The 144,179-nt window shown below is 40.7% G+C and overlaps 2 protein-coding genes, 1 long non-coding RNA gene and 2 pseudogenes across 6 annotated transcripts; 3 read left to right on the forward strand and 2 right to left on the reverse strand.

Annotated features, from left to right (window-relative positions):
• The first annotated feature begins 23,475 nt into the window (after positions 1–23,475).
• LOC136772078 (meprin A subunit beta-like) lies at positions 23,476–36,783 on the forward strand (annotated as a pseudogene).
• Positions 36,784–41,578: 4,795 nt separating this feature from the next.
• Positions 41,579–60,462, reverse strand: LOC136771731 (uncharacterized). The gene is made up of 2 exons (XR_010822365.1): positions 60,265–60,462; positions 41,579–42,796 (listed from the first exon to the last, which is right to left on the reverse strand). It is a non-coding gene; the product is annotated as an uncharacterized LOC136771731 (long non-coding RNA).
• LOC136771730 (meprin A subunit beta) lies at positions 58,750–69,175 on the forward strand. 2 transcript variants are annotated; one of them, XM_066724217.1, is made up of 10 exons: positions 58,750–58,932; positions 60,918–60,974; positions 63,032–63,210; positions 63,589–63,801; positions 64,087–64,236; positions 64,642–64,857; positions 65,214–65,669; positions 67,702–67,887; positions 68,353–68,440; positions 68,766–69,175. In XM_066724217.1, exons 3-10 carry the CDS (start codon positions 63,189–63,191, stop codon positions 68,830–68,832), a joined length of 1,398 nt encoding a protein of 465 aa, XP_066580314.1. In that variant the 5' UTR covers positions 58,750–58,932; positions 60,918–60,974; positions 63,032–63,188; the 3' UTR covers positions 68,833–69,175. The 2 variants fall into 2 exon arrangements, with proteins under 2 accessions (XP_066580314.1, XP_066580313.1); XM_066724216.1 differs by lacking the exon at positions 58,750–58,932 and having other exon boundaries at positions 60,524–60,974.
• A 2,839-nt stretch (positions 69,176–72,014) lies between these two features.
• LOC136772079 (meprin A subunit beta-like) lies at positions 72,015–105,214 on the forward strand (annotated as a pseudogene).
• A 6,262-nt stretch (positions 105,215–111,476) lies between these two features.
• Positions 111,477–118,699, reverse strand: LOC136771756 (uncharacterized). 3 transcript variants are annotated; one of them, XM_066724255.1, is made up of 13 exons: positions 118,485–118,699; positions 117,288–117,320; positions 117,066–117,086; positions 116,841–116,867; positions 116,027–116,047; positions 115,810–115,836; positions 114,689–114,787; positions 114,542–114,601; positions 114,150–114,212; positions 113,388–113,450; positions 112,974–113,036; positions 112,381–112,443; positions 111,477–111,865 (listed from the first exon to the last, which is right to left on the reverse strand). In XM_066724255.1, the coding sequence occupies exons 1-13, from the start codon at positions 118,570–118,572 to the stop codon at positions 111,690–111,692; spliced, it is 804 nt and encodes a 267-aa protein (XP_066580352.1). In that variant the 5' UTR covers positions 118,573–118,699; the 3' UTR covers positions 111,477–111,689. The 3 variants fall into 3 exon arrangements, with proteins under 3 accessions (XP_066580352.1, XP_066580353.1, XP_066580354.1); XM_066724257.1 differs by having other exon boundaries at positions 111,696–111,812; XM_066724256.1 differs by lacking the exon at positions 117,288–117,320.
• Positions 118,700–144,179: the final 25,480 nt, after the last annotated feature.

Genomic DNA, 144,179 nt, shown 5'->3' on the forward strand with positions numbered 1-144,179 from the left:
GAAAGACCGGTACGGACAGTAAAGGAGGGAGTAAAGAAAATAAAGACTGGCTCAATGTAAACCAAGTTGGCTAAATTTTTGTTCCATTACCGAATCACACCTCAAACTACAACAGGTACATTGCCAGCAGAGTTACTGATGGGACGAAGACCACAATCTGGTTTGGATTTGCTGAGACCAGCAGTGGAAGGACGAGTAAGAGCTGCACAAGCTAGACAGAAGTGGCAACATGATTGCTTATCCAGCTTGGGACCGTAGTTGTATTGTTAATAATATAAATATAAATTGAAAATCCGTGAAAGTCCATCTTTTACCATTTCCTTTGACTACACCACTCCCCTTTATTCTTTATGGTGAGGAGGGAGAACCTCACGTCACCCTGTTACATTCCCCACGCAGGTTAGACCCTGACCAGTCTCCCAGAAAGCCACCATATGAAACCAATTAAAAATCAATCATATTTATTCACACAAATGAGGACAAAATGGACAAGACTGGAAGTTATCGAATAAACTTTTCTAAGACTAAAGCGAATAAAACTAGCTAGAAAAATTCTAAAGTCCATACTAAAACTAAATCCCTATTCTAATCTAATTTTCAAACAAACAAACAAACAAAATAAACCCTAAGCTAACTAAAACTGAGCTCCATCTGCAGGCGCTCCCGGCTGCTTTCTCAGCTGCAGGCGCTTCCGGTTGCAGGGAGGCCCTGACACTGATGCCAGCACCACATCTATTGTCTCACTTTCTTTCTCCACATTTTGACAATGTCATCTCTACCCTGATCTCTCTGCCCCACTTTTTAACTCCAGGGCTCTCTCTGGGAAGAGGGGCAAAGTCCAGATAATAGGAGCCACTGGCCAGTAGTGGGGCAGGTGCAAAATATAGGCAATTCAGCTTGTGCAGAAAATGTAATTAAACAATCAAACCATTCGTGAAGAAAAACGATATAACAAGCAGTACCAAGGTGATTTGAATGCAAACCAATAAGAGAAATCACCTATGTCACGACTGGTGGGGGTTCAGTGTGAACACGTGACCAACTACGCCACCTCACTTGATGAGCAAGAGAGGAACTCACAAACCCCCTATTTATATTCCCCCCTGGGCAGGCTCAAATCGGACCCCAAGACACAACATCAGGAGGTAAGCAATAACAATGATTTTTATTTACAGGCTGGTTCTCAGTTGCACAGGGCACAAAGACTCAGCTCAAGTAAATAGCAAACAGGGAAGATAACTGAACAATAAATACACTAATAAAACTAAAACCACCTTTAATAATCGGGGCACAATAAAAGCTAAAATACCCTACCCAAAAGAAACAAAGCAAAATAATTGTGAATACCTCAATATAAACACGGTCGTTGAAATATGTAATCATGTTTAAGGTGTTTGACGCTATAAATGGGCCCCCTGTAGGTGAAATAACTAAATACATGTTTTGTTTGTATAGAGGTGGAAAGACACAAACAGCCTTGTAGACTCACATTACACCAGATCCCTGTGCTATAATCAAGTACACAATACTAACTCCATTTAAAAACAAAGCCGGTAAGATGTGCCAAATGTTTACAGACACTCCAAAATATTGCAATAAAAAGGTCAAGTTTAAGAATGGGACATTTTTACATATAGAATACATGGGAATATAAACACATATATATATATATATATATATATATATATATATATATATATATATATATATGTTTTCATTTGATCTATTTAAGGCTATAATCCACCTCATACATACCCCCAATAGGGCAATTCTAAATGTTACAAAAAAGCACCCCTACTACCTAGGTCCTCGGTCTGTGCTACCAACCAGAGGAGCTCTTAGAGGCGCCTGCTCTGCCTCTGCAGGGGTTTTGATAAGCGGGTCCACCCTGGGCTGGGGCCCCTAGCCTGTGACTGATGCTTATTACCGATCGCTGAGTTCACAGCTCTCTCATATCAAACCCCTGATCTGATATGAATGTGCAGTTCTTTTCAGGATGCTCAACCAGAAAGAGAACTGTAAAGAAAACAAATAAATAAACAGTAATTCAAACTTATGTAATGAGTCAGAGTTTTCACAATCATGTTTCGTGACTTTTTAACACACAGACACAGTTAGATCCCTTCCACCCGGGCTGTGGTCACCCGCTATTCAGTTTTCTTATTTGAATGACACAAATGTGTTGTTGTTTCTAAGCATTTATTAGGTCTCTGTTTTAGGGCCTCAACTTAGTTTTCTTTATTGTCACAAATGAGTAAAATGTTTTATTTTATTTTATTTAAAGTTACACATTTGTTTCTTTTATCTTACTTTGAAAACCTTTTTCAGCCGACTAATGTCATAAAGACGGAAAGTCTTTGTAAACAGTTATTTCTGATGTGTTTGAGGTATTTGGTCTAGTTATTTGAAATTACATACTAATCTAAAGCAGATTCCCCCTGAGTATTTGTCATAGGCTCCCTGTTTGTATTCAGCATTGTGATTGATAATAATGCATTTGATTAAGGTTGAATAAATCCAAAACAATAAAATAAAATAAAATCTTGATCTTTGTTAAAATGAACCTTTGTCTTTAGCCTGTATTTTACTGATAAGTCAAATCCCGCTTAAAATTGCTTGTACATCGGGCCCAAAAGCCAAATATGTCCACGAGTATAAAAACTGTGTTCATATGATTTAAAATACAAGTGCTGAATAAAACAACAAATCAATAAGATTTTATTAAACATGCTGTTAGAAGGCGATACACATGGCACCATACTTCTTGACAGACCAGAAAAACTGTAGTGGTTGAGGCTGTACTTTTCATTTCAGGGGTAATGCAGACAGATGACGGGGTCCTATGCTGTGGGATGTGTGACGGTGGTTCAACCCCCTTAAAGCTTGAGAAATCCTGTCCCCCAATTTGTGTAACACTCCAGACGATCACTAGTGTTGTATTTTGAATAATGTTCAACCAGGCTTAATAGCCCTGCCCGTTCATTAACTGTATTGTCCTGAATTCAAGGTAACCATTAAGATGCTACTTATTCTTACAATTACTAATCTGTTAAATCTCAATCATTTAATTTTAAACCCCTCTTAGATGCAATCTTTACACTTTCAAGTTAGTGTATTTTTAATGTCACTATTTGGAAAGTTTAATTTGTCTTTAGTGCGCTCACAGACAGGCGGTGGTGGTTGGTCAGTTTAGTTATTATTGAAGTTATTTGTAATACAAATCAATACAAATGTAAAGTGAAATTAATCTTTTAAAGCACAAACATTTCATTTTATTTTCCTTTAGTTTACTGATCCTGTCTGGAAATGATAATACCTTAGTAAGGAAAAATAAAAACATCAAGACCTTGCAGTTCTCATGCGTTTCTGTACAGCCTTAACAGTGTCAATGCTGAGAATTCATACAACTGTCTAACTAACTAGACAGACACCCTGCATTGGCGCCGCTGTAATGTGACATTGTGCTATCCGGTCGGCTCTGGAGGATCTGTGTCAGGGGGTTCAGATCAGAGAGGGGCTGTGAATGTACGGGCCGCATTCCTCGCAGCTTTTCAGGCGGCCATTCTCAGAGGCCGGAGCTTTTTTTTATTTTCTTAGCTGGACTCTCCTCCCCCACCGCTTTCTCCCCAGTGCGGTCAGATCAGCCCTTTTTAGCAAAACGTTGGTTGACTCAGAGTGTACAGGAGTCAAGGAGGTCATTAAAACAATACTTCTTTAATTTGTATACAGAGACACATCGAATAGGTTGATGTGCATAACTTTTGTCTTTTTAACTACTTTACTTATTTTGAACGTTATTTGGGGTACGAGTTGTACAGTAAAGCGAAATCAGATTTAGCAGAGAGAGACACAAGCCGGTAAGAACATGTTTTTGTACAAAATAAGAATCAGAGAGGTATCTATTTTATTAAATGCTTCTTTATTGTTAATAACATACACAAGGTGGGAAGGAAGGAAATGATGCTGCATCAGCTCAATGTATAGAATATTAATCTGAATTGTGCTGGTGCTGTTTCTGCTCACGTTTCAAAGATAATCAGTGAACTATTGGCCGGGTGACTGAGAATCTGCGATGCCGTTTTAAACCCTAGATCCATAAGCTATATGCTGTTAGGTCCTAGCTGTTGATTTGACAGATCTGTTCAGGGTGATGCTGTGTCTGTCTGTCAGTCTGTCACCATGTGTAAACATAAAAAACAGCTTTATGTTATCACCAGACTACATACAGTTAAAAGGAATGCCACATGGCTAAACTTGGCTCTTGAAACAGAGCAGGACATTAAGGCTTCTGGATATGCCTGAGCTCAGACCCCTACCCCAACCCATACAGCGCCGCTTAAACTCCTCTTGAGGAGACCTATGTGTAATAAAAAATAATAAAATCGATATATGCAATAAGCCCACAAAGTATTTTGAATATAAAGTATTGACTATTTCTGTTTGCTATGTGTGCTTTGTTACAACTGGAATTGACTTTGATATAGAGAATACATTTTATATTGCACTGATGTTGTAAGTTGCCCTGGATAATGGCGTCTGCCGAAAAATAATAATAATAATAATAATAATAATAATAATAATAATAATAATAATAATAATAATAAAAACAATAAAGCATTTCCCAAATTTCAATGTTTGTAGCGAAATAGTAAATTCTATCACATCAGTGTGTCATGTATTTCAGTACCGTGCCGCTCCTGCAAACCCCCACCGCGGTGCTGAGAGCAGGACGTGCTGCTTGTGAAGCCCCTCCACTGCAGTGTGATCATGTCAGGGCCTCAGTGGAATGACTGTGTGAACTGTTTCGGTGAAGCAAATTCACACACACACACACACACACACACACACAAACATGTAAAACATTATATTTGTATTTATTCAAGCTTTACATTTACCTTTTCTTTAAATAACACGTTTGATATATTCTACAATACAGGAAAATATAGGTCTTGGGTAGGAGTGGTATTTGCTGATATTATGTTCATTACTGAAAGTTCCAATTACATTTTCTGTACTACATTTCTTTTACTTTTGTGCATATTCAGGATTTTCTAAAGTTTAGACCATTTAGCCTGACTTATCATTCTTTAGCTCTGTACGTAAAAGTTGCAATCTAGTACAAATCTGTGCAAAGTGGAGGAAGGGCTGAATCTTATTAGGATCTGAAAAAGAAAAGAAACCTGGGGCCGTGATCTCCAGCTTGCACTCGGTATATATGTAAACACACACACACACACACGCACACACACACAGACACCCCTCTGTAAGAATGATACTACTTAAATGTACTGAAGGCTGTTCAAACTTGATATTGTCAAGCTATTCTAATGTGTAAATTATATAAATATATATACATACACACACACACACACACACACACACACACACACATAGGATGTGCTGAGATCGTATTGAGTGTATTTACTTAATCTTAATGCATGAATGGATTATATTACCTATTTATTTAAAATAATTTGATGTTTGGTTACTAATATTATTACAAATACTGATTTTTCCCAGTTTCTACATATATAGTCTATGCTTCTTATATAACATATATATTCTATAACTCTTCTATATTTAAGGATTTCTTAACTTAGTAACGTTACATTTCATTTACATTGCATGCTGTTGTGAACACACACACACACACACACACACACACACACACACACACCTTTAAAACTTCATAATTGTATTTATTCAATCTTTACATTGTATCTGTTCTTTAAATAATACGTTTGATATATATTCTGAAATTCAAGAAAATATTGGTCTTGGGTTGGTGTAGTATTTACTGAGATTATGCTGATTACTGAAAGTTTTAATTTACATTTTCTGTATTGCATTTCTTTTAATTTTGCTCATATTCAGGATTTTCTAAAGTTCAGTCCATCTTGTGTCCAAGCTGTCCACAGCCCCCAGTGCTTCTACAGATCGACATTCCATTATCCGGGGCTAGGGGGGCCCATCGCCTCAAATGTAAACAGAGCAATTCTTGTAAACAATTCTTAAATTGAAAACAGACCCCACCTGTCATCAGTGCCCTGTTAACTCCGCCCCTAAATATTTAAATTCTTCAAACTAAACTCTAACATGATAGGCTATTTCTTCAGTGCCCTGTCAACTCCGCCCCCAAATATACTAATTCTTCACCGATCCGAGGTTACTAAAGACGTAGACATCTCCTCGCCACCCCCACTAGCTCAAAAAGCTCCAGACTGACATAACCCTTGTCCATTTGAAAGAGGTAACAGCTTTGGCCCTGTTGAAGAGACAGCCTCGTGGATCTCACTTAAGTAGAAGTATCTATGTTACTAAAGAATCTTTTGGAGCTTCACTAGCGTAGGGAAAAATATCTATGTTTTCTAAAGAATCTGAAGGGTATACATAGCGCTCTTTTGGAGCTTCACACGTATAGAGAAAAATTGCTATTTTACTAAAGAATCAGTCTGGCTTAAAGACAAATCTTTTGGAGGGTTTGAAAAACAGTTGAAGACCCCCACCACCCTGCACATTCCTTCGGAACCCATCAATATGGTAATTATTCTGTGACGCGGTACAAGCACCCCACACCCCCTAGGAAGGCCCCCCACGCCCTAGGAAGGGCCCCCCCCGAGTTCAACTCAAGTTCAAGGTCAAAAGGTCAAATCTCCCCTTAACCCCCCTAGGAAGTGCCCTATATTACTACTTACATGTTTTCCAGTATGCTGGCAATTCAATCCCCAGCCTCTCTGGCACCTTTCACACAGACCTGAAATAAACAGCTGATTTGACTATACATCCCAAGAATGACTTAAATAAGGCCAGTGGCGCCAATCATTAGTATTGTAATTTCCTTATTAGCTGCCAACCTTAACCAGAGCTACTTATAGTTCAGACACATAAATAGACACTTTTCACAAATGATTTTACAGAAGAGGAAAGAGTGCTTTGCAAGCATTGCTAATTTAATTTAATTAAAGGAAAATCAAATACAAAGTACAGTGCTACAATCTTTTCAGGTGATTCAAATGCGAGTTGAGAAGTGCATATAGTCACAGCACAGCTACATGCAAAGGGGTCAAAGTGGGTATAAACCAGGGAAAATATAGTAGATAGATAGACAGATAGATAGATAGATAGATAGATAGATAGATAGATAGATAGATAGATGGATAGATAGACATGCTGAAAAAACTAGTAAATGTCAATCCTGATTCTCCAGAAGCATCCTAATTTGTGAAACAAGCCCTACAGAAACATCCTTATTTGACTGAGTGTGCTACAGAGGTGAGTGTTTTTCCCTTGGCCAACAGGGCCACTCACAGGGCAGGCAGTGTGATTTAAATTAAAGATCAGTATAGCACAATTTGAATGTTGTTTCCTCATCTTCAGCAGCTATAGAACCTTTACCAATAGGTCTGTTACCGTGCAGACTTGAGTGAGATTGAACTAATATGCTAAAGTTTGCAGCAAAAATGCAGTTTCTTTCCATATACATATGAAGCAGGTGAGATCATGTTTTGGATTGTGATTCATTATTCAATTGTTGCTGGATCACTCTTGACAATTTAGACAGTATTATACTGCACACACAGCAGTTCATTTAGTGCATGAAGACCACTGTGACACTTGGCCCTGTTTCCCCATACACAGGCGAGGGAAGTGAGACTGGTTTGTTTTGAATACATATTGGCCACTGTTTTTGTTTCGACTGTTTTTTGTTGTTCTTTCCATTGTTTTGGATCTGTTTAAATTGGTTTCACTTTCTTTCATTTTGTCATTATAGTTTTAATGTCGTCCCCTCGGTGGTAGTGTGTGATTTTAAACTTTTCTTTAAAAAATAAATTGGATGATAATAATATACCATTGGTGTGTTACACAAAACTACTTTGGCGTAGTCTATTCATTAATGCTATATGCTGGGTGCCACACGTATGCACGGAGGATTTAGAAAAATTATAATTTTGATTTAACTGATAGAAATAGCAGAGAATGGCACAGGTAATATAGTTCACACATACATAAACCACCAAGCAAGCCTGATGAGATCCTTGTGTCAGTGTTTTTGAGACAATGCTGCTGATCAGAGGTTTGGTGCTAATGTCCTGTGTCATAATTTCTTATTTTCTTGTTTTAACACAGAGGCTGTCTACAGAGCTGCTGTCAAACCCAGGCACATCTGGATAGATGTGACGAAAGTAATGGATGCCCTTTCATGTACTGAACACGCCAGCTTACGACATAATTTAGAAACTCTGATATCTTTGTGTTTGCATATTTCAACATATGTCTATCTTCATGGCATCTGCTTACCTCCAGAGACTGTAGGGTGTGTACCCCCCTGCGATTCTCGCTAACAGTTTGAATGCTGACAAACAGGCACTGACAGATAAGATAAGACCCAGTTGTGTAGAGTGTCTGAGTCACTCTACAGCTCCGCACTGTCACAATGCTGACCTCAAAAAAGACTTCAGGCGGGGCCAAGACTGTGAATATTGTCTCCTGGAACACCAACGGGTTTGAGGACAAGCAAGGAAAAGCCCTGAAACACCTGAGGGAACTGAAAGCAGATGTGGTCCTACTGCAGGAGACCCACATCGGACCAAAGGCAGGGGAACCTCCGGGGTCCACTAAAATTAAGGACCTGGGTCAAGGCTATGACTGGGCCATATTCACTGTGTACAGGAGGAACAGCAGAGGAGTGGCAGTGCTGATCAAACGAGGCTTGGCCTGTGAGGGGCTAAAATTTGTGGCTGACAAGAAGGGGAGGTACATCATGCTAACCTGCTCATTGCACGGTGAAGACTACACCTTCGTCAATATCTACAACCCGAGTGATGAGAAGATCCATTTCCCGGACATCCAGCCAGTGCCGGGGACACTGGTGATCGCTGGAGACTTCAATACTGTCTTGAACTGTGAGCTGGACAAGACGTCCAAGGTAGCAAACCGGGGCCACAAGGAAAGGCTAAAGAACCTTAGGGACTTCCTGCAGTCTCTGCACCTGGTGGACACCTGGAGATGCCTCCACCCCGAGGAGAAGATCTACACCTATTTTGACAAGTCCAAGAAAAGCAAATCCAGGCTGGACTACTTCTTTGTCTCCAGTAAGACTATGAGCCGTGTCATGAGCTGCAATATCCACCAACGCCCCAAATACCCAGACAAAGATGACTTCATGTCAGACCATGCCCCCATTTCCCTGCAGCTCATCACTGGTGATCAGCTATGGCAGTTCAACAGAAATTTGCTGCAGGATGAAGTGTGTGTTTCACATTTAAAGGGTGTCATCGATATCTTCTCAAGGAAAAAGAGCTCCCAGATATGGATGGGTCTTAAATGCAGACTCCGGTGCGAAACATTCAGTTTTGCACACAGGCTCCAAAAGGGGCCAAAGGTTGGCTTGAGACATGTGGGAGAAGGGAAGACCTTCACCAGTGCCTCTGCCATTAACAGTGAACTTGAGGTCTACCTGGATTATCTTTACAGGTCCAGGAACAAGGTCGAGCTGCAGTATGTGATGAGAGCTGTGCTGGTGGAACACGTCAGCAGACAGGAGATCCTAAGCACCATCTGTTCTCTGGAGGAGGACTCTCACACCCCAGTGCCTGATGGCTTCCCTGTTGCATTCTACAAAGTCTTCTCCTGCCAGGTGTCTGATCACCTCCAGGCCTGCTTCAATGAAATCCTTGACCTGAAACCCTTGTCGTTTCCCTTCCGTGAGGTGCTGTCCCTCAAGCAAGAGGACAGTTGCAGGCTCTTCTCCTGTTTCAATGTGGACTACATGATCTTTGCCAGCATCCTGGCCCGGCGCTTGCAAAGTATCCTCAAACACATAATGTATCTGGGAGGGAGCAGAGCACAGGACCTCAGCCCTAAGGACTGCTTTCACGCAATGTGCAGGGCCAGGGACAGCAACTCCCCCACACTTGTAATTTCTCTGTCTGTCCAGTCCCATGGGGTCAAGTGGCCCTACCTGTTCCAGCGCCTCAAAGTATTTGAGCTCCCCCTGGAGTTTAGAAAGCTGCTGAAAAATGTGCTGACCCAATCTGATGCAAAGGACTTATGCTCGAATATCCCAGGGGGCCTGTCCCGGGGCCTCCTGCTGGGTTGCCCTCTCACCCCCGTGCTGCTCGGACTGTGTCTGGAGCCCCTGGCACAGTCCATACACCTAGATGTGAGGGTTGTTGGTTTGGCTTTGGGAGAAGAGCCCCTCAAAGTGAGCATCCAAAGCGACCAGATCCTGGTTTTCATGAGCTGCCCCACAGCTCTATCTTCGTCAGCTTTGCTAGAGACACTGGCAGAGTTCTCGCTCAACTCTGGGGTGCAGATCGATGTTGGCCAGTCGACAGTGTTTAATGTCGGATTCCCCAAGCCTGCCGATGGGTCAGTCCTGCAGGACTTCCAGTGGTCAGTGGATGGCTTCTTTTTCCAGGGCTGCTGGATATCTTTGCAGGAGAAAGCTTGCCTGAAAAGGAACCTGGAACCTCTTTGCTTGCAGCTAAAGTCTGACCTGGAGAAGTGGACGTCTGAGACCTCAGCAAAAAAAGCAAGGCTCATCAAGAAGCATCACATTCCCAGGTTCCAGACCGTCTTCCAAAGGCTGCCTGATATTGTTAACAAGGAGCAATGTGAGGAAATAGACCAGTTCATCGCATCCTTCGTGCAGCCTGAGGACTTGGGCAGAGTGACTGACTGGGGTATCCCCCATTTGTACTGCTGTGCACTGCTGACACAGTAGTCACAGACCATACTCTATGTAATCAATCAATCATCACTTTGGATGATGTTTCACCCGGAAGTCCTGCCCTCTCATTGACTTAACATCCATGAACACTTTCTTACCAGGCCTGATTCACAGCTATAACCATGCCCTGAAGGCGTATGGGAAATTGGGAAAGCAAACTTTCAAAATGTATGTTTAAAGAAGGTGATCATGTTAAGGTCTCAGAAATAAATGGGAGATTTGAAAAGGGGTATGAGCAGACATTCACAGATTAAATTTTCATAGTCAAAGAATGTGTGCCGGGAGTAAGGCTTGTTTACAAACTGACTGTTTACAATGCTGACGATGATATAAAATTACACTTTTACACAGAAGACCTACAGACAGAGACAGACCTGCTGACAGAGACAATTTTGGCCTCCAGAGGTCATGGCATAACCAAACAAGTTTTAGTCAAATGGCTGGGATGTGGGATTACATTTCATAGTTGTATCAAAGCTGCAGAGGTGAAAGACATGGCACCAGACTAGTGAGAGGGAAAAATTTGTGAAAAATGATTTATGTGATCTTAGCCAGCAATGCTTCTGCAGAGCTATTTCCAAACAACAAAAGCTACTGCTTCACGGATCATCTAGCCAAATCTATTGATCTGCCAGGTAAATGGGAGGTTGGGATGGTGGAGCTGCAACACCCAGTGACATTCGATAAGTTTGACACGGATCAGAGCTTTGACTTATTTTCTGAGACATCTGTAATTATACAATATCACGCAGTTACTATAAAATATTGATGTACTGTTAAATGCAATGAATAATACTGTCAAAGCACTCCCCACATCGCCCAAGGTATTGTTTAAATACAATGCTATTAGTAGAAGCGTAAGGATTCTACTATATTGTTATTTACCAAGGAGAAACTGGCACACATCTTGGGCTTTGTGTCAGATCAGGGCAGAAAACAATCACCACACCCTGCTGCTTTTTTGCCAGTTCAGTATCTTCATCTAGCTGGGGTTTGTCACTGACATCCTTCTCAAACTGCACCCTGAGCAGTCCTGCTGTCTGCTCCCCACTCACTGTGTGGAAGGCCAATCGAGCGGCTCTCCAGAACTCCCTGAAGAACTCTGTGTCGGATTGTCCGGACCTCTGGTACGGCCTGCTGAATCTCAGCCTTTGCCCCACCACTTCATTCTTAGGGATCCCCCACGAGGCGGCACCCCACTGTTCTTCTCACCTCCTTGCGAGTGGCAAATCCATTTTCTTTCCTTTTCGGGTGGATCACAGCATGGATTCCATCCTATTTGTGTGACACCAATGTTGCATTCTCTGCTTTTCGTTGCTACTTTGGGTTCACCACTAAAGCAACAATAATCAGAGGGAAACTGATTTCATGCAACAGACTTTACTGAACAACAGATTAACTGTAGCAACACTCCAAAATTCTACCCACACCACCATGTCACTGCCTCTCTTGTCCTACTTCTGCAACTCTCCCAGTGGGAACTGGGGTACCCCTATTTATGTCTCTACACCCCGTGACTGGCTTCCCCAATCACAGTGCCTTCTTTGTTCCCACGCTTTGCTAACCCCAAAGCCCTGACTCACTATTCCCTACGCTACCTAACTGTAACAAGAACAACAATATGAACTGCCCCACACCCCCATCACACAGACAGATAGACGTAATGCAGTCCCACATATCCCCAGCCTGAGAAACAGTATTCCGAGAAACCGCACTTTTTTTTTTTTTTTAAACATACATCTCTACTCCGTGATCTGATATAATGTGAATTTGGATATAATGCGGCCATGAAAAAATGTTTTTGAAAGTTATAACATAAAGCAAAACAAAAATAAGGAAGCATTTTGAACAACAAAAAGGTATTTACCATTTTATCTACATATAGCACAGTTGTTGGCTAAGCGAGAAAGTGGCCCATACTGGCCCATATTTGCTAAAATACCAAAATATGTCTTTACAACAATTTGTAAGGATATGTAATTTAAAATGTTTTCTGATATTTTATATGAATCTTGCATTTTCCTAAGCATTACATGCAGATCAAATGATTTATGTATGATGACACTTACTCCACAAAGCTGCATTTTAGCAGGGTTTTGTACTCTACCAGTGTTGTTACACTGTATTGTACCATGCTCTGAATAAGGACTGACACGGACACTCAAAGGGTTTATTTACAGCCCACAGCGCAGTCAGAGCGGATCAGTGATGGGGCAGCTTCACTCTCAGGGGCACCAACTGCTCAAAACCCCACATAACCACATTATACACAAGGTGCTCTAGCGCTCTGATTGTACACAGTGTATCCCTACATTGATATGCTGGAGGAATTAGTCACCAACAAGACTAATCATGTCCGGCTCACCCTATAACACTGCACGTAGCACTAGTAGAAGGGGGAACCTCCCTGACACGCTATCTTTTAAGTAAGTTAATAAGTGTTGTAATTAAAGAAGGGAGATGGAATTCAGCCATTGTAGAGCATTTATTTTACTGCATACATTGTGTTAGTTATAACAAAAAATATCTGCTGTGTACGAAAGGCTGTGGAGAGATGTAAGATAGAGTAATCCTGCTTAAGAGCTGTAGCTTCTCCTGCCAGTGACACAAGAGCAGTGCAACTTTCCCCTAGGTTATACAGATGCAAGCAAAAGTAATTGGGATGAACGTACATTCTGCTAGCTCCTGTTTAATGTTTTTTGTGTTTAGCCAGACCAGTGTACATCGCTGACGAATTGTATACACTTGTCACTTGTCTGCCAGTGGTTATTCATAGACTGGTCAGAGAATAACCAAGTGCCTTAGCCCATGTGCTTTGCTAGGACCTGGCCTGTGCTCAATCACCTTTCTCTATTAAACCTCAGTTTCACATAGCATTTAACATTATGTTTATTGCATTTACATTATTTAATTATATTTCACCTATTCACTGTTTGATTCTACATTAATAGTGTTTTTCTTCCTTTTTGTCTTAATTTTTTAATCAGTGGTTTAATTGTTGTGTGGTTTAATTCAATTCAATTCAATTAACAGTCAACTCGGGGAGGTGGAACTTCCAGTTCAAAGGGTAAAGGTAGTGACTTCCAGTAAACATCAACAAATAGGGTGGAGCATCTGTCAAATTAGTTTGATTACATAAAGTATGTCCCTGGACTACTACTCACAAGCTGATTCTTTTTAAATCTCTATTACATGAATGACAGTTGAAGAAGGGTTTCAGCAAGGTTTAACTTATGTATGTTTTCTGGATGACCCAACTTTGGGGCATCAATATTCTATGGCATTGCTTTTTTGTGTTCAAAAGAGTGGTGTTTTTGAAAACTGAAAAAGTGTAAAGAGTCCCAGCAGACCCCTTTGAAGCCAAGGGTCTAAGACCCAAGCACGGGGCGAAAAACAGAGCAAGAGACATGTCAGAATCAAGCGATATGGCGGGAACCGGTAAACAGGGCAATAGAGAAAAAAGTCAAGAAACAGGTGAACAGGTAACCAGGGCAGAGTAGGGAATCTGGGAGTCACGAATGTGAGGACAGGCCAGTCGTTAAAACACACAGCAAGGTACACACTATTGAGGAAGGCTCTGCATTGTGGCTTCAAGGCAAACAAGACCACAATGAGCTGAGGGAACAAAGGGGTTTAAATACTCTGGGCAGGGGAGTGGGCAGCTGTGGATTGGTGAACTGAACTGAACAAATGAGAGACTAGGCCCAAGTAACTAACTGCACATAGTGCTTAGGAATGTGACAGACAGAGGCTAGAAATCGGGACAACCTCTTGTGGCGAACAGGGGAAGTGTGTGGTGAATACATTGACAAAAAGCATGACTTGATTGTCACTTTGTGTTGAACTGATTTGTTTCAGTTCATTTATTACATTTCTAACATGAATTCTAACAAGGGATTGGAGGTTAAACTTTGTATACTCAGAATTATAAGATGTCATTAAACAATTTAAAAAAATTAACATGAAAGGGAGAAATGTACTCCCTCAACAGACCAGGACCTGATTAATCACAATAACAGAGACTCATCTAAAGTTTTTCTAAAACATACTACCATATATTTCTACATACTATCATATAGAGGATTACTCCCTTGGTTGTTGAACTACTACATGACCTCAGAGAGGCACCTCAAACTTTATCACAAACTGTCTTGTCTTTTGAACTCCATGTGACCTTAAAATAGATCATTGTGTTTATTCTAAAACCTGCTACACAGACACTGGACAGAACCTGGCCTACCTAAAGTCATACACCAAACTGAAATTCACACATGGGTTACTCAGGCTTGCTGAAACAGCAATACAAAGATAATATAACTGACCTCCAGAGAGGGCAGGGCCCCGTATCCAAGGTCTGTTTTTTTCAGAGGGCAGAGGTCTGGGGTCCAGAGACTGGTGCAGTTAGTTGTCCTCTGTTTCTGGAAGTGTTTTCAAAACAGGCTTGTCACTGTGTTACAACGACAGGCTCCACCAGGACTGCAAATACCTGCTACGTTGTACTATGTTCCACAAACAAAGTCTTTCTTCCACTAATTATCAGATTTTTCATGGACCGTGTAGCCCACATCACAGCTGTGCCAGGAAAAGTATGACTGATTGGATCACTTGCTCTGTTAGGCCCTGAGAATGGGCTTTAGGTCAATTAAAATAAGATTAACTGTACAGAAAACAGTGGCATTTTCACTGATTGTTTTCATGGCCCTGTTTAGCAGGGCCTCACGTTGGATTGTAAAAAGAGGTCAAAATCTAATTGTGTTGACAAGCCCCTGATTTTACCCTTCTGTAAAAAGTTCAAAATAAATGCTTCCCTTTTCCCGCTGCTGGCATCAGTGCACATCAAAAACAAAGATGAACTGTGCCATATTTTGTGATATTCCTGTTTATGTGTTAAATGTATTGGACAATAGCTGTGATCATAAGGAAGTTTTATCAATTAATTCAACCCTATTTTATTCCCTATTATTTGAAGCAGTAAAACTGTAAATCAGCTCCACCGAAATATCACAAGGTCAGTTCTGGATTAGCAAAGTCACAGCTTGTACCCACACAACTTTTTAGTTTTATCTTTCCACCATTCATTTTACTTGTGTGTAAACTATCAACACAATAGTAAATACCTTTGCTTAGTTTTAGAATGCCCAAATGATTGAATCCGTTTTGATCTTTTGTCACATAAAATACATTCCGAGGGGGAGATTTACACATGCATCAGTCATTCTGAAGTAACAGGAAGTGAACTAATAAATTCTAGTGCAGACTCAACAACTGTTTACATTGAAATGTCTTTGTTTAAACATCTTCCAGCATTCACAATAATAATGATAATAATTTAGAATTAATATTTTCCTAAAAGACTGCAGATGTAGAATGGTTGTATCTGCACAAGGTGCCTCCTGAACTATCAGGCACATTTTAAAATTAAAATGGCCCCTCCAGATGGATTTTTTGGGGAAATCAATCAAGACATATTTCATACATTGGGGATCCTGACAGGCCTATGATATTGATATCTTTATTAAAAAAGAAGAACAAAACAAACACACAAACCTTTTAAGTCACAATCTGCTCTGATCCTTTCTGCATCAGTTAGACATCACCAATCAGAGGTGTAAAAAGAAGTCAGAAGTCATACTTGAGTAAAAGTACAAATATTCTATCAAAAACTTACTCCAGTAAAAGTCTCCTATTCAAACAGTACTTGAGTAAAAGTAAAACAGTAGCTACTTTCAAGAGTACTCAAGTACGAAAAATAAAAGTAAAATGTGATTTTAGTAATAATTTAGTGTGTGAGCCTTATGAAGAGGCACACAAGAGGTTCATTTGATGTTTTAATCCATTTTATTTTCCATAAATTATCAAGGTGTTTTTATGGTTCCTCAATTTTATCTTGAAGAAAACCACATCCAAAAAAAAAATCTTATTAAGTCACATATGTGGAAATTACTTTTATGTGTATTCATTATTAATAAACAGTAACATTGAGGGATTTATATAATAGCCTATTCTGAGTTTTCTTAGCAAACTCACTGTTCACTCACTCACACACACACACACACACACACACACACACACACACACACACACACACACAAAGAGTTGTATAATGAAACACAAAACAAAATAAACAATATCAAATATGTACCCCTGGAGTGATCACATGTTATAATGTAATCTAGTGCACTGTGGTACAGGAGACTGGGTTTGAATCTCAAAACTCCCCAGGATGTTACTATATATATATATATATATATATATATATATATATATATATATATATATATATATATATATATATATATATATATATTTATGTCTTCATCAGGGCTATAAATACCTAATAAGTGAGAGTGCGGTTACTATATATAATAAATATAAAATGTGATGTCTTACGCACACATATAGTGTAAACATCACCATGGACATGATTTCGGGAGCCTTTTCTCATACACACTTGTATTATTTAAATCATTAAGTGAAAAATAAAGCTAATATGTAAAATAAAAATCACATTATCCATATTATGTAGCAGTACTGTATGTTTTATGAACAGATGTCAATCAAGTAGAGCTACTGTGATGTTCATCCACGCATTGTCTTTTTAATGGATTTGTTTGTGGTTTAATGTACAATAATACAGTAATGGATCTCCTTACAGATACGGAAACAGGAGACGCTCCTTCACACAGAGTTGACACCATCTGGAACAAACTCCCCAGTGATGTGGCTGAAGCTGAAAGTTTGGGAACATTAAAAAATAGACTGAATAGGATCCTTGGATCACTTAGATATTAATGGACACCAAACGAGCACGATGGGGCGAATGTATGAAACCGTTAAGGTCGGAGACACGAACCACATTAGGGCGAGTGCAGCGGATCTCTGAGCTCCTTTGACAGAATGAGACGCCCATACATGTGTTGGTAATAATTATGAACATTTAAAATGAGTTTGGCCGTGTTATGTCATAGTGACCAATTTGCTATTTACGCATAGATGACAGGATGAGCTACATAGCGTTTGAAAGCTTCTAATACAGTAATAGTGTTGAAAAACAGAGGGAAGCCCATTCTGACAGGTCCCTTCTGTCCGACAGGATGAGCTGCCTCGGATTTTAAGTGTTAAAATACAGTAATCGTGTTGAAAAACAGCTGGTAGCCCATTCAGACAGGTCCTTTATGTCTGACAGGATGAGCTTCTTATTGTTTTCAGATACCGGGCAGCCCATCCTGATAGGCAAGCGCAGTTTGTCAGAACACCTGCAAAAGCAGGAGCCAGAGGGGAGGTGGGTAAAAAAAGAGAAGAAGGTGGGACAGCTACATGCACAATACATATCGATCTAATACAACACAAAACAGCTGCTAATTGCCCAATAACACTTCCCCATCCAACACAATGCATTTCCAATCGCGGAAAGTAAGACTGTCCACTGCACTACATGACTTATCGGTGCCCTGTAGCGCAGACGCAGTACGCATGCGCTGTCAGATGAACTCACCTCTGGGCTGTGCGTACTAGTGCTACACTTTTCATTCTGCATACCAATTATTAAAATAAACTTTTTTTATTTTCGTTGTGGGCATACTGCTTTGAAGGCAAACCTAAATGGTCTAATTGACCCCGCCTTTCTTCTGTGTGAAGGCCAATCAAAATAGGTTTGTTGCACAACTGGTCAAATGTGTGTGACTGACGTGTGAATGGTGCGATGGAGCTGCAGAATGACACACAGCCGGGTTAATATTCGTATTAATGACCTACTGGAAGTGAGCTGTGTGCCCCTGAAAACATAGGTTTGATGTTATTCTACTCCTCTACACAGCGCAATCATCAACGCAACACGTCGGGTGGGCATGACCGAGGGGGCAAATTGTAGGAGAAGACAAGGAATACAAAACTGAGGTGGCACAATATTACCACTGAGGGGGCACTGCGCCCTTGTGGCGCCGGGCCAAAACCCCCCAAAACACTTTGAATGCTCAAAAACAGCCTTTGCTGATTAATGCATTTGATTGTCAGAACAATCAATAACTCACTCTGCTGGTCCTTCATAAAACAGAGACCGTGCCTCTGAAACGTGTGTCGCTCAGTGCGGAGCGTCCAATACGGCCGCGGGTTCGAGTCCATCTGTGATCACGAAAACAAAGAGCTGATGCGCTAATGGTCGAGAGAGGGGCGGGTCTGTGCCGCGGATCGGGCTCACTGATTGGCTCACTGCAGCGCTGCTCATTATGGTACAGTGTGATTGGTCACAAGTATCTAGCAAACCTGAAACATGTTAATTCCGCGTATATGTGTGTCATTCCTCTCTCCAATTATAATAACAGTAACGAGTCTTCTGTGGGAAATGTAGTGGAGTAAGATGTACATTATTTTGTTCATAAATAAAGTGGAGTAATAGTAAAAGTAGCCACAATAAAACATAGTTAAGTAAAGTACAAATACTGTCAGACTAGTGACAAGGAAAATAACATTGCATATATTAAATAATAGTCTCTCTGTCTTTTCCTCAAATGTAGTTAATTTGAAGTTTATTTATGTATGTATTTGTTTGTCTGTTTATTTGTTTCTTTCTGTTACTTTCTTTTCCAGCCAGTATCCAGCACAGTTGGTAAGTTTTGTGATTGTAAAACTACAGATATATTTGCAGGGTCAAATATGGATTTCATTATGTGTGCATTGTTTACCTGCAAGAGTATTTATGTTGTATATGTATGTAAATATTGATGTTTTTCCCTCTGTACATATGCTTATTAATGTAAATGTTAAAACCATGGTGACAGGATTTTCTAAAGGGAGAACTGAAACTGGATTCATAAGCGATTCAGAATAAATAATATTAGCATTAAATTTTCTGATTTCCAGGAACTGAAATTGATGTTGATGCCGAATTGGAGAGAAACATTCTCCAGATCAATCGAGGTTAGCTATGAAGATGTATATTTTTTCTAACTTTAAGATGAAAGTCATTGATGTTTCAGTTTGTGACAGAAGGTTTTTGTATTTTCTAACTAGGTCTAGACCTTCTGGAGGGGGATATAGTGTTTGAAATGGTGAGAGTCTTTTAGTCTTCCTGTGACCTGAGAAATCTGTGTGACAGAAGCTTTTCTGATATTTACCATTTCTGTTCTATGTGACTGCAGGGCCTAGAGAGAAACTCCATTGTGGAAAATCAGTACAGGTGGCCCCAGCCTGTTCCCTACTACTTAGAAAACAGCCTGGGTAGGTGCGGCCAGGATTTCTGCATTTCTTCTGTAGTGTAGTTCTGTTACTTCACACAACCATAAGGCACAAAGAATGGAAATGTAGTTCTAAACACTTCTTTAATGGCTCTTACCTCTTGTTTCGTTATGTCTTCCTCAGCCACAGTTTATTGCATCGCCACATTTGTTATATATATATGGATCAAGTATTTATAGCACCCGCTTCTACTCCAGTGATGGATATGCTTTTCAGATTAGTGTATATGTCAAAGGTTTTGTGAGTAATCCATATAACCTGGGTGTGTTCTTCTACCTAACATCTGGGATCAACGATGGCCAACTGCAGTGGCCCTGCCTTTCCAGACAGGTGACAATGTTACTGATGGACCAAAATCCTGACATTCCAGTATCACGACTGATGCCACAAGGACCACAACCGTATGGAAGTTACAGACTTTTAATTGCACCAGATGTTTTCTTTGGAGGCAGCTTAGGTATGGGAGACATTTTTAATCAACAAAAAAATGTCTTCACTTAATATATACATTATTAAAAATAACAGCCATGGAAACTATCAGAGGCAAGGGCCTCCATTATGACTGAAAAGGAAATAAAATTAACATATCCTGCAGGTATATTTCTTAATTCATTTGCACTGTGAGAACAATACCTGGTAAATTGTATTTGATTGAGTTTTTAACATGCAATAAAACAGAGGTTAGAATACATGAACGTGTGTGAATGTAACCCTTGCTGATCCAGGCCATGTGTTTGTGTTCCTCTCAGCGAACAGAAGCACACAGTGGTTTTGGGACAACCCTCGCAGAGTTGGGTACCGTGTCACTGATGCCGATGGGACCTATTACCGAGGGCCTGGATTAGGGTACTCCAGTTTCCTCAGCCACACCAGAATGGCGCACAGAGACTTTGTGAAGGGAGACGACGTCTTCTTTCTGCTGACTATGGAAAGTATGTGCTCTGAAGCTCTCTGGATGGCAAGATCCTGCTAAGATCTGCTAAGATCAAACAAAATAATAGGAGAGACACCATCACTACATACTGCTAGTGCAAGCTTATGTATGTGTTGACTTACAAAAGCCCCAGAAACAGCAGTACTTATGAATCTTCCTATACATTTCTTCCCACTCCATAATGTTCTTTTACCTCCTCTGCCTGTGACTATTCAGGTTTATCTCGAGACAAAGGGTCCCAGAGTACAGTACTGGATGACCAACCCTAAAGGTCCAGAAGGTTTAACCTGAAGCAATAATTTATAAAGATTTGTAACAATTTCACTTTGGTTATTCTTCTTACATAATGTAGGTATATGATGGGGTATATTGCTACACATTTAGGGAGATACCTGGGCCCAGAATGACTCAAACCCTTCAATCCTCCAATCCACAAAATCCAGCTATTCTGCTTGATGGCACTTTTTATTAACATTGAATTATTTCTCCTACCTCCTAATGTAAACCTCCAGCAAGGATCGCTGTCACATGCACAGCAGTACTTCTGAATACAGCGAGGACTCAATCCTGAACCATTTCTCTCTTGTAGACATTGTGCAGCTCCAACATAGTCAGACACTTTTATCATGCCCAGGACCGCTGAGCCCACACAGTGATGGTGATGGGGACAGTAGAAATTGAGAAGTTTAGCAGCAGGTGAGATTTAGTTTCTGTTTAGATTCAATCCAGGTACCTTGACAACAATAAAGGCCAATGGCAACCTGGAGAACTGCCTGGTCAGAAGTTGTTTGTCTTTGAAGCAAATTAGACTCCCAGATTGTAGCCAGTGCTGTCTAGACTAAAGAGCCCAGATTACAGCCAGCATTGTATAGGGCCCAGATTGGAGTCTGTCTGGACTATGGGACCCAACCTGTAATCTATACGTTGGCTTTCAGCGATTGAGACACTCAGCCGCACCAATAATTCTGACCACCAGTTTGCTCAGTTTAGCTAATGTTAAGTGTACTCTTGTTATCTATCCACCTTTGTGTTTCCCACGCCCCACTATGCACTGTAATCCTGTGTCCAAATCCTTTTCTAATCAGCCATCCCAGTGCTGCTCAGGCCGGGGGGACAGATATTAACTTTTATCAACATAACCATGCACATTGCTCCTCTCAGCCGTCTTCCAGATGGTGGTGTCTGAGATTGTCTGTTCACAGTCTTTCTGAATGATATTCATTAATTTCCCTTGTTTCTTTTCCAGCTCCTTTATGGGAAGGTGTGATGTCCAGGCACTGGCTGTCCCTTTATAGCCTTCTTTTGTACTGTAAATAGTCCCATAGCCACCTATTATGACCAGCATATTTACTATAGCATCCTATTACAGTTTTTAGTATAGCTTGCCATTACAACACATATACAAACACTATAATACAGCACTGTTACTACAGCTCGTCTTGTAAATAATTTACTGTTGTGTTTTTGCTTTAACTGTTGTTAAACACATTTTTTCAATGATTGTTTCCATAGAATTCAAAATAAAATGACATAAACCAACAAACGGGAAAAGTGAGATTTCTTTATGTAGGATTTATATTCATAAACTCATAGAATCATTGATAATTAGTGTCACCACCTATAGGTGCTAGGGGTAAAACACAAATAAGTTACCTTGTTTTAATCGTGTGAGGAGCATGTTACACAGGATATATAAATACAGTATATTAATACTAAAACTAACTGAAATACCTTTAATAGCTCTGGACACCCTAAAATCCTAAAACCAAACCGAACAGAAATAATAACAAGAAAATGATATATAAAGATACTAATATACATAAGCACTGGGTCCTGCTGTTGCCACTTTGTCCAGGGAAACTCCTCAATAGGTGATTCCTCACCCGAGGCATCTGCCCAATTGCTAGGCACCCCTTTGGGTCTGGTCTCGACCTCCACTTGCACCTGGCCCAGGCCGCTTGCGCCCCCTTCTCCTGGGAGATGAGATAGAATGTCAGTATTTTGAGTTCTCTTTCCAGGTCTATGTTTAATATCGAATGTAAAATTCCCTAGCTGTGCTGCCCAATGCTGCTCATCTGGCCTGGCCCATATCAGAAGCTCTACTACTACTATCTACTCACTTGACATTGTGAATTCAAATTATGCTACATGATGGTGGGTTTAGCCAGAGGCTGGAGGAAGAAAAATCTTGTCAAACAATAAGCCACTAAATACCACAGCTGGCATTTTCTTGGTCAAATGTTTGGCCAGAGTCTAAAATCTTTGAACTCCTTACTGCCAGCTCTATCAGAGCTAACTATTAACACTAGAAGTGCCGACACGAGTGATCAGCGGTTGGACAATCCAACTGGAGCCTGAGCATCTCGGGCCAGGGCTGGGCTGGGGCTTGGATTTGAGGCCCGTGCAGGGCTTAGTCTCCTCAATGCTGAGAAGTACAGGCAGATACTTATCCATCATGCAATACCATCTGATTGGCCCCAAATTTATTCTGTAGCATGACAATGACCCCAAGCATACAGCGAAAGTCAGTAAGAACTATCTTCAGCATAAAGAAGAACAAGGATTCCTGGAAGTGATGGCAAGGCCCACACAGAGCCCTGATCTCAACATCATCAAGCCTGTCTGGGATTACATGAAGAGAGAGAAGCAACTGAGGCTGCCTAAATCCACAGACTTCAAGCCCTGGGAGGGAGAACCCAACTACATTTCACTCTTTAAAGGCAGCGGGTAAGATGATCACATCTCATACAGCTTTGACTATACACTCACCTAAAGGATTATTAGGAACACCATACTAATACTGTGTTTGACCCCCTTTCGCCTTCAGAACTGCCTTAATTCTACGTGGCATTGATTCAACAAGGTGCTGAAAGCATTCTTTAGAAATGTTGGCCCATATTGATAGGATAGCATCTTGCAGTTGATGGACATTTGTGGGATGCACATCCAGGGCACGAAGCTCCCGTTCCACCACATCCCAAAGATGCTCTATTGGGTTGAGATCTGGTGACTGTGGGGGCCAGTTTAGTACAGTGAACTCATTGTCATGTTCAAGAAACCAATTTGAAATGATTCGACCTTTGTGACATGGTGCATTATCCTGCTGGAAGTAGCCATCAGAGGATGGGTACATGGTGGTCATAAAGGGATGGACATGGTCAGAAACAATGCTCAGGTAGGCCGTGGCATTTAAACGATGCCCAATTGGCACTAAGGGGCCTAAAGTGTGCCAAGAAAACATCCCCCACACCATTACACCACCACCACCAGCCTGCACAATGGTAACAAGGCATGATGGATCCATGTTCTCATTCTGTTTACGCCAAATTCTGACTCTACCATCTGAATGTCTCAACAGAAATCGAGACTCATCAGACCAGGCAACATTTTTCCAGTCTTCAACTGTCCAATTTTGGTGAGCTTGTGCAAATTGTAGCCTCTTTTTCCTATTTGTAGTGGAGATGAGTGGTACCCGGTGGGGTCTTCTGCTGTTGTAGCCCATCCGCCTCAAGGTTGTATGTGTTGTGGCTTCACAAATGCTTTGCTGCATACCTCGGTTGTAACGAGTGGTTATTTCAGTCAAAGTTGCTCTTCTATCAGCTTGAATCAGTCGGCCCATTCTCCTCTGACCTCTAGCATCAACAAGGCATTTTCGCCCACAGCACTGCCGCATACTGGATGTTTTTCCCTTTTCACACCATTCTTTGTAAACCCTAGAAATGGTTGTGCGTGAAAATCCCAGTAACTGAGCAGATTGTGAAATACTCAGACCGGCCCGTCTGGCACCAACAACCATGCCACGCTCAAAATTGCTTAAATCACCTTTCTTTCCCATTCAGACATTCAGTTTGGAGTTCAGGAGATTGTCTTGACCAGGACCACACCCCTAAATGCATTGAAGCAACTGCCATGTGATTGGTTGGTTAGATAATTGCATTAATGAGAAATTGAACAGGTGTTCCTAATAATCCTTTAGGTGAGTGTATATTGTACAGAATGAGTAATTGCATGTGGACAAGTTCAGTGTTTAACTTTACAACATGTTTTCCATCCAATCAAAGAATCCAGAATTAACAAGGTGTGCATGCATATAGCATAGGAGTATAGAAAGTCAGTGAAGTTGGAGAGATTGACATTGAGACAGTGATATAGTGTTTTTATTATTATTAGTAGTATTATTGTAATATATTCAAATTAAGGGAGATAGAGTAGGTATATTCTATTATTATTATTATTATTATTAATATTTTTATTTCTTGGGAGATGCCTTTACCCAGGGCGACTTACAATATAAGTGCAATACAAAGTGCAAGAATACAATTAAGAACAAGGCATCAAACATTACAACATCAATGTAAACAGGGGTTCACGTAATTGTATCAGGTTCTGAAATTAATACCAACAGAAACTGATTAATTATTAATGCTGCACATGCATACCTGTGCACCACTTATGTGATCTCATGAATATAAAGGTCTATAGAAGGAATGGTTAAATTAATCAGCACACTCTACTATTGTATCCCAGCTGTAGCACCTTAGGACAAGCCATGCTTAATCCTCTACTGTCCTGGCTTTTCACCAGCATGTAAACCCAACAAATGAGTCCTTTATGCTGTACTGACTCGGCTTGACTACAGTAACTGCAAGGGTCTGCTGTCAGCAGAGTCTGTACAGAGCTTCACTGTTCTGTTCTCCTGCAGATGTTGGTCTTACGTTGGGAATCAATGGACGGGAAAACAAGATCTTTCTATTGGACAGTACTGTGACAGCATTCCCATGATTGAACATGAGTTACTTCATGCTCTGGGGTTCTGGCATGAACATACTAGAGCAGACCGTGACGACTACGTCACTATCATGTGGGATCAGATTATGCCAGGTACTGTTGACATTTCTTGTGAAATAAAATATGATTGGTAAACCATCTCAGCTTACTGTATAAAGGTAGCTTTTGTAAAGAAGGAGCATTGGTGTAGTCACTCTTGAGTGTTCAACAAGAGTCCTGCTGTAATTTTGGGTTGGTTTAGATTTGGATTAAGCAAGATGGGCCAAAGAACCTCTCATCACTGACCTTTCTTGCCATCTCCTGATAACCATCTCATTTTGCTGGTGACAGGCAGCTTTTGAAAAGAGAGCCTATGTGTGGGTCCCACTGCGCAGCTATGTTCTGGGTCCTGAGTTGCAGTGTGGGTTATCAAGAATCAGCTACAAGGAAGATGGGCCCAAACAACCACCTCTAACCACCTTTCTGTCCGTCCTCTCCAGGTCAAGAGCACAACTTTGATAAGCAAAACGAAAGTGACACCCTGAATGTGTCATATGACTACAACTCACACAAGATCACAAGACTGTCTTCAGCAACGGAAGCCTGCCAACCATGATCGCCAAAGACCCAAAGTTCACTAACATCATGGGCCAGCAATTGGACCTCAGCAAGCAGGACATTGTGAAACTCTACAAGCTCTACAGAAGCAGTAGGTGGACCCTGTTTAAAACAAGGCAGGAAATTAATCTACTGATATGGTACTGCCTTTTTCACCAGTGTATGCTATATAGAGCAATATACAATATCAGGTAAGCAAATAAACATGTTCTGTTGCAGATATAATCAAACATGACAATGTTATCTAGGACAAGAAAGGTACAGAAGGTCATTGTTTGTAACAAGCTTTTATTAACCATGCAATGTTTGATTTTCCTGTCATTATCTCCAATGCATTGCGTTTCTGTCTTTCTAGATTCCTCACTCACCTTTCTGGACCAGTGCAGTGTTGAGTAGGACAGTATCTGTGACATGATTCAAGGTGCAGGGGACAATGCGGACTGGCAGCTTGTGACACAAGCCCCTGGAGAACCTCTGTCTGATCACACCTACCTGGGGTCAAACCGTATGTGTATTTCTGTTCTGTAGTAGAGATCTGTAGTGAATCAAGGAGAGAAAGAAATTGGGAATCCAGTCCAGCTGGACAATCCACTGCCAGTCATTGACAGACTTCTGGATAAAATATCTTCAAGCCATTAGGCAAGACTTTTTCTTACTCTTTCTCTTCATCATTTTTATCTTCTTCTACTTCTTCTTAACCTTCTTCTTCATCTTGTTATTCTATTAGCCTGTTCTAATGTGTCTACACCAAAACATCCACTCCAATTTAGCACATTATACAGTTCCCTCCAAGGTCCAGTAACCTGGACCACAGCGGGAGTGTGGACGACCAGTTGAATGTCTGGATCAGAGAGTATGACTCGGCTCACGCTAACGGGACTCTGAGGCTCATGGTGAGGGTCACAGGTAAGAGTTTAACAGGTAACACTTATATGTAAGTACCCCTTATCAGACATTAACTAATATGTCAGTTAAGATTAACAAGTCAGTAACTAATGCATCAACAAGTCATGAAATGTAATTTGTTAATGGTATCTAATTAATAAACTACTGCATGAATTAATGTATCACCAGATTTTCCAATCTAGTGTCGAAGAAACAAGGCTTCACATCAGATCTGGGTTCAAAGGAGTCAATACGCTTAATTCAGCATGCTGGAGAGAAAAAAATATCTGCTCGAAGGCAGAGGCAGGCAGATTGTATAGGAACTTACACAAGCAGTGGTATCATTAGGTCTGGGCATCCCGGATCTCGAAAAATGTTTTCTCTCAGCAACCCCAGAAATCGTTTCATAGCCCCCCTAAATCCTGAAGTCTAGCAACGCCCCTGTACACAAGTGTGGCTAAGAAAAATATCTCCTTATATGGATCGTATAGTGGTTCCTTATTTGGAAAACACAAAGTTAGTCAACATGGTTGGAGGGTCAAAAGAAGTTTGTGAATAAACAGGAACTGAAACAAGTGTGCAGTTTAGCATTTTATGAGCTTGCACATCAGGCATAATCATAAGATGATTGCACATACACAATGTTCTTTCCTTTCTTCCTCTTTCAACCTGACATTAGTCTGAGCCCTTCAAATAATTTTCTCCACACTAGCCTCACAAGAGTGCTTAAGCACTGAACTGTTTTCTGCTGGAGACCCTCTTCCTACCATGGAAAAGGAATAAATGTGCCAATATAAAGCTAGTTAACCTACCTACCTAACACAATAATAATGCTATTCATTCAATAATTTAGCAATAAGGGTAATTATTTCCTTATGTATTTTTTAATAATCATATTCAAATTAAAGATTGTGTCTTGCAGTACCATCAGCAAATATAATATTATTATTATTATGTTAATGATGTTAGGTGTCACAGACCGCAGGACACAGGAACAGGGGGACCCAGTTGCAGTGCGTGGTGAGGGTGGTCAGACAGATGTGGGACACATACGGGCAGAACAGGGCAATCAAGGTAAGGCAAAGATGTGGTCACAGGCAAGGGTCGGGCAATTGGGCAAACGGGAAGTCCAAAGTTGTGGTTGGGTGGGGAAAAGCCGGCAGTTGATGATTCAAAGGTTATACACAGCACACAGAGACTGCTTGTAATCATAATTAACACTGACAAAACATTGCAGTGAGTGAGGGGTTTATATGTGGAGCAGAGGGAAGCAATTAACCACACTGGGAGGTGCAGGGCGAATGGGAGCAGAGGGTGAATGAGTATTTGCACATGGTGTTCAGGAATGTGGATTGAATGAAGGAAGCTGGGAGAAGTGACTGCTAAGGAAGGATGATGGCAACATCTAGTGGGCAACTGGGGATGTGTTGTGAACTGATACATTAGGTAGGTAGGTATATAGTCTAGGGCAGCACAGTGGTGCAGTGGTTAGTGCTGCTGCCTCAGAGCTCCAGGGGGCCTGGGTTCAAGTCTCAGCTCAGGGTGTCTGTCTGTGTGGAGTATGCATGTTCTCCCTGTGTCTGTGTGGGTTTCCTCTGGTTATCACATGGTGTGATTAAGACTACAGGCCTATGCAGTGCTTGTATCCAGCACCTGGTGCCTGGTATACACAGTGTTCAGTCTGCAAACAGCAAGGTTGCGTGTGGTTGGTGTTGCGGTGCCCCTGTGTATATAAACTAGAGGTCTTCATGGGTTCAAATATATGTGCCCGAACCTGAAGAGACCTGGAAATGTGCTACCCGGAACTGACTATTATTTGAAATCTGGACCCGACCAGGACCGGGACACATAGATCCCACAGCTAATCACTAAATTAATTTATAAGTTGTGAAAATAAACTTTGTGTCTTACCTAATGTAACGTTAGTTGCTCCTCTCCTGTACCTGACTGTGAAGCATACAGTCCATCCTCCTTGTCAAGAAAGTTGGTAAAATAACATCCATGTTGATTGAAAGTGCATATAATCCACTCATTATTTCAGTTCAAGAGTCCACTTGCTGTCACGGTGGCAGAGGAAAAACGCAACTTTTGCAGCTTTGTAATTTTTTGTATCTCGCATAATACGATGACTCACTGTTTGCCCTTTTGAACTATAATAACTGCTGGTTCAGTGCCACGGCGCTGATGTTAGCATGACTAATCTGATGTCATTGTGCTCTGAGATGTGTCTGCCATAGATTTTAGATACAAAGCGAACGAACTCCAACCACAATATCTCAGAAATCACTCCGACGCCAATAATGCACTTCGGTTAACGTCATCTGTCAAACACCGATATGGCGGAATAAGTCCTGCCTTCTAAATAAAAGAGCCAATCGTCAATTGGTAAAGTCATCGCGTCACTCGGGTATTACACACAATGTTAAACAGACCCGGGACCCGAAGTCCTCATGAGGACTCAGAGCTGGAGGCGGAGCTCATGGAGGAGGAGTTGGTTGCTCCCATCCCACCTCCTTCGTTGAGCATGGACACCCCTCCTGCTCCCACGGGACAGGACAGGTCATCCAGAGAGCTGTGGAGTCCTATCCAGTCTATTTTTAAATGTTCCCAAACTTTCAGCTTCTACCACATAGCTGGGGAGTGTTTCCAGATTGTGACTACTCTCTGTGTGAAGAATTGTCTCCTGTTTTCAGTCTTGACAGTCACCCTGATCTTTCATCTATAAAGTTTAGACCAAGGTGAGTGTACTCCATTCTTGCGTACTGTGTGGATATAGCGCTATCACACCCTAGCATTTGGAGGCTGGAACTACATCTATTGGTATCATTTCACTTTCCTTTTCAGTAATATAATACTTTCTTGAATTTTGTAACGTGGCCGCGCTGTCTCCTTTACGAGTTCCCACCATTCCCCCTTCTCCCGGTGGTCCTGGAGGAAGTCAGGAGAGAACGAGCAACAGTTCTGCTGATAGCCCCTCGGTGGCCTCGCAGATTCTGGTTTGCAGACCTGATTGCCCTCCTCCATGGAGAGCCTTGGCAGCTCCCAATGAGAGCGGACTTGTTGTCCCAGGTGCAGGGCATGCTTTATCACCCCAATCCAGGCCTCCTCCAGCTCTGGGCCTGGCCCCTGAGCGGGAGTGATTGATTGCCTGGGGTCTGTCACTATTCAGTCAGTGAGAGCTCCCTCTATGAGGTCGCAGTATTCCTACCACTGGCGGACATTTAGCACCTGGTGCAAAGAGGGCGGTCAAGACCCAATTAATTGCCCCATCGTGGTCCTGTTGCAATTTCTACAGAAATTGTTGGGACTTGCCCTGGTCCCATCCATGCTCAAAGTGTATCTGGTGGCTCCTATCTGCACTAGTAGAGCTGCCGGCCTTGCTATTGTGTGCGTAGGGCATATGAGTTGACCTCTGCAGCCCTGCCTTGTATATGCTAATTCTAGACAGTTAGAGTAAGACAGTAAGAGCGTGACTACGGTAAACGCTCCTGGGCAGCTCAGATGCGGCCCTACAGGGCCCCTGAGGTTACTGTCTGGTCACCTTGGGGCAGGCTCCCTTATCAGCTCGCAGCCTCCTCCCTTGCGACAGCTTGGTTATACAGTAACTACACTGCCCAAGGGTTGCAAAGTCGCACAGGAGTCTTGGCTCCAGGCAAAAGAGGATGAACCTGCACTAATGTCATGTTTTATGGAACAGGATGTGGGAAGGGACCTGTTCTGAGTGACGAGCGCAGGGGTCAATGACAACTTTGATAGTGACGTTACGATCAGGTTCCTACAGCAGTGTGCAGAAACCCCTCCCCCTTGGGCAGTGCTTCCTTTATCAGATAATCAGGGTTGCATAAATGTGAAAAATCACAATGTATTGACAACTTTTGTAACTGAACTAATCATAATTCAATTCATAAGCACAATAGTTTTGTTTTACATATAAAAGTTACGCTATAAGTTAAAAAACATCTTTTACCATTTCCCTTGACTACACCACTCCCCTTTATTCTTTATGGTGAGGAGGGAGAACCTCTCATCACCCTGCTACATTCCCCATGCAGGTTAGACCCTGACCAGTCTCCCAGAAAGCCACCATATGAACCAATTAAAAATCAATCATATTTATTCCCACAAATGAGGACAAAATGGTCAAGACAGCTATCAATGAAACTTTTCTAAAACTAAAGTGAATAATACTAGCTAGAAAAATCCTTAAGTCCATACTAAAACTAAATCCCTATTCTAATCTAATTTTCAAAGAAACAAACAAAATAAACCCTATGCTAACTAAAACCTAAGCTCCATCTGCAGGCGCTCCTGGCTGCTCTCTCGGTTGCAGGCGTGCAGCAAGGCACCAGCACTGATGCCAGCATTGCCTCTATCGCAGACTCGCTCTTTCGTTCTTTCTCCACGTCTTTCCCTGACAATGTCCTCTCTACTCTAATCTCTCTGCCCCGCTTTGTAACTTCAGGGCTCTCTCTGAGAAGAGGGGTGGAGTCCAGATAATAGGAGCCACGGGCCAGTAGTGGGGCTTCAATTGATTAGGTGCAGGTGCACAATATAGACAATTTGGCTCATGCAGAAAATAAAGTAATTAAACAATCAAACTATTAGTGAAAAACTATAAAACAAGCAAACCAATAATAAGAGAAATCACACCTTACACACCTTTCAGTGTGAACACATGACCAACTATGCCACCTCAGCTGTTGAGTGAGAGAGGAACTCACAAACCCCCTATTTATATTCCCCCCTGGGCAAACTCGATCAGACCCCCAGACACAACAGCAGGAGGTAAGTGATAATAATGATTTTTATTTACAGGTTGGGTCTCAGTTGCACAGGACACAAAGACTAATAGCTAATAGCTAATAGCAAACAGGGAAGATAACCGAACAATAATCATGAATAAAACCTAACAAAAAAAAACTTTAATAATTGGGGCACAATAAAAGCTAAAATAACCTTCCCAAAAGGAAGAAAGCAAAATAATAAAGGCGCTAGTAAATGAGTAGAAAAATCTAAAACTAATCTTCACAATATAGAAACATACACAAAAAGCAGCAGCAGATTCAGGAGCATCTTGCTCTCCTATACATAACAAAACTACAAAGTCAAATGATACACCAGAGTGATATAGTTACTTAACTTCTGTCTCGTCAGGCAGTAGCCACCCCTCGAACCACCCACAGGTAAGTGAGCCGTCTGTTCGTTTCCAAGGGTCAAGTTTCTTTAAGACTCAATAGCTATTTAGCTATTTACTAGATCTATTTTGTCTCGAGCATCAGGTTGCGTAATCCGCTCACTCGCAACATAGTGATGGATTAAAATAGCGCTACACAGAAATAGATTAAATTAAAACGGTGTGAACAAAGTGAAGCACTAAATCTAAATGCAGTTAATAACAGCAGCACTACAAGATTGTTTTTTTAATTACTGTAGTGGTTTTCTGCGAATGGTTATGCACTTATCAAGCCTGTTAGCTTGCTACTACATTATCTACTACAATTAACTTTTATGTTTTTCAAAAGCGATCTACTGCGGCTCTACTACGTTCACACGCTTGTTTTCAGTCTTTCAATACTTAATTTATCTATATATCCTTTAATTCTTATTCAAAATTAAATTAATTATATATTGGTTTATCTTCACATCTGAACAACATGTCTGTAAAAAAAATGTAACAAAAAATGTTAAAACATAATATGTTGTATTTATTATTTATAATTTAGATTTTTTATATTAATCATGGTTGTCGACTTGCCATCAGCAATTATCATTAAAAACAATGCAAATATTAATTAACATATAAATTGCTTCTCCATGCATACTCAAATGCTGTTTTTTTATTTCATAAAGAAACAGCTCACCATGAGTGAATTTATTCAGAGGAGAAATCTGCACTCCTCAACAAGCAACCATTGTAACAGATGCCATCCTGAATATGTTGGTAACTGACATGCGGCCAATGTCAATGGTGGAAGTTGAAGGATTCAAAAAAATAGTCAGCATACTCAACCCAGGATACATTCTTCTCTCAAGGAACCACTTCACAAAATTGATGGAGAGGAAGTACCTGGAGGCATTCCAAAGAATTAAGTGTGCTATAAACACCACCAACAGCAGAATGGCTTTAACTACATATATATTGACAAGTGTTGCCACTGAAGCTTACCTTGGCATTACATGCCATTACATTGGGAATGACTGGAAGATGACGTCTGTCTGCCTTACCACCATGCCACTCGAAGACAGACATACCTCAATCAACATTGCAGTGGTTGAGTGGTTGGAAGAAGTAGCAGTCAAATTTGAAGTCCCTTCTGAGAAAATTAGTGCCATCGTACATGACAATGGTGCTAACATTGTGGCTGCTGCATAATTACTGATGCAGAAAAATGGGTGGACCAGTATACGCTGCACTGGCCACAACTTGCAGTTGGTGATTAATGCTGCATTAAAGAACACAAGCATTACAAGAGCTGTTGGAGCTGCAAGATGTCTTGTAGAGCATTTCAAAAAAGTGAGCAAGCCTGCAGCAAGCTGAAAGATAATCAGAAACAAATCGGCACACCTGAGCATGAGCTTGTTCAGGATGTAAGTACAAGATGGAACAGTACATTCTATATGATTAACAGACTGATTGAACAGAGGTGACCTGGTACTGCAACTCTATCTGACTCATCAATCATTTCTGTCACCTGAGCAAATTATAACTTCAAGCTACAGTGCAAACTGAAGCACTTACAGCAAGAAGGGAGATGGTGCAACAGCAGCAAATGACCACCTCAGCCATAAGAACAGCAGCTGAATCTTCAACATGTAAAATGCCATAGTAATTGTAAAATGTATTATTTCGAATCACAGTTTTAGCTAAATTGAATTTGTAATGATTGATGCCTTGTACTTCACTGTATTTTTGCACTTTGTTTGCACTTATGTTGTAAGTCGCCCTGGATAAGGGCGTCTGCCAAGAAATAACAATAATAATAATAATAATAATAATAATACTACTACTACTACTACTACTAATAATAATAATAATAATAATAATAATAATAATAACATCTTTGCTTGACTCCTTGAGTTTGGAGGCAGCAGTGAGGAAGAGAGCAGAGAGGAGAAAGCTGAGGAGAACCTCAACACTCAAATAAGAAATGAAGTCCTAGCTTACTTTGTTGAGAGGCCCCTAGCGGAGGAAGAAAATCCTTCGGATTGGTGGAGAGATAATAAGGATAAATATCCCACCTTAGCAAAATTAGGTAATCCTACTTGTGTATCCCAAGCACCTCAACACCATCTGAGCATCTGTTCTCTGCCGCAGGTAACAGATTGCAAAAAAAGAGCCAGCCTCATAGATTGCAAAAAGAGAGCCAGCCTCAGCCCGGAGCATTTGGACATGCTGACATTTTTGCATTCCAATTCAAAAGTTTTATAAGCGTGAATAAGAAACATGTTTGCATGAACAACACTGAACAGTAACAGTTTCCCATTTCTTCTGCATTCAACCTCTGTATCAAACAATACCATTTGTTTGTTTACTATTTATAATTTTGATATTTCAACAAATTCTGCTGCTTAATATATTATTACAAACATGTTTCTGTCCTAATTTCATAATGTGAAGTTTATACGAGTACAACTCAATATTTTGTTTTGGTTTTGCTTATTTATAATTTGGATATTTAAAGTTTTACTGTTTAAAAACTGGACAAACTGTTGAGTTTTATTTATTTTTTATAATGTGAGGATTTTATTTTTAAAACTCAAGTTGTGGCTATTTATATTTTGGATATTTAAAGTTTTGCTGCTTAAAACTGTGGACAAACGTTTGTATTTTATTTAATTTTTATATTTATAATATAAAACTCAATGTGGCTTTTGCACTTTTAAAGTACACTTTTACACATAAATGATTCAGGGTTTTATTTAGTTGATTTATCCGATTAATTGATTAATCGAAAAATAATCGCTGATTAAGCGATTATCAAAATAATAGTTAGTTGCAGCCCTACTTGTATCACATAACTGTGATGCAGTGAATTATTTATATTATTTAAAATTTCAGTTTCCTGGCAGCTGCATCACATCCCCTTGAATGCAACCAAGCCGTTCCGAGTCATCGTTGAGGGCAGAAAAGGAGCAGGAAATTCAAGCGGTGGCCTCTCCATCGATGATGTTAACCTCTCTGAGACACAGTGCCCCACCCACACCTAGCACATCAGGAACTTCACTCGGCTTTTAGAGACTGCTGAACCCGAATCCCCAATTTTTAGTCAACGATTCCAGTCCAGTGAGGGATACACATTTCAGATCAGTCTGTCTGTCAATGGTACAGGATGTCCAGGTTTCCTGTGTGTGTTCTTCCACCTCACCTCCTGGGAAAACGATGACCGTCTGCAGTGGCCCTGTGCTTGGAGACAAGTGACAATGTTATTGATGGACCAAAACCCTGACATTCGCATGCAGATGAACAGCCAGAGGAGTGCCACGACTGACAATGAGATGCCTGCGGGTGAGTTTTATATTGGTTCAATTCAACTTCTTTAATCTAGTTTAATCTAATTAGAGGTGAGTTCTAAAAATGGTCAAATGCATTATTAGGGTAGAAAATAGTGAATCATGCTCAGTCATATATATCCCCATAGATTGGAAGATGCATCCTAAACTGTCTTCCAGTCCTGTTAATTCTCCTGCTGGCTGTAGCTAGGAGTTCCCACAAGAGGGAGGGGGGAGTGGGACACAATTCAACTAGTAATCAAAAGGACAGCTTACAGGTAAGTCATGTAGCACCCGGGACCTCGGCCGAACTGCTGCGGGGTGCAAATGAGGGATGCAGCGTTGTGGGAAAGAGCAACCAGACTATTTTAAATATACATTGTTTATTTGTGTTAATCAGCAGTGAGGAATTTAAACCGCATATCTTATTTTTTCCGCTCTCCATAACTGGCGACACAGGGTTATAATTATCCAATAAAAATATTGCGCTGCATGGGAACTGGAGGGGGAGAACACAAATTAGAACATGCAAATGTGAAATACATGTATCAAATGAAAGTGATCAAAGTGAAAAATGTGCAGTGGGCTGAGACCGCTACAGTCAGCTGGGTGGTCCTCAGTTCTCTGCACACCAGACTCCCTGTAGCTCCTCGTGTTCCTGCAGATACAGATTTCTGGCTGCATCAAATCCTGCATCAGATGTAATACCTGGGGCTGTAGGTGTTCTGGACTTCCAGTACGAAAAAAACATGCAGTGACGTACAGTAAAAGTATATTGAAGTGTACTATAAGCTGATAACAGTCTAAAACGATACCTCCCACAAGTGTGTCTTACGCTGGTTCACATTGAGAGGGAAAGTGCCCAACACCCACATTTTGACATTTCTTTAACTTTTGCCACATGACTGTGTGTGTCACTCACTCAGTGGACAGCAGCTCCCAGCTGTTCTGGGATGACCCTCGCAAAGTCGGGAGTCTTGTCACTGATGAAAACGGGACATCGTATTACCGTGGCCCTGGATATGGGTTTACATTAATCAGCCATGAACAACTGAGGACCAGAGAGTTCATAAAGGGAGATGATGTCTTCTTCCTCCTCACCATGGAAGGTAAGGAGAACTGACCCTTATGCTCACATGGAGACACTGGCACTGATACGGTGTGCTGATCCAGCCTCTTAAATATCCTCCAGGTGTGTTCCCGTATCCTTCAATCTTCCTTTACATGTGCCTTCTGTTTTGAAAGACCTTATTCTCCCATGTTTGTCATTTGCTGCCGTTTGGTGAAAATAGCATAAGAAATGAAGGAGTAATATGCATTTGAAAAAATACTAGCCTAAAACGTTTTCCATTATAAGGGCATGTGGGACCACTCAAATGAAATCATACAAACTACAGAATCAGTTTTTGTATTGTTGATAATGATTAGATGCACTATATTGCAGGACTACCAACTTTTTTACCCCAAGATAAATAAATTCATAATTATGATTTATGAATTATGACATTTTTGGATTTTATAATCAATGTAAACTTATTTTTCTTAAAATTTTCCCTTAAAGTACTAGTCAAAATACAACTTTTAAGACAAGCTTGGTGAAAATGTGATAAAAATGGAAGGAGTTTTAATGTATTAATAATAGTAATTCTTGGACCAAATAAATTTAACAGGGATATAAAAATAATGTATCTGGCTATAAAAGTGCCAGTTATTAATAGATATATCTCAACCCGCCGGCGTGGTGAAAACAATGGTGCTGAGTGTAAAGATTGAATAGAGTCATGTGTACTAAAATGAGACAAAACCATTTCTCTGCCCAGGAATTTTGTGTCACATTTACTCCAGACCCACGGGGAGTCCAACAAGAATCTTTTGACTTTTGCAGATGTTTCCCACCTCTGATCTAATCAGACACATTTGATGGCCACACAGGCCTCCACCACATCTGAAACGACCACACCTGATCCAGACCTCAACAGGTGAGATTGGTGATCTCTGCTCTGACTAGGGACTTACAGTGAGGGAAAAAAGTATTTGATCCCCTGCTGATTTTGTACGTTTGCCCACTGACAAAGAAATGATCAGTCTATAATTTTAATGGTAGGTGTATTTTAACAGTGAGAGACAGAATAACAACAAAATAATTCAGAAAAACGCATTTCAAAAAAGTTATACATTGATTTGCATGTTAATGAGGGAAATAAGAATTTGATCCCCTATCAATCAGCAAGATTTCTGGCTCCCAGGTGTATTTTATACAGGTAACGAGCTGAGATTAAGTGCACTCTCTTAAAGGGAGTGCTCCTAATCTCAGCTCGTTACCTGTATAAAAGACACCTGTCCACAGAAGCAATCAATCAATCAGATTCCAAACTCTCCACCATGGCCAAGACCAAAGAGCTGTCCAAGGATGTCAGGGACAAGATTGTAGACCTACACAAGGCTGGAATGGGCTACAAGACCATCGCCAAGCAGCTGGTGAGAAGGTGACAACAGTCGGTGCGATTATTCACAAATGGAAGAAACACAAAATAACTGTCAGTCTCCCTCGGTCTGGGGCTCCATGCAAGATCTCACCTCGTGGAGTTTCAATGACCATGAGAACGGTGATGAATCAGCCCAGAACTACACGGGAGGATCTTGTTAATGATCTCAAGGCAGCTGGGACCATAGTCACCAAGAAAACAATTGGTAACACACTACGCCGTGAAGGACTGAAATCCTGCAGCACCCGCAAGGTCCCCCTGCTCAAGAAAGCACATGTACAGGCCTGTCTGAAGTTTGCCAATGAACATCTGAATGATTCAGGGGAGAGTGTTGTGGTCAGATGAGACCAAAATCGAGCTCTTTGGCATCAACTCAACTTGCCGTGTTTGGAGGAGGAGGAATGCTGCCTATGACCCCAAGAACACCATCCCCACCATCAAACATGAAGGTGGAAACATTATGCTTTGGGGGTGTTTTTCTGCTAAGGGGACGTCCTGTACTGCACTGCATCAAAGGGACGATGCCAAGGCAACAAAGGAGTGGCTCAAGAAGAAGCACATTAAGGTCCTGGAGTGGCCTAGCCAGTCTCCATACCTTAATCCCATAGAAAATCAGTGGAGGGAGCTGAAGGTTCGAGTTGCCAAACCTCAGCATCGAAACCTTAATGACTTGGAGAGGATCTGCAAAGAGGAGTGGGGCAAAATCCCTCCTGAGATGTGTGCAAACCTGGTGGCCAACTACAAGAAACATCTGACCTCTGTGATTGCCAACAAGGGTTTTGCCACCAAGTACTAAGTCGAAGGGGTCAAATACTTATTTCACTCATTAACATGCAAATCAATTCATAACTTTTTTGAAATTTGTTTTTCTGGAGTTTTTTGTTGATATTCTGTCTCTCACTGTTAAAATACACCTACCATTAAAATTATAGACTGATCATTTCTTTGTCAGTGGGCAAACGTACAAAATCAGCAGGGGATCAAATACTTTTTTCCCTCACTGTATATTTAGGAAAAATCATGAACGGGTATTCACAGTGTATTCAGTAACACAGAGTAATTCTAATAACCAAATCAGTCAAATGGACCAGCTCTGCGCTCCTAGTGCTCATTGATCGATACCTCTGCTTGTCTTCCAGCTCCGCTGGGATGGCGGCCTCCTCTCTGCTGCTCGCTGTGGCCTTGCTGGCTCATATGTCTCATATGAAAATAATCCTATGCTTCTGCACATTTACTATAACCATTTATTTCACCAGAAATATTCTATTGTACTTTAAGCATAACCCCTTACTGTAACAAGTCTTTTCTAGTGTACCTTTGCTAAAAGCTCTCATTGCAGTGGCGCCGTTAGACCTGGTCTTTTTGTACTAGCCCCATGTCTTGTGATCGAATTCCAAAAATATATTTGTAGTCCGATTATTTACCATAACAGCATTGATGCGCGATTATATACAGACGACTACTTGCATGTCTTGCAATCATTAGAAAACACCGTCAGCACCTGCCCCCCCCCCACCGTCAGCAAAAACAAATTGTGATCTGGGGATATTGTTAAAACATTTGGGGCTATAGCCCCCCTAAAACCTGAAGTCTAGCGACGCCCCTGCCTCATTGTATCAGGGATATGTATTGTACCTTTAATATAACACTTCATTGTAACTTCTCTCCTGTGCTGTTATTAAAGCCTCATATTGTAAACAGACATTTGCTTATTGACTGTTACTCCAGTTACCTCTTCATGTGATTGTTAAAAAAAAGGAAAGCTTCAATGAACTGATCAATTCAATTGTCTTACTTAATCAGAAAGCTGACCAAACCTTAAATTATAAGATAAAGTAATAAACAAGGACAAGGAGACAAGTTCAGGTAGAATGGAGATCAATACACAGGCGAGAGAGAGATAAGAGACCTCTTAAATATAAATTTCACTAAACCTATGAATGAATAAATAATGATGATGATAATAACAATAAAAGTGGAAATAAATACCTAAATAATAATATATATGGGTAGATGCTATGTATCTGTATGTGTGTGTGTGTGTATATACAGACGGGTGACAAATGAAAGGAAAAACCTGAATAAATGAGTGGAGGAACATAACAAATGTAGATGCCTCCAAACAGGTGTACTGCATGATCCAATTAAGCATTTAACATCCTATCATGCTCTGTGGCATGTATAAAAATGCTGAGCAGACCTAGTTGACCTTGAGTTAGGCTCAAGATGGCAAGAGGAAAGGATCTAAGTGACTTTGAAAGACAGGTCATTTATTGGGGCACCAATGGCAGGAGCTTCAGTGACAAAGACTGCTCAACTGGCTAGTGTTTCAATAGGAACAGTCACTAAAGTTACATCTGCATTTAGATCTATGGTAAATCAGGAAATAGGGTTGGAAATTGTGCACTTGTCCCATTTACCCCTGCTCCCATTCATCCTGCACCTTCCAACCTGGTTCTCTGCTCCCTATAAAGACCTCTCACAAACACTCCATCGACACAAAGTTTTGTCAGTCTAATCTACATCTCCGAACAGTCTACCCGTGCCTAGCTATTGCCTTGATTCCTTGACCTCCCGCTTGACTTCCCGACCACGACCTTGATCATCCCCTGATTGCCTGTTTGCCTGATCGCCTGACCCTTGCCTGTGACCACGACCACGTCTCTGCCTTGCCCTTGATTGCCCTGTTCAGCCTGTATCTGACCCACGCCCGAATGGAGTTGGGGATTTGGTCAGAATTATTGTCTCCTCAATGCTGAGGGGAGGCATCTGATTGGCCCCAAATTTATTTATACGACCCTAAACATACAGCAAAAGTCATTAAGAACTATCTGCAGCTTAAAGAAGAACAAGGAGTCCTGGAAGTGATGGTAAGGCCCCAAAAGAGCCGTGATCTCAACATCATCAAGTCTGTCTGGGATTACATGAAGAGAGAGAAGCAACTGAGGCTGCCTAAATCCACAGAAGAACTGTGGCTAGTTCTCCAAGATGTTTAGGCCAGCCTACCTGCCGAGTTCCTTCAGAAACTGTGTGCAAGTATACCTAGAAGACAAAGGGTGGTCACACCAAATATGGATTTGATGTAGATTTTTCTTCTGTTCACTCACTTTGCATTTAGTTAATTGATAAATATAATCTATTAACATGTATATTTTTGAAAGAGTATTTTTGTAGAGTACTGTATATATTATATTTGTGGGTAAAAGCAACATATTTGTATATAAATGAGTATGTGGAACTATACAGGAGTGTGTGTAAACTATAGAGTGAAGATGCAGGTATATATTGATGTTTTGAGTACATGGGTGTGAAGTCCCAGGTGATGGAGAACAGACTTGCTACTAAATATAATAACTGTCCAAACTTGATTGCAGGTATTGTAGAAAGAAGCCATAAAGTGTGTAAAAATTGAGGCAACAGAGAGTGCAGATGTCCAGTGGAAACAAGTATTTTACTTTAGATTCCAGAAAAGTAAATCCCAGAAAACATTATTGAACAAAAAGGATTCCATGATTTCACAGAAACAAAAATAAAAAACAAAGATTAGATGTGACAGGGGGTCCCGGGGGAATTCCCCACTAGAACCCACCCACGTCACAAACCCCACAACCGACCACGCCACCTTGTTTCTTTTGGTAATGAGGACAATAACCTCAGCAGCGCACCCTCTATTCCTAGCCCCCTTCACAGGTCCGGTACATCGGACATCCAACATGAAGAGAGCCAGTTCAACATTTGACAACATTTATTGCAATAACAATACACAGGGACAGGACAGCTTTCACCCCCCATTAGTTAGAAATTAATGAGTTACTAATACTAATTAGTATTAGTATTAGATACTAATTAAAACAAAGCCTTTACCAACCCAGGCTAATTTACTTTTAAAACTACAAAAGCTTAAACATTTAAATCCCCCCATATCACAAACTGCTCAATCCCTCCCCAACTCTCACAGTTGATATGAAATAAATGCACATCCCATCCCTTACAACGTCCATCCATCACGAACATGTGCAAATGTCCTTAATGACTTCACTTCCTATTAATGACCCGCTCCTTCTCCATCCCCCAGAGTGCCATGACAACCAGGGCTGGAGCGCCACGCTATTGGCAGTTCTGCAAAACAAAAAGGAAACCCCTTTGTTGTCCATTTCACTCTTTTATCCCCTTCTCACTCACTCCTTTGGGAGTTATATAGAAACCTTGTGCTGGGGCAATCACTCAACCAACCTCAACAGACCTCAGCTGTACTGGCAATACAATTAAACATTGCATTTCACCTTGTAAGAGAATTTGATATGCTTGGTTTTTCAGTCAATCTAAATAAAAAGTTGAACTGAAAACTCATAGTCAATTGGTTTCTCTTTTAAGATTCTTTTTAGAGGGAAGATGTGGTCAAGTCAGAGATGTGCAATAATTATTTATTTATGACAAAAATAGGAAACTAATATCATTCAATGATGTTACTGAAAATAAGTAATATTAAGTTTCTGCTGCATTACAGAAAGAAACAGATAATACCCGATTTCTCCTTTCTCCCCACAGGACAGCTTAGGTTAGTCTGGGTCAGGCAGGCAGCGGTGTGTCTCTCTCTCTCTCTCCCTCTCTCTTTTCTTCCTCCTGCTCGGTCTTGTATTGTCTCTTCTCCTTGAAGAGTGAAAAACGAAGAGAAATAAACTTCTCTTTGTTTCCCTTTTATAAGGTTTCCTTTCAACCAATCACATTTTGACACCACCATGACTTGGGTGCTTTATGTTAATGTAATTTAGAAGTGTGATGGTCCTTTGGAATTTGGCTAGGAGCCAATCAGAGGACAGGTACCCTTTTGGTCTTCTGGACATACAGTCAAAGTATACTACCAGATAAAAGGAAGTTAGTCTGTTTCCTCTACCAAACTAGATGGTATAGATTTTCCCATAGAAAAATACATTCCAACAAATATTATCTTACAGCCTCACACTCATAATCTCAGCATACGTTCATTTCATCACTGGTCCATATACCCCCACACCTATACAATAAGACAGTACACTTATCTTTCCACTTCCAATCTCCACACCCGATTTGGACTCTGCTTTCTTTAAACTTCATACTCCTGAATTTTACAGTCACAAACCAACAAACAAACAAACAAACAAAATCAGCACTATTGAACAACACTGAATCACAGTAAAAACTGCATTAGACACCACAAATTGCTAGTGGCCTTGTCTGTGTTTAAAGCATTTATACTCATTTCCCTGGAAATGGAAGAGCCCATCCACCCTATTACAAAGGTAGGGAAGAGAAAAACAAAACAAACAAGCATTCACTCTGTACATCATCTGTTTACAGAATAATCAACAATAATTAACATTTCTTCTGTCGGTCTAACTGGAGAACACAGTGCGTGTAAAATCAAAGTAAATATTTATAGCAGGTATCTCCGGGAACATTGCTATCCCCCACCCCACCTCTAATACAGTATGCTTGAGTGCAATTAAAACAGGAGATTGTGTGGTGCTCACCTACAGTAGTACTCATTCCTCCCCAAGTAGAAACCCATGTAGTATTGTCTCCATGTAGAACTAAAGAAAATACATGTTTCCAATATCTACATATAGATAAAAGCTGTTTAGCAAAAACCTCTTTGAATACAGATCATGTGCATTTAAATAGACTCCTTATTTAAAACACTAACATCCTTAGATCGGCTCCCCACGAAATATAGAAGCATTAACTAAAGATAGAGAGAGAAAGAGATGGATAAAGCACAACAACTGTTTACATCCGACTGCCCTCATAACACAAACACACTAACTGCGTTGTTTTATTTTTGGTATTAGTTTTAATCTAGTTTTACACAAAGGAAGACAGCTCAAGCCCATTCATCACAATGGGTAGACATTTTTCTTGTTAAAAAGTTCAGTTAAATAAAAGTAAGGCATAAAATATCATCCTTTAAAATTAGTCGCTGGAATGTTCAGGGTCTGTGCTACTCTACCTTTTGACCTAAAAGCAAAGATCCTGTGTTTGCAAATAGCATAAATAGTTAGGACATCGTTATCCTACTTGAAACCTGGTGTCGTGCAGATAATGATAATGATAATTATTGGCTTGTTTATTTATGATGTGTTTTTATTATTGAGTGTTTTTTTTTTTGTGGGTTTATATTTTCATTTGTTTCATTACTTCTGTTATATTTTCACTTGTTTTATTATTTCTGTTAATTTTCACTATTTTCTTCACTTTAATTAGATTTTCACATGAAGGCAGCGTTTTTCACAAGCTCCAGGCACTAATTAAGGACACGCCCGTCTGATTGGTGTCCCCCGCCCCTTCAACCAGCACACCTGTTTCATTTCAGTGCAGAGAGCAGCAGGCAGAAATACCCAGAACTGAGAAGGGAACAGGACAGCACTGCAGGGAGCAAGGCAGGAGGGTGTGTGGCAATTGGGAACAATATAGGCCAGGAAGATGGACCCTTGAGGAACAGAGGAAGCTGCTGACTGGAACAGGGGAATTGTTCATGGCAGGATAAGTACTCTATGGGAGAACTCTTGTTTTGGCTGATTGCTGCGCACATTTCCTGGCTCCTGTCTGTCTCTTCATAACACAAATGTAGCATCCTGAGGAAAAGAGAAATAATCGAAGTATAGATACTGGACTGATTTTTGTACTGTCTACTTATCTTCCAGGCCTGGTAGAAACTGTGTCCCCCCTGAGGTGAAAAGTAGTGCACCTGTGGAGACATGCTGTGGAAAAGGATAGCAGAGGGATGTGAATAAGAAGAGAACATCTGTAGTGTGTGGCTTTACTTGCCTGGGCTCAACGACGCATCCTTCCTGAACTTTTCTTGTTTCTCTCCCTTCCCAGGATTGGTGGCACTGTGGAAGGGGGACCCCATGCTGCCAAGCCTTATAGAGACCTACTTGCTACAACCTTGAATGGACACTGGTGGCTAAGAGCCTCTCTTCTGTGTATTTGCACCGTTTCCAGGACTTTGATTGGGGGGGCAGGACAGGCTTAGCTTTTAGTATAGTTGTATTGGGGATTTGTAGGATTAGTTTATTTTTATTGCCTGTTAAATTATTTTTTTAATGATTGTCAGTGCAATTGCCTGTTAAAGGTGGTCTTAGTGTAGTTTTTTTTTTTTTTTTTTTGTATTGTTAGTAATAGGGTGTCTAGCCCAGTGGACTTTGTGCCCCGACTGCTAACCACTAATGGTTATGGTGTAATGGTGGCAATCGTTTCCCCCCCCTTTGTCATCACACCTACTTGGTGTACCAGTGACTACGGGTTGCTGGTTGTGCCCTCCCTTAAAAACCCCAACCTTTCCATGACCTCCAAACACAAATTGGTCACTTTGAAACCCTGGGCTAAGTGCTGCTGTGTGGAGACCTGAATGCCAGGATGGGCAGTGAGATGGACTACAGCAGCACAGAGGGCAACACCCACATACTTGGAAACACCCCTCTGTACCACACACACACGACCACACAGGAACAGCCATGATCGTGTGGTCAACGAGGGCAGGTATTTAATCACTGTAAAGGCCTGGGTCTGTATATTGTCAATGCAGAAGCAGGGTGGACTCTCTGGGGAGATTCACCTACTCCTCAGCTCTAGGCAGTAGTGTGGTTGACTATGCAATAACAGACCTAGACCCCAAAAATATAAATGCATCTATAGTCAGGCAGCAGACTCGCCTGTCAGACCACAGTCGGGTAAACCTATACTTGAAAAGGTCATCGCAGCCCACAGCAACAGATCTGAACTCTCCTGAGAAACTGATTACCCTGTGTCCCAGCTACAAATGGACAGAAAACAGTACAGAGGACTACAAAGAAACTCTGAACAGTGTTAGACAGCATGTTAGATGCCTTGTACTTACTATATTTTTGCACGTATGTTGTAAGTCGCCCTGGATAAGGGCGTTTGCCAAGAAATAATAATAATAATGTTAGACAGCTTTCACACAATACCACTAACCCGGAAGGAATATATCTGGCTACCAACAACTTAAATAGTATATTCGATATATTGGTATTCAATTCAAACCAAAAAAATCAATACAAAGAAAACAACAACAAAATTCAAAAGAACATTGGTTTGACTAAAGGTGTGAATCCTCTAGAAAAACCTTGAGGCAGCTGTCCAACAGAAAACACAGAGAGGCCGACAGCCAGCAGCTCCACTTCCACTACACCCAGGCCCTGTCAGTCGTTGTCCCCGACAACAGAAATGTGTGCAGAATCGTTGCAACCAAGCGCATCTACAAAAAGTTGCTGCAGGAGGCTAGGGCTGTGTCCCAAATCGCACACTTGCTCCCTCATTCTCTTCCCTTGTGGGGTGAAAGTACTATGGTGGCCATATTAATGGGTGTCCCAATCCAAAATCAATTGGGAAAATATGGCAGCGTATATAAATGTATTGTAATGCTAGCTAGACAGTTGTAGAAAATTGTTAAATTACGTATCAAGGAAATTATAATACATAGATAATATAAATTATATAATCATGATTTAAACATATGATTAGAAAGTTCAGCCAACAAATGGCACCTATCAATTAATTACTGAAGTAGTATCCTATAAAACTAGGTGATATTAATGAACAATGTATTTCAAACAAGCAATTCAAAGCATCACAACTTGCATGTATACTTAGTAGAAAATACAATACATATACATCCTAGTACAATGAGCTAAGCATGTGAACATAATACAGTTAAGTCCTAGCCTTGTGCTAAAGGGAGGGGTAGAAGACGTTTCAGTGAAAAGAAAATAAGTAATAATAATACACAAGAAATAAAGGGCATAAGAAGTTTAATAAGAAAGTGCACAAGAGCAAGAGTGCCGAGCAGCCCAGGGGATCAGGCTGCTTTATTACAGGTACAGTCTGGTTAAGGTTAGGTGGTGGAAAAGGAGCGGACATTGATCCATGGTCATCTCTCTTCTCTCTCTTTATGTCCCTCTCTTAACTTCAACTGAAATACTCTGTTCTGTTTTCTGAGTGTTGTTTTTACCTTCCCTCTTTTTCAGTGCATCTCCTACTCTATTGTAGAGGATTGGATTTGTGTACACTTATCATTGGGGGTGGGGCATATATAAATTGAAGTAAAATAATTTAAATGATCAATGTATTGACTGATTTTGTATCATGTTAAAAGCGCGGGAAACAATCCTGTTACAATAAGAGGATATCTAAAAATACAGTAGCATTCTCTTGATTTAATTTGGGGCTATTATGACAAGAATGTTCTATTACAAGTGTACTGCACAATATGATTTTCTATATTGTAAGACATCTGATGTGTAAGGAATCCACAAGACCACAGTGAATCAATTAGATGTTTATAGTATTATGGTAACAGAATAATATAGACAAGTGACAGAGATACGGAGGATGCCGGATGACACAGTCAGGGTTCTGGGCCCCAATTTGGAAGAATCAATGACGATTCATTAAATACTCATTAATATGCAAGTCTAACAGATTGACCACTGAATAATCAACAGTAGAACTAATGAATAAATACGTCAAACTCTATAGTACATTTCTACCTCAGCACTTCTGTTAACTTGTGGGCGACTCTCAAACAGGAAGGTTCATTATCAATATTGCCATGTTTACCTCGTCCCTTGAAACCCACATTTATTTTCCCCAAATACCAATACAACCTGTATAAATATGATAGGCTTATTGTCCAGCCCAGTGAATGCCATGCTGAGACAATGGCAACCTCCTTAATTACTGAGCAGAGCATGACAGATAGTAATTGTAGTATGTACCTGTAATTTGAACCTGTAATTGTATATGTTTTGATCTGTAATTTTATACTGTATTACTGCACTTTTCTATTGCTCTTGTATGTTGTCACCCTGGATAATGGTGTCTTCTAAGAAATAAATAATAATACAATGATAATAATTTTGTTGCTTGAGATGTAAATTAATGTACTGATTGGTTGATTAAAGTATTGATAGATTAATTTGCGTATTTTTCCAGCTCTCCGGGCATGATGTCCTCTCTACTGCTCACTGTGGCCTTGCTGACTGCGCTTCTGCAGTAGATCCACCTTCTAAAGCCTCATTATGACCTCTTATTTTACTGCAGTTAACATACTGTAAGAATTTTTAGTATAGATCAGCAACTATATTGAACTTATCGAACTCAATTAATTTCAGCTCATACAGGACCTGTGTGTCTCTTCTTTTCTGTCTGTGTCTTGAGGAGTCTGTAGCAGACAGAGACTCTCAGTTCTCAAAACATCTGATTTCCCTGCCTAGACACTTTCAAGGGACGGGGTAGACATGCCAATATTGATAATGAACCGTCCTGTTGTTTCTGAGAGTCGTCCACAAGGTTACAGAAGTGCTGAGGTGGAAATGTACCAATGGGTTTGACATATTTACTCATTAGCTCTACTGTTGATTATTCAGTGCCCAAAATAATCTGTTAGACTTGCATATTAATGAGCATTTAATGCATCTTCATTGATTCTTCCAAAACTGTGCCATCTGGCATTTTCTGTATCTGTCACCTGTTTGTCTATATTATTCTAATACCATTATACAATAAACATCTAATTGATTCTCTGTGGTCCTGTGGATTCCTTACACATCAGATTTCTTACAATATACAAACTCATATTGTAACAAGACTGTTCTATTATATTTGTACTGCACAATAGTCCAAAATTATATCAAGAGCATGCTACTGTACTTATAGTATATTGTCTTATTGTAACAGGATTTTTTCCATCACTTTTAACATGTTACAAACCCCTAACCTTAACCAGACTGTACCTGTAATACAGCATCCTGATCTCCTGGGCTGCTCAGCACTCTTGCTCTTGTGCACTTTCTTATTAAACTTCTTATGCCCCTGACTACTTATGTTTTATTAGTACTTCTTTCTTTTCACTGAAACTTCTTCTACTCCTCCCTTTAGCACATACCTAGGACTTAACTGTATTATGTTCACATGCTTAGCTCATTGTACTAGGATGTATAAGTTTTGTATTTTGTACTAATTATACATGCAAGTTGTGATGCTTTGAATTGTTTATGTAAACTGTAAGTCGCCCTGGATACAAATGTCTGCTAATACAAAAATAGTGACTGGTTAAATCCCTTTTTAACTCCTTCAAAGACAGTAAAGCTGCCAGCTTTTTAAAGACGGAAAAACAAAAAACAAGACTGGCTACTTTCTTTATTTGAAGCTGACCTGGTCTTTATCTCAGCTTGTGATGCTGAACTGTTAAAGTCAAACAGAAGCTGAGGGTGATCAAACCTTTTTTTGTGAGAGCTTCACTTCAGTGCCTGCCACAAACAATGTCATGATGATCTAATCCACATTTCTCTACACTGATGTATGAAGTCTGGGCAGTTAATATTGATGACTCAGAATACAGAGAGAGAAAAAGGAAATGTGACATTATTCATCCATCCATCTGCAATAGTTCAGGATCACGGTGAGCCTGAGCCCAACCCGGCAGACACAGGGTGCCAATCAGGGGACAGCCTGGATAGGACAACTGTCCATTGCAGGGCAACACACACACACATGCACAGACTCACACACACACTTACACTCAATTACAATAAGAAAACACTAAGGTTATAGGTACCTGTGACAGGTAGTACCGGTCCGGACACACTTGTTGGGGAAGTGTGATCGCCTCTTGTCGGTACCGACAACATATTTTGATGCAGTGAATGAAGGATTCTAAAATCAAATGTTTGTAGTATTGAGAAGAGAAAGGGCCAACTGACTCGGTCAAAGGCTTTTTTGGCATCAATCACAATGATTGCATTTCTATTGTGTACTGTTATATCTCTAAGATTGTAAAGACAACGGATGAATGCATGGCTTTGATGAAGCCTGTTTGGTCTGGATGAATAAGTAATTGGATAATTGATTGTATTTGTGTTGCCAGTGCCTTACTCATGATTTTCAGATCTGTATTAAGTGATAGGGGGCGGTAGCTGGAGCAAAAGGTTTGGTATTTATTCAACTTGAAGTAGTACTGTGATTAGAGCTGTATTCATTTGATGTGGAATAATTGAAGTATTCTTATAGGTGTTGACTTTTTCATAAGTAGAGGTGATACTATTTCCCAGAAGTGCTTATCAAATTCAGCATAAGGTAATCGTGAGAGCTTGGTGCCTTGTTATTTGACATTGATTTTATTGTGTCTTCTAATTCATTGTTCGTGAGTGTTTTTTATCGTTTATAAAATGTATCATTGATTTCTCTTTGTCTCTTTTAAGTAGGTTAGCCAGAAATGTACAAGATTTATACCAATCAGGCATAACATTATGACCACCTGCCTAATATTGTGTAGGTCCCCCTTTTGCAGCCCTGACCCGTCGAGACATGCACTCCACTAGACCTCTGAAGGTGTGCTGTGGTATCTGGCACCAAGACGTTAGCAGCAGATCCTTTAAGTCCTGTAAGTGGTGAGGTGGGGCCTCCATGGATCGGACTTGTTTGTCCAGCACATCCCACAGATGCTCGATTGGATTGAGATCTGGGGAATTTGGAGGCCAAGTCAACACCTTGAACTCGCCATTCATCAGACCAGGCCACCTTCCTCCATTGCTCCGTGGTCCAGTTCTGATGTTCATGTGCCCATTGTAGGCGCTTTCGGCAGTGGATAGGGGTCAGCATGGGCACCCTGACTGGTCTGCGGCTACGCAGCCCCATACGCAACAAATTGCGATGCACTGTGTGTTCTGACACCTTTCTATCAGAACCAGCATTCACTTTTTCAGCAATTTGAGTTACAGTAGCTCGTCTGTTGGATCGGACGACACGGGCCAGCCTTCGCTCCCCATGTGTATCAATGAGCCTTGGCCGCCCATGACCCTGTCGCCAGTTCACTGCTTTTCCTTCCTTGGAGCACTCCTGATAGGTACTGACCACTGCAGACTGGAAACACCCCACAAGAGCTGCAGTTTTGGAGATGCTCTGACGTCTAGCCATCACAATTTGGCCCTTGTCAAAGTCGCTCAGATCCTAATGCTTGCCCATTTTTCTTTGAGGACAAAATGTTCACTTGCTGCCTCATATATCCCACCCACTGACAGGTGCCATGATAACGAGATTATCAGTGTTATTCACTTCTCCTGTCAGTGGTCATAATGTTATGGCTGTATTACTATGTATATTAATTATTTCTTGATCTTTGAATTGAACATTTTGTTTATTTATTTATTTATTTATTTATTATGTTGTTTAATTGAAAAGTTGCTTCTCTTAAATCTCTTTTTATTTGTTCTGTTGGATTTTCTGCCTGTGATGTATTCAGATATTTGATATTTTGTTCCAAATTACATTTTGTCTCTTGATCTTTTTTCTTGTTCTATGATGAAAATGATATGATTTTCCCTTTCAGTATTACTTTAGTTGTTTCCCATAGTAGTATTGGTGAGATGTCTGGAGAGTCTCTCTTATCTTATCTTATCTTATCTTATCTTATCTTATCTTATCTTATCTTATCTGGTGTTAGGTCTTTGGGTGTGACAGTCTGATCAATCAAAGCTTTCTTGTGGATTGGTATGACATTTGCTGTCTTCCAGTCAGTTGGCACATCCCCTGTTCTAAGTGTCATTTGGAAAATTTGAGTTAGTGGCCTATAAATAATTTCCCTCATTTATTTAAGTACTGTTGGAAATATCCCATCTGGCCCAGGTGATTTGTTTGTTTTTAATTCTGCTAGTCCCTTTAGTACCTCCTCCTCATTTATCCTGATCTCTCTTAGGATTTAACTGGACTGATTGTCAACCTGTGGCATGTTATAATTTTTTTTATTTCGTGAACACTTCTGTGAAATACTCTTTTAGAACATTTGCCACATCTTGTTCATATTCTAAGATATTTCAATTTTATAAGTTTTGGTAGAAATTTCTCCTGAGCCTCAAGTACTATATTCTTAAAATAAAAACATCAATTTTCAACTGAATCTGTATCGAGTGTGCTCCAGTTTAACTCAGTTTAGTGCCGCCTCATACCTTCAATGTTTCTTTTCTAAAAATGTAGCCCATTGTTTTAGACTTGGTCCTTGTTTTTTGAAAGTATGCCTCAAAGCTAATCATATTGTGATCGTAGTTTCCCTTTGGTTCTCTAACTAAGCCTTTCTCAAACAAAATTTTCAGGAACTCCCACATTACTGTCACGGTATCAAGACCGCAGGGCACAGGAACAGGGGACCCAAGTGCAGTGCTCGTAGACCAGGGAGACCAGGGGCTTGGAGTTGCAGTTTCGTTCCTAACTCTATAAATTTGTCTTGCAGAACCTCTGTCCTACCTTTTCCTATGTCATTGGTTCCAATGTGGACCATGACCTTTGGATTACCAATCACAGACCTTGATCTCTAGGACCTTAACATGCTGACAATGTTCACATTGTTGCTGATCATTACAGAAACACCACTTTTTCTTGAATTACAGGATGCTGAGTATACCTGGTTAAAATATTTATTTTTTAATTTTGAGTGATCAGAATTTCACAAGTGTGTTTCAAGGTGGTTCAAGACCGCTGTTCTTGTTAGTAAATTAATGCCACAAATATTCCAACTAACAAATCTAATAGACATAGCTGTGTAGCCTATAGCAGTTATGTGTGAGATTTTTGTGAAAGGTAACTATGTGTAATATCATGTGTGTGGTGTAACAATGTTTGGTGTATAAAAGACATTTGTTTTACACCTGATTCGTCAATCAACACAAACACAAACACATTTCTGATGTGAATACTGTGAAACCTGAGATCATTGTATTATGCCATTTGTGATGGTTTTGTGCTCTGTAATTTGAATAAGCATTTCCTCATAGTTGTTCCCACATACAATAAAAATAAACTATAAATGGCTGATGCAGTAGAAAGTAAGCGGACGGTGTTCAGTGTGCAGCAGAGTCTCTGCAGGTGAGCACACTGACTGGCTCACTTTGAAAAAGGGAGGTATGCATCTTCTATTTACATTAATAATAATTCTGTGTTCTCTGTCTTAACTGTAACAATTTAGTTAATAGGCAATTTTTAATATATTAATAAACTATAAGTTTAATAACAGGCATTGTTATTATTATTCAATGTTAGTAAATATTGTATGCATTGTATATTTATTTCTATTATGAATGACAGCAACTTACATTTACAATAACAGTCAAACTATATCTGTGTCTCTCTATATCTATCTATCTATATTATTATTATTATTATTATTATTATTATTATTATTATTATTATTATTATTATTATAGTAGTAGTAGTAGTAGTAGTAGTAGTATTTAGTATACTGTCAATTATAATAATAATGTAAAGATACAGTAAACACTTTCAGATTAAAGTTCTTTACTTCAAATGATTTACTATTATTATTATTCCAACTGAACTGGGAAATCTTTGCACTGACCTGCAAACAGCGAATCAGTTGCATGAAGAGAATAGAATGGCTCCTTACTGGGCTTTCCTCGTGCTGGGTTTGTCACTCCAGACAGCCTTATGTATGGTAAGTGCACAAATTATTGGCAAATATTGAATATGTAATAAATAAGCTATAAAACAACTAATGAAGGTAATAGGATCTTTATTTCTAAGTTTTTAACAAGAATATAAGCCCTGTTAACTACAATTTGCAGTGCTTTTGTTGGTGATTGTGTTCTTGTATTATTATTATTATTATTATTATTATTATTATTATTATTATTATTATTATTATTATTATTATTATTTTTACTACTGCTATTGCTCTGGTATTTGTTACTGTTATTATTATTATTATTATTTTTTTTTCAGCCAGTATCCCCAGTCACTGGTGAGTTCCCTTTTTAACTCTGATTGGCTACTTTCATTATTTGAAGCTGACTTGGTGGCAGGAGGCAGCCATTGCGCTGTTCCTTGTAGCTGGTTTAACTAATTCAGGCTAATCAGACATTAGCCAGATTCAGTTAATCTGATAATTTAAGTCAGGCTATCTCCATTGCTCTACGCTAAATAGAGGCTAATCTTGTCTATTTAACTCGATTCCGAATTTCGGGTGCATGCGCATGTTGCCTCTCAAGGCAGGATTGCGAAGCACCAAGACAATGATCTGCAGCAAAGATGACATTAAAACATCCCAACATAATGACCTATGAGAAGAACACTGTTAGATCACTTCATAAACAAATATTTAAGCAATACAGAGATAATAGGATAATCAGCAAATAAGATTATTTCCTACACCTTCCTCGAACTGCTGGCACAATGTAGACTCTAAATATTCTTGGACAGTAGTGGACCGAGTCTGGGTACTTGGGCTCAACATTTGAAATGAGGCAGGTGGATTCACAGATCATATAGGAATAACTGAGGTCAAGTCGTGGATGATGTACAGTATTATTCAAAATCTGATACCATACATTGCACTGTGATGTTGGATTATTTGAATTATTTTTGGTGAGGGTGCCTTGATGGGATCTGACTGCTCTCCACAGCACCAATGATGTTAGTGTAAATAGATATAACTACTATTCTTTTGTATTTTCTCTGGACAGTCACAGAAGTGCATTTGGGGAAGACAAGGAGCATTAATGGCATCAATCAAGGTCAGCTAATTGTCTATAAAGTGGGAGAGTTCCAGTGGTGACACAGCAGTTGAATTCTCAATGTGTGATTGGATTTAATGTTACTTTTCCCAAACAGATTTAGATCTACTGGAAGGGGATATAATGCTCCACAAGGTGAGATGAGTGCTTTAAATCACATCACCGCAATCTCACATTCTTACCTTCAACACAACTTTCGTTTCGCAGTGGCCGTTCACACTTCTGTGCTTCTTGGCTGTGCTTCACAGACAGGAACTCCCCAGCTCCTGCAGCAGTAATAAACTCGATCTGTCTAGTACAACCTTTCTCTGTCTCACTCTCATTCTCCCTATCTGTTCTGCTGCTCCTGTCTCTGCTATTTCTACTACTTTTATTACAGATTGGAGTGGAAAACTGACTGCAGTAAGTGTTTCTCTTCTGTTTGACTTCAGATGCAAGACAGGAACTCCATCGTGGGCGATCAGTACAGGTGGCCCCAACCTGTTCCCTACTACCTGGATGACAGCCTAGGTAAGTGTGGATCGGATTTCTGCATGTCCTTTACTACAGCAGCCTGGTCTCCTGGGCTGCTCATCTCTTTCACACTGATTATACTGAATTACTTATGTTTTAGGGCTTTCATCAATTTACTTTAACTTCTTTCAGCTCCCTCACCCCAGATCGAGCTTAAAGGGGAACTCCACCGAATTTCCACAGTTTCTCAGGTTAATCTATGAGTAGAAACCTATTCTGTGCAGTGAGTTTTTCATGTCCAGCTCATTCTATGTATCAGGAATCAGAGATTGAGAAATAGGTTGTGACGTCACGGGGGCGCTAACTCTGGAGCTGCTTTGCTGGAAGTCAATGAGAAAAATCAGAAAAGTCACTAAAATCATTACAAATTAACATTTTATGCACGTTCGTTTGCCCCATCACCCTATTTTTCCGAATGAACCATTGGTTTTAAAGTATTAAAAACTACATTTTTTTAGCTATGGTGTCAAGAGCAAGCTGGTGTTCAGTCAAAAAATATAGTTAGTCTTCTTCTGTCTTCTTGCTTCTGCCAGCAGCCAGATCAAAACAAAGGGCTGGAATTCACCTCTGGAGAATGTGTGTGTGCAGTTCACACTCCGCTGTAGCTGACACACAGTCCCTCGAATAAATTAATCACTTAAAATAATAGTGACAGTTCAGAGGTGAACAAAACTTTTTATGACTACAGACTGGTAAAAATTGGGTGATGGAGCCATCAAATGTGCATCACATTTGTTTTTAATGATTTTTGTAACTTTTCTGATTTTCCCCATTGACTTCCAGCAAAGCAGTTTCGGAAATAGCACTCATGTGACATAGTGGCCTATTTCTCGATCTCTGATTTCCAGCACATAGAATGAGGTGGACATTAAAAACTCACTCCACAGAATATGTTTCTACTTATAGAATAACCTGAGAAAATAGGGATGTTTTCTCTGTTAATCAATGGCAAAATGTCTTATTAAATCCTTTCTGATTTCATGTTGTAACACAATGAAATGTGGAGAAGTCCAAGGGGGGTGAATACTTTTGAGAGCCACTGTACATTTTGAATATCTCGGTAAGAAATACAAATATTTTTAATAATAATAGTAATGACATATAGGCCTACTTCAAATTCAAAATTGTGATGAATCCATACATATTGTTTGTTTTTATGCACATAGCCAGTCCTGATTTGTACACGTGATTAACACCATTTGTTGTTAAGGAATTACGCAATGGATTCATGAGGAACATACAGGAGAAAAAAATAGGTGTTCACCAGGGGGTTTTGAAAAATATTAGTTAATGTAATATTTTAAATTAATATTGATCATATGTATATGTATAAACCGTAAAGACATTATTTATATGATCATCTTAATTTATTAAAAAGGAATTCCATGTGAATAAAAGCCTTAAATCATTATGAATTCACATACTTTAATTACAAATTAATTTAATCTGCGTTCACAAGAATTACATCATGTATTCCTATGTTTTTCCTGTGTTGTACTGTCGGAATCCATGAGTAATTAATGCCCATTATTGTAAAGTGATACTGAAATAATAATAGTAAGAATGATTTTTTTTCTATAGTTCTGTTTCTTCCAAAAACAAATGAGTATGTGTTTAATTAAGACATGAACTCACTGTAGTGTATTGTAATTAGGAAAAAAACATGAAGGCAGGAGCACATTTTTAAGGTGACTTTATTCTTCTTCCACTCGCGTTCTCCACTCTGAACTTTGAACTCTCCACTTAACTTCCTGTTTCCCTCTTATCATTACTATGCATCTAGTTCATATTCTCTGCCACCTAGTGACATACCATTAAATTGCAACTGTAAGAGAACACAACACTCACTATCGGGTTCCTTGTTAGGAAGTGATACATACTGATTTGTTTTAATAATACGTTTATATTCTACTTTGTTCACCTTTGTCTTGCACAGCTGTTTCCAAATATGTCAATGAGGTGTGTACTCCTAATGAAAAAATCTGGCTTTTCCCTGTGATTCCACACACACACATACACACACACACACACACACACACACACACACACACACACACACACACACACACACACATATACAGCTCTGGAAAAAATTAAGAGAGAAAAATTAAGTGGTTTCTTCATTTTTTCCAGAGCTGTATATAATATCACAGCTTTTGATGGACAATTACAGAGTCAACTTCATTAGATTTTATCGTCTTCCTGGCTAGTCATGGTAGCTGTTACCACTCACTCATCTAACCCTCTTTCAGTGTCTGCAGTGTCTGAGAATCTAAGAAACAGAGTGAAATGAGCTGCTGGGCCTCTTACCTGAGCTGGTTTTAGTTCAGAAAGGTTCAGAGGGTATGAGACACTCAGTCGCTTGGGGCATGTATGTGAGGTCAAATGCAAAGTGCAACTCACCCATATTTTGCAGTGCCAGATTTGTTTGTGAACCAGTCAATCTCCTATATTTCTTTTCAGAGATGAATGCCAAAGCACTCACTTTAAAAGCCATTGAGCAATTTCGTCTCAAGACCAGCATTGACTTCAAGCCCTGGGAGGGAGAACCCAACTACATTTCACTCTTTAAGGGCAGCGGGTAAGATGGTCACATTTATTGCATGTGGACAAGGTCAGTGTTTAACTTTCCATACTTTCCATCCAATCAAAGAATCCAGAATGAACAAGGCGTGCATGCATATAGCATAGGAGTATAGGAGTATAGAAAGTCAGTGAAGTTGGAGAGATTGACATTGAGACTTAGTAGTTGAATGTGCGTGTCTTATAATGCCGGCCTGCTGTAGCTGGAACACTATGTTTCGTACAGCAGCTAAAGCTTGTGGTTTAATCGGATAATGCTTGTGTGCTGGGTGCACTTCACCCTGGACAGAAATAGGTGGGACCTGAGCCAAACTGCAATCTTGTTTTTGTCTGGCCCAGATATGGGGAAGTGCAGCACAGACAGCCCCACAACCATCGGTAGGCCACTATGGGGGAGGCCTAATGTCTGTGGGAGAAATGGCTGATAGTGACATACAGTGTTGCGGTGTGTGTGTTAAGCTGTTGTGCAAGCCCGTAGGAGTTTTCCAATGTATCTGATTGTTCCTTGCGTCTACTAAAGCCCCTGCTTCGTGGAGGATGTCAATGCCTAATATGGTTACCTCTGGATTTTTGCACACCCTTGAAAGAGACGGGGATCAAGAGATCTCCAATCTCTAAAAGCTGGGGGGTACTTAGAAATGCAACTAAAGCAGCACCCCCTACACCAGCAATGTGTATTTTCTTCCGTGTGGTAGGAAAAGGAAGATCAGTTATCGAGACAGAAGTGCCAGTGTCCACTAACATTGTGCATTGCCGGCCTCCTAAAAATGCTGTTATGTGTAATCTAGGATCCCCTGTGCTGACTGAGGAGGCCGCGATGTCCTATTTATTATTTATCTGGCGCGTCAGATGCTGTATAATTTTTAACAGATCTTCAGTGCGTGGCTGCTCAGACGTCTGAGGTCGGTTTTTGTTTCTCTGGAACGTGGGGGGGTGGATTGCCACGCCCTGCTGTCCAGCAAGAGACCTGATTGTGACCTAGCTTCCCACAGATGGTACATATCAGTGGGGTGCTACTCATTGTTTTCGGCGTTTTACAGTACAGAGAAGTGTGACCAAATAATCCACATTTATAACACTGCCCAGTCGGGGTGGCCACAGCGACTGCAGGTATGGGGATTCTTCTGTTAGTTTCTGCTGTTTTGTTTGCTTTAGTTTCTACCTCAGCAGCCCACCGCACAAACTCCTGATACGTGTTTCCAACAGATATTCCTATAGCTAAGATGTTTTGATGTGTCTGTGAAATTTCATCTTTTAACATTGACAGAAACACTGCTTGGTCTCTGTCGGCTCTATCATCTTCAGAGTGTTCTTGATAGGCTGTGAATTTTCTTTCGGCATAATCTATTACTGACTTGCCTTTATTTTGTTTAATGCCTACTACTAATCCCCAATTTCCTTTACTTTGTCCTAGGGCGTTTTTCACATCCTGGACAAAGACAGTGATCAAATCTGCGGATTCATGCATGTCCTTTGTTTCCGCACAAGCCCATTCCCCATTTCTATGTCTGAGTTTTTCTAATTGAAGCCATACATTGGAAGGGCATTTGGCTTTCACTATGACGTGAACATCTCTAGGGTTTTTCAGTTTTTCCAAAAATTCTGTATTGCCTTGATTTATTTTCAATTTAGGTAATGAAGTGCAAATCATCTCCTTTTCCCCTGGCGAAAAGGGAGTATGTACTCGGGTGGTATATTCTGTGGTATTTCCGTCCTTGTATCTTTTAGTGCGGGTTTTAACCTGCATTGGAGTGGCAGGCACTGTTTTAACGTCTGGCTCTTTATGACCGGGTTGGAAAGGCGACAGGTCTGGATATAATCCCGAATTACCTGTATTGTATGGCTGGGGTGCCGTGCCAAACCCTCCGCTATTCTTATTTCACTCATATTCCCATGCTTTGCATTCTAAATCATCCCAGTCAACACTTTCGTCATCATCTGATTCCTAAGGTGCGTGTGCCAAGCGCAGCAGCACAGCGGACGCCCATGCTTTTAACTTTCTCAATCCATTTATTTAGTTTGGTTTCATCATATCTTTAAGTTTTTACTTCAAGCTTCAAACCTTCCACTTCTGCCCGTAATTCACACAACTGTTTATGTTGTACTGCTGTCATGGTCTGTATTTTATCATCTTGATTTTTACTGACTTGGCAGAGAATAATGACTGCCTTTTCAATTTTTTTCTTTTGTTTGTTCCACCAATCTCGATGTTCCTGGGTGGACCACTCTCGGGTCCATCCATCATATATCATGGACTTCTCTGTCTTTTTATTTTTGTCTTGCAAAACTGTTCTCGAGATCACAATCAGACCTGTATAAAGCAATCACTCCAACAGCCTGTCTGATGTTTTGTTTTCATTTTAATATCGCGTCTGTACAGAATCCCGTACGTCTCAACTACGTCTCTCTTAATCTATATAGGTGGTAAATTAACCTACTCACCCATTTGGAGACGGTCAGTGGAGAATTCCTGGTCTACCAGCGATATCCTGTCCGTGATGCCAACTGAAGAATCCCCTTTTTAATTGCTTTCAGAAATCAGACTGTAGAGTAGATTGAATCAAACAGAGTCTTTATTCAAGCTGCTTGGAGAAAAGTAATACACACAGACACGCAGGTCTCTGTCCTTACTTCCCTAAAATCATAGAGCTTACATGATGTTATATACATACTGCGATATTGTCACGGTCTCCCCTGTTTCCACCTTAGTTCACCACCAGAGGTCTCCCTCTCCCGAATACTAGTCTAGTGCTTCTCCTTTCCTTTGTCCAGTCAAACCAGTCTTTCCACATTCTTTCCTACCAGGTGCACCTGTTTTGTCCTCCTCTCCTATCATTGGTAAATCTTTCATTCACCTCATTCAAACCCTCTTTCCTTCACAGTACTTAAACCCCTCTGTTTCATAGATTCATCTTGCTTTCTTTCTATAATCAATTCTGAGCCTTGTTTCGTGTTTGCTTCTCCATGTTTTTTGACCGCTTGCTATCTTCTCTCGTTTACCCCTTCTGGATCTCCCCACTAGCCTGTTCGCCTGATCGATCTCTGTTTTCTCTCTCTCGTTTTCCCCTTATTGGATTATCTGCTTCAACTTCTAGCCTGCACTTGGATCCCTTCCTTTGGTCCTTGTGGACGTGACAGATATCCTGGACAGGGTGAGTTTGAACCAATAAGGGGGAGACAACTCCCTATCTTATGAGATCCTCACTATCTTCCTGATTAAGCTTAAACACACTGTTTTCTATTTTATGCCCAAATATGGAGACATATGTGGCCATTTCTTTATTTATATTCCACACGTATCTAACGCATGTCTAGATAGGCAAAGGGCGGTTGTGTGCCCACTTCCCCATCTTCTTGTGGTTTTACTAGAACGTACGTTCTGTACTAAATTTGTATTGTGTGTCTGAAGAGAGATGCATCTGGTACAAACCAGTAGAAGCTGGTCTCATTATGTGCTCTTTGGTAACCTCATGTACCGGTGAGGAATTTTGGGCCTCTTCAAGTGCAAAACAAAGTGCAAAAATACAGTGAAGTACGAGGCATCAAACATTAAAAATTCAAATTTACAATTCAATACAATTCAAAATATAATACATTTTACGACTTCCAATTTACACAGGTAAGTACAGTAAGTGAGGTCATACATCCTGGAAAGTAAAAGCTAAGTGCTGTCAAGATGTAGGGTCACAGTCAAGGGCCACAGGAAAGGGAGCAAGGGGGAAAATCAATCAATAATACAAGTATTAGCAATGCAAGAAGCATGATAAAATGCTGTGAAGTCCTGTATAACAGGGATTAAAACGACTAATATTACAAGTACTGTCTGTTTAAAGATGTTTATCATTCGTCTTGGGTATGAATGCCTTTAATGTTTTATTTTCAATTAATTAGTCTTTCTCAAAAACGCTTTGCCGTCTGTGTGCTCCGCACCTACACCGATCAGCCATAACATTATGAGCACTGACAGGTGAAGTGAATAACACTGATAATCTCGTTATCATGGCACCTGTCAGTGGGTGGGATATATTAGGCAGCAAGTGAACATTTTGTCCTCAAAGTTGATGTGTTAGAAGCAGAAAAAATGGGCAGCATAAGGATCTGAACGACTTTGACAAGGGCCACATTGTGATGGCTAGACGACTGGGTCAGAGCATCTCCAAAACTACAGCTCTTGTGGGGTGTTCCCAGTCTGCAGTGGTCAGTACCTATCAAAAGTGGTCCAAGGAAGGAAAAGCGGTGAACCAGTGACAGGGTCATGGGTGGCCAAGGCTCATTGATGCACGTGGGGAGCGAAGGCTGGCTGGTGTGGTCCGATCCAACAGATGAGCTACTGTAGCTCAAATTGCTGAAAAAATTAATGCTGGTTCTGATAGAAAGGTGTCAGAACACACAGTGCATCGCAGTTTGTTGCGTATGGAGCTGCGTAGCCGCAGACCAGTCAGGGTGCCCATGCTGACCCCTGTCCACTGCTGAAAGCGCCTACAATGGGCACGTGAACATCAGAACTGGACCACGGAGCAATGGAAGAAGGTGGCCTGGTCTGATGAATCACGAGTTCAAGGTGTTGACTTGTCCTCCAAATTCTCCAGATCTCAATCCAATCGAGCATCTGTGCTGGACAAACAAGTCCGATCTATGGAGGCCCCACCTTGCAACTTACAGAACTTCAAGGATCTGCTGCTAACGTCTTGGTGCCAGATACCACAGCACACCTTCAGAGGTCTAGTGGAGTCCATGCCTCAACGGGTCAAGGCTGTTTTGGTGGCAAAAGGGGGACCTACACAATATTAGGCAGGTGGTCATAATGTTATGGCTGATTGGTGTATATCACAAGTCTCCCGTCCTCAGTTTTTGAACTCACCAGCAGCCACTGATGTATGATATATATGTTTTCAACATATAGCATCAATGTAAACAGGGGTTCACATAATGCTGCACATGCATACCTGTTCACCACTTATGTGATCTCATGAATATAGAAGTCTAAAGAAGGAATGGTTAAATTAATCCGAATACTCTACTATTGTATCCCAGCTGTAGCACCTTAGGACAAGTCATGCTTAAACCTCTACTGTCCTGGCTTTTCAACAGCATGTAAACCCAACAAATGAGCCCTTTACGCTGTACTAACTCTGCTTGACTGCAGTGACTGCATGGGTCTGCTGTCAGCAGAGTCTGTAGAGAGCTTCACTGTTCTGTTCTCCTGCAGATGTTGGTCTTACGTTGGGAATCAACGAACGGGAAAACAAGATCTTTCTATTGGACAGTACTGTGACTATTTTACCACCATAGAGCATGAGTTACTTCATGCTCTGGGGTTCTGGCATGAACATAGCAGAGCAGACCGTGACGACTACCTCACCATCATGTGGGATCAGATTATGCCAGGTACTGTTGACGTTTCTTGTGAAATAAAATATGATCGGAAAGCCATCTCAGCATACTGTATAAAGGTAGCTTTTGTAAAGAAGGAGTGTGGGTGTAGTCACTGTCCGGTGTTCAACAAGAGTTCTGGTGTGATTTAGGGTTGGTTTAGAATTGGATTAAACAAGATGGGCCTCTCATCGCTGATCTTTCTTGCCATCTCCTGATAACCATCTAACTTTGCTGGTGACAGGCAGCTTTTGAAAAGAGAGCCTATGTGTGGGTCCCACTGCGCTGCTGTGTTCTGGATCCTGAGTTGCAGTGTGGGTTATCAAGAAACAAGGACGAGCAAGATGGGCCCAAACAACCACCTCTAACCAACTTCCTGTCCATCCTCTCCAGGTCAAGAGGAGAACTTTGAAAAGCACAATGAAAGTGACGCCCTGAATGTGTCGTATGACTACACCTCCGTGATGCACTATGACAAGACTGCCTTCAGCAATGGAAGCTTGCCAACCATGATCGCCAAGGACCAAAAGTTCACTAACATCATGGGTCAGCACTTGGACCTCAGCGAGCAGGACATTCTGAAACTCAACAAGCTCTACAGAAGCAGTAGGTGGACCCTGTTTAAAGCAGGGCAGGAAATGCAGGGACTGATATGGTACTGCCTTTTTCACCAGTGTATACTATAGAGAGCAATATACAAGAAATTAGTCTGTACTAAGAACAAAGGTTGTATCAGGAAAGGAAATAAACATTTTCTGCTACAGATGTAATCAAACATGGCAATGTTATCTCGGACAAGAAAGGTACAGAAGGTCCTTTTTTGTCACAAGAGCTTTTATTAACCATGCAATGTTTGATTATCCCCAATGCAGTGCGTTTCTGTCTTTCTAGATTCCTCACTCACCTTTCTGGACCAGTGCAGTTTTGAGCCAGACAGAATCTGTGACATTATTCAAGGTGCAGGGGACAATGCGGACTGGCAGCTTGTGACACAAGCCCCTGGAGAACCTCTGTCTGATCACACCTACCTGGGGTCAAACTGTATGTGTATTTATGTTCTGTAGTAGAGATCTGTAGTGAATCAAGGAGAGAACGAATCAGGGAATCATGTTACAGCTGGACGATCTACTCTCAGTCATTGACAGACACCTAGATAAAATATCTGTTAAAAAAGCTGTAAGGCAAGACTTTTTCTTCCTCTTTCTCTTCTTCACCTTCTTCATGTTTTTCATGTATTAGCCTGTTTCCAAGGTGTATTCTCTGCAAAATCACTAGCAATAGCACCAAAATATCCACCCCAATTAAGTACATTACACAGTTCACTCCAAGGTCCAGTAACCTGGACCTCCCGTCTATAGTGACTGTATCTCTCCAAGACCAATGTTGCAAATTCCTGGTGTAATACTGTGAACTGCTCAATACTTTAAATATCTGCCATGTCCACAGTCTCAGGGCACTTCATGCACTTCAGCACAGCCACAGGCAGTGCCGGAGACAAGGCCTACCTGGAAAGCAAAACCTTTCATCCCAAGAGAAGCTTCCAGTGCCTGCAGTTCTTCTCCTACCACAGCGGGAGTGCGGACGACCAGTTGAATGTCTGGATCAGAGAGTACGACATGACTCACCCTAATGGGTCTCTGAGGCTCATGGGGAGCATCACAGGTAAATGTTTAATGGACCCCTAGCAACAGAACAAATTGCTTCCTTGCTGATTGACTGGAACTTCATGTCGTCATAGTCGGAAATGGTGGTTCACTTACATAGTCGTAATCTTTGTCTTAGGGTCCTGATCACCTGCCAGCAGTCACCTGTATGACAGTGTTTTGTGTGTCCAATGTTGTTGGACTTCAGATCTGTACCAATGGCATAGCTCCAGATTGACACTGTACCAAAACTACGACCCACATTAATAAAAAGCTACATTCTACATACTACATTCATTGTATCACTGTGATGCAGTGAACTATTTTGAATATTTAAAGTCACAGTTTCTAAGCTCTATAGTGTTTTCCTGTCAGGATCCCCGGGAGATTGCTGGCAGCTGCATCACATCCACTTGAATGCAACCAAGCCATTCCGAGTCATCTTTGAGGGCAGAAAAGGAACAGGAAGTTCAAGTGGTGGTCTCTCCATTGATGATGTCAACCTCTCTGAGACACAGTGCCCTGCCCACACCTGGCACATCAGGAACTTCACTCAGCTTTTAGAGACCACTAAACCCAAATACATTTTTAGTCCACGATTCCAATCCAGTGAGGGATACACATTTCAGATCAGTGTATCTGTCAATGGTACAAGCTTTCCAGGTTTCATGACTGTGTTCTTCCACCTCACCTCCGGGGAAAACGATGACCGACTGCAGTGGCCCTGTGCTTGGAGACAGGGGACAATGGTACTGATGGACCAAAACCCCGACATTCGCAAGCAGATGAGCAACCAGAGGAGTACCATGACTGACCCTGTTACACCTGCGCGTGAGTTTTTTATTGCTTGAATTCAACTTCTTTAATCTTCCATGTAATTAGAGGTGAGTTGCAGCTTCTAAAAACTGTTGAATGCATTATTAGGGTGGAATAATAAAACACAGAATAATCCCTAGTATCCTAAACTGCTTTTCAGTCCCATTAATACTCCTGCTGTGTGTAGCTGGGAAGTGTGGTGTGGGGGTGGGGGGGGCAATTGAACGTGTACAGTTTCAGAGCAGGGGTGGGCAAACCTTTTGGCTTGAGGGCCACACTGAGTTTTGAAACAAAGTGAAGGGCCACATCCTATATGCATGAAAAACATGAGAAGCCTTTGTACTTTTTCACATTGACACACAACTTCTTACAAACCCCCATTCCTGGTGGCAGATCCCACATCTCTAACATTTTAAAGTACCATTAAACTCACAGCCAAAAAAAGTGCATACTTAAAGGAATGTTTTTTTGACTGGAAACAAAAGTAGGCATATATGACATACTGTATATGACAACAAATGCCTGATATACAGCACTGTAAAAAAACAACCTACATTTCTAAAATTACAATTTGAGTTAGAAATAGTAAGAGCATTCGGTTAATTATGAATGGCTTGTTTTTGACAGCAGATTAAGGAAAGGCCAGTATCCAAATGCATTGCAGAGCAAAAAAAGCATAATTCTTGCCTACCCAAGTCTTGGTTATTTCAGTCTTAATGTGAGCAATGTGTCTGGTCAACCTCTCTTGGCAAGGGCATCAAAGCCAGGTGTCATTTTTGACATAGAGATCCTCAGAACAGCTGACAAGTGGTCATTTGTTAAATTTGACCTATGATGGTATTTGTTGTAGTTCATGACTGAGAACACACATATGTGGACCCAAATAAAACAAGCATCCTTTGGGCGTGCTTTTTAATGTTTGGAAACTGTGTTTCATTCAGTGAGCCATAAAACTGGTCTAGTGTGTCTGTTTTGTACTTCTCCTTCAAAAAATTGTCACATTGGATGTCGATGAGCTCCAGTTGTGCATCTGGTGGTGCTTTCTCACTGTCAAAAGACAGGGGGCATAATACAAGCTCCAGCTCAGTCTCAATTTTGGTAAAGTCTGAGAAGCGGCGGGAAAACTTGGCATGCAGATCAACCAAAGTGCTGCTGTACGTCTCAGTGCAACACTGCGACGGGGGTGCATCCAGTGCTGCCAGTGTCGGGAAATGAGCGAAAGAGCGGCTGCTCATTTGTCTGGAGAACAACATAAGTTTGGCCTTGAATGCTTTCACATTACAGTTCATGCACAAAAACACCCTTTCCCTGGAGTTTCATGTTTAGATTGTTCAGATGCCTAAGTATGTCCACACCAAAAGCAAAGTCAGCCAGCCAGTCTGTGTCAGGGAAATCATCAGCTTTACTAAAGGTATCCAGGAACATACAAAAACGGCAAAAGAATTTCCCCAGGCTTAGCCAGTGCACATTTGAATGATACAAGTCCTGGTGCTCTGCCACTGTGTCATTGAGCAGCTGAATAAACTAACGATGGTTAAGCCCCTTGCCCATATCACATTTACAAGTTTCACGACCCCTTTATGACATGTTCGAGCTTTAAAACACTTTTACACAGGGCTTCCTGGTGATTAATTCAGTGAAGAAATATCAATTCCTGTGAGTTTAGGCTTTCTTCTTTTACTTTGTCTTGTAATCTTTTTAGTAGGCCAATGTTCTTACCAGTTAGATTTGGTGATCATTGGTGCCTATTCTCTGCACACCAGACTCCCTGTGGCTTCTTGGGTTCCTGCAACTTCAGACATGATTTTCCAGCCACATCAAATGCTGTGTCTGTGTGGGTGTTCTGGACTTCCACTAGTAAAAAACATATAGTGACAAACACGAAGTATGTTAAAGTGTACTAAAAGCTGATAAGTCTAAAATGATACCTCCCAAAAGTCTTTAGCACAGGCCTTAGGCTGGTTCACATTGAGAGGGGGAAGTACCCAACTCCCCCATTTTTACATTTATGTAACTTTTGCCACATCTGTGCGTGTCCATCTTTCAGCGGATGGCAGCTCCCAGCTGTTCTGGGATGACCCTCGCAAAGTCGGGAGCCTTGTGACTGATGAAAATGGGACATCGTATTACAGAGGTCCTGGAGATGAGTTCTCTCTGTTTCTCAGCCACAACCGACTGAGGAGCAGAGAGTTCATGAAGGGAGATGATGTCTTCTTCCTCCTGACAATGGAAGGTATGCAGAACTGACCCCCATGCTCTTGTGGAGATGTTGACACTAATAGTCTGTGCTGATCCAACCTCTTAAATAATCCTTCAATCTTCCTTTAAGTCTGCCTTCCGTTTTGAAGGTCTTTGTCTTCATTTTATTTTGGAGGGAGGGAGTAGGACTTTGCATTACCATAACCAGCAGGGCTGTCAAGGTGCAAAATTGAGATCCTGTTTCAGACTCAAAAGCTCAAACGTTGTTGGCTCAGGATTCTAATGGGGAAAGGGCATCTCTTTCTCTGGCTCTGGTTGGTGTAATCAATCTCAATTAGCTCAATTCAGTTCAATGGTAGTTTGATATCACACTCTTCACCAACCGGTGTATGATACAGACAAGTGTACTAAAACAAAGCCATTTATCTGCCCAGGAATTTTGTGTCACATTTACTCCAGCCCCTTGGGGAGTCCATCAACAATCTTTTGACTCTTGCAGATGCTTCCCACCTCCGATCTAGTCAGACACTTTCGATGAACACACAGCCCTCCACCACATTTGAAACGACCACACAGCACTCCACCAGGTGAGATTCAGGTGGTCTCTGGACTGACTATGCTACATGACGGTGGGTTTAGCACGGGCGAAATTCAGTAATATTTACATCCAAATTGGGTGAACGGTGTAGGAATTACACCCATTTGTATATGTGTTCCCCCCAATTTTTGGGGCTCAAAAGTAATTGGACAAACTAACATTGTGGTGGCATACAGAGACAAAATGATGACAATTGTGTCACTGTCCAAATATTTATGGACCTAACTGTATGTAGCCCAGATCCGGTTGTACCCCGTTTAAGTGTGGCACCTCACAGGTTTATTAATTGATTGATACCTCTGCTTGTTTTCCAGCTCCCCTGGGATGGCGGCCTCCTCTCTGCTGTTCACTGTGGCCTTTCTGGCTGCACTCCTGCAGTAGACTCATCTTGGCACAGCCATTGGGTCCCCCCACCTGTACTGCAGTTTCACCACAGATACACTCTTACTGCAATGAGACTACTGTCACTACAGCCACCTACTGCAAAATGACTGTTGTACTGCACTATGGTCTCATATGTTAACAATCCTATGCACACATTTATTATAACCATTTATTTCACCAAAAGTATTGAATTGTGCTTTAAGCATAACCCCTTACTGTAACAAGGCTTTTCTGTTGTACCTTTACTAAAAGCCCCCACTGTAACAGGGGTATTTATTGTAACTTTACTCTACCATCTCATTGTAACTTCTCTCCCGTGCTGTTATTAAAGCCTCGTATTGTAAACAGACTATTGACCAAACTGTTATTCCAGTTACTGCTTGATATGATGGTTTACAAAAGTAAAGCTTCAATAAACTGTTCAATTAAATTGCCTTCATCAGAAAGCTGGACAAAAAAACGAATAAGTTAATAAAGAACACAGGAGACACGTCGAGGGAGAGATGAAAGAAAATCTGAGAAATCCATGCAAAATGCGACAGGCGAGAGAGAGAGGAGCTAACAGATAATCTCTTGGTACTAAACAGAGACAACAGGAAGGAACAGAGAGAGTGCAGGCCTTGAGAATTCCTTAACTATAAATCTACACAACAGGACAGAGGAAATAGATATAGGAGAGGACATGAAATTCAAAGTGATCAGCAATCATTCCAGATCAGCAACACTTTGATTGGTCCCATTTGTATTTGGCATGCAACCTTTGCAATGAATTGCTACAGATCACTCTCTCAATAATTGTACAGTGCATTACATAGTAGTAAAGCAGAGTAAACCATAGTACAGAAAAGCAAGACTTGTAATTATAGTTATAGGTGCTGGGTTGTCAGTGTATAAATAGCACATTATAGGCTGCTCTGAGGGTTCATTATGGTTTTGGTTTCTTGGTTACTTTTAAAATATAAGTTAAAATAAAATAAAGGTAAGTTAAAATGCTTTTGAATGCTTTTCATTAAAAGTATTGTAATAACACTCGAAGGGGCACTCCATCTTGGGGAAGGAGGCTGAAGACGGGGCGGCCATCTTGGTAGGGCCTCTTCAGGTTATAATTGGTTGTACTCTAATTGGGCTAATGCAATAATTGAATACACTTAGGGAGAAGTATTTAAAAAAAGCTAATGGGGGAAACAAAGGGGGAGTCGAGAAGGGAGTACATGAGAGAGAGACTAAGGATCAAAGAAAAACCCAGTGGAGGAAATAAAAGTTTTGTTTTAATTTACACAGTAAACAGACCTAGTTGTCCCTGGCCAGTTTTTCATTTTGACGTGTATTTAAGGGTCCAGAGACGGGCTAGGTTTTTATTTGTTTATTTATTTTTTCAATAAAGACACACCCCAGCGGTGTGGTGGTGTAAGTGTGCAGATTATTGACCAAACAGGGAAGCTAATCCTTCACAATATAAATAAGTCTATATATATAAACCTGTAAACCTGTACATCATAGCAGTTACATTTATTATTAGAAGAAAGTGGCATCTAACTGAAAATGAAGCTGCAACTAGGTACAGTTCTGTAGTTTGCTATTAGCGAGTTGGTCAAAGTTTTGATTTAATCCCGTTGTCTCTCACAGGGAGAAGTTGTGCTTCCGTCTCTGTTTGATGTTGAACAACAAGCACCTTGAATGGCTCGCGGTGCCTCTCCCGCTGTCCGCCCATACTGGAAGCCACGTGATCAGAATAGGCTCCTCCCCGCTTGCAGCTCTTCACATTTTAGATTTCATTCTATGAGGAGCACTTTTCGTGCTTGTATTTTGCGAAAAAAAAAAAAAATTCTGTGCAAAGTTTCACTAGCCTGCAAATTCAGATTCAGTCATTATTTTAAAATGTCAGAGAAAGAAAATTGTTGAAAATATTGACAAATTGTGTTATTTAAACCTGTAACAAACTTCGTTCCCCAGAAAAGGAGTACACAATTATTGTAAATATGTAGATAATGATTCATCTGCTGCTTCTTTTTGCTCACATTCTGTATGATTTTCTGGCTGTAGTTTAAATACTCCCTGTACAGTTGAAAATATGGTGGCAGTGCATTGCATGACTTTGCACAGGAACTTTCCTTTTTAATGGATATAGTTGCATGACATAACCTTGTGGAAGTATTTCTGTTGGGTGCCTGAAAATTCCTGTCATTTTATTTTGCATGATTTTAATGTTAACTGTTAATGACTTACGAATGCATTACTAGTGATCCTTATGCATTCATTAACATTAATAGCGTACAATATGGTATACCTGTGGTAGCAGGGGCGGTGCCAGTGAGGGGCCTGGGGGGTGCTGGAGCTACCCCTAGGATAGCCATAGCACCCCCCTAGCACCCCCAAGAAATTTCTGTGGTTTATTTACATTTTGTTTATTTTTAATGTGTGAATACTATAATTTATAATTTGTAAAAGAAAGAAATACATTATTAAAACAAACCATTTGTTTTTAGACTATTAAACATAAAGCCAACGGGTAATCTGATCAGCCAATGGGCGGCAGCAGTGCACGCATTGAATGTTTGACCTTACTAGCTAGTTTAATCTTTTAGCCAGAGGTAGGCCTACATTTCTTTTGTGAGTTAGTCTAACATTAGCGATTAAGGTACAAAAATGTATCGTTTTTAAGTAAATAAATGTCCATGTGTGCAAGGAAAGGAGAGTAATGAAGGTGTAGACAACACGCCAAAGACAACGGGGCTAGCAGTCACTGAACAGGACCAAGAAAAGCTGGATGGTAATAGAGATGAGGAAGGTGAACTGCACCTGCCCGCCACTTCTGCTGAGGATGCTAGCATTGTAGACAATATTAGAAATCATCCCCAAGAGGGCCCAAGATGGCCAGTTCTTCAAAAATACCCCGCACGGCCATTTGGAAGTCAGCAGAGAAGTTTTAACAAAAGTTGGCTGGATCAATATGTATGGCTGGTATACAGCATGTCCAAAGACACAGGTTTTTGCTTTGCTTTTTTAAACGACGGCACGGGTTTCATGTGGAGCTAACATTTAGTGACAATGGATTCAATAACTGGTGAAAAGCATCAGCATCTCTGAAGAGTCAACATGAAGGTGTGATACACAAATTTGCTATGGAGAAATTGAGTGAGTTTAAACAAAAACAGACAAGCGGCTCAAAAATAGCAAACATGCTTGACAAGGGACATTCGGCATTGGTTATGGAGAACCGAAAGTACATGAAGGCCGTGGTGGAAAGCCTTGCCAGGAGATCGCACAGCGAGGTCACAGTGAGGGTGAGGACTCATCAAATAGGGGTCATTTCCGTGAGCTTCTGCGTGTCATTGGAATGTTTGATGTAACAGTTGAAAAGAAGTTAGACACCAATCCATTAAATGCCAAATGCATTCACCATGATATACAAAATGAGATATTTACTTTAATGGCTGATATGATACGAAAATAAATAAGTGATGAGGTAAGGATTGCAGGGCACTTTGCTGGTTTGCTGGATGAAAGAAAAGATGCTAGTAAAAAGGAACAGATTTCAGTGATCGTGCGGTATTTTCAGCCAGTGTCAGAGAAAGTGCAGGAAGAGTTTTTGCATTTCACCCCAGCAGATGGGTTAGATGCGGAATCACTACTAGCCAGTATCAAGCGTACACTTAGTCAGTGTAATATAGACCTACATTTTTGTGTTGGCCAGTGCTATGACGGAGCATCAGTAATGTTGGGATGTAACAATGGAGTGCAAGAAAAGTTTAGGAAGGAGGTGCCACAGGCAATTTATATACATTGCCATGCACATAAGCTCAACTTGGTGTTAGTTGATTGTGTGCATAATGTCAACGCTGCAGCAGAGTTTTTTGAGAGATTACAAATGCTCTACAAGTGATTTTCTGGGTTGGTGGTGCACGATCTTTTCATGAAAAACAAAAGGAACTTGAGCCAACAATGCAGCCGGTCCCGCTACAGCTACAGTCCCCCACTTTTGATCTTGTAGCGGCAGATGATCTGGCAGATGTATTGAGAGGTGTGCCAGCCCTAAGCCCCAAACACACATCTTTTCTAGACCTAAAACGCATACTATCCATGGCCAGTCATTATGGAATCAGTGAGGAAAACTTGTCTGCAGAGCTCTACCAGACTCGCTGGCTACTGCAAAGAAAAGAGGAACAGGGACATACTATTACCAGAACTCAGGAGTTTCTATCCCTCATGAGGCCATACAAAGATGCATTTATAGACGTGTACAAACTCATATGCATATCTCTGACACTTCCCGTCACATCAGTAATCTGTGAGCGCAGTTTTTCTTGTCTGCGTCATTTGAAAAACTACTTGAGGAACAGCAGTGGGGACTCTCGAACCAATGACCTGGCACTGTTGGCTATAAACATTGAGAGAACAAGGGCCATGGACAGCGACAAAATAATTGACGCCTTTGCGATGAACCACAACAACAGACGCATCATCTTGTTATGAAGACGTCTATCGGTAAGTTCATGATATTTTTAATACATTTGGCGGTTGAGGCACAAATTCTGATTCCATATAGGGATCTCTATGCGATACTCATTCATATAAAATTGTGTTTAACACAGAATGGCATTGTAACATTAGTCTGAGCCCTTCAAATTATTTTCTCCACACTTGCCTCACAAGAGAAACATCAACAGGCGCAATTTGAGCTACAGTAGCTCGTCTGTTGGATCGGACCACACAGGCCAGCCTTCGCTCCCCACGTGCATCGATGAGCCTTGGCCACCCATGACCCTGTCACCGGTTCACTGCTTTTCCTTCCCTGGACCACTTTTGATAGGTACTGACCACTGCAGACCGGGAACACCCCACAAGAGCTGCAGTTTTGGAGATGCTCTGACCCAGTCGTCTAGCCATCACAATTTGACCCTTGACAAAGTCACTCAGATCCTTACACTTGCCCATTTTTCCTGCTTCTAACACATCAACTTTGAGGACAAAATGTTCTCTTGCTGCCTAATATATCCCACCCACTGACAGGTGCCATGATAACGAGATTATCAGTGTTATTCACTTCACCTAACAGGGTTCATAATGTTATGACTGATCGGTGTATATATATATATATATATATATATATATATATATATATTATATACACCAGATATCACACCTAGTGCATCAGCCATTCACTATTTTTAGATAGTATCAAACTCCCACAATTAACCAATCACCATTACTCGATAGATCACTCACAAACAGTTAATTAGAAGACACAATAAAATCAATATAAAATAACAAAGACCGCTTCCACTACACTCAGGCCCTGAGGGAATACAAACACCTCCAGAGAAAGAACTAGGATGACTATTTTACCAGAAAATTCTAATCAAATCGACCAAAGCTCTTTTTGTGAATTATTAAAAAAAAAAAATCGAACAAACAAAAATCCAAAATGAATTATCAATTAAAAACAGTAATATATGGGAAAAACATTTTAAAACCCTTTACCAAAAATACATATTTTTTTATAGCATCTGCAACAAGATGCTTAAACACAGCTACAGGAGGCCCTGCTCAAACTGTTACATTTGGTACTGAAAGCTGGATGTTTCCCTGAGGTCTGGAATCAAGGAGTAATTATCGCTATCTTACAGTGGAGACAAATATGACCCCAATACCTACTGAGGTATCTTTGTGTGAGCAGTAACTTTGGAAAGGTGTTCTGCAGCATCCTCAATGCCCAGATACTGGCCTTCCTTACTGAGCACAGTGTCCCAAGTAAGAGCCAAATTGTGTTCCTTCCAAAACACGGCACTACTGACCACAGTAACTCCCTGCACACCCTAATCAACAGCAATACCCCAACTAACAAAGGGAAAATATTTGCCTGCTTTGTGTACTTTAAAGAGGCATTGAATTCAATTTGGCATGACAGATTAATCCGGTAACTTCTCCAAACTTGTGTAGTGTGTAAAGTCTATAGCACTGTAAAATCAATGTATTCGGAGAACATATGAGGAGTGTTCTTGATTCTTCATCCAAAGCAGGTGTGGCCGCTCTGCTGCACTGTGAGTTCTTTTTCCCCACAGTGCTGTCCACGGTCCTGATACACTGACACTTGGCTGTGCTGTCCGTGGTCTTGTCCAGCAGGGTCCTGTCCATGGCAAAAGAGATCATATGAGCAGGCACATAATGGTGATCCAAGACCCGGCCCCTCGCCATGTTACAACGTGATTTTGTTACTTTCCTTTCATTGCTTTATTATTTAGTTTTTGCTGAGCGCACCCCTAGACATACATTTCACATGGACTTGCCTGCATTCCTCAGCTTAAATACATTCACCCGACCTGACCCGACCCAGTAACAAACCCCCCCACTGTGCAAGGGAGAGGCCAGGCAGCGGTGAAGGCAGGAAGGAGAGGCGGACAGATGAGAAGTGTGGGAAACAATCCAGTTATAATAAGAGGATATACTAAAAATACAGTAGCATATAATCTGGGGCTATTGTGCAGTGCAATTTTAATAGAACAGTCTTGTTACAGTATGAGTTTGTGTATTTGCAAGACATCTGATGTGTAAGGAATCCACAGGACCACAGAGAATCAATTAGATGTTTATTGTATAATGCTAATAGAATAATATAGTAAAACAAGTGACAGAGATACGGAGGATGCCGGATCTCAGATTGTATCCTATTTTTTTTCTCTGCATTTCCCACCTCAAGGGATACCTAGAGATACCTGTTTCTGCAGAATCCTGGTGGCAGAACTGTATTTAAACAAACTTTATTAATTCATTTTAAACTGCACGTTGCTGATTTATAGGTCATGAGAAGTAGAGTCCCGGAGCTTGCAATTGTCACCTTGTGTATCTGTATAGAGATAGAGCAGTCTGAATGCAAGCCATTGTGATGTGATGAAGCACATTGAGTTTAGGTTATGTAATTGCTCTCCTGCTCACTGGCTTCATCCAGAGCCATCTCAGTGCAGTTACTTTGGAAAGTAGAGACCTAGAGCTTTGAATTGCTGCATTGCAAAGTAGTGTATATCTTTCCTTATTAAGTAATCCATGTAGATGGCTTCCGGTACAAGGAAGAAAACAAAAGATAATTTGGGAATCAGAATGAAACCTCCTTGGCAGTGTAAGACCTGCAAGGTTCTCTTTACTGCAGTATAGACAGAAATGGTATCATTGTATAACAAGTAGATGACTGTAAGTTGCACTTGTTCAAAAGCTATTGAAATGTCCGAGTTAACTATTAGATTTATACTGGCTGTGTGAGAAGATAAAATATAGATATAGTTTTTAAACATATCGCTGGGCTGTGGTGGTCACTGTAGTTTGCTCATGGAGCTCCAGCAATGATCTCTCAGCCCATGGCTGTCACAATCCCACCAGTCCCCAATAGCAGAGACTCAAGCACCAGACCCCTATGTCTTACAGACATTTCACAGCTGCATTCAAATCAAACACTTCAATACCTCGAGAAGCCACTGATGGAGGCAACAGTGACAACATCTACAGTGAATCAGCCAACCATGTGTAGGGATGAGATCTAAATTAATGTATTGATTGGGTGATTAAAGTATTGATAGATAAATTTGCGTATATTTCCAGCTCTCCGGGCATGATGTCCCCTCTACTGCTCACTGTGGCCTTGCTGACTGCGGTTCTGCAGTTGATCCACCTTCTGAAGCCTCATTATGACCTCTTATTTTACTGCGGTTAACATACTGTAAGAATTTCTAGTATTGATCAGCAACTATATTGAACTTATCTAATTCAATTAATTTCAGCTCATACAGGACCTGTGTGTCTCTGCCTTTCAACCTCTTGAGAAGTCTGTAGCAGAGACTCTCAGTTCTCAAATCTGATTTTCCCTGCCTTGACACTTTCAGCAAGAGTGCTGAAGTGAAAAAGTACCCAAAGGATTTCACATATTTACTCATTAGCTATAGTGTTGATTATTAAGTATCCAATACAATCGGTTATACTTTCATATTAATTAGCATTTAATGCATATTAATTGATTCTTTCAAATTATTCCCATATATAGACTTTTCTTTGTTCACTTTCAAGGTCTCAACATACAAATTACCTATTTTTCTTAGGGCTCAGATCCTTCTCTGAGTCCTGGGATCCTCCGTATCTCTGTCACCTGTTTGTTTTTATTATTCTTTTACCATTATACAATAAACATCTAATTGATTCGCTGTGGTCCTGTAGGTTCCTTACACATCAGATGTCTTATAATACACAAGCTCATATTGTAATAAGTCTGTTCTATTACAGTTGTACTGACAATAGCCCCAAATTATATCAAGAGCATGCTACTGTACTTTTAGTATATCCTCTTATTGTAACAGGATTGTTTTCCCCACTTCTAACATTACACAAAATCAGTCAATACACTGATCATTTAAATGATTTTACTTACATTTTTATATGCCCCACCCCCAATGATAAGTGTACACAAAGTGTATTCTAAACAATAGTAGGAGATGCACTGAAAAAGAGGGACGGTAATAACAACAAACCAATATTACTACAAAGGAAATAAAGCAAAACGTTATTGCACACACCCCTTTCCTACAACCACATGAACCCTTCCCTTGTGGCCAGAGAATTAAGAGTGGCTACCTTAATACAATAAATATGGTAATATGGCCAAGCATATATTGCACTTCTCCAGCATGGCCTCTGTAACCACTTTACCCTTCACCAACATGGCCACCCACACACCAACCCAGCTGCCCCTTTCTCTCCACAGCAGGTAAGTTCATAAGTGATTGATTCATACCAGCCATGCCCCTTTTTATATATTTCTTTCCCCTTTTTTATACAACATTTTATAAAAATGTTAGTTTTCTTAACTATAACACACTGAATCACACTAACCCAGCAATGATTAGTGTGGTTTTATTGGAGATGGGTTCATTCCATCACAGGGCCTTAGACATTTATTATGGTGATAACAGTATTATTTTCAGAGCAGTTCACTCAGTGTCCTTCAGGGTCTACAACAGAATAATTATATTTCAATGATATTTTGTTATTGATCATTATAGAAGTGTCACACCCTAGTGGGTGCTTAGGGGTGACTATGATACCTGACCACGCCACCGCCTTTGCTATACGAGGGAGGAGCTTGTCTACCCACTCCAATACTCTCCCCGGCAGACTCGACGGAACCCCAAGACACTCATACAGGCAGGTAAAATAACTATTTATTTAACAAAGCTCCAGACAGGGCATGAAGACTGTCCTGGATAAATGTACAGAATTATATAAAAAAGTAACTATGTAAAACTAAAACCACCTTTAATTAGAAGGGCAATAAAACACTAAAAACCCTATCCAAAAATAAGAAAAAAAGGAAACTAATAAAACCCTATAAAACTACTATTTCTTATACAATTATATCTCCTGTACAAGAGACCCTAATAATTCTTCTTCTTCCTCTCGCAGATATGATCAACATTCCAATCACACAGGTAAGTCAGTTCTAATTCCTCATCCTCTCTTTCTCTCAGCCCGACAGCACCCTGCTGGCCAAATCGACAGCCGCAGACTGGAAATGGAAGACCTCAGGTAAGGAGAAAAAACAATCAATGTTCACAGTTCATTCCTTGCCACGACTCTGCAATATGATCCACAATAATATTCCCTTTTCTCTAAATATAGCTGAACATGGCGAATACCAGGGGAGAGTGGATGCACCCAGTTCCAAATAAAGCAGAGTTCAACAGTACTAATGCGTATGGCTCTTAATTTCCATGTTCAAATCTGCTTCACTCGTGCTCTCCCTAATTACCACTCTGTTACTCACACAGTCAACAAAAACCCATGGACTGAGCTGCTCGAAGCTCTCGCCATCACTGCTCTGCTGCCAATTCCTTAATATATCTCATCGCCGTCTCAGGGTTCGGAGTCTCCATTGTACTATTTGTAATCCACCGGAAGATGAGTTCATCAGCCCCGCAAAAGTCTCCTCTGCTTCCCTCTCCAGCACTGGCTTTGTTTCCACATCCTGCTGTTCACCACCTCACAAGCCATTCTGTCTGTGAACCTCTGTGTCTCTGACTGAACGATCCCTCTCAGCTTATATACCACAGCAGAGACCCAGGGTGCAGGGGAAGGTGATTGGGAGAGATTATGCAGGTAGGTCCAGGTGAGAATGTCTCTGGTGGTGTATACGGGGCCGGACAAACAATAAAACAATTAAAAACCCAATAACCCAATTATACACAGAAAATGATACAACCAAAATAAGGAAGTAAAAGAACCTACTTCATAAGTGAAAATAACCATAATCAATTTAAAGTGCAGGCAACAATATAAAAGTGAAAGAAACAAATACAATAATTAACGAATCAGTGATTAAATTGCCCATCACGCACCGCCCGTGACACTAGCATCTCTTTTTCTTAGGCCTACAGGATGTATACCTGGTTAAAATATGTATTTATTTTTAATTTTGAGTGATCAGAATCTCACAAGGGTGTTTCTTGTAAAATACATATACACTACCTGCCAAATGTTTTAGATCACCCCCATTTTTCAATTTTTTATTGAAATTTAGGCAGTTCAAGTCCAGTGAATAACCTGAAATGGTACTAAGGTAATGGTAAACTGCCAGAGGTTTAAAAAAAAGTTTAGGTTACCAATTTGGAAAAATAATGTACATTTCAGAGTTACTGTGTTACTACATCCTCTTAAGCATTATTTGGCAGCTCCTGTGCATAGACGTTACACTGTATTCTTACAATGTGCACATTCATTGGAAAGCTTATTCTCTTGGCTACCAGTGTGTTTCATTCTCAAACACATCAGATTTACAGTTCTGTGTGTCCTGCCATCATTCAGAGCCCGGGGGCAAACGAGCAGTCTGCTCTGGGAGGGGGTCTCATTCAGACGGTCACAGATCACTCAGTTTTGATTGGATTTCTTTGCAAATAGGCTTGTTTTGTTCAGAACAACCTAATGATTAATCCAGTATATATTCAGTATATATATTTTTGATGTTCTATCTTACACAGAGAAGTTATGATTCAATTTTGTAAAATTGTTGTGCACTAGTGCACTGTAAACAAAGTTTTCCATCTTGACATTTTGAGCTCTCTACGGGTGTGTTGCTTTTGAGCTGTTTTGAGATTTCCAAGGTGGTTCAAGACTACTATTCTTGTTAGTAAATCAATTCCACAAATATTCCAACTAACAAATCTTATAGCCATTATTCACTACATTTAGCTGTGTAGCCTATAGCAGCTATGTGTGAGGTTTCTGTTTATAGTGGAAGTAAGGTAACTATGTGTAATATGATATGTGTATGGTGTAACAAAGACATTTGTCTTACACCTGATTCTTCACAACACAAACACAAACACGTACACACAGCAGACACACTTCTGCTGTGAATGCTGTGAAATATGAGATCATTGTATGCCATTTGTGATGTTTGATATTGCTCTGTAATTCGAATAAGCAATAAAACAATAAACAATAAAAAAGAAACGATAAAGGCTGATGCAGTAGAAAGTAAGCGGGCGGCGTTGTAGCGGAGTCTCTGCGGGTGAGCACACTGACTGACTCACTTTGAAAAAGGGAGGAATGCATCTTTCATTTACATTATTAATAATTGTGTGTTCTCCATCTGAAATGTAACAATTTAATTAAAAGGCAAGTTCATATATTCATAAACTATTAGTTAATAAAAGGTATTGTTCTTATTATTAGTAAATATGTTTGTAAATATTGTATACATTGTATATGCCACGCTCCGTGTGGCTGGAGAGGACAAGGGAGTGCAGGACCCAATTTTGGGGTGAGGTAGAGGTGATCAAACATGCGTAGGTCAGATACCAGCGAGACAGAGCAAACAAAGGCATCATCGAAGTCACAAGCAAGGGTCGGGTGATCAGGCAAATGGGAAACCAGAGGAAGTCCAAGGTTGTGGTCTAGAGGTAAAGCTGAGGATACAGAGGTTATACAAGGCACAAGGCGACTGCTTGGAGATGTAGATAAACTGACAAAGTGAGTGAGAGCTTATGAGGGGCCGTTCAATTAAACAAATAAATCATATACCAAAGTGGATATATCATATAGCCAGAAAAAAAAAATGGTAACACTTTATTTTAAGTGTCCATTATAAACAATCTATTAGCACGTTATTATTTATTAATTGTTATTTGATTATTATTACAAATAATGAATATAGTATTATACATTTTTATTTAAACTTTTTTGCTGTAATATGTTATAATATATTTAATAACATACTTAATAAAAGTTATTATAACATGACATTTTCGCACCGACATCAATCTATTATCATAATCTGCCATGCCATTTATTACCTACTATTAAACATCTTATAATGCTATTTAATTACATATACTATAAGAAAACTGCATTATATGTTATAGCTCTATCTATAAGGTAAGCTTATAAGTACCATTATTGAATTATGATGTTTTTGCTCAAAGTCTATTCTATGATATAGTATATCATTGTGTTCTATTTGTATATTTCACATTACATTGCCGGGTATTCTGACGCATTACAAAATAAAATAAAGAGGGTCAGCAACTTTTGTCTTCACTTTTTATTTCCTGCAAAACATGGAACTGGGATAAACATGTTACATATCCCAGTGAATTGATGATGTCCACACCTTCCATCCAGACCTGTGGATACTTGATAACCATGTGAATTAAATTGTTATTGAATTCTATAGTTTCTTCTACATCCTACAATGTGTTTTGAGAGGTAATACATAACCCAGGTAAGTCACCATCCTAATTATTTAACAAAATACACCTATTACAACTGTTATTGCTTTCTTGTAGTCATCAAAACATGTTTTACATTGTTGGATCTTTATCATATCCTGCATATTTTTACTATGGAGGGTGTGGTGGATACACTGCACAGCTAAACCTTCTCTGGGCCATGTCATTTAAAAGCATTCCCTAGTAGAAATCTCAACTCTGAAACCCGCTAGCTCTTCAAAGGGAATTCCTGGTGCCAACTGGCAATTACTTGCTTTAATTTATAATAGTAAACACAAACTCTAACACCATTATATAGACCTATGCCTAAAATACAAGGTGTTTACATTTAAAATAACTGTTGATAAGCTGTTGTTGATCATTTAACTTCGAATTAATGACATAATCGTTGTGACTTCTTTCAAGAATTGTTGTACTGGGCATTGCCAGTAGGCACAGAGAGTGTCTGGGGGTATTAAAGGTACAATAAGTACAGGTGTTTTTATCAATGTAGGCCATTTTACACATTTTATACTGAGTGATATGTGCTCTGTGATTGACCTTGTACTGGATTAGTTGTATCTTGGTGGATGTTGACATTGAAGAGGTGTCCAGAAGTTGGTATCAGTTGTTATTGTTAGATCTGGTTCCCACTGGGTGATTGGATGATAAATAGTGGAATCTAAATTATTTAGAAAGTCGGTCACACTTTACAATAAGGTACTGTGATTCCTCGTGAATTAATATATGAATACCACATGATAAACACATGAATATGTTGTGCACTTCATGTGAGTTCTTATGTTAATCACATGTATCAGGGTTAGGGTAAGTATGGGTTCATGTGCTCAACATCAGAACTCAGATGATGTTCATGATATATCGATAAACACGTAAAGTGTTACCAGAAAGTCTACAGTGAGGGAAAAAAGTATTTGATCCCCTGCTGATTTTGTACGTTTGCCCACTGACAAAGAAATGATCAGTCTATAATTTTAATGGTAGGTGTATTTTAACAGTGAGAGACAGAATAACAACAAAAAAATCCAGAAAAACGCATTTCAAAAAAGTTATAAATTGATTTGCATGTTAATGAGTGAAATAAGTATTTGACCCCTTCGACTTAGTACTTGGTGGCAAAACCCTTGTTGGCAATCACAGGGGTCAGACGTTTCTTGTAGTTGGCCACCAGGTTTGCACACATCTCAGGAGGGATTTTGTCCCACTCCTCTTTGCAGTTCCTCTCCAAGTCATTAAGGTTTCGAGGCTGACGTTTGGCAACTCGAACCTTCAGCTCCCTCCACAGATTTTCTAAGGGATTAAGGTCTGAAGACTGGCTAGGCCACTCCAGGACCTTAATGTGCTTCTTCTTGAGCCACTCCTTTGTTGCCTTGGCTGCGTGTTTTGGGTCATTGTCATGCTGGAATAACCATCCACGACCCATTTTCAATGCCCAGGCTGAGGGAAGGAGGTTCTCACCCAAGATTTGATGGTACATGGCCCCGTCCATCGTCCCTTTGATGCGGTGCAGTTGTCCTGTCCCCTTAGCAGAAAAACACCCCCAAAGCATAATGTTTCCACCTCCATGTTTGACGGTGGGGATGGTGTTCTTGGGGTCATTCCTCCTCCTCCAAACACGGCGAGTTGAGTTGATGCCAAAGAGCTCGAATTTGGTCTCATCTGACCACAACACTTTCACCCAGTTCTCCTCTGAATCATTCAGATGTTCACTGGCAAACTTCAGACGGGCCTGTACATGTGCTTTCTTGAGCAGGGGGACCTTGCGGGCGCTGCAGGATTTCAGTCCTTCACGGCGAAGTGTGTTACCAATTGTTTTCTTGGTGACTATAGTCCCAGCTGCCTTGAGATCATTAACAAGATCCTCCCGTGTAGTTCTGGGCTGATTCCTCACCGTTCTTATGATCATTGAAACTCCACGAGGTGAGATCTTGCATGGAGCCCCAGACCGAGGGAGACTGACAGTTATTTTGTGATTCGTCTATTTGCGAATAATCACACTAACGGTTGTCACCTTCTCACCAAGCTGCTTGGCGATGGTCTTGTAGCCCATTCCAGCCTTGTGGAGGTCTACAATCAGCAGAGGATCAAATACTTTTTTCCCTCACTGTATATATGGTTGGGGAGTAATGGAATACAAGTAGCAGCATTACTAGTCAGATTACAGAATTGTGATACTTGTATTCCAGTTACAGTTACTCCTGTCAGACGAGTATTCTGATTACCAATACTTTTCAAGAACAGTAAGACATTACTGATTACTTCTAGATATTTTACATGAAAGTGCACAAGTGTAAGGAAATTGCGTGAATCTGAAGGGGCTACGTGTAGTATTTTTGCAACATTGTTTTAATTTACACTCTTTAGCCAAAGCGCTGATTCGGCGCCATTGTACAATACGCAGGCACAATCCCAGCTAACACACAATGTTGCTACATAATTTACGTTGTGTGTTAGCTTGGGTGGACGCTGCTAGTCAGCATCCCAGCTAGTAACACACAGTTCTACAACATTGTAAGAACATACATTACGGATTTAACTTGTTGAAGTACAGGTAATTCTTCACTTTCAAAGAAAGAAAATAGATATTAAAGTGCAAGATGTGCCTACCACGGGACAATGTACTGTCTGCTCTAAAGCATTCAACTTAATGAATTCAAATAATAATAATAATAATAATAATAATAATAATCTGGAGGTAAGATTTTATTTTTTAAATATCTGCCTGCTAACACACAATGTGGCAATGTAGTGTCTTAGCAGGGGTGCAGCCTTGATAAAATTATGCTTCACATTCGAGTAGAACATACGCATTTTAATTAAAATGATAATAAATACGATTTCATAATTCAATATTTTTATGAAAGCATAATAAGCTAAACGGCAGCACAGGCATAGTATGACCAAAAAAGTTATTGATAGTTTATATTTGGATTAATAAGTTTTCCCATCCACATTTAAGATTACCTCGTCGGCCGGTTCTCAATCAACACACGATACGCTGTTTATGTGAACTGAACATACGTGTATTCCTCACAGGAGACACATGAACATAGCACGGCGAACATGCCATGAACTCGCTGCAGCCGGTGACTGTCCGTGTGTCTGTCCGTCTGACTGCTCGAGCCCTCTCTCACGCAGATGACATGCCGCTCCTGTGCATCCTGCTGCTTCTGTGACCTTAACAATGCAACTTAATATAATACCAAAACACATACCCTTGTTTAAAACCAATCCAATCACACAAACTGAATAAACTAGTCCTAACCCGTGCCGTGCCGTGCCGTGCTCTTTAACTGAGTATGAGTTCAGGCCAGGCCCGGTGGGCTGGCAGATAACCTGGGTGGGCAATTGTGGGGATAAACTGAGATTCAAAAAAAAAACATGTCATTTACTAGAGTTTCTGACAAAATGCTAATTGCTGCAGTCTATTTAAAAATATTTCATTATTATTATTATTATTATTATTATTATTATTATTATTATTATTATTATTATTATTATTATTATTTTAATCGTTTGGAATAAATGATTCAATTACTCTCTCATAAATAATTAACTGGTTTCATTACTGGATAAATCAGTGTTTTTGAACAAATCCCTTGAATTAATAATTCAATGACAAATACATTTTTTAACAGTCACTTGTTTAACAGTTACTGGTGTAACAATGTAATTGATACAATCGTTATTTGAATTGTCAAGTTACTTCCAAGAGGAGATCTATTTTGATCACTACTGTAGACATCAGCTTTTATATCCGAACTATAAACTTTTATCCCTGTACTTCTGTGATAATTTGAATTATTGTAACACAGAAATAATGATACTGTGTGGTTGAAAAGACTATTTGTGAAACTGTTTCACCTGACAACTGATCTCTCTGGATCAGCGTCAGCGCCAACGCAAATTTGAATGTTCACTATGATCATAATCATACTTATAGATAGATAGATAGATTTTAAACATTTTTTAAAGATTCATTTTAGTTTTTTTTTTCATTTTATATATATATAAAATATATATATTGGTGGTACATTTTCATGGCTATTTCATGGAAGAAACAAAATGCAGTGACAAACAATAAACTACCAACTATTACTACATCTAACTAAGTGTATCTGTTTTGTTTAATGATTGGATAATATTACATTGTATTGAGTTTATAGAAAACAAATAGAAAAATTGTTTTGAGGAGATACTACTTCAATGATCCAAATATCATCTATGCATCTACGGCATCAGTCTCCTGTTTTTTCTAGCAAAAGTGCTAACAAATTAATCCATAGCTAAGGTACTAGTGATGGACTTCTCATGGGCCAATATCACTAAATTACTCTTTCTTTGGTGTAACATACAGCAACAAAATAGGGTCAGAACCTGTGAGTTGAAAAGGAACTCTCACACGATGCTGAGGACACCCCAATGACAAGGTCCATTACATACAATTTATGTAGCTCTGGGAATGCATCTTTATAGCTTTGCAAGTGTTTGCACAAAGTCTGTTTCACCAGGAAATTGTTTTGTAAGCATAGGTTTGGCAACATGACTTTCATTTGCCAGACTTACACTATCTGCAGTGCCAGCAGGCAAATGTAGAGGGCTCAATAATGTGGCATCTAGAAATGCACTAGACGTTGGAACAAGGCAAAATACGGCTTTCATCAAGTCAACATTTTTTGTGGAAAATCTATTTTCCATTTCAACAATGGTACTGTCGAGAATGGAAATCAAGGATCTCTTCAGAGACTGACTGGGGAGTATTGTAAAATTATCACAGTCAGTGTGGCCCACTGTGGAATACACAACACTGTCATCTAGTGTATTCAGTGTTCTTCTTCTCTTGGAAGGGTTAAATCACCATAGTCTGAAACTCATCTCTGTGAATTGCCTTTAGGGACTCCAAGGATGCACTGACAACCTCACCAGCTTTACACATGTCCACTGTCTGAGACTGGAGAATAGCATTAGCTGGTTTCAGGACACCAATTACCCGGACTAGAAATTTCCCTGTTTCAAAACAATTGTGCCTTTTGATTTGGATTAAAAGGCCTGCTGCCTCAGTGCTCAGATCAGTGGTGGTAAAATCATCCTCTGCAATGTTTGAGAGGATGCTGAGAAGATAGTCTTCATTCTCAATAATGCACCTTGTCACATCATAATGGCTTGTCCATCGAATTTCCAATAATTCAATAAGGTATGACCAATAAGGACCATCATACTTCTCAGCCATGTAGTGGTGATGGAAAAAGTTGTATAGGGAACTGGCAAAGTCAAAAAACTTTAACTTCCTCTGGCAAGGAATTGCACACAAACCTAATCATTACAGACAAGTTTTCACTTGTCTCGTGTCCCATCACTTTTAAGGCAAAACACTGCTGAGTCAGCATCTGTGTATCTGCACTTAAAAAGCACCAATATCAGCTAGTGTTTCAATGATTTTGTTCTGAATGTCCTTAGAAGTATACTTTGCATGTTTTGGTATACCCTTTACTATATTAACCAGAAATGGATCCTTTTCTAAGGTGTAAAAGAGGCCTGCAGATGTATCATTGTTGGACGTTTCTGTGGTTCCACGCTGCCCTTGCTCGTTTACACAGAGAAATTTAACCACACCTCCAATGCTTTTCACATAATGTCTGTTTTTTTCCAACTGTGTTTTGCCCACTAGCATGCAGTTTATAGTTTCGCCAGATGCCTCCCGATATTTTAATTTGGACCAGGCTGCCATAGACTGCAGTGACGGTGGCTGGATCATGTTTCTGCACCCCTGTCGCTCCAGCGCTGCTTTGCAATGGGTATATCCACGCGAGGTCAAGATGACATCTCTCTTGTTTGCGCACCAAACTGACGACAGGGGAAACAGAAGCGCATGTGTCCTGCAAAATGCTGTATTCAAGCCATGGACTTGAACAGTACCATCCAGCATTAAATGACCGTGATTTGGACCCAAATGCTCGTTTGGGGGAGCTATTTAATATTGGCTGGGACGGCATTGTGAGTTTGGGGGGCTGAGGTGGAGGGATGGAGTTTGTGAAACGACGGTGGCCACATCAAGGTCAATGCTGCTGGAGCCACTACTCCTTATAGACACCAAAAATCTTTGCATTGTACGCAAATATTCCTGCTTGTTAATGTTATCGCTCGCGTCGTGTCTGTCAGACTCTGCTGCTCCACTACTGAATGCGAGTCGTGAGTGTGGCGTGCAGTTGCTTTCAGCCAATTAAAACATAGATAAATACTGCAATTTTCTGGTGTTATTTTTTGATTGGTTGGGGCAGCCCTCCCTCAAACTTCTCAATGCACAGCCCACCTTAGATTGCTTTTTACCAATGCACAAATCATAGAAAATAAAAGATTAATGCTGTCTTTGCCTAAATTCTGATTGGGTGGGCAAGGCTATGTCCACTCCTAACCATGCTTAGATCCGGCCCTGGTTCAGGGGATCCTCAGTCACTTGTCAAAACTTCAAACTTTTACAAACCGAGACCACTTAAAAGAAGGTAAGACATCAATAATGTGTTAATTGCAGAAACAAGATGCATAATATTCCTCACTCGTTGATACTTGAAAATAACGCCCTAATTGCATTGATTTCAAAGTGTGTTTTCGGTGCCTGGTGATTTGACAGCAGTGACTGCATTTAATACCCATAGCAAGATGCTTGATCCATGTATCTTCACAGGTAGAACAAAATAAACTGTAGTCTTTGTAAGCATTTAACGTACTTACAATTTACAGAGAAGATACATATGTAAGTTTAAAAAAAAAATTGGTTTCACATATCACTGATTAGCATAAAAACTGAAACCATCGCCTACATTAAAATGATGGTGAAAGTGATACACCTTTGACATTAATGCATTATTGATTTATCTGATTTTTGTCTGTGTGTAAAAATGTAAAGGGTATCAAAATGCAGTTTCACAAATGCATACACAACTACAAAATGCAAAGTATAAATATAAATTAAACTGCTGCAAATCTTAATTACAATTTTAATTGTTTTACAACACCCCCATTTTTCCAGTTTTTATTGAAATTTAAGCAGTTCAAGTCCAGTGAATAACCTGAAATGGTACAAAGGTCAGCGGTAAACTGACAGAGTTTAGGTTACCAGAAAACTTAAAAATAATGTACATTTCTGAATTATATACTGTGTTACTACACCCTCTTAAGCATTGTTTGGCAGTGTTGCTGCTCCTGTGCATAGATGTTACACTGTATTCCTACATTGTTTGAAAGCTTATTCTCTTGGCTACCATCGTGTCTCATTCTCAAACATCCGATTTACAGTTTCCATGTCGCCGCCGTCATTCAGAGCCCGGGGGGTAAACATACAGTCTGCTCTGGGGGGGGGGTCTTATCAGATTTCATTGCAAATAAACTTGTTAATCCAATATATATTAGACATCACAAGTCTCCCTGAAGTTCCGGGAGTCTCCCGCATTTTAATAGCAGCTCTCTGATGCCTAAAAATTATATAATGGCATTGAATGCTCTCTCTCTCTTGCTCTAAAAAAAAAACGATTTCCGAGATATTGTATATACTTTGCGGGGATCAGGGAGCCGCTATGAAAATTCGGGAGATTCACGGAACTTCCAGGAGACTTGAGATGTCTGATATATTATTTGATGTTCTATCAAACACAGAGAAGTTCAGTATTAGTACACTGTAAACAGAGTTTTCCATCTTGACATTTTGAGCTCTCTACGGGTGTGTGTTGCTTCTACCAAAACGTGGATGGTCTTGTTTTGATCAGTAGACTGTGGTTCCACTTAGCTTTCACCGTCCAGGATGTAGGACCTCACTTACTGTACTTGCCTGTGTAAATTGGAAATTGGAAATATTATATTTTGAATTGCTATGTTTTATGTAAATTGAATTTGTAATGATTGATGCCTTTAACGAACTGTATTTTTGCACTTTGTTTTGTACTTATGTTGTAAGTTGCCCTGGATAAGGGCGTCTGCCAAGAAATAATAATAATAATAATAATAATAATAATAATAATAATAATAATAATAATAATAATAATAATAATAATAATAATAATAATAATACAAAACACTTGGCAAACAGCACAACAGTGAAGAGTACACATTTGATTAAAGAGAAGGGCACAGATTTGGTGCCCTTTTAAGGGTACCAGACAGGTTTGTCAGCTTAAGGGGTAAAATTTTGTTAAACAAAACGATTCCATGATTAAAAGAAATCATGGAATATTTTTGTTTCTCAAAAGTTTACCCCTTTAATCTCAGATTGTTTATTTGTTCTATGCTTTAATTTCAGAGAACATTGAAACATTAAACTGCATAAATTACAATAAAAACTGGAAAGATTTAGGTGTTCTAAAACTTTTGATCGGTAGTGTATGTCACCCAAGGGACATTGATAATTAGCTTAATTTTACTGATTTGCTTTTTTGACTTTATACTTATTACACTTATTATACTTATTATTCCATTTCAAACATTCTCACGTGTTTTAATGATAGAGTGTAATTACTGACAGCTGCAGTAGCATTTTAAAAAGGGCTTGTTTAACTGAAACGAGAGGACAGGGATCAGAACTGAAAGAGTGAGTAGCAGAGCGCAGGAAAGGGAGAAATTAGATATTAGAGTTACTGGACTGTGAGTTTTAAAGACTGCATCTATACCTGGATACAAACCAACTCTACAGAAATTTCTCTAGCAGTGGATTGGAGTTTCTTCTGGACAGTGTTGTGGATTTTAACTTTTTTTGTATTGCCTTGGCTTCTAACTTTTGGACAGTTTTTAATCTTTGTTTTAAAACATGTTTTAGAGATTTTAGCCTATAGGAACTCTTTAAATAAAATAATTGTGCCCCCATGTTGGTCTCCGTTTTGTAGACTTATGCTGTGGACCACAGGTAAAAAAACATAATGTATCTGTATTGGAGGATTGAGTCCTAGTGCTCAATTAAAACTGTAGGTGGCATAGTTGTGTAATTTCAGTGGCACTGCCGCCCAAATAGAAACGTACCCCCTTCACGTGTGTGTGCGTGTGTGTGTGTATATATATATATATATATTACTATTATTTTGTATTTGTCGCAGATGTGCATGCGGGGAAGACGAGGAGCATTAATAACATCAATAAAGGTCAGTTAATTGTCTTTAAAGTGGGAGAGTTCCAGTGGGGACATAGCAGTTTGAATTCTTAGCATGTGATTTGAATTTCATTTTACTTTTCCCAAACAGGCTTAGATCTAATGGAAGGGGACATAATGCTCCACAAGGTGAGATGAGTGCTTTACATCACATCATTACTATTATCAATTTACAGTAACTTCTTTTGGCTACCTCCTCCCATATTGGGGACTTAACTGTATTCTGTCTGCACTTATTTGCTCATTTGTTCTATGATGTATGCTAATTGTATATTATATTTTGTTCTGATTGCTGCACTTTGAAATGCTTTGAAAATGTTGTTCATGAAAACTGTTGCCTGCTATGAATGAAATAATAATAGTGAGTTGTCCTTTAGTTCTGTTTCTTGAAAAAACAGATTAGATATGTATGATGAAGACATGGACTCAGTATCACAATCCTTGTTAGGAAGCAATTCATAGTGATTTGTTTTAACAATGAGTTTATATTCTTCGTTCTACTTTGTTCACCTTTGTCTTGCACAATGGTGGGGTCGTTACTGATTAAAAGTAATATATTAGTCGTTATTAGTTTCTTGAGAAAAAACTTGTTATATTACCAACTACATTCCTTCCTTTTGTCCTGAGAAACAATGTAACTAATCTCCATAGTCTGTGTCACAATGCCAGTCTCACACTTCCACAGCCCCATTCTAAGCACTTCCACAATTCCCCCCGAGAAGTCCCATCGCCCAATCACCATTCAATCATCACCGCAATCACTCTGATCACTTACCACACACCTGCTGTCCAACATCTGTTCCTCTACCTTCTTATTTAAATCCCTCTCTGACTCACGTTCAATGCAGAGTTTTGTATAACTTAGCTACATCTCTGAGCACTCTCCTTTTGTCTTCATTCACAACAATTTCAACACCCTCTGGCTTTTCCTTCTGACCTCAACCTTGGACTTCCTTCGACACTCCCCATTTGCCTGATCTTCTGAACCTTTGCTTGTGACCTCAACTAGGCCTTTTGCCCTGCCTTCATCTGCCCTGCTTTACCGGTATCTGACCAAAGCCTGTTCTGACCTCCTCAACCACCCTTCTGCACTTGGGTCTGCCGTTCCTATGGATCATGACAGTCTGGTAATGTTTTTTAAATGAATGCCAAACAAATAAACAGAAATTTAAGGCCGTTGGTTAACTTGGGGCAGAAGCATTAGCTGCATATCTGCGACTGGATATCGCGCTCCTAAACTTTCTTGGTATTAAATCAAAATTAAACATGATTTGCACTGCAAAATTACCTTCTCGCAGCTCTTTTCTTGCACAACATGAGGGAATACAACTTTCTCACAGCCGCTACTAGAAAACTACATAACTGTACTCCATCACGTTTTCATTTCTAGTTAAATTCTTCAATTTGTATTATGTAAATGCCATGATATACAGTTTTGTAGTTGTGAAAGTTGTGCTGTATTCCAAATTTCCAACCAATTTTCACTGTATTAAATCAATAAAATATCTGCGAGAAAACAACCTGAAAATGCTCTCGCAGCTCCTCTAGTTTGAGTATGGCACAGTTTAAAGAAAGCCCGATGGGCACAGGTTTGCGCAGGCGCTGCTCCGTAGGTTTAGTCACAGCCTCCACAGCTCTCTGTGTTAATTGGAAATACTGCGTATTGCTACAGTAACCGCAATACAGGTGTACAGTGCGCCTAACAAATTAGATGTTGCACCCAACATCCATACAAACGAAATGTTGCCTATTGTTTTTGCAGAGAGAAAATATGTTGATATTGAATGTCATTTCATATTATGTTTTGTTCAACAATGTGTCGGGGTTCATTTTGTTTTTTTACGTATTTGTTCATTACTTATTTGTTTGATTCACTCGTTCGTTTATTCTGCCCTTGCATTTGTTCGTTGTTAGGAAAACTCATGTCTTAAAAATGGTTTCCTTCTGAACAGATCCTATACTGCCTACTATCGAGAAAGTTTAAAACATCACCCGTACTCACTACAACGTGATGTATATTCAGCCTATATACTATATAAGGGGGATGTTTCCATGCATGATACATTTGGCATTAGTTTAAAAATGTCCACGTAACAGAAAAGGGCTGAGAAAATGCACTCACCATTGAGCAAACAGCTTCGACGGGGTAAATCCAACAGAAGGGCAAATGTAATGCCGGCCAGTATCCATTTATATTAGGTTTACATACATATTCTTGTTAAAATGTATCAGCATAACAGCAGTTCTCGAGTATACTTTCTTACAGTGTTGCGGCTTATTTTTTAGTTGCTAGTTTTTTCTATTGATAAATGTCAGTTTGTTTTTAATCTGCACCGCTATACATACCCTGCTAACACACAATGTTGCCACAACGTTGCAGCAACTAATTTATGTTGTCACAATGCTGTGGCAACGTTGTGTTAGCTGGTAAGTGGACGCTGAATAAAATATGTACATTGATCTGTTGATAGATAATGGCTAGATAAGGGCATCTGCCAATAATAATAATAATAATAATGACACAGCTGTCATCAATGGTGGCTTCGGTTTTTGTTAATATTTAAGTTATTTTTTGCTTCTACTCATTTTTGTAACCGCTACGAAGTACAGACATGTAGTTTTGTATCAGTGAGGAGATGAATGCTGTCGGTTTACAGCATGGAGCGCCAGGTTTCTGTGTTTATATGCCTTCATGTGCCGTCGCCGGCTCTCACAGGACCATTTGCGATTCCGCTCTCCGGTTTCTCTTCAGTTTCAAACACTGTGAATGGCTCGCGCTGCCGGGCCACAAAACACGTCTCCTCCTGGTCACGTGTCCTCATGTTTTACATTCAGCGAGGCGCTGAATTCCATCTTGCGACTCTTCCGCAACTTTTTCGCATTCGCACCTTTTGAACATTTTTTATTTAATCCTGCCTTTAGTTTGTGTCAGTAGTTTGAATGAGGCTGGGCACTATTATCTTACTTCCACTCAAGTTAATCAGCAACTTCATGAAGGCTAAGAGTAATCTGCCAGTAGTCTGCTCTAAACTGTGTTCAAATTAAACTGTAAATACAAATAAAGTGGTAGCACAATAGGAAGCATTGTGCATTTGACAACATCTCCTGAATGGAATTCACTACTACGGAGGCTATTAAGGTACAAAATAAATCAACACTGGAAAATCAAACTAAATATTGCAACTTGCAAGCTTCATTATAGTCCAGTCTGTCTCTAGGAAAGTTAATGTTTCCCTCTTCAGTTTCATAACACTTTACTGCTACTTGCTACTGATTTAAACACCACGTAATTTAGATGAAGAACGCATACTGTAGTGTGAATACTTGTTATTACACGTGTAATAGCATGCTAATAACACTTTAAGACATGTACAGTTACTATACTATAAGTCAAGGTAGCTCACTCCTCCTCTAACCCTCTTTGAGTGTCTGAGAATCTAAGAAACTGTGAAATGAGCTGCTGGGTCTCTTACCTAAGCTTTTAGTTCAGAAAGGTGTCTGTGGCTTTCTAACTCAGAGTATGAAATACTCAGCTACTGAGCTACATGTGTCCAAACTACTTTGCAGTGCAAGATTTGTTTGTGAAACATAAACATCTCCCACATTTCTTTTCAGAGATTAATGCCAAAGCACTCACTGTAAAAGCCATTGAGCAATTTCGGCTAAAGATTGGCATTGACTTTAAGCCCTGGGAGGGAGAGACAAACTACATTTCACTTTTCCAGGGCAGGGGGTAAGATTACATCTCATACAGCTTTCATTACATAGTGTACAGAATCAATAATTGCATGTGAGAATTAACACATTTTTAATTAGCCCAAATTGCCCCCTTTTTGTATATTTATTATAGTACCAGCAGAAACTGATTGGTAGTCATGGAAATTAGGAGTTGTGGGCAAATGAGGCAGTTGACTGCTGGAGGGGGGGTGTACAGGGTGAATGGAGCCATCAACTGGGGTGTGTTGGGGAGGGGTGAGGGTTGCAGGTAAATAGCGATATCAACGTACAAAGTATGTTCCCTACACAAACTGGGAAGGAACACCCTGATATCAAGAAAACTTATGTTCTGGTGCTACGCCTTTGTGCCTTTCTAGCATCTTTGAAATATGAATTACTTATTAATGCTGCACATGCATACCTGCACACCAATTACACTACTGTTAATAAGTTTTAGAACTCCACCATTTTTCCAGTTTTTATTGAAATTTATTGAAGTTCAAGTCCAGTGAATAACCTGAAATGTTATTAAGGTAAGCATTAAACTGCAAGAGGGTGAATAAAGTTTAGGTTACCAAAAACTGAAAAATAATGTGCATCTCAGAGTTATATACTGTGTCACTACACCCTCTAAAGCATAATTTGGCAGTGTTACACGCAGCTCCTGTGCATAGACATTACACTGTGTTCCTAAAATGCGCACATCTTGAAAGCTTATTCTCTTGGCTACCAACGCGATTTATTCTCAAACACATCCGATTTACAGTTACTGTGTCGCCCACCGTCATTCAGAGCCTGGGGGGTAAAAGCACAGTCTGCTCCGGGGGGGTCACAGATCACTCCGTTTCGATTGGATTTCTTTGCAAATAGGCTTGTTTTGTTCAGAACAACCTAACCATTAATTCAGATCCAATTATGTAAAATCTTTGTGTATCTTGTGCATCTTGACATTTTGAGCTCTCTACGGGTGTGTGTTGTTTCTACCAAAACGTGGATGGACTTGTTTTGATCAGTGGACTGTCTGGTCCCAGAATGTCATAACTGTCAATATTTTCTGAGATTTTGTATTCCTACTCAGACCAAGTATCCCCCCACCCCCCTGTGTCAGAATGCGGAGGGGGCCATAAATGTGGGGGGGGGGGTGATACTTGGTCTGAGTAGGAATCTGGATTAGTTGTTAGGTTGTTCTCCAGATTGTTTTTGTTCTATGCTTTAATTTCAAAGTACATTGAGACCTTAAACTGCGTACATTAAATAAAAACTGGAAACATGACCGGTAGTGTATGTGAACTCATTAAAGGTCTAAAGCAGGAATAGTTAAATTAACCAGAATACTGTAATATCGTATCCTAGCTGTACCACCTTAGGGCAAGTCATGCTTAAGCCTCTACTGTCATGACTTTTTACCAGCAAGTAAACCCAACAAATGAGTCCTTTACGCTGTACTGACTGGGAGCTTCACTGTTCTGTTCTTCTGCAGATGTTGGTCTTACACTGGGAACCAGCAGATGGGAAAACAAAATCTTTCCATTGGTCAGGGCTGCGATGATATTAACACCATAGAGCACGAGTTAATTCACGCTCTGTGTTTCTGGCACTAACATGTCAGAGCAGACCGCAACGACTATGTCACCATCATGTGGGATCAGATTATGCCAGGTACTGTTGAATAAAATAAGATCGGTAAACCACTTCGGCTTACTGTATAAAGGTAGCTTTTGTAAAGAAGGGGTGTGGGTGTAGTCACTGTCGGGTGTTCAACAAGAGTCCTGGTGTGATTTAGGGTTGGTTTAGAATTGGATTATGCAGGATGGCCCACACTACCACCTCTAACTCCTGACCTTTCTGTCCATCTTCTCCAGGTCAAGAGCACAATTTTGATAAGCCAAACAAAAGTGACACCCTGAATGTGTCATATGACTACAACTCCGTGATGCACTATGACAAGAACTCCTTCAGAAAGGGAAACTTGCCAACCATGATCGCCAAGGACCCAAAGTTCACTAACATCATGGGCCGGCACTTGGACCTCAGCGAGCAGGACATTCTGAAACTCAGCAAGCTCTACAGAAGCAGTAGGTGGACCCTGTTTAAAGCAGGGCAGGAAATGCATGGACTGATATGGCACAGTGTATGCTGTATAGAGCAATATACAAGAAATCATTCTGTACTAAGAAAAAAGTTTGTATCAGGAATGAAAATAAACATTTCCTGCTACTGATCTAATCAAATATTACAATGTTATCTAGGACAAGAAAGGTACAGAAGGTCATTGTTTGTCACAAGATTTTATTAACCAAGCAATGTTTGATTTTCCTGTCTTTATCTCCAATGCATTGCGTTTCTGTCTTTCTAGATTCCTCACTCACCTTTCTGGACCAGTGCAGTTTTGAGTAGGACAGTATCTGTGACATGATTCAAGGTGCAGGGGACAATGCGGACTGGCAGCTTGTGACACAAGCCCCTGGAGAACCTCTGTCTGATCACACCTACCTGGGATCAAACCGTATGTGTATTTCTGTTCTGTAGTAGAGATCTGTAGTGAATCAAGGAGAGAAAGAAACTGGGAATCCAGTCCAATCCACTGCCAGTCATTGACAGACTTCTGGATAAAATATGTTCAAGCCATTAGGCAAGACTTCTTCTTACTCTTTCCCCATTGTTTTTATCATCTTGTTATTCTATTAGCCTGTTTCTAATGTGTCTTCACCAAAACATCCACTCCAATTTAGCACATTATGCAGTTTGTTCAAAGGTCCAGTAACCTGGACCTCCCATCTAAAGTGACTGTATCTCTCCAAGACCAAGGTTGCAAATCTCTGGTGTAATACTGTGAACTGCTCTAGACATTAAATATCTGCCCTGTCTATAGGGTCTGGGCACTTCATGCACTTCATGCACTTCATGCACTTCAGCACAGCCACAGGCAGTGCCGGAGACAAGGCCTACCTGGAAAGCAAAACTTTTCATCCCAAGAGAAGCTTCCAATGCCTGCAGTTCTTCTCCTACCACAGCGGGAGTGCGAACAACCAGCTGAACGTCTGGATCAGAGAGTATGACTCGGCTCAGGCTAACGGGACTTTGAGGCTCATGGTGAGGGTCACAGGTAAGAGTTTAACAGGTAATGCTTATAAGTACATACACCTTATCAGACATTAGTTAAGATGAACAAACCAGTAACAAATGCATCAACAAGTCATGAAAAGTATTTGTCTGAATATTCAGAGGTAGTAACTAATGTGATCAAATGACTTGTTAACATGAATAAACATGACTCATTTCAAGGACGACATATTTAGATGTTTTTTAATCCTAAGCATTGTCAAAATAGTCATCAGGTTTTCCACGACAAATGTAATGATCTTATAAAATAACATTAAATACCTTTGCTAGCATAAAGGGAAATATTGATATATTTTCTAAACATGATCAGTGCTTATTCATGTTAACTAATTCATCAGCAAATGGTTTATTAGATGTTTTCTGGGACCTTTGTGCATCATGGTTAATGAGATGATTATTAATTTATGGGGCAATGACTTAGTTCAAATATTTAACAGGAATTATTATATTCTCACAGCAAGTTAGTAGTAAGTGTTGAGATGAATGGCTTTAACAGGAAAACAGGGCTTTAACGGATGTATGACTTATTTGCTGAATTCCATGCTGCCATCTTCCTTTGCAAAACAGTTTGAGAAGGGTGGGTACCATGCGGGTCATTTGTGTGTGTGCATGGTGTGCTTTACATGAATGATTTATGCCTTATTAATGACTTAAGACTTTTTATCACACATTATGTAAGCTAATTAGTCAATTAGTTAACCCTTTTGGAAGTGCCTAATGTAGTGGAATCTGTTCATGAAACAAGGTCCAAGTCTAAAACAATGGTCTACAAATGTAGAAAAGCAAACCTCGAAGGTATGAGACAGCACTTAGAAGAGGTAGACTGGAGCACATTGGATACAGAGTCAGTTGAAAATGGATGGGTATATTTTAAGAATATACTACCAAAAAACACTGTCCAAAATGGTTTAATAGAGGTATGCAAAAAAATATCAAGAGAAAGAAAATGTTGTATAGCGCATACAAAAGGGATGGTGATTAAACAAAATACATAGAATATGTTGAGCTGCAAAGAGATCTTAAGAAAGGGATCAGGAAAGCAAAGAGGGAAATAGAAAGAAACATAGCTCTTGCAGCTAAAACTAATGCAAAGAGCTTTTTTCAATATTACAACAGCAAGCGGTCAATAAAGGAAGAAGTGAAACAGATAAAGGGCAAAAATGGAAGTATCTTGGAAAACAAACAAGATGTGGCAAATGTTCTAAATGAGTATTTCACAGAGGTTTCTACAAAAGAAAAAACAGATGACATGCCACAGGTTGACAATCAGTCCAGTCAAACAATAAGAGAGATCAGGATAAATGAGGAGGAGGTACTAAAGGGACTAGCAGAATTAAAAAACAACAAGTGACCTGGGCCAGATGGGATATTTCCAACAGTACTTAAAGAAATGAGGGAAATTATTTATAGGCCGCTAACTCAAATATTCCAAATGACACTTAGAACAGGGGATGTACCAACTGACTGGAAGACGGCAAATGTCAAACCAATCCACAAGAAAGGGGACAAAACTGAGCCACGAAATTACAGACCAATCAGTCTCACCTGCATCACCTGTAAAATGTTGGAAAAAATGATTAGACAGAATTTTTTGAACATGCAACTGCAGCTGTAGATCACGTGAAAGCATATGATATGATATACTTAGATTTTCAAAAAGCTTTTGATAAGGTTCCACACCAAAGACTGATCCTCAAATTGGAAGCTGTAGGCATTCAGGGTAATGTAAGTAGATGGATTATGAACTGGTTGATGTCTAGGAAACAGAGGGTGTCGATTAGAGGAGTCGCTTCTAACTGGAGTGAGGTTGTTAGTGGAGTTCCACAGGGATCAGTACTAGGGCCTTTGCTTTTTCTAATCTATATTAATGATCTGGACTCTGGGATAGTTAGCAAACTTGTCAAATTTGCAGATGATACTAAAATAGGTGGCTCAGCAGATACAATCTTGGCAGCACAGGCTATTCAGAGGGACTTAGATAACATTCAGTTGTGGGCCGACACCTGGCAAATGAAATTCAATGTGGACAAGTGCAAGGTATTACATGCACGTAACAAAAATGTCCACTATAATTACACTATGGGAGGTACAGATCTAGATGAAGTAATGCATGAGAAAGACCTAGGAGTCTATGTGGACTCCTCACTTTCTCCATCCAAACAATATGGGGAAGCAATAAAAAAGGCAAACAGAATGCTAGGGTATATTGTCAAAAGTGTAGAATTTAAAACAAGGGCAGTGATGTTCAGACTGTACAATGCACTAGTTAGACCTCATCTGGATACTGTGTGCAGTTCTGGGCTCCACACTTCAAGAAGGATATTGCTGCTTTAGAGGCAGTTCAGAGGAGAGCAACCAGACTTATTCCAGGTCTGAAGGGAAAGTCCTACTCGGAGAGACTGAGGGAACTGAACCTTTTCACCCTGGAACAGAGGAGACTACGTGGGGACTTGAGCCAAGTCTTCAAAATCATGAAAGGCATCGACCACATCAAACCAGAGGAGCTGAAATGTTGGGAACATTTAAAAATAGACAGGATAGGATCCTTGGATCACTTAGATATTAATGAACACGAGCACGATGGGTCGAATGGCCTCCTCTTGTTTGTAAACTTTCTTATGTTCTTATGACTTACCAAGGCATTACTAGTGCTCCTTATGCATTAGTTAACATCAATAGGGTCTTGTTAACACATTTTTGTGTACCTGTGGTAAAGTGGAAACTGTCAAATGCACATCAATGTTTTGCAAATGCTTATTAGGAAGTGTTTTTAATGTTTTAATTTATATTTAATTCATGTAACTATATTGGTATAAATAACGCAACCTAGTGTCAAAGAAACAAGGCTTCACATCAGATCTGGGTTCGAAGCAGTCAAGACACTTAATTCAGCATGCTGGAGAGAAAGACAAATTCTCTGCGGCAGAGGCAGGTAGTTTTTATAGGAACTTGCACAAGTGTGGCTAAGAAAAATATCTCCTTATATGGATCGTATAGTGGTTACTTAATTGGAAAAACACAAAGTTAGTCAACATGGTTGAAGGGTCAAAAGAAGTTTATCAATTAACAGGAACTGAAGCAAGTGTGCAGTTTAGCATTTTATGAGCTTGCACATCAGGCATAATCATAAGATGATTGCACATACACAATGTTCTTTCCTTTCTTCCTCTTTCAACCTGACATTAGTCTGAGCCCTTCATATAATTTTCTCCACACTAGCCTCACGAGAGGAACGTCAACAGGCTAATGCTTAAGCACTGAACTGTTTTCTGCTGGAGACCCTCTTCCTACCACAGAAAAGGAATAAATGTGCCAATAGAAACCTAGTTAAACCTACCTAACACAATAATAATAATGCTATTCATTCAATAATTTAGCAATCAGGGTAATTATTTCCTTATGTATTTTTTTAATAATCATATTCAAATGTAATATTATGCCATGCAGTACCATCAGCAAATATGATTATTATTTGAATGAGATTAGGTTTCACAGACCGCAGGACACAGGAACAGGGGGACCCAGTTGCAGTGCGTGGTGAGGGTGTTCAGGCGTGGGTTAGATACGGGCAGAACAGGGCAATCAAGGTAAGGCAAAGATGTGGTCATGGTCACAGGCAAGCGTCAGGCGATCAGGGAAACAGGTGAAGTCCAAAGTTGTGGTCGGGGGGGAAAAGCCAGCGGTCAATGATTCAAAGGTTATACAAGGCGCGCGCACACACAGACTGCTTGGAATTGTAGTTAACACTGACGAACATTGCAGTGAGTGAGGGGTTTATATGTGGAGCAGAGGGAAACAAGGAAACACGTTGGGAGGTGCAGGGTGAATGGAAGCAGAGGGTGAATGAACAAGTGCACAAGGTGTTCAGGAATGTTGATTGAATAAAGGGAGCTGGGAGAAGTGACTGCTAAGGAAGGGCGATGGCGACCTCTAGTGGGGTGTTGTGAACTGTTACATTAGGTATGTAGGTACATAGTCTAATATTAGTGCATAAACACACAATACAGTTCTGGGGGAAAAAAAGAGACCACTTAAAATTGATTTCTGAACTTGGAGTTGTCTCTTAATTTTTTCCAGAGCTGTATATATATATATATATATATATATATATATATAGAGAGAGAGAGAGAGAGAGAGAGAGAGAGAGAGAGAGAGAGAGAGAGAGAGAGAGAGGCAAGGCTGGGGTCAGGGCGGGTCTTTCAGTCTTTCTACAAAACCTCTCCTCCAAGACTCCAAACCCCAGAAGCCAGCAGGGCTCCTGACTGTGTGCATGCTTGGCGGTGGCGGGCTAGCAAGGTGCACAGGAGAGAGAGAAGAGAGAAGAGAGAAGAGTTGACGGATTCACTGGCTTACGACCCTTTTTCTGGACCTGGACCATTCTCTCTCATAAACCCCGGACTGTCTGACAACCCCCCACCGATAACGAACTTTGATTAGGAACCTGCCTTGCCCCTGTCGTACTTCTGTCTGCCCGGTGTTCGGCTCTGCCGACCCGGGCATCTACTGTTATTATTGTTAGTATTTTTTGGTTTGTAGTTAGGGACCATTTATGTTTAGTTAGTGCTCAAACAGAGCTAGGTTTTGTTTTGTTAGTTTGCCATTGAGGGGAGCAAATGAAACAACAGCGAGCCTGTTTTGTACCCTCTGCCTGCCTCCCTACTGTGTGTTTCAAGACCAGACCCCGCCGACATACAGCCCTTTCTTGTGACGGGACCCACAACCCGTTACAATATATACACACACACACTGGGGTTAAATTGGAATTTTGGAGCTGGGGAAGCCCTATCTGTGCGGGGGCGAGTCAGGGGAGGGAATTTGGGACACAGGTGATACATTTCTATCTAAAAGCACTAGATAGAGGTTTATGATTCAAAAAAGGTGAGTGAAATAAAATGTTGGGAGGTCCAGGGATATTGTTACTTTGGATATTTTTTTCAGGACATTAACCCCTAAATGCAGGGGTTTGGTACACTTTGAGACCTACATTAAGAAAAATGTACTTATGTTCCAGGGCCTTTAGAGGGTCCTTGGGATTGGCTAGATATTTATAAAGTCACGGTCTGTGATTGGGTAAAGCAATGTATTGCGTATAGACCATAGTAATGACCTTTCTATTGGACAATACCATCCACATGTTCTTGCAGTTGGGCAATGGATTGCAGACCCCAGGAAAGACGCAATGTAAACAAATCACATCAGATCAGTGTCCTCATTGAATCAGTTCTTTTGATTTACCCTGTGAACGAGCAGTGCGTGTGTATTACAGTTTGTTTACTATGTACGTAACCAATAAATAATACAATAAATCACTATGGGTCAATTGCAACAAACTGAAAGCTGCATGCTAACTGGAGATGATCCCGTGGTTAGTGCGCACCTCCGTATTAAACTAGTTTGCAAGATTAATACCCATTGCAATGAACTCGGCGGCTGAAGTTCATCCCCAGCTGCGAACTAAACAAGGTCTCCACTGCAGTGAATCCCACAATCACTGCTGCTGCCTCTAGAGGAGACTAAGTACAGGAATAACTTAGTCCTACTCCAGCTACGGATGAACTATGGACAGCACCGTACTAAGGGGAACAAAATGTGAAATCACAATGTATTGACAACGTTTGTAACGGAACTATTATTATTATTATTTTTATTTTTTGGCAGACGCCCTTATCCAGGGCGACTTACAACATAAGTGCAAACAAAGTGCAAAAATACAGTGAAGTACAAGGCATCAATCATTACAAATTCAATTTAGCTAACACAGCAATTCAAAATAATACATTTTACTAATTCCAATTTACAGTTTACACAAGAATTACTCAATGAACTCAATTCATAAGCACAAATCATTTTGTTTTACATATAAAATAGTTACGTTTTTGACATTGACAAAATGTAATTTATTAATAATGCTCCGGTGTACACTGGTGAAATTGTCACCACAGTTAACAAAAATCATAATGAAAATAAGAACCAGTGTACAAATTATCGGTTGAAATTTTTTTATTAAATACTATGAAATAACTGAGAATATATTGAAAACTCTACATGAATTATTACCCTGCTGGAATTGTAAGGCAATATTATAAGAATAATATGAAGTTATAATATTGGACTGTATGTAGCCTACAGCTGACTTAGTATATTAGTATAACGTGCTGGGCAGGGCTGTGGCTCATCGCTGAGAGCTCCAGCTCGGGCCGTAGTTGTATTGTAAATTTAAATATAAATTGAAACTTTAAAAACACTGCTTTATAAGCATTTGTAAAACATTGGTTTGGAATGGACAGTTTCCACTTTACCACAGGTAAAAAAAAAAAAATTGTTTGTGTGAAGGGGGGGGGTCCCCGGGGACAGGAGAAACTGTAAAAATCCATCTTTTACCATTTCCCTTGACTACACCACTCCCCTTTATTCTTTATGGTGAGGAGGGAGAACCTCACATCACCCTGTTACATTCCCCACGCAGGTTAGACCCTGACCAGTCTCCCAGAAAGCCACCATATGGAACCAATTAAAAATCATATTTATTCCGACAAATGAGGACAAAATGGACAAGACCGGAAGTTATCGAATAAACCTTTCTAAAACTAAAGTGAATAAAACTAGCTATAAAAATCCTAAAGCCCATACTAAAACTAAATCCCTATGCTAATCAAATTTTCAAAGAAACAAACAAAATAAACCCTATGCTAACTAAAACCTAAGCTCCATCTGCAGCTCCTCTCTCCACTGCAGGAGCTCCTGGTTGCAGGGGGGCCCTGGCACTGATTCTGGCACTGCATCTATTGTCTCACTTTCTTTCCCTGACAATGTCATCTCTACTCTAATCCCTCTGCCCCATGTTTTAACTTCAGGGCTCTCTCTGGGAAGAGGGGCAGACTGCAGATAATAGGAGGCACTGGCCAGTAGTGGGGAAGGTGCACAATATAGGCAATTCAGCTTGTGCAGAAAACGTAATTAAACAATCAAACCATTAGTGAAGAAAAACTATAAAACAAGCAGTGGCAAGGTGATTTGAATGCAAACCAATAAGATAAATCACACCTTGCATATGTCACAACTGGTGGGGGTTCAGTGTGAACACATGACCAACTACGCCACCTCACTTGATGAGCAAGGGAGGAACTCACAAACCCCCTATTTATATTCCCCCCGGGCAGGCAACATATCTTCAAGCTGTTAGGTAAGACTTTTTCTTCCTCTTTTTCTTTCTCTTCACCTTCATGTTTTTCTTCTATTAGCCTGTTTCCAAGGTGTCTTCTCTGCAAAATCACTAGCAGTAGCACCAAGACATCCACCCCAATTAAGCACATTACACAGTTTACTCCAAGGTCCAGTAACCTGGACCTCCCATCTAAAGTGACTGTATCTCTCCAAGACCAATGTTGCAAATTCCTGGTGTAATACTGTGAACTGCTCTAGACTTTAAATATCTGCCATGTCCACAGTCTCAGGGCACTTCATGCACTTCAGCACAGCCACAGGCAGTGCCGGAGACAAGGCCTACCTGGATAGCAAAACCTTTCAGCCCAAAAGAAGCTTCCAGTGCCTGCAGTTCCTACCACAGCGGGAGTGCAGACGATCAGCTAAATGTCTGGATCACGACATGACTCACTCTAATGGGACTCTGATCACATCCAATTGAACGCAACCAAGCCGTTCCGAGTCGTCTTTGAGGGCAGAAAAGGAGCAGGAAGTTCAAGTGGTGGTCTCTCCATCGATAATGTCAACCTCTCAGACACAGTGCCTCTCCCACACCTGGCATATCAGGAACTTCACTCGGCTTTTAGAGACCACTAAACCCAAATACATTTTCAGTCCACGATTCCAGTCCAGTTTGGTATCGCACTCTTCACCAACCGGTGCATGATAGAGTCAAGTGTACTAAAACAAAGCCATTTATCTGCCCAGGAATTTTGTGTCACATTTACTCCAGCCCCTTGGGGAGTCCATCAACAATCTTTTGACTCTTGCAGATGTTTCCCACCTCCAATCTAGTCAGACACTTTCGATGAACACACCACATTTGAAACGACCACACAGCACTCCACCAGGTGAGATTCAGGTGGTGTCTGGACTGACTATGCTACATGACGGTGGGTTTAGCACAGGGATGGAGGAAGAAAAATCCTGTCAAACAATAAGCCACTAAGTACAGCAGTACTTGGTCAAAGGTTTGGCCAGAGTTTAAAATCTTTGACCTTTTTACTGCAAACTCTATCAGAGCTAACAGATAGTCTTCAACTGACCCAGTTGCTGAGACTGGAACAACCTATGATTTGAGTGTTGGCTTAATAGTAATTAATAGTAATTAAGCCCCTGGAGGAAATTCAGTAATATTTTTGACCACCTGATTAGATCATTTCAGGTGAGCTCTTGTTACCGATAGGGGTTTACATTTACAGTTAGGTCCATAAATATTTGGAAAGTGACACAATTGTCATTTTGTCTCTGTAAGCCACCACAATGGATTTGAAAGGAAACAATCAAGATGTGCTTTAATTGTAGACTTTCATCTTTAATATGAGTGCAGTTACATTGAAATTGGGTGAACGGTGTAGGAATTACACCCATTTGTATATGTGTCCCCCCAATTTTAGGGGCTCAAAAGTATTTGGACAAACTAACATAATCATGAATTATCATGAATACTTGGTTGCAAATCCTTTGCAGTCAATGACTGCCTGAAGTCTGGAACCCATAGACCTCTCCAGATGCTGGGTTTCTTCCCTGGTGATGCTCTGCCAGGCCTGTCATTTTGCCTTCAGTTATGCCTTCAGCAAGTGAAATGCTGCTCAGTTGGATTCAGGTCAGGTGATTGACTTGGCCATTACAGAACATTCCACTTCTTCGCTTTAAAAAAGTCTTGGGTTGCTTTCGCAGTATGCTTCAGGTTTATGTCCAGCTGCTAAGAGCTAATGGAAAGGGAGCTTAGGGGATAAGAAAATAAACAATAGAAGTGAAAGTAATGCAAAGTCATGAGTATGACAATATGACAATATTTTTTCCATCAAAGCTGCCTGTAGACCCCTGTGTGAGTTACTCAAACATTCCCTTTGTTTCCTGTTTGTATATAATGTGATGCGCTCACAGGAACTTTGACATTTTTGCCCTGGAGCTCTTGGATGTGAGCAAGAGCCTCTACATGTTTTGTGTCGTCTTTTATTACTAAAGCCGCAAAACTGTGTTTTCTAATGGCTGGCTTTACATATAATATTTCCACCCCATGAGTTGCTACATTATTTTTCTTGCTCTCTCAGCTTGCTTGGATTGAGCTCTGCTTTGCTCTTTGTCCCGGCAGCAGCCACTGTGCGTTTCTGCCCCCGTGTTTTACCCTTGGGCCCTCCGTACCCCAAAAAGTGCCGCGCCTGGTGACCCCGACACACCAGTGTGGCATGGCCTGCAAGGCCTGCATGGTGTTTGTCCTCCAGTACTCGTTTGCTCAGCACACCTCAGCAATACTCAGCGTTGCTCTGTCGGACCTCCCGCATTGCTGCTGCAGCACGACCCGGTGACGTGTCCCTCGGTTCGACACAGCACCCCGGTTCAGTAGCGTTGCGGTCATCAGCATGCAGTCGCCCTCTTTGCGGTCTACTGAGTAGCTTGCAGGGTGGAGATGCGTTTACAGCAGCCAGTCCTGCTAGGTGCTCCACTTGTTGTGAAAGCATCCCAGTCGCTGGTGTGCCCCACTGTACCCATGCTGATCGGTACCATCACTTGCACGCTCCACTTGTTGCAGTGTGTGTGTGTGCGTGTGCGGCATTCGACGAGGATGGAGAAGTCATGCACTTCCTCCTCCTGCCCCCGCCACTTGTGGCCACCGCATGCTACCTCCTGGGTATGGACAGTCTTCTTGCCCTGTGTGGCACTGGCACCCCCTTTGACTCCAACTGTCACATGCGGTTGTACACATACAAAATGAAAAACCAAACAATCACAAAACTCAGCTAATGAACTACAAATCAAAACCTTCTCACCCAGAGCATTCCTCACAGTAATCATGAGATTGTGTATCCAACCCCAGGTGATGTCAGGAAAGTTCTTTGTTCTATAAAGACAGGCAGAACAACACATGAATGTTCCCCATAGCCACCACCCCCCCAATAATGCCAGAGCAGTGGATTCTGGACAATGCCGTTTCTGACCCGGTGGCCATTTCTTAAATGGTCCTTTTCCTCACACTCCCAAAAGATAAAATCCATCTCTGAGTCCATGTGGTCTGCTTCCTGTCTAGTCAGTAAGTCAGTCTTCACAGATGGTTGGTTCTTTTTGTAGGCTGCTCTGAGGGTCAAGGTTCACTGGTTTCCCAAACAGGTTTGTTCTTGTTCATGATGTTTTTGTTCATTTTGTAAATATACATTAAAATCAAGGTAATTTAAAATGCTTTTTAATGCTTTAACAGCATTGAAGTGAATTGTAATGTATGGTTTATGACAAAAGCATAAAAAAAAAATACTGATCTTGTCTGGGTATCATTTCTGAGGCTGAAAACAGTGTTGAACTGGGGTCACATTGAGTAAAGGACTGGGAAGCTCTGGTTTAATGTCCAGGTTGTGGAGGCGTGCAGGTCCGGGTGGAGGTGGGTTTGGGTGTGCCTACATGTTTTCCGCACACAGACCTTCTGGGCTCCCTTCTGGTTTGTCTCTTTAGACAATCTCTGCAATCAGGAAAACAGACAAGTCAGATGGGTTGAGGCAGTGGGATTATAATAAGGGAGATACCCGACACCACTGGCACCCTGACATCTCAACTCTTGCAGAGATGACATGTACACAAACATAACCATTAGTAGTAGTAGTAGATAGATACATTTGATAGTATATATTAGATTAGACACAATGACAACCATTATTATTGTTACTGTTAGTACAAAGTAGTAGGGATGGATGGATGAATGGATACCTCTTTCTCTCTTCCTCTTTCTGTACCACAGGATTCCCAGTATAATCACACAGCCCAGTAAAACACCAGCTCCCACTAACAAGTACACCAGTGGATTGATCCAGGCATCATCTATAAAAACAGAACAGTCAGCAGCCTGCACTGAGATGTCTAGAGAACACACTGCACTGTACTGTACTTCTCTACACTGCACTATACTGCACTGCACTGTGCTGTACAGAAACACAGGCAGAAACAAAAACAGAGCTGTTAAAAGTGCAATATGCTATAAAAGTGTTTGTTTTAGTGTGTTTTTCCTATGTCAGTGTAGCTGGATTAAAAACATGTGTTGCTGCTGGTGTAACTCCTGTCTCACTGACTGAATCACAACAAAGGAGTGTCCCCAACATACACAAACTGAAGACAATTACTGGCATTGCATTATCATGTGGAGCCTGAAGATTACTCCTTTACAGCCTCACCGTCTTACCTGTCTCAATACTGACTTCCATACCGCGATCAGAGCCATTGCCTGAAAGAGAGCAACGCAATGCAAAATGACGGGCAAATTCAAATGATGCAGCACTAGAGTACAACACACTGCACAATATTGTTGTGAGGAAGCATGACACATCTGAAGTGACGGTCTGTTTTAAACGGGTAATGTTGATGACATTCAGGGAAGAATGAAGGACTGAAGACATGGAAGAGTCACACAGTCCTCACATGACTGAACACTAACTGAAAGATCAGTCCATAGACAGACTGCTGAATATAGCTCAATGGTCCATATCATTGTCACATGATTCTGTATCGTTCATATTGTGGTGGTCCACTTTGATATCACAAATAGGGTGAAAATGGTTGGAAACCGCTGTCCTAGACTAAAGGTACAAGCTGCTGAAAAATACATTGTTATTTTTATTTTGTTATTTTTTCCAGAATAAAATCTCCATGTCTAAATTTATGGCACATCCTTTGGCAGCATCTAGTTTTCCTCATATACAGGCCCTGCAAGCATAAGGTGACAAATTGCAGCGATTTATCTGCAGTCAGAGCCCTGTGTTTCACAAATCAATTTCTCCCCTTCACTGCTTTTATAATTATTTATTCATATGATTATTATTCATAGCTCTCCCTCGTCAAACAGACCTCAGGACAGAAGTCAAATCTATCTGTGCTACTCCTGCTGGTGCACTGTGGAGTATTGGTCAGTAACATAAACTGTAGCTAGAGGGGGCCAGATACATTTGATGTTAAAACACTGTTGTTATACCTTGAGCAAGACACATTACCCAGAGTGCTTCAGCAACAATACATTAATACATACATAAAACATGTGCCCTTTGCACATGAAGCTGGTAAAATCTGTGCATCTAGCTGTTACTCACCAGTACTGAATGTCAGGATGTCAGTTGGTGTCACTGGAATGAGTGACAAAAGCAATTAGGAAATATGTGCGTACTGGTGTAATATAATCTCATCACAAGGTGGCTCTCCTTGAAAAATGCACTATCCTGGCTGTGTTCTTCCGGAGAGGACCAGGACCTGGCCCAGCCGGGATTTCAGTTCCTTAACTGAACTAAATACATTTCTTAACCAGAGCTTATTTTTAATTTGAAGCAGTTCAAGGTCAAGTTAAAAGTTGAAAATGATATAAAGTAATTGAATTCTCCAACTCTTTGTAGTCTATACAATAATAAAAAAATAAATCGTAAAATTAAGCAAGCTTTGAACTAAGTTAAGTAAGGGAGAGTCCAGTAGGAACAACAAGCACCGAGTTACACGGCCATAATGAGACTGAAAGCTCAGCTAACGGACTGCACTGATATAAACAGGCTGACGATTTAAACTGTCTCACCTGCAGTGGAGTTCATCTTTTCAAAATCATTAAAATCTGAAAGGAAGTGAAATTAGATCAGGACACAGGCGGCTCAGAGTTGTGTATCAGAAAAAACAAACCAGAGAGCTGAAAGGCTTGTCAAGAGATCAGAGAGCCAAATCCACAGACCGTATTTAACATGGTCGAGTATTGCTTACAGCATCTCACTGTGCCTCTATAGATGCGAGAGATTCTGCTATCAACACTACAAGTCAATAAACCATTCTGTATTCACAGTTCTTAACAACAACAACAACAACAACAACAACAACAACAACAATCATCCGGTAGCAGTTTTTAATTATCTTTGTCAAATAAAGTTAATCTACTTACCACCCCCAGCCATACCCGTAGCCCGGTGCAATGATGGGGAGAAAGAGAATGTGGAGACCGTGGTCTGTCCTTTCCTGTATCCGTATGGGTCTCTCTCCTGCCTGGTCTTCAGTGCAGCTGCCGAAGCAGTTCCTTCCTGGAGATTTCAGGGAAGGCCCGCTTTTCTGTGAGCCTCTGATCTCGCAGACAATCTTAATTCCTGGAGGAATACAAAAAAAATCCAGTGTAGGCAAAGGAGGTGGCTGTCAGAAAAGGTCCAGAGAAAGACCAAGAAAAAGTACCTGAAATTGATATTCACAGTGGTTGTGTTGTGGAGGGCGGATTCAGATGTGTTAAATACGCTCTGGCACAGTCCCTCTGCTTCTGTGGTCCGGGGGCAGTTTTGAAGAGGAAGTGAAGTGGGTGTGTGTTTCCTTTTAATGACTGAGTAACATTATCTCATCCTTCCTCTCAAAGTCGTCAAACAAGAAAATAAACTACTCACAAGATAGTAGCCACCGATGACTACTGTATTGCACTTTAGCCTCATATTATAACAAGTGTATTTGAAAAAATACTTTAAACATAATTTCCATTGTAATAAGAATATTCTATTGAATGTTTAATTTAATACTTTATTGTAACAAGAGACTGCTACTGCACTTGTGACCCCTTATTGTAAACGCACTATTCAGTGTACTTTTACTCCAGATTCTAGTATATATATATATATATATATATATATATATATATATATAAAATAAATCATAATACATGCTTTTAAATGCTTCTCTCAAAAGGCAGTTGTTTGATAGGAATGAAAATCAAAGAATAAATAAACTGATTTTTATTTATTTTTTATTTCAATTGTTATAAAAAAAAAATTCCAACAGAAAACTGAACAGCAAAATCCAACGTAATGAACAAGAGAACAGGAGACACGGGGTGAGAGAGTGGTAATGAGAGAGAATCCCTCCATTATCAACACACACTGCATGGGAGAGAGGGAGAGATTACAATGCAAAACTACAAACACAAACAAAAATCAACCCAAACCGACAACATTATTACAGCACACAGCCTTCCATCTCTCTCTCTCTCTCTCTCTCTCTCTGTCCATCTCTCTCTCTTCATTGTCATAATCTCTGCTTTCCTCTTCAACAGGTCTCTGGAAATCAGGAGGACACAGAGGACAGAGGTCAGAGCTGCTGGGGTAGGGAGCTGTAGGAGACAGTGACTGACATGCGTTACCTAAGAAAAGCATTGTGAACAGAGGCACTTTCTCTCACTGAATAAACACCCCGATATGCCTGTTCTTCAGGGCTGCAAAATCCCAGCGGTGCAGTTGGGGTTCAAACTGCCTTTGTGGTACAGAGTAACAGGGTAAACACTGTCAATGACTGGGCTCTGTGTAAATTTCACACAAGTCATGATATCAAAGCAGAGCCTGACCTACATTCAAAACCCCCACACTGTGTCACACCCATCCTGATCTGGACTGAGAACACATGCAGCAAGCCTTATCCCATTCTCGATCAGCACAGCGTGCACAAACACATACCTGCACACACCTAACTGCAGACGCTGCCGGGGCTCCCCCTCACCTTGCCTGACTAGCACTTGATCCAATCAGCAAGGTGTTCAGTGAAGTGGATAGAGAGAGAGAGAGAGATAGAGGGAGAGAAAGAGCGAAAGATAGATGTGTGTCTCATGGGTTCAGTGAAGTAGACACCTACTGTGCTGTGAAGCCACAGGTTTCTGCACCACAGAGTAAAAGGGCTCGGGCTGGTCCTGGGGTCCTATGAGAGATCAGGAGACACTGCAGTTTAGTCCTGGCATTATAGTGGCAGGTACCTCAGCACACACCTATGGAATACACCAGTGCTTTTCCACCAGGGAGCTGAGGCACGTTGGCGTGCCATCAGGCAATGCACAGGTGTGCCACAGACATGTTGGTGCCAAGACACATGATAAAAAATCACGTCAGAAAAACTAAAATAATAAGGAAACAATAATTTCTAATTTATCAAGAATAAATATCTTTCTACCAGAATCAAGTGACAAGCTGAGGTTTCTCACTGAAAAATTAATGTTTACTTTCAGTTTTATGAAAGTGAGGTGTGAGGGGTGGGGGGGTAGTGGCCATGCAAAAGATTAAACTGAAGTAGGTGAGCCATGAGCTTTAAAAGGTTGAGAAACATTGGACTGTACCACATCCTCACAGAGGGGTTCCCTATAATACGTAACAGATGGGAATCACAAACTTGCTGTAGTAGTATTACATATAGATTGTTTTGTGTCCCATGGGTTCAGTGAATTGGAAACCTACTGTGCTGTGAGGTTGTGGGCTTCTTCAGCACTGAGTAAAAGGGCTCAGGCTGGTCCTGGGGTCCTGTGAGGGATCAGGAGAAATCGCAGTTCAGTCCAGGCGTTATAGTGGCAGATAAGTCAGCAGCACAGCCCCTCTGTGTGGCAGCATTACACAAGAGTGCCCTCAAAGAGGGATTCCCGGAGGACCCTTTGTCCATTTTGTTTTCCAGCTGAGATCTTAAATGCATACTTAATTGAACTAATTTTGCTAATTTAGGCTTATGCAATAAAAAGCGTGGTTGGATAGAATAAAACAGCAGGGCAGGGGATCCTCCAGGGAATCCCTACTGTAAAAATACGTAACTATTATTATTATTATTAATATATTTATTTTAATATTTTTAAAATGTGACAATGTGAATAGGACACTTACTGTGCTGTGAAGCGACGGGCTTCTGCACCACAGAGTAAAAGGGCTCCGGCTGGTCCTGGGGTCCTAAGAGAGATCAGGAGACACTGCAGTTCAGTGGCAGATACCCCAGCACACCACGGTGCCTCCATGTAACACATGTCTTCACACACTTTACACAGGAGGCGGAACACACCAGAGTTTGCAGGGCAGACCTTGCAGCGCACTCTATCCAGGGGCCGGATGAGATAAAGGTTTTGATCTAGCCACTGACAGCAAACCACAGACCCAGCCTTCAAAGAAGTTTTAGAACTCATAAAAAAAAGAAAGATGCACGTGACCACAAATAACAGCCGTGCACATTTCTGGTAGCGGCTGGTTCGAACTGTGGTTTGTAACAGGAAGTGTTTTAAAAAGGCGAGGAGAGGCTTTTTCAGAGTGGGTGAGGTGGGTAATTCAACTCTGGATGGGGCGCAGGGGTGCAGGGCAAGTAGTGGAAGTGGTGTTGGTTGCAGCTCAGTTGAAGTGTTAAACCACATGATCTCCATCTGAGTGGCACTGGGTGAAATCTGTACAGACACACACTGCTCAGTTCTGCATGCATACACACACCCCTCATCACCCCAGAGAACATCAGGGGGAGCGATCTATGGGTCTAGGGGGTTCAGGCACTTAGAGGTGAGTGGATTGAATCTGAGCAGGAAAACTGCCCTCTCCCTCACCTCACCTGCCTCACATCATTAGCAGTGTTCTATCAACAATGGGTTCTGTGCAACGGAAACCTACTGCTCTGCGAGGCTGGGTGGTCCTTCACCTCCGAGTAGAAGGGCTCGGGCTGGTCCTCGGGTCCTACGGGAGATGTGACAGTGAAGGGTGGCAGGTAAGGCAGAACACACCAGGGCAGGAATCCTGCTGCAGCATCCTCCCACCCTCCCCCGCAGCAGCAGCAGCGAAGTAACATAAGTAACGGAAGCACATATTGCTGAACGCTGAGGTTGATGTTCCCGCTGACTAGGGCTGCCACCCGAAGAGCTCGACAAGTAGGAATGCGTCTGGGTAGGGATGGGCTAGTGTAGTTCAGTGCAGTTTCAGGTCAGGGACATAGGCACACAGGCACTGACACATTGATGCTCTGACACACAGACACAGGAACACACTGATGCACTGACTGATCTCACCTCTTTTAGCTGTCTGAGGGGCCTGAGCCAGGAAGTAGACTGCAGATGCATTTCCTTTGGCTTCAAGTGAGGGAAGAGATAAAAAAAAATGATGATAATAATATGTGTAGAAGTAGTAGACAGCAAGATAGAAACACAGATGCATACCTCTTTCTCTGGTCCTCTTTCTGCACCACAGGACTCCCAGCAGCGCTAAACAGCCCAGTGCAACAACAACAGGCACAACCACATACACCGCATCTGCATCTGCAGGAACAGGACAGACAGCAACCTGCCATAAGATGTCTGGAGAACACACTGCACTGTACTGTAATGAACGCTGCCCTGAACCGCACTATACCACAACACACTGTACTGCACTTTACTGTAGCAGAGCATGGTACAGACACAGGCCACAGGATGTATTACAGAGAGAATATCAATCAGTTAATATTCCTATTGTAACCACAAGATGGGACTTTTCATCCAGAGCTTCCTCGATAATGAAGAATGAAACTGAAATCTCAGATAATGATGATGTCTGTGTGGGGAAGCTATTTATCTGTCTATCCTTACTTACTGGAGAGAGAGAGAGAGAGAGAGAGAGAGAGACGTTTAACATCAACCAACACACAAGTATACAATCAACACTTATAACACAACAAAAAAATAATGAATAATTCGATATAAGCAACACTTAAAATTACCTTCAAACAATATTGTCCTGCATCACCTCTTTTGTATCTTTAAGACCAATCCCTCCTTCCCGACATGGCCAACGCCATTCTCTATACACCACAGCTTCCCAAAGAGCTCCACACTGGACAGCACTTTATGGCATTCACAATCCACAGTGATCCAGGCAGCCACACTGACATACTGACAATACTCACCTCTGACTCCGGGCCCTTCACTCACTGTGGGCTTATACCCCCTCCCCACCCCAATCACATCGTCCATCACCAGCCTGCTGTGGAGGCCTTGAGACTCCGGCACAAGGAGCTTTAATACAGCGTTAACACTATGACAGAAAGATGGCACCCCTCTGAGACCCAACTGAGACATGTCCAACACAAGCAGCTGTCACTGCACTATACCGCACTGTAGGATACTGCACTGTACTGTAGCAGAGCATAGTACAGACACGTGGGCAGACCAGAGACCCTGCTGTTGGGCTACAGGATGTATTACAGGAGTGCTTGGTGTTGCAGTTCTGTTGCACTGTTGCAATGATCTGACTGTGCCAGGAAGGGCTCTACGGTATGTAAATTGGAGGATCTGCTACTTACTGGGGCTGGTTGTGGAGGTGACTATAGCTGGAAAACACAGAGAGAGAGAGAGAGAGAGAGAGAGAGAGAGAGAATATCAGTCAGTTAATATTCCTATTGTAACCACAAGATGGGACTTTTCATCCAGAGCTTCCTCAATAATGAAGAATGAAACTGAAATCTCAGATAATGATGATGTCTGTGTGGGGAAGCTATTTATCTGTCTATCCTTACTTACTGGAACTGGTTGTGGTGGTGCCTGTAACCAGTGAGAGAGAGAGAGAGAGAGAGAGAGAGGGAGAGACGTTTAACATGTAGATTAACTGTATTTCAACTCAGTGCATCAACCAACACACAAGTACACAATCAGCACTTAAGTATAACACAACAAAAATACTCAAAGAAAAACACAGCTCTCAGTAAATTAAAAAATCATGAATAATTCAATATAAGCAACACTTAAAATTACCTTAAAACTATAATTGTCCTGCATCACCTTCTTTGTATCTTTAAGACCAATCCCTCCTTCCCGACATGGCCAACGCCATTCTCTATACACCACAGCTTCCCAAAGAGCTCCACACTGGACAGCACTTTATGGCATTCACAATCCACAGTGATCCAGGCAGCCACACTGACATACTGACAATACTCACCTCTGACTCCGGGCCCTTCACTCACTGTGGGCTTATACCCCCTCCCCACCCCAATCACATCGTCCATCACCAGCCTGCTGTGGAGGCCTTGAGACTCCGGCACAAGGAGCTTTAATACAGCGTTAACACTATGACAGAAAGATGGCACCCCTCTGAGACCCAACTGAGACATGTCCAACACAAGCAGCTGTCACTGCACTATACCGCACTGTAGGATACTGCACTGTACTGTAGCAGAGCATAGTACAGACACGTGGGCAGACCAGAGACCCTGCTGTTGGGCTACAGGATGTATTACAGGAGTGCTTGGTGTTGCAGTTCTGTTGCACTGTTGCAATGATCTGACTGTGCCAGGAAGGGCTCTACGGTATGTAAATTGGAGGATCTGCTACTTACTGGGGCTGGTTGTGGAGGTGACTATAGCTGGAAAACACAGAGAGAGAGAGAGAGAGAGAGAGAGAGAGAGAGAGAGAGAGAATATCAGTCAGTTAATATTCCTATTGTAACCACAAGATGGTACTTTTCATCCAGAGCTTCCTCAATAATGAAGAATGAAACTGAAATCTCAGATAATGATGATGTCTGTGTGGGGAAGCTATTTATCTGTCTATCCTTACTTACTGGAACTGGTTGTGGTGGTGTCTGTAACCAGTGAGAGAGAGAGAGAGAGAGAGAGAGAGAGAGATGTTTAACATGTAGATTAACTGTATTTCAACTCAGTGCATCAACCTTGCAGAGACTGAAGAGCTGCATTTTCATAGTGAGACTGAAGACTGCTACAGCAGGGTCACAATGGTGTATTGAGACAAAAGACAATAACTTAAAAGTCACACTTAGTCTTACTTTTTAAACTGGGTCTAACATCAGAATTTTCACCTGAAATAGAGTAATGCACAGTAGTGACATAGCAGTACAGTACAACACAAAGCACAACAGGGTGAAGACACCAACCAGCAGAGACCTGAAAACATAGTGCACAGTGCAGGGCCATCATCACTCTGCCTGGGAACAGGAAACACTAAAGTCAGGCCAGATTATTATATGCAATAAACAGGGAGGCTGCATTTTTAATGACTCGACTTTTTGAGGTGCATTCTGTTCGTGCAGAAGCCAGCTCCCTAATCAATAACGGAGGGGAGTATACAGTGCAGACTGGGCAGCTGTAAATCCCAGTCTGTGAGTCCAAGTGGGCCTCTGACTGGACCAGTCATGTAACTCATTTGTGTATTGTAAGGAATCAGTCAATGTGCATTTAAATTAATATGTGATGTACAGAAGACTCGAGGCAAAAGCACAAAGGGTAATTTGACCAGAACTTTGTAGAAAGTATAAGACAGGTAACCTTCACCTTCACACACCCACTCTATAGAAAATATACAAAACCAGAAATGAACAACCAAGATACTCCAAAAGAAAGTTCAAATCTATACAGTATGTACAGCACATGGAGAGCCAACCCCAATACATTTCCTACCATTGGAAAGAGAACAAAGAGCAAAACAAAAACCATAGTAACTGACCAACAAGTTTTAATAGGAATAGAAAGTCTTGGTACAAAAGCCATAAAAGAAAGACATCAGAAGGTCACAGCTCGCTCAGTGACTTACCACTTCATCACCTTCGGCTGATATTAATCTCTACGCCTAACTAGCGATGCCTGCAGCAGCTCAGCCTGCAAGAGCTAATAGTAGCACATCAGACCTGCAGCCTCGAGTGGTTGGTCCCTGCGTTGTGCCTGCTTGTCAATTGGTAGATCTATTCAGCACCACTTTGTAATGAAAGTAACTGTTAATGGATGGCCTGCATGCTATTAATAGATGATGCTACATGCTCTTAATGGAGCTGTAACCCTCTGTCTAAGAGTTCCATGATCAGGCTCTTCTGGGCGAGACAAAAAACAACAGCTAATAGCAGCTAATAGAATAGCAGCTAATATCTGCATAGACTCTTCATGTACAGGCTGTTCACTGTCACACAGAGATAGAACAAGCACTTTTAACATTGCTGCTCATCCCTCTTGTGTGAATCACACTCACTCACCTACTGCCACTGAGATTTTGTCTCTAGACTCCCAGCCCGGTGCCATCAGCAGGAGAAGGAGAATGGAGTGAGAGCCGCACCCTCTCATGGCGTCGGAGCCTGGCTGTCCCCTGATCTGTACTAACACTATGCTGTTACACTCTCCTACCCTAGACTGCTGTTACACTGACTACAGGAGCTCCTCTCCTGTGAACTGCTGTTACTGCTGTCTGCAACCGCACTGAGACATCCTGCCCACCCTCGTTCTTTGCCGTCACACTCTGATGCTCGCTGACACCCCCCGGTCCTTTCTAGATGTCGCTTGATTAAACAAACAAGAAGGAAGATGATGCAACCAACCGACATTGCAGCCGTCTATTAAGACTTTATTGATCTGTTATTAAGGGTGAACAAGACACAAACAACAGGCTTACAAAGGTGAGGGGCTCTGGGTTGTGTATTGGTAAACCTAGCTGGGTGACTCTTTAGTTTAGGACAGTCTCTGGTAATGAGTCCCACATCCTGCATGATTGTATTGCACCTCAGCTTTCCATCATACTGAACTGAATAAATATTTAAGCTTTTTCAAAGCTTTTTTATGATATTAAACTGTTGGGGAAATATAGCATGGTATAAGTATAAGGCACCTGAATTTTTAAGAGTATCTGTAACAGTTTAAGTAACCTGAGAGTAAGCAGCCTCTACCAATTCAATGCCCGTTATTGATGCACGGACCATTGATCTCGTTGGGTGTTAGTAGCTTGGTTACTACACATTAATAAACATGCACATTTCTTACTACATATTCATGAACATGCACTTCGTGTTACTTCAGCTGAAGATTTACCCACGGCTGTGAGAGGCTGGACAAGTACGAGGGGACGTTCAATTCATAAATATAACAGAAAAAATAAATAATAAATCAAATTGGATATATCATATACCAAAGTGGATATAAAGCAGAAAAAAGAACACACTGCACTGTACTGTAATGAACGCTGCCCTGAACCGCACTATACCACAACACACTGTACTGCACTTTACTGTAGCAGAGCATGGTACAGACACAGGCCACAGGATGTATTACAGAGAGAATATCAGTCAGTTAATATTCCTATTGTAACCACAAGATGGGACTTTTCATCCAGAGCTTCCTCGATAATGAAGAATGAAACTGAAATCTCAGATAATGATGATGTCTGTGTGGGGAAGCTATTTATCTGTCTATCCTTACTTACTGGAACTGGTTGTGGTGGTGTCTGTAACCAGTGAGAGAGAGAGAGAGAGAGAGAGACGTTTAACATCAACCAACACACAAGTCCACCACATCCCAAAGATACTCTATTGGGTTGAGATCTGGTAACTGTGGGGGCCAGTTTAGTACAGTGAACTCATTGTCATGTTCAAGAAACCAATTTGAAATGATTCAACCTTTGTGACATGGTGCATTATCCTGCTGGAAGTAGCCATCAGAGGATGGGTACATGGTGGTCATAAAGGGATGGACATGGTCAGAAACAATGCTCAGGTAGGCCGTGGCATTTAAACGATGCCCAATTGGCACTAAGGGGCCTAAAGTGTGCCAAGAAAACATCCCCCACACCATTACACCACCACCACCAGCCTGCACAGTGGTAACAAGGCATGATGGATCCATGTTCTCATTCCGTTTACGCCAAATTCTGACTCTACCATCTGAATGTCTCAACAGAAATTGAGACTCATCAGACCAGGCAACATTTTTCCAGTCTTCAACTGTCCAATTTTGGTGAGCTTGTCCAAATTGTAGCCTCTTTTTCCTATTTGTAGTGGAGATGAGTGGTACCCGGTGGGGTCTTCTGCTGTTGTAGCCCATCCGCCTCAAGGTTGTACGTGTTGTGGCTTCACAAATGCTTTGCTGCATACCTCGGTTGTAACGAGTGGTTATTTCAGTCAAAGTTGCTCTTCTATCAGCTTGAATCAGTCGGCCCATTCTCCTCTGACCTGTAGCATCAACAAGGCATTTTCGCCCACAGGACTGCCGCATACTGGATGTTTTTCCCTTTTCACAGCATTCTTTGTAAACCCTAGAAATGGTTGTGCGTGAAAATCCCAGTAACTGAGCAGATTGTGAAATACTCAGACCGGCCCGTCTGGCACCAACAACCATGCCACGCTCAAAATTGCTTAAATCACCTTTCTTTCCCATTCAGACATTCAGTTTGGAGTTCAGGAGATTGTCTTGACCAGGATCACACCCCTAAATGCATTGAAGCAACTGCCATGTGATTGGTTGGTTAGATAATTGCATTAATGAGAAATTGAACAGGTGTTCCTAATAATCCTTTAGGTGAGTGTATACTGTAATAGAATTGTGTTGTCAATATAATGTTCGATTAGAACTCCCTGACATAACTCGAGTTCGATTATTTTATTTAACTTAAAGAGCAACGCTACCTGCGTTAGCCATTAGAACTGGCAGTTAACAAATTGTTTTTAGCCAAACCTCTGAGGTATTTTTGCTATAACTGAGCGTGAAATAAGATCAGGGATCAGCATTAGTCATTTATATGGATTTTATTATTTGTTTGTTTTAGTCCAGTTACAAACATTTTACAATAAAAACTGACGTTTCAGATTGTTGTCAGCATCATTTGGAAGGTTGTTTTCATGTTCTTGCCATTTTACTATAGATGGCGGATGAATTCAGAAGAATCACTGCAGTTCCTCTCACGCAAACCTTTGTGAGGAAACTTGATGGTTAGGGTTAACATTTCCTAGGCTATTCTGTTGAAAAATTAGTCTTTGGTAGCAAATGCCAGTGTTTAATTTGTGGCTGAAATGTTCTAGGTCTTTGGTGATGAGTTTACTGGGACCATAGTCTGAAACACATTGAGGACTTTAACTGTGACTACCCATTCTAACATAATTTTTAAATGATTGCAGTGTGTGAGGCATTTTTTTTCTGATGTCACCAATGTATAATCAATCATTTATACTGAAATAATTTAGTTTAAAAATACTGACAATTGGGAGTTAATTGTTATTTAATTAATTGATTTATATAAGTATTTTTGTATTTGACAATCAAGTAACATTTACTAAGAAACTGAAAAATTAAGTAAACCTGATATACTTGGTGAATGATATACTTTGTGAATATTAATTGCTAAAACTCAGTAAATTGTACATAGTTTATGTGGCTAAATTTAAACACAGTACATGGGGTTAAATTTAAACACAAAAATTGATTGCAAATTGTTGCCTCATTTTTTGGGGGTAAATCTTAGACTTAATTTGTTTCAGTGTAACACAGTGTACAATGTTTCTCTATACTCACACTTTATACATGTATGACCCTGTGCATATACATTTAATTTAAACTAATTTCAGATACATTTGCAAACTTAACTAAAGTGTTACAGAAATGCTATCACTTTCACTCAAGGGCCACACCACAGAATTATACTGACCAAGCTTTTCACACTGACTGGCAATGGGGTTATGTATTAGAATGACAGACCTTGTGTTACTAACACAGACATAATAATTACTGGTGGCCGGTATGTATAACGTTATTCACTTATTAGTTTATATGGGTTTTAAGGCAAATCAGTAGCCTGTGAGATATAATAGGCATGTGATACAGAAATAGGAGTCTGCAGCTGACAACTGTCCAACCGCTAACACACACATACCTCTAGCCCAGATCATCACTTTTTCAGATTTAATTTTCTTACACACACATACATACATAAACACATACATTCGTGCTCTCTCTCACGCGCACACACATACATACATAAACACATACATACTTGCTCTCTCTTACATGCACACACAAAGACACACATGTCTGCAGTTGTCACCTTACCATGTAATCTTAATACTACATTGCTGCTATGAGTTAGAAGGGGGCTTCATTATTTACTGCTGACTTGTCAGGAAACTCAGCACTTTCTGTCTGTCAGGTGAGATAAAAATAGATATTATAGTATATAGTCTGTAATTCATGCTAATTTTATGTGTTAATCTGGGTCCTATGTGTCATGCAGAAGCCTGACTCTGAACACACAGAATTACTGTTCATGTGACGATGTATGGTATGACAGGAGATTGTAGATTCAGAAACACAAATCATCCTGATCATTTGTGAAACAGTTGTGCGTTTGAAGTGATGTATGTACATGGTCTTTCCTTACTTGCTGAAAGGGCTGTGAAGACTGCATGCCTTCCCTGTGTGTCTGTGTGAACAAGGTCACTGTCTCACTGTCTCACTGTGCTACGGTACTGTGCTATAATTCAACCCTGATACCTAGAAGAACAGAGTCTGATAAGAACCAGTTTTCACCAGCAATTTGGTACAACCGTACAAACCCCCATTATATTAAACATTACATATGCCTTAGTTGTCCCCAGTCATATATGGGTCTTCCTGCGCAATTGTCAGGAAGAAACCGAGCTTCCACTTATCACGGGACACACATGTGGGCTCTGTTATCTTTCTCTCCTGTCTGGTCTGCATAAAATGCCTGTAGTTTGGAACTTATTGAGGAAATTTACCTCACCAGCAGAACAGGAAACACTAAGCAATCATCAAATCACCCCCAATTAAACAAACAAAAAATAAATGTTCATAGTGCACAGCCCTCCAGAAAGAAAGAGCAAGAGAAAAAGAGGGAGGGAAGCTAAACAAAAACAAAAAACAACAACTAGTAAGCATGCCTCCATGGACAGATACACCTAGCTACACTTTGTATGTCCCTGCAGATACCAGCTGTGCCCACTATGGGTGAGAGGTTTCACAGTAGCCTCGTCACTTTCACTTCCTGAAATTTTAAATACTTAATGAAAGAGAGGTCAAGGGATACAGGGTCTAAATTGCTTTTAAAAATTATTGATATCCTGTATAACATTTGATCTGTAGAGCTCCAGGATCTTAGAAGTGTGTACCAGAAACAAATACTCACAGATTTTGCTTAGGGACAACAAATGTATTTATACATTGATACAGCATTTTAGTTTAGGGGCTGCAAGTGTCACTTCATTGATGATTTATCATTGTGTCCCAACTACTAGGTGAACACTTATTACTACGCCACCCCAAGTTATATATAGCTGGGGAACTCCTCACAGCTTCCCCCACAGAGATCTCGGCACACCAACTCAGCAGGCAGTGGCAAAATGCAGAAAGTATTAATTATTATACTTTGTAACAGACCACACAGTATGGAGCCCAGGGCAAGAAGTATGAGGCTGCCACAAATTACAAAAGAAAGGGGGGTTACAATCAAAACAATAGGTGGTCTTCACAGGAAACAAATGTAAAGAGGTTAATTAGAAAAGTATGCTACAAAAATATCAATAATATGGCCTTTAATAAACCTGGGCTATGCTAAAACAAATAAAAATACACTTTTCCTTCCCTCCCGCTATCAACCCATCCAGTATTTCCCTCAGCTTGTTCACATGCAATGCCCAGCCAGTTCACCTTTAAAAGACAGAAAAGAACAGTGACTCAAACAATTTTTGAAACCTCTGTTCAGAATCCCCAACTCCAACTTACTGGATTTTCTTTTACAGCTGCAGCAGTGAAACAATGTATTATTTTGCTTTGTTTCCAGTTATGGGAAGAGAGCAACCCAAGTTGAACAAGTCCCCAACTCACAGGTAAGTAGCAGAATGGACTTAGTTAGGGATTCGAGAAGATCAAAGAAACGGTCCATGCGATGATCAAAGATTCCCAGAACTGCAAGTCCTTCAATTAATAGTTGCTGCTTTGGTGAAAAGAAAAACAAGGTAGGTGCATTCAGGTAAGCGCACACACACTCCTGTGTTGATTTGAATTCCAGTACAATGGAAGAAAAGTCTCAATAATGCAGTGTAACAAGAAGCTAACAAGTTCTGTGCTTTGTATTAAATTATATTAAAGCAGTGCCATTGTTGTGCCGTAGTCAGGCAGGCAGGTGAGAGGTCGATCAATCAAACAATCAGAGCCACATGGAGAATCCCAATCCATAAATGAATAACTAGGCAGGGTCAAGCACACGGGAGGATATTACATGCCTAAATGCTCAGAAAAGTAAACAAGACTTTGCATCAAGTGTTGGGAGACAAGGGTTTAAATACAAGGGCTAAGGATGAGGGAGATGAGGGTCAGGTGAGGTCATTGATTGAATAATGAGGAGAATCGCTGTTGGGAACCCTGTCCTATCCACCACTCTCATCCACCTGCTCCAGACCCCAGTAGTTTGTAGATTACCATGTCACTGCAGTTTAGACAGCACTGTGCTGCACCGCAGTAAGGAAACAGTGCCAAGCCCCGCTTCCCCAGGGTAAAAGTACAGTGTCCTGCGCTCCGCTCCCCCTGCTCTGGAAATGCCAATTTTAATGGTTGAGAACAGTGATTGGGATCCCTAAGCACCTTCAAAGAGAGGCTAATCATTATACAATCAAGTCGGTATAATGAGGCAACCAACCAGGTGGAATCCTATGGCAGAGTCAGGGCACATGGCCATAAAACCCATGTGCAATATATATATATATATATATATATATAACCATTAATTGTACAATCGCTACACTGGGACAGTTAACTAGATTCAAAGGAGGAGGGCGGTGATATGTCAACAAACACAAGAGACTAAAGTGGTGTAAATAAGACTTATCTCAGTGACTTTAAGAGTAGAAAAATATAATTGTAACTCAGATTTATCATAGTATTCACAATCACCATTTTGTTTACAAAGGAAAACAAAATCCCACCCCCTTTTGTTCAGAATAAAAATGACATGTCTCAGTCCACAAATTAAACAAATGAATGAAATCAAATAATGGGCCCTTGGATTTATCCTACCACAATGTGTGGAATGGAAATGAAGAGAGAGACGAGGTGTCCACTGACCCGATCATCAGCTGTTCTTTAGGTTCTTTCGTTGGGCTTGCCATCTCAGATCAAAGTGGGCATATGGGCTCTGTTATCTTTCTCTCCTGTCTGGTCTGCATAAAATGCCTGTAGTTTGGAACTTCTTGAAGACTCTGTGCTGAGACGTTAGACGTTAGACTCTCCCAAGCCTGCTTGTTAATACAACTTTCTGAACCTGGATCACTGATTTCCGAGATTCCTTCTTGTTCTACAGGCTGCATCCTGAATGACTTCCTCTCAACAAACCCAAAGAATCCCATGACAATGATATTGCCCATTCGTTTAGAGAGACAAAGAGATACTGTGAGACATGTTAAGACAGTGTGTGTGAGAGAATAGGAGACAGAGGGAACAAGAGAGAAAGATGATCGAGAATCCTCCAGTAATATACACACATTAAAGGATAGGCACACACAAAGAGGGGGAGACAGAGATAAATAAATAGAGAAATGAAAGGAATTAGATTTTAAATAACCCTTAAAAAGCACAACATGCTTTGTGTCGTAAGACGGACAGGAAGCTGCCTCCTGCATCCCTCACCCCATTTCCTTCTTCTTTCTGTCCATTACTTCACCTCCCTGTCTCCCTGCTACACTCAGCTCAGCTCCCACTGTCTATCTGTCATTCGGTCCCTCAATCTGTCCGTCCTTCAGTCTGAGACACAGATCTGTACAGTATGAGGCTCCTGCTGGTTGTGTCTGTGCTGGCTGGAGCTGCCTGGAGACACAGTGCAGGTAGGAAGACTGTGTGTGTGTGTGTGTGTGTGTGTGAGTGAGTGAGTGAGTGAGTGAGAGAGAGAGAGAGAGAGAGAGTGTGTGTGCACGTGTGTGTGTGTGTACGTGTGTGTCTGTGTGTGTGTGTGTGAGAGAGAGAGAGAGAGTGTGTGTGTGTGTGTGTGTGTGTGAGTGAGAGAGTGTGTGTGTGTGTGCGCGTGTGTGTGTGAGTGAGTGAGAGTGTGTGTGTGTGTGTGTGTGCGCGCATGTCTGTATGTATCTACAGGAAGCAGTGTGTTCTGTGATTGCCATGATGTGTTGATGTGGTTGATGGACAGGGGGAGTGGCATGAAGTTTCTATAGCAAGATCTTTGCATCATATTGCCAGTGAACTGTGTGTTGCTCTACAGTGCCAGGGTCAGTACAGACAACGACACACAGCCCGTGTTCAAACATGCAGCTCTGGTCACTTTACACCAGTGTTGCATCATTGTCTCCAGAAGCACAGCATTGACACACAGCTTTCACACAGTCATCTAGATCCAGTTCCTCCTTCAGAGAGGCAGTGATTGTGAGAACAGGAAACCGAGGTTTATTTTTTTTAAAGCTGGAACTGTCAAGAAAACAATATAACAATCAATCAAGAAAATAACATTATTATTATTTTAGACAAACCTGATAGCTTAACAAGGTCACTTGCTACCTATTGCTTTGGAACGGTTGGTGGTGGGAATGTTGGCTCTGAACAGTTTTGCAGAGAGAGCCAAGATCACTGCCACCCTGGCCTTCCAACGTGCATGTGTGAAGAGGTAATGATAATATTATGTAAACAATCATATTGCTTCTGATCCTCAGGTGAAATCAGAACAATAACCATTCCAACAGGAGGGGAGGTCCGCATCACATTTTCTACTAAAGGACGAGAAATCACCTGGGAGTGGGAGCCCAAATAGCGCAGGTGTGCTGGAGTGAAAGCAAAATGGCAGCTGCTCTACAGCATTGACAGGAGTGGAAACCACAGAGTGGAGTCAGACAGGTTTAGGAAAAGACTGATAGTGACTGGAGATCCTGACCTTATACTGGAGCCGAGTTACGTGGCAATAAGCGACGCTGGAGTTTACAGTTGTTCTGATCCTGCAGGACATCGGGACGCTGTTCGTCTGACTTTTCTGATTAAATCTCGCAGAAGACAAACACATAAAATATTTTACTATTTAAATTACTTGTTATGAAACAGTTAATGGTAACAAAACAGCATACCTCTGTGCTTTAATTGGGTAATAGCTGGATAAACAAGAGTACTTTCATGGGCAACACTGTGCCACTTGTCAACACGAAGGATTAGTGCTAGTGTTGACATCACTGCACAGTGTTGCCCATGAAAGTGCTCTGATGTTTGGCAGGTAGGACTGATTCCAGCTGTTACAGCTGATCTGATAATGTAGACCATATTAGGGACAGTCTTGACTTAAAAGTGACTGCAGGTGATACATACATATGCAAAGATTTATACCAGGGTGTCCCAACTGGCAGACCACAATCAGGATTCAGACCCTGAAGCCGTTTCTTCCAGACCCAGGACCGGCTCGCTCATTGAGCAAGTGTGTGCAACTGCATAGGACAGCAAAGATGTGCGGGTGGAGCAGTCTCAATGTCTACAAACCTTTCAAAACGTTTCATGCATGTCCCGCCTCCTAAAGGCAAATAACCAATCAGACATATCAGATACGTTCAGGCCCCGGAGCAGTTCTGTCCTAACAGGGTTGGATTCCAAAAACCTTGCTTCACTGTCTGGGTCATTTACTTTCGCGGGACTAAGCAGAGTGACAGACGGGAGGAAGTAATACTGCAGTTACTGCAAACGTTATGTAGGCAGGAGATCGACTGTAAGATCTTAATCTTGAAACCATGAAATATAAGTAAAATATACAATTTTAGATACATTATACTATTGTTATTAAAATTACCGGAAACAAAAACTCTGGCCTTTCCATCTCCCACTGCGGTAAATGGAGTTGTAAACCGTGACAGTACCCTGGTAGCATTGGTAAATTGAAATTCTTTTATATAAGCCAGAAGTGGACAAATTACCATGTGTGGTAGTCCAATGGGCTACCAAGGTAACCTGTGACGCAGATGAATAGTTCACATTTTTCATCAATTAACATTTCCAATAACGCAGCATTAATGACAGACAGATACAATTGTAAAGTGCTAAAAAGCCTATAAAAGAAAGGCGAACATGCCAACACTTAAATTTGTAAATTAAACTTGACAAGTCAAGTGATCATTTTTGCCCAATGTCTAGAAGTACACATGTAAAACCATTTTTAATTTGTGTAGACTTATACCTACATTAGGTTAAAATAAAATGTTACGTGTGGATAAAGTCTGGGTATAGCTTTTTCAGTATTAAATATGTCCTATAGGCTATACAGACTTTTTTTTTTTAAGTTATAATATAGGTCTACATGTTTCTTTGTTCTTTTTAATTAAAAAAATATATATATATAATAACAATAAATTGGTAAACAAAATGAAGAGCAATGACAAATACAATTAGGTTTTAATATGAAGTACAAATCTAATTTCTGTAAAACAGCAGGCAGTCTCCAGCTTTATTTTATTTTTAAAATGTATTGTTTTGAAAGTAATCATAAAATAATTACACACACACAGCTCCACTTAAACGACAATATCACAACCTAAAAACAATGGTTAGTTCCAAATATCTGCCTTACCTTTACTTGATTATGTTTTATCTTTTTTTTTATGTAATTTTTTGATTTTCACCCAGCTAACACATCACAGCTCGGCATTTCACTCAGAGCATCTTTGGTATTCCAGACTATTTGTCTGAACTTGTAAGCATTTATAATTCAGATAGGGCATTGTGGCTCTGGATTCATCATCTGTGACCAACTGAAGGATCACAGGAGACCATCGTGAGAATGTGGCTGCATTTCCTTCCTTCTTTCTCTTATTGGATGGTCTATCAGCTAATTAACACTGCAGTATATGTAAAGTTGTTACTTGATTAGCCACACTAACAATGGTGTACAATTCACCTCAGGTCTCAGGTTCGAATTTGGGGGTGCAGTAGTCAAATCCACACACCCAGATGTCTTTTAAGACAGTAATATTATTTATTATTTTAATTACTATTAATTGGTGTGCAATTGGCAAATTTGTAAATTAAAAGGGTTTAATTAGTCCAGGCTGTGTTTCATGCATGACCAGTTAAGTGATAATAAATGAAAAATACACACAGTAAATCAAACTGAATAGAAGAAAAACAAAACAAATGAAAAGCATAGTAAATATATATAATTTGAATTATCATCAGGAAATTAGTGCTAATTGTATTACTTTTCACACCTGTGACATATAGGTCCCTATATTGTGTCAGTCTTATTCGGCTGATTCTTTTGCCATACAAAAGTCCCTTTCTGTCCACTTACCTGAAGTGTCATACTAGTTGTCCTTACTTCAACATGTGGGTTTGATCAGTTTTCACTATTATGATTGTATACATCTCTATTGCTATTACTCTGATCAGATGTTTCATTTGTCCTTTTATTGATGTGGAAAGCCACAAGATACAAGCGTAGCGATGTTAACTGATACAGAATGGAATAGTTTGTGCACCTTGTAATGATGAATTTCATTAGGTTGTCTGCATGCTTACAAATGTCTTAATTTATGTATCCCTAAGAGACCATAACATCTTTAGTGCAATTTATTTTAATATATAGTACTACAATTACAGTATACAGTACAAAACATTGTTAAGGAGATATTTTGTTTGGTTTATTAGAGAATTCGAGAATCAATGAAGTTGAAAAGCAGTAATGTATTGCTACTATGTATTTTAATGTATTATTTTTGGTGCACTTAGTATACAGTGAGGGAAAAAAGTATTTGATCCCCTGCTGATTTTCTACGTTTGCCCACTGACAAAGAAATGATCAGTCTATAATTTTAATGGTAGGTGTATTTTAACAGTGAGAGACAGAATAACAACAAAAAAATCCAGAAAAACGCATTTCAAAAAAGTTATCAATTGATTTGACCCCTTCGACTTAGTACTTGGTGGCAAAACCCTTGTTGGCAATCACAGAGGTCAAATGTTTCTTGTAGTTGGCCACCAGGTTTGCACACATCTCAGGAGGGATTTTGTGCTACTACTCTTTGCAGATCCTCTCCAATTCATTAAGGTTTCGAGGCTGACGTTTGGCAACACGAACCTTCAGCTCCCTCCACAGATTTTCTATGGGATTAAGGTCTGGAGACTGGCTAGGCCACTCCAGGACCTTAATGTGCTTCTTCTTGAGCCACTCCTTTGTTGCCTTGGCTGTGTGTTTTGGGTCATTGTCATGCTGGAATACCATCCACGACCCATTTTCAATGCCCTGGATGAGGGAAGGAGGTTCTCACCCAAGATTTGACGGTACATGGCCCCGTCCATCGTCCCTTTGATGCGGTGCAGTTGTCCTGTCCCCTTAGCAGAAAAACACCCCCAAAGCATAATGTTTCCACCTCCATGTTTGACGGTGGGGATGGTGTTCTTGGTGTCATTCCTCCTCCTCCAAACACGGTGAGTTGAGTTGATGCCAAAGAGCTCGATCTTGGTCTCATCTGACCACAACACTTTCACCCAGTTCTCCTCTGAATCATTCAGATGTTCATTGGCAAACTTCAGACGGGCCTGTACATGTGCTTTCTTGAGCAGGGGGACCTTGCGGGCGCTGCAGGATTTCAGTCCTTCACGGCGTAGTGTGTTACCAATTGTTTTCTTGGTGACTATGGTCCCAGCTGCCTTGAGATCATTAACAAGATCCTCCCGTGTAGTTCTGGGCTGATTCCTCACCGTTCTCATGATCATTGAAACTCCACGAGGTGAGATCTTGCATGGAGCCCCAGACCAAGGGAGACTGACAGTTATTTTGTGTTTCTTCCATTTGCGAATAATCGCACCAACTGTTGTCACCTTCTCACCAAGCTGCTTGGCGATGGTCTTGTAGCCCATTCCAGCCTTGTGTAGGTCTACAATCTTGTCCCCGACATCCTTGGACAGCTCTTTGGTCTTGGCCATGGTGGAGAGTTTGGAATCTGATTGATTGATTGCTTCTGTGGACAGGTGTCTTTTATACAGGTAACGAGCTGAGATTAGGAGAGTCCCTTTAAGAGAGTGCTCCTAATCTCGTTACCTGTATAAAAGACACCTGGGAACCAGAAATCTTGCTGATTGATAGGGGATCAAATACTTATTTCCCTCATTAACATGCAAATCAATTTTTAACTTTTTTGAAATGCGTTTTTCTGGATTTTTTTGTTGTTATTCTGTGTCTCACTGTTAAAATACACCTACCATTAAAATTATAGACTGATCATTTCTTTGTCAGTGGGCAAACATACAAAATCAGCAGGGGATCAAATACTTTTTTCCCTCACTGTATATGTGTATTTTAACATTGAACATTAGTTTATTTGGCACAGAATAACACAAACAGTATTAAGCAGGAGCTTTATGAGTTAAGCAATATGGAAATTAGAGTCTTTTCTCAAAATATTGTCCAATTTCAAACATCTTGAAACCTCATACCACTGGAGAACATATGATTAACAATAAATCATATTAATCATTGTCAAGTAAAAGATGTATTATTCATGATTTGAGAATTAAATTAAACATATTATATATATATATATATATATATATATATATATATATATATATATATATATATAATGCCATATTATTATATTTGTATTAATTTTACATTACAACTTTTAGGAGTTGTCTTCCATTAACCCATTTATAGGTGACAGTACAGACAATACATTAAGTGGATTTTAACAGACCCTACAGCAGGGACACGCAACCTGCAGACCATTTATCACATGATTGCAGCCCACTTGTTATTTCCCTTTCATGCGTTATTTTGCATTTTAAAAGGGGAAAATTTCAGAAAAAGTTAACGCAAATTAAAATAAGATTACAAAGATAGTATTGAAAAAAATATAGTAATTAATAAAATAATATGCAAAATAATACAATAAAAATTAGCCAACGGTAAGCTTTGCTCATCTTACCTGCATGTTTGCAAGACCTATAACAGAAAACTAGGATACACTTTGAAGCTAAGCATGCAGAGTTGACACAGTGTTCCGCTGAGGCCGTGTACAAACAAACTTACAAATCAGAATCTGAAAATGTATGCAACAGTCGTCACTCTGTTGCCCTGACTGAGTCTGTTTCATATTCCCAGGCTTCTTATTACAAAGATGAATGAATACATCAATAAATACATAAATGCATAAATCCATTTAGCAGTCCCAGTAGTAAGTCCATTTTCGTTCGTCTTAATATGCTTTGAGTGTGTACTGTATATAAAAGTTAATTGTAATTAAATATAATTCTTAATGATATAGGTATAGATAGAACAATAATCACGGTGTCAGGCTGGGACTAGCCAAACCAACTAGGGGAGGACTCAGGTGCAGGAGATGGAGAGGCAAAACCCAGCTTGGGTCAAAAAACCGGCGAACTGGGCAATGTAGGTTAGGCAAGACGTAGTCGAGGCCAGGCAGAAGGTCAGGTCAATAGACTGTCAGAGAATAATCCAAAAGGCAGAAGTCGAAATAACAGGCGAAGATCAGGAACCAAATCATAGCAAAAGCAGAGTAGTGGAGTGCTTTGAAAAGTAGCCGGAGCATACAAGACTTAGCGTTGGTTAATTAAAACAAAGGGGAATATATAGACCAGTTAATGATCCGTTAGATGTGGTACAGGTAATGAAGAGTGGTAATGTCAGTGGGAGACACAGGATTGAATAGAGAACAGCATTTCCACAATGAGGCGAGGGTGACATCTAGCGGGAGAATGAGGAACTGATGAAGGTCTGAAAACGTGACTCTCAGCCTATGTTTTGCAGCTGAGGCAGATTACACTGAATTATGTACTTATTTTTTTAGCTTTATGCAGCCCATTTCAACACATGGTTAAATCAATATTTTGGATATGCGATAGCAGTTTTTACAGTGAATCCATGGAACCAGAACCCGGTTGTAAGTTGTTTGTCTGAATGTGGTTTTACAAACAATGCAGAAGTACATAAGTTTGCCATAGATAAGGGCATCTGCCAAGTACATAAATAGCATATTTAATGTGACTGAATTTAATTCTGTTATTCATTCCTTATTCTCGATTTCTTTATCTTGTATTGCTTATTTTGTTCACAAACCTGAAAAATCCATTTGTGTGCTCCTGATAATTCCAAAAATATCCAGATTCCTGATTAAATATCCTAAACTTTTTTGATAGGTATAAAATCATATTCCTCACAGAATTGAAACCAAGATCACAACAGGAAATGTTGACTGTGACTGTGGTTGTGTTGATCCTAAAAGATCTTGTAGAATCCTATAGGATCCTGTCAACATTTCTACCAGGGCAGCACAGGGCTGATCATGTGACTACCTCCTTGTTGGCAGATCTTCTGGCTGTGCTTTGGCAGCAGAATCAGACTAACCATGATAAGCAATACTGAGCATTCTTGGTTCTTCATAGTAGTAGCAGTAGTAGTATTGTTAGTAGTAGTATTGGTAATGAACTGTCCACTCCATTTCTCTGTGACAGGCTGCTACAAGAACTTAAGACTGACTCCATCTATCCAGACAGTCAGCCCCAGAGCGGGAGAGTCTTTCAGTTTCCATTGCTCCCACTGTGACAGTACAGAGCCACCAGCAACTGGCTTTGACTGGAGCCTCAATGGACAGCCCATCAATGGAGACTCTGAGGGATTTGTGGTGGGGGAGAAGAATCTGATGATACTGAGAGTGGATGAGAGGCATGAGAGGCAGAGTGACCTGTGGCTCTGGGGGTCAGAGGACAGAGCTGTGCCTGACAGTGGACAACACATCACTTGGGACCACTGCCACACCCCCACCTGGAGACCCCACACTGGGCCACTCCACTGGTTAGTGCTGATCTGTTCCCCCTGCCAGTCTCTGCAGGGCCCCTTATGAAATAAACCTGTATTTAACATGTGGTAGATGTGATCCTTATATGTGGTAAATACCAACACTGGCCACTTTATTTGTATATTTATCATATATGGGATATATTTAAAACATAATTTATCTTGTAATCTATATTCCATGTTGAAAAAATGTGGCTTTGGGACCTGAATACTGTACAGAGAGGACAATCAGCTGACCAGCTCTGGCACAGGGATCTGGAGACATTGTCGGTGCTTTTTCATAGAAGTGCTCGGTGGCAATACCTGTGTGAAGGGCACTATACACTCACCTAAAGGATTATTAGGAACACCTGTTCAATTTCTCATTAATGCAATTATCTAACCAACCAATCACATGGCAGTTGCTTCAATGCATTTAGGGGTGTGGTCCTGGTCAAGACAATCTCCTGAACTCCAAACTGAATGTCTGAATGGGAAAGAAAGGTGATTTAAGCAATTTTGAGCGTGGCATGGTTGTTGGTGCCAGACGAGCAACTTTGACTGAAATAACCACTCGTTACAACCGAGGTGTGCAGCAAAGCATTTGTGAAGCCACAACACGTACAACCTTGAGGCGGATGGGCTACAACAGCAGAAGACCCCACCGGGTACCACTCATCTCCACTACAAATAGGAAAAAGAGGCTACAATTTGCACAAGCTCACCAAAATTGGACAGTTGAAGACTGGAAAAATGTTGCCTGGTCTGATGAGTCTCGATTTCTGTTGAGACATTCAGATGGTAGAGTCAGAATTTGGCGTAAACAGAATGAGAACATGGATCCATCATGCCTTGTTAGCACTGTGCAGGCTGGTGGTGGTGGTGTAATGGTGTGGGGGATGTTTTCTTGGCACACTTTAGGCCCCTTAGTGCCAATTGGGCATCGTTTAAATGCCACGGCCTACCTGAGCATTGTTTCTGACCATGTCCATCCCTTTATGACCACCATGTACCCATCCTCTGATGGCTACTTCCAGCAGGATAATGCACCATGTCACAAAGGTCGAATCATTTCAAATTGGTATCTTGAACATGACAATGAGTTCACTGTACTAAACTGGCCCCCACAGTCACCAGATCTCAACCCAATAGAGCATCTTTGGGATGTGGTGGAACGGGAGCTTCGTGCCCTGGATGTGCATCCCACAAATCTCCATCAACTGCAAGATGCTATCCTACCAATATGGGCCAACATTTCTAAAGAATGCTTTCAGCACCTTGTTGAATCAATGCCACGTAGAACTAAGGCAGTTCTGAAGGCGAAAGGGGGTCAAACACAGCATTAGTACGGTGTTCCTAATAATCCTTTAGGTGAGTGTACTGTATACAGATTAATCAATTAATTAATTAATTCCTAACAGCCACCACTGAATGAGTGCCTGTCAATGCTGAGCACATGGCCTTGCCTTGTAGCTTTTGAATCCTGTCTGCTGGTTCTTCTCTTCACAGCGGCTCCCCCTGTCCACATCAGCGTCACCCTGCTCTACACCGGCGCTAAAGTCTGCGTCCTGACTGCGATGATCCTGGCTGTGGTCGTGTGTGAGATCAAGGCCCAACGTGGAGGTGAGTGTGTTGGTGTCACAGTTGGCTGACAGTTGGTGCTTCATCACATAGGAGATATAATTCAAAAGGAGTAACAGGATTGTTAACTAACAGCATTGCATTAGTGTAGCAAGTATATATATGTATATATGTATATATATATATATATATATATATATATATATATATATGTAGTCTTGGTATCCAACTGGTTGAAAGACCAGGGAGAGACTGTAAGGCACAAATTTCATGCCAGTCAATTAATCAATTAATTATTAACGAGCTCCAGGCAGACATCAATCCACCAATTTTACCAGTTTTCTAGAACAGGAGATTGTACCACCATCACAAAACAACAAGAGAAAGGGCTGACTTAGCCCAACTGAGCAAATCATGAGTCCAAATGATGAGATTAATGAAAACTACAGTACATAGACTAACAATGTACTAACAAAACTACAAACAATACATGTATGATCCCAGTATTAAAACTCCAAAGCCGTAGAAGAATGAATGAAACTCAGTCAGACTCACAAACACTTTCACGTATTCTCTCTCTCTCTCTCTCTCTCTCTCTCTCTCTCAGGGTTGGCTGTATCCCTTTCTGCAGCTGGTGATTGAAGGCTATGAAGAGAGCATTGCTTTGTGATTGGATAGATCTGCTGAGCTCTGTATACCAAAAACTGCTGCAATCCATTAAAAAACATTTCTATAGCTTTGATACCTCAGACTTTTCTTGGTTTTCCTTTCAGTCATGTACTTTCTTGGACTTTAATAAGCTACCAAAATGCTGTGTTTGCCATAGGCACGTTTTGAGCAGGAGGCGCTGCCAACCACAAGTGAAATAATGACTTCATTGCCATTGTCAATTATTAGCTGCCTAATCGATTTGGTGGATTGTTTATGTATTTTGCAGGGAGGACCTTAAGAATAGATATTCGTATAATACACATAGACCACCCACAGTCACTCGAATCATGGTCACCTAACAATGAGAACTGATTAGCCGAGTACTGCTACACAAACTTGCTCATTCACAACATTAAATAAACAAAAATCACATGTGCATACCTCAGCACACAGAGTGAGAATAAATCGGACACTGGACAGAACCAAAACAATGTACTTATCTTTTCAATAATACACAGCACTAGGCTAACACACAAACACCCTTTTACACTCAATTTTTGCCAATCCACAAATGTGTAACTGAATAGTTTGCTGGCAAACAGAACAATATAAATTGCTATTAATGTATCGATGTGACTACACTTGATCATGTCTATCTTACTAGCTTCACACAGAAAAGTGTAAAAATTGGCAGCACATTAAGAAACATTCTGCAGTATGGCAGCATTGGGAAAATCATGTCTTACCTACACAGCTATGGTACAGCTCTCTGCTAAAGGCTCAGCATGTGCTTCTGCGATGTTATCATTGTTGTTATGGATGTTGTTGATGCTCACCTCATAATTGGTAGTGTTTTTAAAAAAATTTCAGAAGAAATGTCATGCCTATTTCCCTTTTTGCAGCCTAGTGTATTTAAGTGCTGGCTTTGCTCTTGCTCTCTCACCAGCAGCCACGGCACTGATTCGTTGTTAAACTGAATAGGCTGTGTACCATCTTCCCTCAACAAATAACGATACACTGTTATTCTGCCTGGCCCTTTCCCTGCCGTTTCAACCAATCACGCCAGTCACAGGGTTAGCAATGTATTCATAGAAAGTATATAGTCATCACTACATTAAGCACCTGCAGGGGGTGCTGCAACACCTTCAGCACCCCCTTCCAGTGCCTATGGGTTTAGGTATCATCTATCATCAGTCATCATCTGACTGTCCAACCCCTGTCCAACCAGCTTACATTATGTGGTTGTAGCTGCAGTTTCTCAACAGTTAAAAGGACCATTGCAGTGAGGAAAGAAGATGGGGTACAGTGCTGTATGTTGTCTGTCTACACTGTCTAGAGTCTGAACATTCGAAGGGGGGTTAAATTGAAGTGTCTACTTAATGTTTAAGTTCAGAACCAGTCCAGCCCATGACAATTAATAATAGCATGATGTACCAGTGTGACTAGTTTTCAATGACCTTTTTTCTCATTTTGATTCTCAGCTGAATGCTTTGTTACTTTTGCACAAACATTTTCTAAGTTTCTTATCAGTGGTTACAATGGCAGGATATCATTGTCTAAAAGGGTCTGGGAGCTTTGGAATTGCTGAGTTTGGCTGGTCCTGTGTTGATGTGTACTGGGACACTTAGCAGCCAGGCTCGCCTAGTTGAACCTAACCTGTAATGCATTGACAGTATTTTCACACATGGGCACACATGCTATATACCCTTCTGGCCAGCAGGCGTCTCTATTACACAGATTTACAGGAGAGAGAGAGAGAGTGAGAGAGAGAGAGAGAGAGAGAGAGAGAGAGAGAGTTGTAGGAGGACTGTGTACTGTGTGTATCACCCTCCAGTCTGTGTGGTAATGAGTTTCTGCATGCCTTAAGGTACATGTAAAAATACCAACAGACCACTGCTGCTGTAACTGCTTATTGTCTATATTGGATATACAGAAACAGCCCGTTAAGAATGTGTTCCTTCCATATGCTTTTATAAATTACAAATCTCTGGTGTCTAAAATATATTGTATACATTTATTTATTTAACAATGTGATATGTTAAACAATGTTAAACTCGTAATCTGGTGTGGCAGTATTAAGCAAGAGTGGAATCATTTCTAGTGTAAAAGTCAGACCAATAAGCTATTTTCAATTCACAGTGCCACTTCTGGTGCAGATTGATCATAATCTGTGTCTTATGCATTGTATAGAAGCCTGACTTGAATACACAGCATTGCTGTTCATGTGACAATGTATGGTATGACAGTATATTGTAGATTGAGAAACACAAATCATCCTGATCATTTGTGAAACAGTTTAATGGAGATGTCAGTGCGTTCAGTTGTGCTTTTGGTGTGATCTATGGATGGTCTGTGACATCATTACTTCATTGCTGAAAGGGCTGCACTGTGAATGACTTCCTCTCAACAAACCCAAAGAATCCCTTAACAATGATATTGCCCATTAGCTTAGAGAGACAGAATGATAGTGAGAGACAGGTAACGACAGTGTGAGAGAGATAGTCCCTTCATAATTAACATCCAATAGAATTGTTGACACAACCAAGTATTATTATAATATCTTTCTGGAGGAATCTCGATCATCTTTCTCTAGTTCTCTCTATGCTTCAGTAATACACACATCAAAGGATTGGCATACAATACCCTTTGTAGCATAAGACAGACAGGAAGCTGCCCCCTGCTTCTGTCACTGCGGCTTTAGTTCCCTCCTCCATTTCCTTCTTCTCTCTTTCCATTCCTTCACCTGTCCCTCTGCTCTACTCAGCTAAACTACCACCATCTGTCTGTTTTTCGGTCCCTTTGTCTGTCTGTCCTTCAGTCTGAGACACAGATCTGTACAGTATGAGGCTCCTGGTGGTTGTATCTGTGCTGGCTGGAGCTACCTGGAGTGCAGGTAGGAAGACGGTGTGTGTGTGAGAGTGAGAGAGAGAGAGAGTGTATGTGTGCGTGTGTGTGTGTTTGTGTGTACCTACAGGAAGCAGTGTGTTCTGTGATGGCCGTGATGTTTTGTTGTGATTGATGGACGTTAGGGGAGTGCCATGAAGTTTCTATAAAACAATCTTTGCATCATATTGACAACACGTTTCTGAGCATTGCCAGTTAACTGTGTGTTGCTCTACTATTTTATGAATTGGCTAATTGAATAGTTATCTTTTTGTTTAATTGTATATTCACTTGTTTATCACTTATCTTTTATGATTGTTTTGATTTGATTCACAAATGTGATCACACCTGCGTTAGATGGGGTGTCGCCGTTTCTCTAGCTTAATCACTGGCCCACCTGTTCCCTGCTGCTGGAATGAGAGGAGAGCCCTATAAGAGAGGGGATTGAGGAGGACAAGGCAGAACGAGATCAAAGACAGGGTGAGATGAGAGCCCGAGGGCGAAGCCTGCAGCTGAGGGCAGCCCGAGGGCGAATCCTGCAGCCGAGGGCAAATCCTGCAGCCGAGGGCAGCCCAAGGGCGAAGCCTGCAGCCGAGGATGGCCCATGCCGAGTGACATGGATGAGTGGGGATGCCCCTCTAAACATACTTATGTACCACTGCTTGTCGTGTTCTGTAAATGAAAGTTAATTAGGCACTGTTCTACCTCTGTGTGTTCCTGGACTTCCTCCTCATGTATAACCCATGTAAAATAAAGAAGTTGTTAGAAGATTTATCAAGCTCAACAATGGTCACTTGCTTTGGAACTGTTGGTGGTGGCCATGTTGGCTCTGAACAGAATTGCAATGACAGTGCAATCACTGCCACCCTGGCCTTCCAAAGTGCATGTGTGAACAGGTGATGACAACAATAATAATAATAACAATGATAATAGGGTGGCACAGTGGTGTGGTGGTTAGCACTGCTGCCTCACAGCTCCACGATCCCGGCTCGGGGTGCCTGTCTGTGTGGAGTTTGCATGTTTTCCCTGATTCCATGTGGGTTTTCTCCGGGCACTCTGGTTTCCTCCCACCATCCAAAGTGATGTGGGTTAGGTTAATTGGTCATGCTAAATTGCCATGTATGTATGTATGTATGTGTGTTGCCCAGTGATGGCCTGGTGTCCCATCCTGGGTGTATTCCTGCCTTGTGCCCTATGCCTGCTGGGATCGGCTCCAACTTCCCCGCAACCCTCACCAGGATAAGCAGTTTTGAAAATTGAACAATGATAATACATCATATTTCTTTTGATCCTCAGGTGAAATAAGAATGACAGCACAAACAGGAGGGGAGGTCCCAATATCCTGCTCTGCTAAAGGACCAAAAGTCATCTGGGTCTGGAAGCCCAGCTACCCTGGGTGTGCTGGAGTGGAGGGGACATGGCAGCTGATCTACAGAATTGACAGGAGAGGAAACCACACAGAGTCAGACAGGTTTAGGAGCAGACTGAGAGTGACTGAACATCATGACCTTACACTGGAGCTGAAGAACGTGGTCATGAGTGATGCTGGAGTGTACATCTGTTCTGATCATACAGAATATAAGGAATTTGTTCATCTGGATGTGACTGCAGGTAATCTGTTTATAGCTAAATGGCTGGACTTTCTGATTAAATCTCACAGTAAAAAAAAAAAAAAAAACATAAAAAATACAACATTTTTCATTAGGAAACCGTTAACCGTCTAAGAAATGCTGATAATCCTTTGGCAGTCCTATCTGACCTAACAATTAGTGCTAGTGTTGACATCAATTCACAGTGTTGCTCATTATAGTGCTCTGTGTGGTAGGAACGACTGATCCCAGCTGCTACAGCAGTTCTTATAATGCAGACCATATTAGGGACAATTGTGATCTAAAAGTGACTCAGGTGATACATATGTATGGTACAGAAACATATTGGTGCCACATACAAGAAGAATAAATAGAAAAGATGTACACTCACCTAAAGGATTATTAGGAACACCTGTTCAATTTCTCATTAATGCAATTATCTAACCAACCAATCACATGGCAGTTGCTTCAATGCATTTAGGGGTGTGGTCCTGGTCAAGACAATCTCCTGAACTCCAAACTGAATGTCTGAATGGGAAAGAAAGGTGATTTAAGCAATTTTGAGCGTGGCATGGTTGTTGGTGCCAGACGGGCCAGTCTGAGTATTTCACAATCTGCTCAGTTACTGGGATTTTCACGCACAACCATTTCTAGGGTTTACAAAGAATGCTGTGAAAAGGGAAAAACATCCAGTATGCGGCAGTCCTGTGGGCGAAAATGCCTTGTTGATGCTAGAGGTCAGAGGAGAATGGGCCGACTGATTCAAGCTGACAGAAGAGCAACTTTGACTGAAATAACCACTCGTTACAACCGAGGTATGCAGCAAAGCATTTGTGAAGCCACAACACGTACAACCTTGAGGCGGATGGGCTACAACAGCAGAAGACCCCACCGGGTACCACTCATCTCCACTACAAATAGGAAAAAGAGGCTACAATTTGCACAAGCTCACCAAAATTGGACAGTTGAAGACTGGAAAAATGTTGCCTGGTCTGATGAGTCTCGATTTCTGTTGAGACATTCAGATGGTAGAGTCAGAATTTGGCGTAAACAGAATGAAAACATGGATCCATCATGCCTTGTTAACACTGTGCAGGCTGGTGGTGGTGATGCCAATTGGGCATCGTTTAAATGCCACGGCCTACCTGAGCATTGTTTCTGACCATGTCCATCCCTTTATGACCACCATGTACCCATCCTCTGATGGCTACTTCCAGCAGGATAATGCACCATGTCACAAAGTTTGAATCATTTCAAATTGGTTTCTTGAACATGACAATGAGTTCACTGTACTAAACTGGCCCCCACAGTCACCAGATCTCAACCCAATAGAGCATCTTTGGGATGTGGTGGAACGGGAGCTTCGTGCCCTGGATGTGCATCCCACAAATCTCCATCAACTGCAAGATGCTATCCTATCAATGTGGGCCAACATTTCTAAAGAATGCTTTCAGCACCTTGTTGAATCAATGCCACGTAGAATTAAGGCAGTTCTGAAGGCGAAAGGGGGTCAAACACAGTATTAGTATGGTGTTCCTAATAATCCTTTAGGTGAGTGTATATCTCATAAAATCTGAAGACTTCAGTTTTTGTTAGATATGTATCTCGTAAAAACAAACTAAATGCTTCTGTTTTAATAAATCTCATAAAAACAAAAGCCTTTACAAAAATAATGCCATTTTGTGAGCACTGGATCATCTGAACAGGAGAACATCAGACAGGGTGACACACTTGTCAAAAGCAGGTCCTATTTCCAGTCAGGTCAGAAGCACATTTAGGAGTGGTCAAGCAAGTGGTCAAGGCAAAAGACAAACAGGGCAGAGTAGGAAATCCAAGAGTCTGTAAATGAGGGTACAAGCAAAGGTTAGGAGCACAGGAAATCTATTACAGGAATAAATGCTCATAAATGTCACTGGAAAGCAAATAAGACTGCAAGGAGTGCAGGGAACAAAGGGGTATAAATACTTAAATACTTAGTATTAAAGAGTTTGGGCAACAGAGGACAGGTATGCCGATTGATTGGAAAACAAGAAGCGTAGGAACAGACAGCCAGGGAGAAACATAACAAAACCAGAGAAAGAGTGAAGAACTTGGAGAAGGTCAGTCTGAGGACATGACACAAACGTGCAGCAAATGAAATAAAGCTGCATGGCAGCCATGTCCAGTGTAGAAAACCAATTATTATTAGACTTTAGATTAGATTATCAGATTTTGTTCTGTCATTTATTTGTAAATCTGGTCCTGCTTTCAAAAATGAAAAACAAAAAACTCTTGGAATCCACATTTGAAATTTGCACCAAGCAGCAGGGACGTGCAGAGGGGGGTTGGCAGGGGTGGTGCGAGCATTTTGACTTTTGTCCGCAGAGCCCTAAGTGTCCCCACCCCTGTTTCTGCCCTCAATCTGATGGTGCCCATGGAGCCTGCTGTATGGTTTATACTATTGTTATTACAATTACATCCATAAAACAATAATAAGTGTGGCACTTGCATCTCCCACTGCAGTAAATGTTGTTGTGAATGGTGACATGAGCATAAGGCTGATCAGATGACTGGCTCCTTGTTGGCAGATCTTGCCGTGCTTTGGCTTTAGAGTCAGACCATCCTTGATAAGGGTTAATAACAATAAATACATTTTGATTATTGTTAGTAGTAGTATTGGTAATGAACTCTCCACTCCATTTCAGAGTTTCAATAAGCCCACAATGGATGGTGCCCATAAATCCTGCAGGAACCAAGTTGTGTTTTTACACAGCATGGTGGATGACCTGTGTAGTTCTAACAACACTGACACAACCTCGACTCTGCTCACTGATTTTTTTCTCTCATACGTTTTAGTTTTTCCATCCTTCTCTCTGTGTCCTAATCAACTGCACCTCTTATAGAATGTCACATAGTCATTAATCTGTAATCTGTAAGTACTCTGTGGCAATCCAATAGTGAAGGGTGCTATATTAAATAAAGATTGCTCCCTTTCTTCATTGTTCACTTACAGCCCTCACTGAATGAGTGCCTGTCAATGCTGTGCACATGGCCTTGCCTTGTAGCTTTTGAATCCTGTCTGCTGGTTCTTCTCTACACAGCAGCTCCCCCAGTCCAGATCAGTGTGGCACTTGCATCTCCCACTGCAGTAAATGTTGTTGTGAATGGTGACATGAGCATAAGGCTTATCAGATGACTGGCTCCTTGTTGGCAGATCTTGCCGTGCTTTGGCTTTAGAGTCAGACCATCCTTGATAAGGGTTAATAACAATAAATACATTTTGATTATTGTTAGTAGTAGTATTGGTAATGAACTCTCCACTCCATTTCTCTGTGACAGGCTGCTACAAGAATTTAAGACTGACTCCATCTAACCAGTCAGTCAGCCCCAGAGTGGGAGAGTCTTTTAGTTTCCTTTGCACCCACTGTGATGGTACAGAGCCACCAGCAACT

This window comes from Amia ocellicauda, chromosome 15 (assembly GCF_036373705.1).
Source record: "Amia ocellicauda isolate fAmiCal2 chromosome 15, fAmiCal2.hap1, whole genome shotgun sequence".
NCBI classification, from domain to species: domain Eukaryota; kingdom Metazoa; phylum Chordata; class Actinopteri; order Amiiformes; family Amiidae; genus Amia; species Amia ocellicauda.

What these genes read in the sequence shown, in the direction of transcription:
- LOC136771730 (XM_066724217.1), top strand. Translation starts at nt 63,189, where the DNA reads ATGTGGGATCAGATTATGCCAG. An exon ending in GCTCATGGGGAGCATCACAG is followed by an intron (nt 64,858 to 65,213) that starts GTAAATGTTTAA and finishes TTTTCCTGTCAG; the next exon opens with GATCCCCGGGAGATTGCTGG. An exon ending in TGACCCTGTTACACCTGCGC is followed by an intron (nt 65,670 to 67,701) that starts GTGAGTTTTTTA and finishes TCCATCTTTCAG; the next exon opens with CGGATGGCAGCTCCCAGCTG.
- LOC136771756 (XM_066724255.1), bottom strand. Translation starts at nt 118,572, where the DNA reads ATGAGAGGGTGCGGCTCTCACTCCATTCTCCTTCTCCTGCTGATGGCA. An exon ending in TGTTAGACCCAGTTTAAAAA is followed by an intron (nt 117,087 to 117,287) that starts GTAAGACTAAGT and finishes CACTGGTTACAG; the next exon opens with ACACCACCACAACCAGTTCC. An exon ending in CCACCCAGCCTCGCAGAGCA is followed by an intron (nt 113,451 to 114,149) that starts GTAGGTTTCCGT and finishes GATCTCTCTTAG; the next exon opens with GACCCCAGGACCAGCCGGAG.